Source organism: Lynx canadensis, chromosome B2, assembly GCF_007474595.2.
Source record: "Lynx canadensis isolate LIC74 chromosome B2, mLynCan4.pri.v2, whole genome shotgun sequence".
Taxonomy (NCBI): Eukaryota; Metazoa; Chordata; class Mammalia; order Carnivora; family Felidae; genus Lynx; species Lynx canadensis.
In genome coordinates this window covers 32,065,416-32,207,600 of record NC_044307.1, presented here as the reverse complement: position 1 = coordinate 32,207,600, position 142,185 = coordinate 32,065,416, and the positions used below count along the sequence as shown (strand labels likewise).

General features: G+C 41.7%; 6 protein-coding genes across 15 annotated transcripts; 4 read left to right on the top strand and 2 right to left on the bottom strand.

Moving 5' to 3' along the window:
* Window positions 1-31,166: 31,166 nt before the first annotated feature.
* Window positions 31,167-36,619, bottom strand: PSMB9 (proteasome 20S subunit beta 9). 4 transcript variants are annotated; one of them, XM_030315203.1, is made up of 7 exons: window positions 36,615-36,619; window positions 36,259-36,316; window positions 34,359-34,426; window positions 33,215-33,349; window positions 32,425-32,554; window positions 32,040-32,181; window positions 31,167-31,484 (listed from the first exon to the last, which is right to left on the bottom strand). In XM_030315203.1, the coding sequence occupies exons 2-7, from the start codon at window positions 36,286-36,288 to the stop codon at window positions 31,357-31,359; spliced, it is 633 nt and encodes a 210-aa protein (XP_030171063.1). In that variant the 5' UTR covers window positions 36,289-36,316; window positions 36,615-36,619; the 3' UTR covers window positions 31,167-31,356. The 4 variants fall into 4 exon arrangements, with proteins under 4 accessions (XP_030171063.1, XP_030171065.1, XP_030171067.1 ...); XM_030315205.1 differs by lacking the exon at window positions 36,615-36,619 and having other exon boundaries at window positions 34,359-34,611; window positions 36,259-36,590; XM_030315207.1 differs by lacking the exon at window positions 36,615-36,619 and having other exon boundaries at window positions 33,215-33,346; window positions 34,359-34,611; window positions 36,259-36,589.
* Window positions 36,620-36,644: 25 nt separating this feature from the next.
* TAP1 (transporter 1, ATP binding cassette subfamily B member) lies at window positions 36,645-44,521 on the top strand. Its single transcript, XM_030315192.1, has 11 exons — window positions 36,645-37,530; window positions 38,012-38,126; window positions 38,291-38,421; window positions 39,457-39,662; window positions 40,100-40,297; window positions 41,071-41,199; window positions 41,356-41,544; window positions 42,132-42,305; window positions 42,561-42,723; window positions 43,010-43,146; window positions 43,917-44,521. Exons 1-11 carry the CDS (start codon window positions 36,933-36,935, stop codon window positions 44,127-44,129), a joined length of 2,253 nt encoding a protein of 750 aa, XP_030171052.1. The 5' UTR covers window positions 36,645-36,932; the 3' UTR covers window positions 44,130-44,521.
* A 1,107-nt stretch (window positions 44,522-45,628) lies between these two features.
* On the top strand, window positions 45,629-48,702 carry PSMB8 (proteasome 20S subunit beta 8). The gene is made up of 6 exons (XM_030315202.1): window positions 45,629-45,830; window positions 46,601-46,748; window positions 46,908-47,019; window positions 47,443-47,572; window positions 47,930-48,134; window positions 48,382-48,702. Exons 1-6 carry the CDS (start codon window positions 45,684-45,686, stop codon window positions 48,468-48,470), a joined length of 831 nt encoding a protein of 276 aa, XP_030171062.1. The 5' UTR covers window positions 45,629-45,683; the 3' UTR covers window positions 48,471-48,702.
* A 1,561-nt stretch (window positions 48,703-50,263) lies between these two features.
* TAP2 (transporter 2, ATP binding cassette subfamily B member) lies at window positions 50,264-61,657 on the top strand. Of its 3 annotated transcripts, none has more exons than XM_030315193.1 (12): window positions 50,264-50,430; window positions 51,075-51,572; window positions 51,662-51,776; window positions 53,550-53,680; window positions 53,973-54,178; window positions 56,941-57,174; window positions 57,619-57,747; window positions 59,115-59,303; window positions 59,454-59,627; window positions 60,046-60,205; window positions 60,566-60,702; window positions 61,049-61,657. In XM_030315193.1, the coding sequence occupies exons 2-12, from the start codon at window positions 51,083-51,085 to the stop codon at window positions 61,226-61,228; spliced, it is 2,145 nt and encodes a 714-aa protein (XP_030171053.1). In that variant the 5' UTR covers window positions 50,264-50,430; window positions 51,075-51,082; the 3' UTR covers window positions 61,229-61,657. The 3 variants fall into 3 exon arrangements, with proteins under 3 accessions (XP_030171053.1, XP_030171055.1, XP_030171054.1); XM_030315195.2 differs by having other exon boundaries at window positions 50,266-50,430; window positions 56,941-57,138; XM_030315194.2 differs by having other exon boundaries at window positions 50,292-50,344.
* A 13,384-nt stretch (window positions 61,658-75,041) lies between these two features.
* Window positions 75,042-82,756, top strand: LOC115513791 (HLA class II histocompatibility antigen, DO beta chain-like). 5 transcript variants are annotated; one of them, XM_030315201.2, is made up of 6 exons: window positions 75,042-75,224; window positions 78,445-78,714; window positions 79,173-79,454; window positions 79,928-80,038; window positions 80,292-80,323; window positions 80,498-82,756. In XM_030315201.2, exons 1-6 carry the CDS (start codon window positions 75,098-75,100, stop codon window positions 80,522-80,524), a joined length of 849 nt encoding a protein of 282 aa, XP_030171061.1. In that variant the 5' UTR covers window positions 75,042-75,097; the 3' UTR covers window positions 80,525-82,756. The 5 variants fall into 5 exon arrangements, with proteins under 5 accessions (XP_030171061.1, XP_030171059.1, XP_030171060.1 ...); XM_030315199.1 differs by having other exon boundaries at window positions 75,066-75,224; window positions 79,173-79,493; window positions 80,498-80,763; XM_030315200.1 differs by having other exon boundaries at window positions 75,066-75,224; window positions 79,251-79,493; window positions 80,292-80,763.
* A 39,562-nt stretch (window positions 82,757-122,318) lies between these two features.
* On the bottom strand, window positions 122,319-135,228 carry LOC115513788 (DLA class II histocompatibility antigen, DR-1 beta chain). Its single transcript, XM_030315191.2, has 6 exons — window positions 135,048-135,228; window positions 128,554-128,823; window positions 124,356-124,637; window positions 123,547-123,657; window positions 123,116-123,139; window positions 122,319-122,822 (listed from the first exon to the last, which is right to left on the bottom strand). The coding sequence occupies exons 1-6, from the start codon at window positions 135,127-135,129 to the stop codon at window positions 122,809-122,811; spliced, it is 783 nt and encodes a 260-aa protein (XP_030171051.1). The 5' UTR covers window positions 135,130-135,228; the 3' UTR covers window positions 122,319-122,808.
* Between the last annotated feature and the right edge of the window lie 6,957 nt (window positions 135,229-142,185).

Sequence of the window (142,185 nt, the reverse complement as noted above, 5' to 3'; positions counted from 1 at the left end):
TTCAATACTTGCAAATCAATCAATGTGATATATCAGCAAGAAAAAGGATAAAAACCACATGATCATTTCAATAGATGCAGAAAAAGCATTTGACAAATCCGTTCATGATAAAAACCCTCAACAAAGTTGGGATAGAGGGAATGTATCTCTACATAATAAAAGCCATATATGAAAAACCCACAGCAAACATCATACTCAATAGTGAAACACAGAGAGCTTTCCTCCTAAGATCAGGAACAAGGGTGCCCACTCTCACCACTGTTATTCAACATAGTACTGGAAGTTCTAGCCACAGCAATCAGACAAAATAAAGAAATAAAAGGCATCCACATTGGTAAGGAAGAAGTAAAACGGTCACTATTTGAAGATGACATGATACTATACATAGAAAACCCTAAAGACTCCACCAAAAAACTGCTAGAACTAATAAATAAATTTAGTAAGGTCACAGGATACAAAACCAATTCACAGAAATCTATTGCATTTCTATACACCAATAATGAAGTAGGAGAGAGAGAATAAGAAAAAATAATAAAATACTTAAGAATAAATTTATATATTTATTTATTTTTTATTAAAAATTTTTAATGTCTATTTTTGAGACAGAGAGAGAGAGAGAGAGAGAGAGACAGAGAAGGCACAAGCAGGGGAGGAGCAGAGACACAGGGAGACAGAATTTGAAGCAGGCTTCAGACTCTGAACTGTCAGCACAGAGCCCGACATGGCTTGAACCTACAAACTGTGAGATCATGACCTGAGCTGAAGTCAGATGCCTAATTGGCTGAGCCACCCAGGTGCCCCACATAGAAATAAATTTAAACAAAGAGGTGAAAGGCTTGTATTCTGAAAACTATAAAACAGTGATTAAAAAAGTTGAAGATGACACAAACAAATGGAAAGATATTCCATGCTCATAGTTTGGAAGAACAGATATTGTTAAAATGTCCATACTGCTCAAAAACAAGGTCATCTACAGATTTAATGCAATCCCTATCAATATGCCAATAGCATTTTTCACAGAACTAGAACCAACAATTCTAAAATTTGTATGGAACCATACAAGACCCTGAATAGTCAAAGCAATCTTGAAAAAGAAGAGCAAAATTGGATCTATCACAATCCCAGATATCCAGACATACTACAAAACTGTACTAATCCAAATAGTATGGTACATAGACATAGAGGCCAGTGGAACAGAACAGAAAGCTCAGAAATAAACCCACAATTATGATCAGTTAATCTTCGACAAAGGAAGATAGAAAATGCAATGGGAAAAAGATGGTCTCTTCAACAAGTGGTGTTAGGAAAACTGGACAGTTGCATGCAAAAGAATGAAACTGGACCACTGTCTTACATCATACCTAAAAATAAACTTGAAATGGATTAAAGACCTAAATATGAGAACTGAAACCATAAAAATCCTAGAAGAGACCCCAGACAGTAATTTCTCTGACATTGGCCGTAGGAACATTTTCTAGATATGTCTCCTGAGGCAAGTGAAACAAAAGCAAAAAAAAAAAAAATTATTGGGACTACACTGAAATAAAAGGTTTTTGCACAGCAAAGGAAACAATCAAGAAAACTAAAAGGAAGCCTATGGAATGGGTAAAGGTATTTGCAAATGACATATCCAATAAAGGATTAGTATCCAAAATATATAAAGAACTTATATATTCTCAACACCAATAAACCAAATAATCCAATTTAAAAATGGGCAGAAGACCTGAACAAACATTGCTCCAAAAAAGACATCCAGATGGCCAATAGACACATGGAAAGATGCTCAACATCACTCATCATCAGGGAAATGCACATCAAAACCATAATGAGGTATCACCTCACAATGTTCAGAATGGCTAAAATAGAAAATACAGAAAACAACAAATTGTTGGTTAGGATGTGGAGAAAGGGGAACCCTCTTACACCGTTGGTAGGAATTCAAACTGGTGCAGCCACTGTGGAAAACAGTACAGATGTTCCTCAAAAAATTAAAAGTAGAATTACCATATGATCCATTTGGGTATTTATCCAAAGAAAATGAAAACACTATTTCAAAAAGATATACGCACCTCTGTGTTTATCGCAGCGTTTTTTTTTACAACAGCCAAATTATGGAATCAACCCATGTATCCATCAATAGATGAATGTATGAAGAAGATATGGTGTATATATACAATGGAAATATTCCTCAGCCATAAAAAATGATGAAATCTTGTCTTATGCAACAATATTCATGGATCTAGATGGTATAATGCTAAGTGAAGTCAGTCTAAGAAGCACAAATACCATATGATTTCATTCCTATATAGAAATTAAGAGGAAAAAAACCCAAAATGAACAAAGGAAAAAAGAGAGAGAGACAAACCAAGAAACAGGTTCTTAACTATAGAGAAGAAACTGATGGTTACCAGAGGGGAAGATGGTCAGGGGATGGGTGAAATAGGTGAAAGGGATGGAAAGCACACCTATCATGTGAACACTGAATAAAGTATAGAAGTGTTGAATCACTATATTGTACAGCTAAAACTAATATAACACTGTATGTTAACTATATAGAATTTAAAAAGAAATACAAAAATAAAAGAAAAGATTAATAAATCTGGCCACATTAAAATTAGGAACTTTTTTCAGAGTACACTCTAAGAAAGAAAACCCAAAAGCCACAAACTAGGTTTATTTGCATCACACATAATTTACATAGCATTATATTCAGAGCATTTAACAATAATCTAAGAGAAAAATAGTCAAAGACATGAATATGGATTATAGAAAAGGAAAGACAAATGAACAATAAATACATTTAAAAGTATGTCCATCATGATTATCAAAGAATGGTGAATTAAAACTGCCCTTGAAATCACATTTAAAAATCACTAGATAGACAAAAATCAAAATACCTAACATTATCAAGTTTACTTGCCAGGGACTCAGGGTGCCAAAGTGAGAGAAATTTACTTTGACTTTCTGCCAAAGCAGAAAGAAGGTGCCATGTCCAAGGATTTAAAAAAAGAGCACAAGAACAAGCAGGGAACCAAATGTGAAAGTAAACAGTAAGAAAAATGCTTTGGGCATTGAAGTGAAATAACTAAACACTTAAGATTAAGTGACCCAGAGGCAGAGACTTTTGAACTCAGAAATGGGCCTGGTTTGCCTATTAGTCATGGGTGAGCAGTGATTCCATTGTTAAAATGCCAAGGATTTCTAGCACAATTTGCTGGGAACTCTGACCAATGATGAAGAAGACTATGTCTCTCCTGGAATTGGCATGAGTGAGAATCAAAGAAAATTAAATAAGGCACAGCTGGGGAGGGAGCAACGGAAGATGAGAAGCAAGGGTCATGAACCAGGGTCTAATAGGACACATTCGAGGATTAAACTGCTGTTCAGTCTGGGCAGATTTTAGATCCCAAGGGAAATAAATTTGTGGGGTCATGGTGGTACCCAGTCATAATGAGGTGAATCTGGCCACCTATTTCAAAGGATCCCTGTAAAACTGGATCGGTGGCTGTTAGAACCCAAATCTAGCCACCTCTAGGGAAAAGAAACAGCGTTATCACAGGTGAGAATATCCAGATCTTACACGTATGGCCCGATTGGAGCTAGGGATAGGCTAGAATTAAAAAAAAAAATGGGCAAAAAAAAAAAAAAAAAAAAAAAAAAGGGCAGAGACCCAAGAGTCAAAGATGCAGCCTGGTCAAACATGTTGGACATTAGGTAAGGATGCTGTATCCCACTTGTGGTTACTCCTTCAGAATGCCCTTGCCTCATTTTACCCAGGGAGACTTAAAGAGAGGAATGTGTGCAGATCCAAGGTATATTACTATAATTTTATTTCACATAAGGAAAAAGTATGTATTTTTATTGTCGGTGTGTGTATCTCCTCTCCAAATTCTATCATTCCAACCGTAATGGACTCCAATTATTCAATTTCAATAGTCCTATATAAATGGATACAGGCCGGTTTATAGAAAAACAGGTTATAGGAGAATGTAAGTAGAAAAACATCACTCTAAAGAGCATGATATGTATCATGTGCTATTTAGTGAAGAAATCAAACCTTAGTCTGAACTAGTAAATAAATATTTGTTGGGCTACAACATTTGATTCTCAGCTTCAGGACCATTTCCTTTTGCCCTTCAGTGTCAGACTGATAATGATTGTGATTCTCTACTACCACCTAGTGGAAATTCCTTCATTAAAAAAAAAAAAAAGTCCTATTTCTTACGATTTAAAAAATTCCACAGCAAACACCTGAACTCGTTCTTTTATTTTTTAATTTTTTAAAAGTTTATTTATTTATTTTGAGAGAGAGGGAGAGAGCGAGCACAAGCTGGGGTGGGGCAGAGAGAAGGACAGACAGAATCCCAAGCAGGCTCTGCACCGTCAGCACAGAGCCCAATGCGGGGCTCAAACCCACAAACCCGTGAGATCATGACCTGAGCCAAGATCAAGAGTCAGTTGCTCAACTGACTGCACCACCCAGGCACCCCTGAACTTGTTCTTGTTATAGAAGGTTCAAACCATAGAGAAGAGTGTGGGGTAAAAGTCCCATTTTGTCACACTCCCTTGCCATTTCACTGCTTCCCAAGGGTAACTGCAATGTTAGGGATCTGCTAGGACACTTCCTGTGCTTCCACATATTCAGGCGTATGGCAGGAAAAATTCTGAGCTGTCAACTGGGGATTGTTTTGTCTTTCTAATTCTGAGGCAGATAAGGCATTTCCCTTTCATGCCTTGGGTGACCACAGCAGACGAATGATGATCAAAAGATTAAGCTCTTGAATTTAAAATTTAGTTTTGAAAACCATGGTAGAGGCAAGATGTAAGAAAGGCCTAGATTAGTAAATGTCTGAAGTCAGTGTTTATGCTATAAATAATAGATTTATGAAGGACTCTTAATGAAGTCAGAGCCAGTTTTCTTGCCTTGGAACTGATACAGAATCCCTGGGCTGAGGAGATGGTACCAGTCTAGGGGCCTTGTGCCCTATAATCCCTTAAAACTGTGTCACAGATGATCAGTGCTCCCCCACACTTAGATACTTTGGGCATATAAGGACAGGACCAGAGGGGGGGCATATTGTCTCTCATTACAAATTTGAACAAAATAAAAATGTTCCCTTTTAGTTTATTTATTTTTTTTAAGAGGGAGAGAGAGAGAAAGAGATGGACAGGCAGACAGACAGCTGGGGAGGGGCAGAAAGAGAGAGAGAGAGAGAGAGAGAGAGAGAGAGAGAGAGAGAAATATCCCAAGCAGGCTTCATGCTATCAGCTTGAAGCCAGTCTCAGGGCTTGAACCCATGAACTGTGAGATCATGATCTGAGCCCAAACCAACAGTCCCATGCCTAACTGACTAAGCCACCCAGGCATTCCTATTTCTAACAGTTTCTAAACTGCCTTTGCTTAATATTCAATAGAATGGGCTGTCATGCATTCTGGAGAAGGAAAAATCCTGGTGAGAGGAAAGACAGGAATAAGAAGTTTTTGAGAAACAGGGTGCTAGAGACCCAGGCACTATGACCAAGAGTCACGGTTAATTACTCTTGAACAATGGATGGAGAGAAGTTGACTTGTACTGCTGTGAAGCCAGTTAAGAAAAACAGGTGCCTTACTTTGGTCATTGGTTGAAAACTGCTTCCTGACAAAAACAGACACGTAGGCCAATGGAATAGAATAGAGAACCCAGAATTGGACCCACAAATGTATGGCCAACTAATCTTTGACAAAGCAGGAAAGAGTATCCAATGTAAAAAAGACAGTCTCTTTAGCAAATGGTGCTGGGAGAACTGGACAGACACATGCCGAAGAATGAAACTAGACTACTTTCTTACGCCATACACAAAAATAAGTTCAAAATGGATGCAAGACTTGGAAACCATCAAAACCTTAGAGAAGAAAGCAGGAAAAAACCTCTCTGACCTCAGCCGCTGCAATTTCTTACTCAACACATCTCCAATGGCAAGGGAATTAAAAGCAAAAGTGAACTATTGGGACCTCATGAAGATAAAAAGCTTCTGCACTGCAAAGGAAACAATCAACAAAACTAAAAGGCAACTGACAGAATGGGAAAAGATATTTGCAAATGACATATCAGATAAAGGGCTAGTATCCAAAATCTATAAAGAGCTCACCAAACTCCATGCCTGAAAAACAAATAATCCAGTGAAGAAATGGGCAGAAAACATGAATAGACACTTCTCTAAAGAAGACATCCAGATGGCCAACAGGCACATGAAAAGATGCTCAACGTCACTCCTCATCAGGGAAATACAAATCAAAACCACAAGGAGATACCACCTCACACTGGTCAGAGTGGCTAAAATGAACAAATCTATATTTGTGGCTAAAATGAACAAATCTATAGATGCTGGCGATAGATGCTGGCGAGGATGTGGAGAAATGGGAACACTCTTGCACTGTTGGTGGGAATGCAAACTGGTGCAGTGGAGGTTCCTCAAAAAATTAAAAATAGAACTAGCCTATGACCCAGCAATAGCACTACTAGGAATTTACCCAAGGGATATATATAGGAGTGCTGATGCATAGGGGCACGTGTACCCCAATGTTTATAGCAGTGCTTTTAACAATAGCCAAATTATGGAAAGAGGCTAAATGTCCATCAACTGATGAATGGATAAAGAAGAAGTGGTTTATGTACACAAGGGAATACTACTTGGTAATGAGAAAGAATGAAATCATGCCATTTGCAGCAATGTGGATGGAACTGGAAGGTATTATGCTGAGTGAAATAAGTCAGTCAGAGAAAGACAGATATCATATGTTTTCACTCATCTGTGGATCTTGAGAAACTTAACAGAAGTCCATGGGAGAAGAGAAGGGGAAAAAATAGTTACAAACAGAGAGGAAGGGAGGCAAACCACAAAAGACTCTTAAACATAGGGAACAAACTGAGAGTGGATGGGGGGTAGGGGAGGGGGAAAACAGGTGATGGGCATTGAGGAGGGCACTTGTTGGGATGAGAACTGGGTGTTGTATGTAAGCCAATTTGACAATAAATTATATTACAAAAAAAAGAAAACAGCTTTCTGGCATATGAATTCCTTGTCCCTTCTAGTTCACTGTGAGTAGGTCAGTGGCTTCCACAGCTTTGGAGAAAGCCTTCAGGAAAGAGATGCAAATGTTAGGAGTAGGAGCCCAGCCAGTGAGCACTGCAGGGTGATGGCTTAAAAAATATGGGCAGGCATTGGTAGCATCTGCAACCTCTGTTCTGTTTCTAGTTGGAAAACTCTAAGAAGGGCCTGTGGTCTCTACAATTGGTATCCTCTTCCATCAGAATTGAAGAGTTTCCTATTTTAATTTTCTTGCATTGTGCCCAAGCCTTCAGTACAATCATATTAAATGTTACCGTCTCACATTAGAAGTTCCTTCCTTAATAAGGACAATGCCTGGGGCCAAATATAGGACCTAATTTGCTTGGGCTGCCACAACAAAGTACCACAGACTGGGAAGCTTAAACCACAGAAAATTATTTTCTTACAGTTCTGAAAGCTGGAAGTCCAATATCAAAATATCAGTGGGGTTGCTTTCTTCTGAGGTATCTCTCCTTGGCTTGGAAATGGCCATCTTCTCTCTGTGTCTTCACATGGCCTTCCCTCTGGTGTATGCCTGTGTCCTAATGTCTTTTCTTTATAATAGGGTATCAGTCATATGAGATTAGGTCCTACCCTCTTGACCTCATTTTAACTTAATTATCTCTTTACAGACACTACCTCCAAATACAGTCACTTTCTGAGCTATTAGGAGTTAGGACTTTAACATGGGAATTTTGGGAGGATTGGGGGTGGGGGTGCAGGGAGCAGGGATACAATTCATCCCCAAACAAAGGACAATAGGCCAAAGGGAGAATCATCCTCTCCATCTCCATTCCTTTTCTCTCCCAAAGGCCAAGGAGAGGAAATAAATTGGATCATGGGATTTTGGTGGTCCTGCAACTCAAGACATATCTGGCTTCACCATGAACAGTGAGCAATAGCAGAACTGAGAACAATGGTCTAGAACTGGACCACACTGGACCACAAATTGGGCTAAATTTTCCAGGCTTATTTGCATCCAGAATTCCAGGTATAATTTTGGTTCACTCAAACTTTCTGTTGGTGCACTTCCTAAAAATATTTTGAAAAATTAAAAATATTTTTAAAAACTATATACATCTTCATACTTATTTTTAAAATTAAAACTTTTATTTTGAGATAGTAAGTTCATATGCAGTTGTAAGAAATACTAATAGAACGCTTTCTCCCCCTTCTCCTTCTCGTTTTCCTTTTTGACAAGAGAGAAAGAGAGAGAAAGAGAGAGAGAGAGAGAAAGAGAGAGGTCGGGGAGGGGCAGAAAGAGAAGGAGAGAGAGAATCCCAAGCAGGCTCCACGTTCAGTGCAGAGTTTGATGTGGGGCTTGATCCCATGACCCCAAGATCATGAACTGAGCCCAAATCAAGAGTCTGATGCTTAACTGACTGAGCTACCCAGGTGCCCCGAAAACTCTATTCTTTACTCAGTTTTCTCCAATGGTAACCATCTTGTAAAACTGTAGGCATTATTACAACCAGGATATTGACATTGATACAGTCCAGATACAGAATATTTTCTTCACTCCAAGTGTCCCTCATCTTGACCTTTTATGGTTCATCCCACCTTCCTCCCACATCCATCACCCCTGTAACCACAGACAACCACTAATCTTTTTTTTTCACTTCTATACTTTTGTCATTTCATGTTTGTTACACAAATGGAATCATACAGTATGTATGGCTTCTTCTGACACCACTCCAACAAGGGTAGGCGAGTGACCTTCCTTACTGCCAGGTAAGGGTAGAAGTGCAGGCTCCCCATTCATCCTCTATTGACACCCCAGTGGGGACCTCATTACTGGAATGGGAATTCTGATTCCCCATTCAATGTTCACTGATACCTTCTTGGCTGGTTGGGGTAGGAGTGCATCTTACTACTTCCCACCTGGGTATTATTGACACCAAGATAGGGGTGGCGGTGGTTGCCTTGTTAGCTCTGGGTGGTGATAGAAATCCTGACTCTGCACTAGGCATTGTGTGATACCACCCCAGAGGGGCCTGGAAGAGGCGATTCATTATTGATGGGGGATAGAAGTCTAGGTCTCCAATTGCACCGTGAGGGTTGGGGGCTGGGCCCATTTCCACCAGAAAGGGATGAACATTCCGGTTCCCTACTCACGTTCACTGATGCCACCCTGATGTGTGTGTGTTATGTGGGAGGATTGGAAGTCTAAGCTCAATTGGACTTTGCTGGTGGGGGTGGAGTCAGATTTTCTGTGGGGTTTGGCTGGAGTAGAGCAGTTGTCTAAAGTTTTCTGCCTTGCTAGGCTGCCCCCACCTCCTTTTTTCCCCTTGACTTTTGGTGTTTCTCGGTTGCTGACTTTTAGCTCTAAGTCTGAGATACATAAGGCAAAGGGGAATCTCAGGGAACTCACCATTGCGTGATTCCTTGGGTCCTGAAGTAGCTAGCCAGCCTACTTTCTCTTCACCTTTCAGAGTCTTCTTATATTTGTTTTATGATAATGTCCATGGTCTTTAGTTATTTCTTTAGCAGGAGGAACAGGAAAAAGTACATCTACTCTCTATCTTGGAAGCAGAATTCTTCTCCCCATACATTTTGAAGTTGACAAGGAAATTCTCAGTTTTAAGTTTAAGTATATGTAAATTTATGGTCAATATTGGCATTTGAAAAAGAAAACTGTTAAGTCATTTAAAAAATGTATCCAAGAGTTTATACCTGGCATCTGTTTCATAAATATAAACATTCAGATTTTTTTTATTAACTTGTTTTGTTTTTTATTTTTTAAAATGTACATCCAAATTAGCATATAGTGCAAGAATGATTTCAGGAGTAGATTCCTTTGTTTTGCATTGTTTTTCTTTCCTCCAGTTTCATTCTCAACTTGCCTAAATTTTATCCTAAATCTAAACATGCAAAATATTTTGGTTGATCACCATATTTACTTCTCTGCAAAAGCAAAATCTATAGGGATGCCTGGCTAGCTCAGTCAGTAGAGTACACGACTTTGATCTCTGGGTTGTAAGTTCTAGCCTCACATTAGGTGTAGAGATTACTTAAAAATAAAATCTTTAAAAAAAAGTCAAGAAAATCTATCATATAACGTTTCTGTTGCCATAAATTTCTAAGAGTTAAAATGTTTCTTTTGTTTGACTTATTGCAATTGGGTATGCACACAACAGATCAAAACAGTATAAATCTATTACACATTTTTATAAGTACTTATCACCCATAAAAAAGTAAAATTATCTTGGCAATGAATCTCTTAATGGGGTAGATGGAGCTTTTTCCAATTAAAACTTAACAGTTTTTTTTTTCTCTATTAATTTTTTTTTTATATATATGAAATTTATTGACAAATTGGTTTCCATACAACACCCAGTGCTCATCCCAAAAGGTGCCCTCCTCAATACCCATCACCCACCCTCCCCTCCCTCCCACCCCCCATCAACCCTCAGTTTGTTCTCAGTTTTTAAGAGTCTCTTATGCTTTGGCTCTCTCCCACTCTAACCTCTTTTTTTTTTTTTTTCCCTTCCCCTCCCCCATGGGTTCCTGTTTAGTTTCTCAGGATCCACATAAGAGTGAAACTTAACAGTTTTAACTGTGGATAAATAATACCTTTTTCTAAAACGAGACAAAATGTAGCATCAGTTTTATTTTGAATTTTCCTTTTATATACATAAGCACTTGGAAACTTTGTGCACATAGGTAAGTAGGTGGTAATGGATGGAATTTTGCTGTAGCAATTTTGCTTAACTGTGTAAATTTTTGCATACTTTTATTTTTTATTTTTTTATTTTTTTTAAATTTTTTTTCAACGTTTTTATTTATTTTTGGGACAGAGAAAGACAGAGCATGAACGGGGGAGGGGCAGAGAGAGAGAGGGAGACACAGAATCGGAAACAGGCTCCAGGCTCTGAGCCATCAGCCCAGAGCCTGATGCGGGGCTCGAACTCATGGACCGCGAGATCGAGACCTGGCTGAAGTCGGACGCTTAACCGACTGCGCCACCCAGGCGCCCCCATACTTTTATTTTTTAAATCACATAATGAAGCATCCTCAAAAATTATTTTAAATAATGTAACAGCTAACAACTTGGTTAAATCCTCTTTCTATTTTATTGGAAGCAAATTATAAACCACCTGACTTACAAAAAGAATTTATGGCGGTGGGGGCTGGGAGAAATGGGTGAACTGGTTTTGTTTTGGTTTGTTTTGTTAGTTTAAATAAACTGAATTTTAAGAATTTAAAAGGTAAAAGTATGTTTGTGCTGTCCTTGACATAATGACCTCTTTGGTCCCTGTTGTTGAAGCCCACAAACTTCACAACTGAAACTTTTGATCTCATTTTATGGTTTTGAATCAACTTTATTGAGGTATACTTTACATAAAACAAATGGAAACATTTGAAGTATCCCGTTTCATGAGTTTGGGAAAATGTATATACCATATAACCACTATCCCAACCAATATATAGAATATTTTTGTTGTTCCCAAAAGTTCCCTCTTGCCCTTTTTAAGTCAGTTCTCCTATCTCTTCGCGCTCCCTACTGTAGGCAGCTATTAATTTGATATTTATTTATTTTTATTTTACTTATTTTTAATTTGATTTTTATCACTGTAAATTGGTTTTGGAGAAAAGAAAGGGATTTGTTCCTTGTTCTTTAACTCATTTGTTGTCTCAAGTTTTTGGGAAGCAAACCTAAATATAAACATATGCAGCTAATCTAATTATCACAAGACATGCTTCTATTTTTCTTTTTTAAATGATGGGTTCTTGTGAACTTTAGACAATGCTGCAGATCATTTGACTTAGTTCCTCCACTTACTTTCTTTGTAAAATTTAAAAGTTTTGCCTCTTGGAAAAATTTGTAAAATCAATAGTGATTATGTCTCAGCTTAAATGATTTTGTGACTTTGGATTAAGTTGAGTTAATCAATAAGTGACTTTTGATTACCTACAAAATTCTGAAAAGAAATAATTCATAGAGACAGAGAGAAAGAGTACTGGGTCATCAAGCAACTTTATGTATACACTCTTATCTGTATCTACTTTTGCACAACTCAAATTAAGGTGGTAAATTCAATGGGGGCACACACATTGGTGTATTGTATTAGAGAAGTTAGTTACATCTTAAAGCTGAAGTTAATTAATATTGTCATATAACTACATACATATTTCTGTATGTTTAAAACACATACATAATGATGAATTAAAATTAACAAGCAAAAAAGGAGAGAGCTTGTCGTTCAAAACTGGTCTTGGAATATTCATTATACTTTTTTTTTTAACGTTTACTCATTTTTGAGACAGAGAGAGACAGAGCATGAATGGGGGAAGGTCAGAGAGAGAGGGAGACACAGAATATGAAACAGGCTCCAGGCTCTGAGCTGTCAGCACAGAGCCCGACGTGGGGCTCGAACTCACAGACTGCGAGATCATGACCTGAGCTGAAGTCAGACACCCAACCGACTGAGCCACCCAGGTGCCCCGGAATATTCATTATACTCTTAAAGAGGGGTAGAAAAATTTCTTTTTTCTTTTAGTGTAATCTTCCCAGCTAGCAGAAATTTATCTTAGAATACTTTCACTCAGAATCCTGATAACTTTGAGTGCTTTGTGCTGATAGTGTCATTTTCTTAAATTATTTTTAAAACAAATAAAATTCCTTTGTTTCTGAGAGACCTAAAACTTATAATTATATTTAGTTTTAAATATTTTATTCTCATTCTGGTTATTGGGGTAGCAAAAGCTAAAACAATTGCTCACTCTCAGGTATCTGTGCACTTAAATAAGTAATCAGTTTCTGCCTAAAATTCTTTTTTGTTGTTGCCTTCCCGAAACCCAAATCCTGGATTTAGAATATTAAAACTGTCAATATTTTTTTACTCTTAAAAACAACAACAACAACAAAACAGCAACAACGACAAAAAACTTTGGTTTTTCCCGTTAGGTAGTCATTACCCACTTGACCACTAGGTAGCACAATGGCTTAATCTTTTACCTTATAAAATGCAGGAGGATAGAAGTAATTAAGTGCATTTGGCATGCTCTATATACTTTAAATTAATTCTAAACTATCAAAAGAGCTACCCTAACAAACCCTTGATGTGGGAAAAGCTAACAAATAAAGAACAGTTCAACCTTCCTTCATCAATTCTGCTCAGGTAGAAAACAATTAAGAAATGTTTTAGAACTGTGTATGTTTCAGAAAGGGTAAACGCATATATATTCTTGTTCAGATTCCAAGTTAGGCATGGTGACTTTAATATATTTGTCTTTAAGAAGATTTTGTTTCTGGGTTTAAGATACTCAGGTTAGGGGTGCCTGAGTGGCTCAGTTGGTTAAAAGTCTGACTTCAGCTCAGGTCATGATCCCATGGTTTGTGGGTTTGAGCCCCACGTCAGGCTCTGTGCTGACAGCTCAGAGCCTGGAGCCTGCTTCGGATTCTGTGTTTCCCTCTCTCTCTGCCCTTCTCTCTCTCTCTCTCTCTCTCTCTCTCTCTCTCTCTCTCAAAAATAAATAAACATTAAAAAAATTTAAAATACTCAGGTTAATTGGTAGGAGTCCTAGTATGCACTTTACAGGATGGATTAGAAGACTGTGGAAAGTTGTTAATACCCTCACTATCTAGAACATGCTCTTACCTTCTGAATAATGACTTATAAGTCTTTGTGAAATTGTGATATATAGAAGATTCTACCACTTTATTCAGATATTGTTGGTTACTGTAATTGATTCAACAGAACGATCTCATTTCGTTACAAACAGATATTTTCTACTTTTTTCTCATGCTTGCCTGAAGGACTCTGCCATAAACTACCATTAAAAATTTGATCTTCTGAGCTTTATTACAAAGCTGTAATCATCAAGACAGCATGATACTGGCACAAAAACGGACACTCAGATCTATGGAACAGAATAGAGAACCCAGAAATGGACCCACTAATCCTTGACAAAGCAGGAAAGAATATCCAATGGAATAAAGACACTCTCTTCAGCAAGTGGTGCTGGGAAAAATGGACAGAGACATGCAGAAAAACGAACCTGGACCACTTTCTCACAACATACACAAAAATAAACTCAAAAATGGATGAAAGACTTAAACATAAGACAGGAAGCCATCAAAATCCTCGAGGAGAAAGCAAGCAAAAACCTCTTTGACTTTGGCCACAGAAACTTCTTACTCAACACATGTCCAGAGGCAAGGGAAACAAAAGCAAAAATTAACTATTGGGACCTCATCAAAATAAAAATCTTCTGCACAGCGAAGGAAACAATCGATAAAACTAAAAGGCAACCAATGGAATGGGAGAAGATATTTGCAAATGACATAGCAGATAAAAGATTAGTATACAAAATCTATAAAGCACTTATCAAACTCAACACCCAAAAAACAAATAATCCAGTGAAGAAATGAGCAAAAGACCTAAATAAACACTTCTCCACTTCTCCAATAATAAACGCCATCCTCCAGATGGCCAACCGACACATGAAAAAAATGCTCAACATCACTCATCATCAGAGAAATGCAAATCAAAACCACAATGAGATATCATCTCACACCTGTCAGAATGGCTAACATTAACAACTCAGCTAACAACAGATGTTGGTGAAGATGTGGAGAAATAGGATCTCTTTCGCACTGCTGGTGGGAATGCAAACTGGTGCAGCCACTCTGGAAAACAGTATGAAAGTTACTCAAAAAATTAAAAATAGAACCACCCTATGACCCACCAATTGCACTACTAGGTATTTATCCAAGGGATACAGGTATGCTGTTTCGAAGGAGCACATGCACCCCAAACTTTACAGCAGCACTATCAACAATAGCCAAAGTATGGAAAGAGCCCAAATGTCCATCAATGGATAAATGGATAAAGAAGATGTGAGATACACACACACACACACACACACACACACACACATACACACACACAATGGAATATTACTCAGCAATAAAAAAAATGAAATCTTGCCATTTGCAACTATGTGGATGGAACTAGAGGGTATTATGCTAAGCAAAATTAGTCAGAGAAAGACAAATATCATGTGACTTCACTCATATGAGGACTTTAAGAGACAAAACAGATGAACATAAGGGAAGGGAAGCAAAAATAATATAAAAACAGGGAGGGGGACAAAACATAAGAGACTCTTAAATTTGGAGAACAAACAGAGGGTTACTGGAGGGGTTGTGGGAAGGGGGATGGGATAAATGGGTAAGGTGCATTAAGGAATCTACTCCTGAAATCATTGTTGCACTATATGTTAACTAATTTGGATGTAAATTTAAAAACAAACAAACACATAGACCAATGGATTAGAACAGAGACTACAGAATTAGAACCACAAATGTATGGCCAACTAATCTTTGACAAAGCAGGAAAGAGTATCCAATGTAAAAAAGACAGTCTCTTTAACAAATGGTGCTGGGAGAACTGGACAGCAACATGCAGAAGAATGAAACTAGACCACTTTCTTACACCACTCACAAAAATAAACTCAAAATGGATGAAGGACCTGAATGTGAGACAGAAAACCATCAAAACTCTAGAGGAGAAATCAGGAAAAAACCTCTCAGACCTCAGCCGCTGCAATTTCTTACTTGACATATCTCCAAAGGCAAGGGAATTAAAAGCAAAAATGAGCTATTGGGACCTCATGAAGATAAAAAGCTTCTGCACTGCAAAGGAAACAATCAACAAAACTAAAAGGCAACCAACAGAATGGGAAAAGATATTTGCAAATGACATATCAGACAAAGGGCTAGTATCCAAAATCTATAAAGAACTCATCAAACTCCACACCCGAAAAACAAGTAATTCAGTGGAGAAATGGGAAGAAGACATGAATAGACACTTTTCTAAAGAAGACATCCAGATGGTCAACAGACACATGAAAAGATGCTCAACGTCACTCCTTATCAAGGAAATACAATTCAAAACCACACTGAGATACCACCTCACACTGGTCTGAGTGGCTAAAATGAAAAAATCAGGAGACTATAGATGCTGGCAAGTATGTGGAGAAATGGGAACCCTTTTGCACTGTTGGTGGGAATGCAAACTGGTGCACCCACTCTGGAAAACAATGTGGAGGTTCCTCAAAAAATTAAAAATAGATCTACCTAGGAATAGCACTGCTAGGAATTTACCCAAGGGATACAGGAGTGCTGATGCATAGGGGCACTTGTACCCCAATGTTTATAAACACTTTTAACAATAGCCAAATTATGGAAAGAGCCTAAATGTCCATCAACTGATGAATGGATAAAGAAATTGTGGTTTATATATACAATGGAATACTACTTGCAATGAGAAAGAATGAAATATGGCCCTTTGTAGCAACTTGGATGGAACTGGAGAGTGTTATGCTAAGTGAAATAAGTCAGGCAGAGAAAGATACCATATGTTTTCACTCATATGTGGATCCTGAGAAACTCTACAGAAGACCAGGGGGGGAGGAAAAGGGGGGAAAAAGTTACAGAGAGGGAACAAGGTAAGCCATAAGAGACTCTTAAATACTGAGAATAAACTGACGGTTGATAGGGAGTGGGGGTGAGGGGAAAGTGGGTGATGGGCATTGAAGAGGGCACCTGTTGGGATGAGCACTGGGCGTTGTATGGAAACCAATTTGACAATAAATTTCATTAAAAAAAAGAGTCTGACTCTTGATTTTGGCTCAGGTTATGATCTCATGGTTTGTGAGTTCAGTGCACAGCCTGCTTGGGTTTCTCTCTCTCTGTCTCTGGCCCTCTCCTGGTCACATGTGTGCTTTCTCTTTCTCTCAAAACAAATAAATAAAGTTAGAAAAAAAAAGAGTCAGATGCTCAATCCACTGAGCCACCCAGGTGCCCCAGGACTAACTAGATTTTAAAACAAAGATGGTAACAGGAGATAAAGAAGGGCACTATATCATAATAAAAGGGACAATCTAACAAGAAAACCTAACAATTGTAAATATTTATATACCCAACATTGAAATATCCAAATATATAAGATAATTACAAACATAAGGGAACTAATTGATAATAATACAATAATAGTAGGGGGAGACTTTAATACCCCACTTACATCAATGGAGAGATCACCTAAGCAGAAAACCAACAAGGAAGCAATAGCTTTGAATGACATACTGGACAAAATGGACTTATATACTCAGAACATTTCATCCTAAAACAGCAGAATACAAATTCTTTTCAAGTGCACATGGGACATTCTCCAGAATAGATTACATACCAGGTCACAAATCAGGCCTCAAAAAGTACAAAAAGATTGAGATCATACCATGAATATTTTCTCACCATAATGCTATGTAACTGGAAGTCGACCATAAGAAAAAATTTGGAAAGACCACAAATACATAGAGGTCAAACAACATGATACTAAACAATGAATGGGTCAGCCAGAAAATCAAAGAAGAAAAAAAAATATGGAAACAAATGAAAATGAAAACCAAATGGCCCAAACCTTTGCAATGAGCAAAAGCGATCCTAAGAGGGAACTACATAGCAATACAGGCCTACCTCAAGAAGCAAGAAAAGTCTCAAGTAAACAACCCAACCTTACACTTAAAGAAGCTAGAAAAGAACAACACACTAAGTCTAAAGCCGGTGGAAGGAAGGGCATAATAAAGATTAGAGCATAAATAAATGATATAGAAACTAACAAAAAATAGAACAGATCAATGAAACCAGGTGCTGGTTCTTTGAAAGAACTAATAAAATTAATAACCCTCTAGCCAGACTTCTCAAAGGGAAAAGATAAATGACCCAAATAAATAAAATCACAAGTAAGAGAGGATAAATAACAACCAACACCACAGAAATACAAACAAGTATAAAAGAATATTATGAAACACTGTATGCCAACAAATTGGACAACCTGGAAGAAATGGATAAATTCCTAGAAACATATAAACTACCAAAAGTGAAACAGGAAGAAATAGAACACTTGAAAAGACTGATAAGCAAGAAAGAAATTGAATCAGTAGTAAAAAATTTCCCAACAAACTAAAGTCGAGGGCCAGATGGCTTCACAGAATTCTACCAAACCTTTAAAGAAGAGCTAATGCCTATTCATCTCAAACTATTCCAAAAAACAGAAAAGGAAGGAAAATTTCCAAGTTCATTTTATGAGGCCAGCATTATCCTGATACCAAAACCAGATAAAGACTCCACTGAAAAAGAGAATTATAGGCTGATATTCCTGATGAACTGGATGCAAAACTTCTCAGTAACATACTAGCAAACTGAATCCAACAGTACGTTAAAATAATCATTTACCACAATCAGGTGGGAGTAATTCCTGGGCTGCAAAGGTGGTTCAATATTGGCAGATCAATCAATGTGATACACCACATTAATAAAAGAAAGGGTAAGAAGAACCATATGATTCTTGAAATAGATGCAGAAAAAGTATTTGACAAAATAAAACATCCATTCATGATAAAAAAAAAAGTCCTCAACAAAGCAGAGTTAGAGGGAACATACCTCAACATAACAAAGAACATATATGGAAAACCCACAGCAAATATCATCCTTGATGGGGAACTGAGAATTTTTCCTTTAGAGTCAGTAACAACACATGGATATCCACTATCATCACTGTTATTTAATATAGTATTGGAAATCCTAACCACAGCAATCAGACAACAAAAAGAAATAAAGGCATTCAAATTGGCAAGGAAGAAATAAAATTTTCACTATGTGTAGATGACATGATACTCTATATAGAAAACCCAAAGACTCCACTAAAAAACTGCTAGAACTAAGAAAAAAAATTCAGTAAAGTTGCAGGATACAAAATTAATGTACAGAAATCTGTTGCATTTCTATTCACCAATAATGAAACAGCAGAAAGAGAAATTAAGAAAACAATCCTATTTACAGCTGCACCAAAAATAATAAGATATCTAGGAATAAACCTATCCACAAAGGTGAAATACCTATATTCTCAAAACTATAAAACACTGATGAAAGAAACTGAAGATGGCACAAAAAAATGGCTAGACATTCCATGCTCATGGATTGGGAGAACAAATATTGTTAAAATGTCTACATTCCCCACATTTAATGCAATCCCTATCAAAATACCAACAGCATTTTTCACAAAGCTAGAACAAAAGATGCTGAATAGCCAAAGTAACCTTGAAACAGGAAAGCAAAGCTAAAGTCACAATTCTGGACTTCCAAGTTATATTACAAAGCTATAGTGATCAAGACAGTATGGTACTGGCACAAAAATTAACACATAAATGAATGGAGCAGAATAGAAAACCCAGAAATGAACCCACCACTATGTGGTCAATTAATCTTTGACAAAGCAGGAAAGAATATCCAATGGAAAAAAACAGTCTCTTCAACAAATTGTGTTGGGAAAACTGGACAGCAACATGCAAAAGAATGAAACTGGACTACTTTTCTTATACCACACACAAAAATAAATTCAAAATGGATTAAAAACCTAAAAGTGAGAAAGGAAACCATTAAAATAATAGAGGAGAACACAGAGGAGAACCTCTTTGACATTGGCTATAGTAACCTTTATTTGATATATCTCCTGAGGCAAAGGAAACAAAAGAAAAACTATTGGGACTACGTCAAAATAAAAAGCTTTTGCACAGCAAAAGAAGCAATCAACAAAACAAAAAGGCAGTTTATGGAATGGAAGAAGATATTTGCAAATGACATATTTAATAAAAGGTGAGTGTCCAAAATCTATAAAGAGCATATCAAACTTAACACCCTCAAAACAAATAATCCAACTAAAAAAAGGGCAGAAGATAAGAATAGATATTTTTCCAAAGAAGACCAACAGATGACCAAAAGATGCATGAAAAGATGTTTGACATCACTAATCATCAGGGACATGCAAATCAAAACTACAATGAGATATCACTTCACACTGGTCAGAATGGCTAAAATTAACAACATAAGAAACAACAGGTATTGACAAAGATGCAGAGAAAGGGAAACACTCTTGCACTTTTGGTGGGAATGCAAACTGGTGCAGCCACTCTGGAAAACAGTATGGAGTTTCCTCAAAAAGTTAAAGATGGGGCACCCGGGTGGCTCAGTCGGTTGAGCCTCTGACTGCAGCCCAGGTCATGATCTCACAGTTTGTGAGTTCGAGCCCCGTGTCGGGCTCTGTGCTGACAGCTCAGAGCTTGGAGCCGGTTTCAGATTCTGTGTCTCCCTCTCTCTCTGCCCCATTCCCCACTCATGCTCTGTCTCTCTCTGTCTTAAAAATAAATAAAACATTAAAAAAAAAAAAGTTAAAGACAGAACTACCCTGGGATCCAGCAATTGTACTACTAGGTATTTATCCAAAGGTTACAAGAATGCTGACTCAAAGGTCCACATGCACCCCAATGTTTATAGCAGTGTTATCAACAATAGCCAAATTATGTAAAGAGCCCAAACATCTATCAATCGATGAGTGGATAAGAAAGACGTGGTAAACACACACACACACACACACACACACACACACACACACACACCCCGGAATATTACTCAGCGAACACAAAGAATAAAATCTCGCCATTTGCAACAATGTGGATGGAACTAGAGGGTATTATACTAAGTAAATAAATCTGTCAGAGAAAGACAAATATCATGTGATTTCATTCATATGTGGGATTTAAGAAACATAACAGATGAACACAGAGAAAAGTAAGGAAAAATAAAATAAGATAAAAACAGAGAGGGAGGCAAACCATGTGAGACTCTTAAGTATAGAGAACAAACTGTGTTGCTGGAGGGGAAATGGATGGAGAATTGGCTAAATGGGTGATGGGCATTAAAGAAGGCACTTGTTGGGATGAACATTGGGTGTAATATGTGAGTGATGAATCACTAAATTCTACTCCTGAAACCAGTGCTACACTGTATGTTAACTAACTTGAATTTAAGTAAAAAAAAAAAAAAAAGAATAATAAAAACAAAAACCAAACCAAACAAAAAACCAAAACCAAACAAACAAAACAAACCAGGCCCTACAATCCAGCAATTGCACTACTAGGTATTTAACAAAGAATACAAAAATACTGATTCAATGGGATACATGCACCCTGATGTTTATAGCAGCATTATCTAAAATAGCCAAATTATGGAAACAGCCCAAATGTGCATAGACTGATGAATGGATAAAGAAGATGTACTATATATATATACATATATATACATATATATGTATGTATGTATGTATATATATAAATATATATATATAATGGAATATTATTATTATATATACAAATGGAAATCTTGCCATTTGCAATGGTGTGGATGGAGCTACAAAGTATTAGGCTAAGTGAAATAAGTCAGTTAGAGAAAGACAAATACCATATGATTTCACTCACGTGTGGAATTTAAGAAACAAAACAAATGATCATGGGGGAAAAAAAAAGAGAGAGGCAAACCAAGAAGCAGACTCTTAACTATAGAGAACAAACTGATGATGGTTACCAGAGGGGAAGTGAGTGGGGGAAATGGGTGAAATAGGTGATGAGGATTAAGGAGTGCACTTGTGATGAGCACTGGGTGTTGTATGGAAGTATGGAATCACTGAACCGTACACCTGACTAATATTACGCTGTGTATTAACAAACTGGAATTTAAATAAAAACTTAAAATTTTTGGTCTTGGGCACCTGAGTGGCTCAGTCAGTTAAGCATCTGACTTTGGTTCAGGTCATGATCTCGTGGCTCATGAGTTCAAGCCCCATGTCGGGTCCTGTGCTGACAACTCAGAGCCAGGAGCCTGCTTTGGATTCTGTGTCTCCCTCTCTCTGTCCTTTCCTCATCGCACTCTGTCTCTCTCTCTCTCAAAAATAAGCATTAAAAAGATTTTTTTTTGTCTTCTGGCAGAAATAATAGAAAACAACAATCTCAGAAGCTCATTGGAAATGACTCTACTAAGTATTGTTGATTCTTGATATTGCAGATATTAGAATGAGAGAACAAACTTATGGGTTTAAGCACTGGAATTATAGGACTGCTTTAGTACACAGAAAAACCTTGAAAAAGCACAAACACATGGAGGCTAAACAGAAATGCTACTAATCAACCAATGGGTCATTCTAAAAAAATCAAAGAGTAAATAAAAAATAAATGGAGACAAATAAAAATGAAAACACAATAGTCCAAAATCTTCAGGACATAGCACAGGCAGTTTCTAAGGGGAAAGTTTATAGCAACACAGGCCTCCCTCAATAAACAAGACAAATCTCAAATGAACAACCTAATCTTACAACTAAAGGAGCTAGAAAAAGAACAAACAAATCTTAAAGCCAGTAGAAGGAAGGCAATAATAAAGATTATAATGAACTTAATAAATGTAAAAGAGACCAAAAACTCAATAGAAAAGGTCAATGAAACCAAGATCTGGTTTTTGAAAAGATAAACAAAATTCATAAACTTTTAGCCAGATTCATTAAAAAAAAGAGAGAGAGAAAGATGTGGGGTGGAAAATAAATGAAATCAGAAATGAAAGGGGAGAAGACTCCACCAGAAAATTTTAGAAGAACAAATGAATTCAGTAAAGTTGTAGGATATAAAATTAATATGCAGAAATTGGTTATATTTTTATATCATAATAACAAACTATCAGAAAGAAATTAAGAAAACAATTCCTTTTGCAATTGTATCAAAAAGAATAAAATACATAAGAATAAACTGAACGAAAAAGGTGAAAGACTTGTACTCTGAAAATTATAAAACATTGATGAAAGAAATTGAAAATGATAGATATAAATGGAAAGATATGCTGTGCTCATGGATTGGAAGAATTAATATTGTTGAAATGTCTGTACTACCCAAAGCAATATAGAGATTCAGTGTAATCTCTACCAAAACACCAATGGCATTTTTCACAGAACAAGAACAAATAATCCTATAATTTGAAGTTCCTCAAAACATTAAAAATAGAAGTACCATACACGCAATTCCACTTCTGGGTACTCACCTAAAGAAAACAAAAACATTAATTTGAAAAAAAATGCACCCTATAGTTATTGCCACATTATTTATGATAGCCAAAATATAACATGAAAGCAACCTAAGTGTCTATCAATAGATGAATGGATCAAGAAGACATGGTCTACACACACACACACACACACACACACACACACACACACACAGAGGAATAATAGTCAATCATAAAAAGAAAGAAATCTTGCCATTTGAGACAACATGGATAAACCTAGAGGGTAAAATAAGTGAAATAAATCAGAAAGACAAATACTGTATGATCTCACTTATATGTAGAATCTAAAAAACAAAACAAAATGAACAAACAAAACAAATAAAACAAAACAAAACAGAAATAGATTTATAAACACAGAGAACAAACTGGTGGTTGCCAGAGAGGAGGAGAGTGGGAGGATGAGTTAAATGGGTGAAGGAGATTAAACAGTACGAATTCCAGTTATAATAAATCACAGGGAAGTAAAGTACAACATAGGGAATATAGTCAATAGTATTGTAATAACTACACATGGTGACATATGATAATAGGACTTATTGTGGTAGCCATTTTTTAATGTATATAAATGTCAAATTACTATGTTGTACATCTGAAACTAATATAATATTGTGTGTCAACTATACTTCAGTAAAAATAAATAATAAGACCTTGCCTTTGTCAAACACGCAACGAGGAAGTCTTTATGTCTGAAATCTAAACTGGCTAAATAAAAGAGACTATCCATCTAATGATACTGAATTAGAACATTACTGAAAATGTTCTGAAAAATCTTATTTATACAGGAAAAACTGCTCTAAAAATTAGAAATAAGGCAAAAATTTTGCTTGCTTGATTATTCACTCTCATACTTGAATACTTTCTCATAATTCTGCCTGATCACAATTTGGGTGTGTTAGGGATTGTAACTTGACTAAAAAGAACCCAGCCAGCCTTGTACTATTAGAGATTAATCTGTAGAAAGCTGATAAAGTATGATGGCTTTGCTTTTTCTCTGGTAAAGAAGATATGTCAAGGTTGTGATTTTATTGCTCTGTTGTACATTAACCATTTTGAATCTCTAACAGCAATTTTTCCTGACTACATTCATCTTGGTTTTGCAAATCTCTCTCTCACCCCCAACCCCCTTTTTTTGTCTTTGAATCAAGTCTCTTTTATTCTTCCTGGGTCCTTCATTAATGAGTTTGATAAGACTTCAAAAAGTCCAAAAAATACATTTCTCTCAGACTTAGGGTTTTAGAGTAGAAATGTGGAGACAATAGATGGAAGGCTCATTATAAACAGGACAAGACACACCCCCACACCCCTTCCCCCACCCAGACACAGAATATGTCTGATAAACCGCATCACTGCTGCTGTCCCACTTCTTCTAAAGCTTGCTTTTTCCTCTGTTGTTAGGAACGGGACTTTACCACAATTGGTATTGAAGACACCTCCTCAACCACTTCTGTTCCAGGAACTTCTTTTTTTTAACCACTGCTTCCCCAAAAGCCAATTACTTCTTCTGTCACCTTTGTTAGTGAAATCAGTGCAGAGTGGACCTCCATTTCCTTCTGTTGCTCAGTGTTGAACTGAAGTCACAGGTGGATGAATTTGATTGGTGCCCTAGCTTTAAAGATGGCCTAGGGAATTGAGTTTTCTGATTTCTACTCTGGGGAGGCAGGACTCATAATTCAGGGCAAGTTTCAGAGTATTCTAAGGATTGTGGAATCCCATAGTCAGCCAGAAAACATAACTGTTGTCCATATATGGAATGTGAGATGCTGTGTGGAGGATCTGCCATGAATAAATGCTTTGGTTCATGGGCTACATCAGTACCTCTTAAAGCCCAGTTAACCTACAGACTCTCAGGAGATAATAAAATGATTGGTTTTGTTTTAAGTCATGAAATTTAGGGGTGGTTTGCTACACAGCAATATATAACTGAAAGATACTTGTATGTATTTTTTGTGTGTCTGCCTTCTTCACTCAATATTGTTTCTATCAGATTTATCCATGCTATTGAATTATTAGTTTATTCATATGGATTTCTTATATAGGATTCCATTGTGTGAATACAGTACATTTTATTTATCTATTTACCATTGAGGAACTATTTTGTTAAACCATTTGAGAATAATCTGTGGACGTTATGACAATGCATCCATCAATAGTTTGGCATGTGTGTTTCAAGAACAAGGATATTTCTCCTACATAACCACAATACCACCAGCATCACCCCCAAGACACTTAAAATTGATACAATATTATCAAATACACAGTCCATATTCAAATGTCTCCTATTGTCCCAATAATGCCCCAAAGTAAATGTTTATTATTTTAAGCTGCTAAATTTTGGTGCCATTTGTTACACAACAATAGAGAACCAACAGAGTGGGTATGGCAGGGTGATAAATAACTAATGCAATGGGTCTGCTTCTTCCAGCAAAGATGCTTGGGAGAGTGAGGATTCACAGCTGTCTGACTTCCCTGTATCTGTTCATATATCACCATGTCATATCTCAGGGCCCGAATCTTCCCAACTAGTGGCCTTACCTTAGCATAAGAGACACTATGGGGTTATACAATTAATAGCTTTATGACCCTCATCTACATCTGTGCTAGGGTACAGAAGAAAAGGTATCCTTTAAAACTGCTACAGTGGTTTTTTAGAATTTCTCATTCATGTCTTGAGTTTGGATGAAAAGCTATTAATTTGTTCTTTTTTCTATGTATGCTCTCTAAGGCAGTCTAAGGCAGCTAGCCCATAAAGGTAGGGACAAAAAATCCTCAATGAAATCACTCAGTATTTGTTTGGTACCTAACTTAATCTAAAACCTGTTTGCATGTTACCTGGGATGTGAGGTCAGTCTGACACTTCAGCGATCTTTCATCTGTCCTAATGGGTTAGCACCTAGTCCATTTCCTTCCTCAACATTCCCACCACATTTATCTCAAAGTTGCACCTTGAGCCATGTGATGGCTGATTTTGTGTCAATTGCGTTAGGCTATGGTACCCAGATATGGTACCCAGGTACCCAGAGGACTCTATTACATTTCCTAGAGAAAGCACTTCCCAGAGAAATCCACTCTCTTCCCTGCCAACACAGTTTAGATAAACATTGAATATCTGTACTTCATCTCTGAGTTTTTGAGAGCATATAGTCTGTATTACACATACCTATACTCCACATACAACTCTGTCATAAACATTGTTGGGTAAAGTTGAATATTGTTGCACCAATTTCCAATGCTTCTGAATAAGGTCAATGGAATTAACCATTCTTACAATGTATGCCCATAACCAGCAGAGTTAAGAATTTGGTAAAGAGGACCAAAGATAATCCATATATTCTGGCTCATTATATAAAAAAGAGGATGTTTATTAGATTCTAAAAGACTTAGAATAAAAAATACATATTACTGGAGATAATTAATTGGAAAGAGATGCTGTAAATGTAGGGAGGAATCTAAGCTTTTTAAATTTCTATCTCCCCTGTCTAAATCCTGATCTTCAACTGAACACTTTAACTATATTCCCTTTATTTAGTTAGATGGAAAAAATAGGGAATTATCGAATATTTGTCATGGAAATATAGAATAAATTGCTCTCAGAGCTACGATTTTCTTTGAGTCATTAATTTAAAAAAAATCTTACACACAAATAGTAGAATTATATTCCTCAGTTCATGGCACATGGTCATCACTGGTCCATACAAAATCTTCTCTATGTTTGTTACTATTTATTTCTTTTGATGCATGTTTCCCAAATTCCAGTTTCTTTCCCTTCACCAAAGGCAACCCTTCTCCTGTGTTTTGTATATATCTTTTGGTTATATGTATTCTTGAAAAATGTGTATTGTTTTGTGTGTATATATTCTTTATTCAAAGTGAGTTGCTTTGTGCTTAACAGTTCATTCTATTACCTTTTTTGTTCCTCCGCCTCTTTTAAAAATGTTTATTTATTTATTTTGAGAGAGAGAGAGGCAGAGAGAGAGAGGGAGAGAGAATCCCAAGCAGGCTCTGTGCTGTCAGTGCAGAACCTGACGCGGGGCTCAAACCCACTAACCATGAGATTATGACCTGAGCCGAAATCAAGTGAGATCATGACCCGAGCAGAAATCAAGAGTAGGACACTTAACCAACTCAGCCACCCAGGCGCCCTCCCCATACCTCATTTTGAAATCAAGATTATGCTGGCCTAATAAAATTAGCTGAACAGCTTTAATCTTTTTTCTATTTTCCGGAAAAAAGCACGTATGATAGGAGTTGTATACTCTTTGAATGTTTGATGGAACTCACCTGTGAAACCATGTGGGCATTTAAAAAAATTACTTTTATCAGATGCTATTAGCAACTTTTTTCATTTCTTCAATATTTATTGGTATTCTCAAATTTTTATTTCTTGTACAAATTGCATTAGTTTAAATTTTTCTAGGAGCTATCTGTCTCATCGAAATTTTTCAATTTTCGATTTGATAATTATACCCTTTATTACGTTTCATATCTGTAATATTTGTAGGCTATTCTCCCCTTTTCATTCCGTATGTTGTTTCTTCATTTTCTCTCCCCTTTATTATCATTAGTCTTGTTCTAAATTTGAGTATCTTACAAATGTTTTTTTGAGAAGGAGCTTTCGGTTTTGTGAATTTTTACTACATAGTTTTTGTTCTCTATTAAATTGCTTTCTATTCTTATCTTTATAATTTCCTTCCTTCTTATTGCTTTAAGTTTATTCAATCACTCTTTTTCAAAATTTTGGAGAAATTTTAGGCCATTTATATTTAACTTTTCTTGTTGTAATAAATGTATTTGAAGCTGTAAAATTCTGAGTACTGCTTTAACTGCATCTCATAAAATTTGATATGCAACATTTTTACCACCTAGTTCTAAACGTGTTATTTTCTCTCATGACTGCCTTTTATTTTTTAAAATGTCGCTGCCATTTATCATTTACTATTATTGTTATTTTTTAACACTTATTTATTTTTGAGAGACAGAGTGTGAGTGGAGGATGGGCAGACACAGAATGTGAAGCAGGCTCTAGGCTCTGAATGGTCAGCACAGAGCCCGATGTGGGGCTTGAACTCATGGGCTGTGAGATCATGACCCGAGCCAAAGTCAGACACTTAACTGGCTGAGCCACCCAGGCACCCCATGACTGCCTTTTAAATCCACGTTATTCATTAATACTTTCTTAGTTTGCAAACTGTGAGAATTTTAGGTATCCTTTTGTTATCAAGTTCTACTTTTAGTATAATATGGCTATAAAATGTAGCTTTTTTCAAAGATACTGATACTTTGGAATCTACTGTAGTTTCCTTTAGGGTATCATGCATATCCTGTTTTTGCAAATCCTCTATGTGACTTGAAAATTTATTCATGTATATAGAGTTGTTTTTGTTGGATGGTTTCTTTTTAGTTAATTTTTAAAAATTGAAGTATGGTTGACACATAATGTTATATTAGTTTCAGGTGTACAACATAGTGATCCCACAAGTTTATGTTATGCTATGTCCAACACAAGTTGTAGCTGCCATCTGTCACCACACAACACTATTACAATATCATTAACTATATTCCCTGTGTTGTACCTTTTATTTATTATTTTTTTACATTAAAGAAAGGTTTATTTATTTTTGACGAGAGAGAGAGAGAGAGAGAGAGAGAGCGAGCATGAGCAGGGAGGGGCAGAGATAGAGGGAGACACAGAATCAGAAACAGGCTCCAGGCTGTCAGCACAGAGCCCGATGCGGGGCTCAAACTCACAGACTGCGAGATCATGACCTGAGCCGAAGTTGGACACTCAACCGACTGAGCCACCCAGGTGCCCCAAGTGCTGTACCTTTTATATGAATCTTTTGAACCTCATACCTGATTTCCTTTCCTTCTTTGTTTTCACCACCTTGTAGCTCAGAGCCAATTGTTTTTTACCCATCTGTAGCTGGTTGATAAATATATGCCCTGTTAAACTGGCTCTCTGGGGAAAAAAATTCTGACGTGTAACATTCCTGGTTTCTGTAGAATAAATACTTCCAATCATGGCCAATGTTAAGATACCCATGGTTAACAATTGTCTTTCACAATTTCGGAATATTTTACAATTTGCTCTTGTTTGCCAGTATAAGACAAATCCAGTACTCCATTTCTTTTCTTTTCTTTTTTTTTTTTTTGATGTTCATTTTTTTAATATGAAATTTATTGTCAAATTGGTTTCCATACAACACCCAGTGCTCATCCCAAAAGGTGCCCTCCTCACTACCCATCACCCACTCTCCCCTCCCTCCCACCCCCCATCAACCCTCAGTTTGTTCTCAGTTTTTAAGAGTCTCTTATGCTTTGGCTCTCTCCCTCAGAGTCTAACCTCTTTTTTTTTTCTTCCCCTCCCCCACGGAACTGGAGAGTGTTATGCTAAGTGAAATAAGTCATACAGAGAAAGAAAATACCATATGTTTTTACTGTTATGTGGATCCTGAGAATCTTAACAGAAGATGTTCATTTTGTATTTTAGTTTGATCCCCTGGCTTTACTTATTTCCTAGCTTTATTTTCTCTCTGCCCCAGTTTCTTCTCTTCCTTCCCCTTTTTCAGTTGTGTCTGTCTCTGTGAACTGCTACAAGTCCTTTTTGGAATGAGGGACACAAGACACAATTCATTGGCCAATAAAGAAAAAGACAGCTTTCTAATTTTAAAAGGCTTAAATCTTAGTTCAGCCCTCAAAAAGTCCGTGCTGTGCCTCACGTTTGTGTATCTCAGGGTCACTCGGTACTCGTGAGAGTTCCAACCTAGACTCAAGGAATCCCCTTCTCCAGCCAGCTCCCTCATGTGGGAACCCCCCTGCACTCTTCCCCTACACAGGGTTCCTTTTTTCCGGTTCCTCCATTCCTCCAGCCAGAACAATGATGTTTCTCTAGGCAATTTAGGGCACTGCGGCTTTGCACCTGAGGCCTGACTTCAGGACAAAGCTGGGAGATGAAAGAGGGAGACAAATCCAAAACTACCCATGGGGATCGTTCCCTCTCCAAGTTTTGGCTCTCCTCATAGCCCACCTGTTTTTGTCTACTGTTCAGAGTCCTTCCGCATTTGCTTTTTGTCTGCTTTCCAGAGTTTCTAGTTGTGATCAGTGGGAGAGACAGGTTCTTAAGCTATTACTTTAAACTTCAGAATAAATTAAATACCATGGCTAGAAAGAACTCAAGTCTCTACAATTTTATTTTTTTTTTAATTTTTTTTTTCAACGTTTATTTATTTTTTTTGGGACAGAGAGAGACAGAGCATGAACGGGGGAGGGGCAGAGAGAGAGGGAGACACAGAATCGGAAACAGGCTCCAGGCTCTGAGCCATCAGCCCAGAGCCCGACGCGGGGCTCGAACTCACGGACCGCGAGATCGTGACCTGGCTGAAGTCGGACGCTTAACCGACTGCGCCACCCAGGCGCCCCTCTACAATTTTAGATTTTTTTCTTCTCCTCCAAATGAAACACATACTCCTGAGGGCATAGGCTTGTTTTAGGGTACTTTGAATTTATATGTTAAGCCCGAGATCCAGAAAGAAAAGCAGACAGCAGCTTCCTGGGTAGCCTACTATGATTTCTGTTAAATATATGTCTTAACTGCTCACTTATTAGCAAGATGACATTGGATATCCAAGCCATATCCCACCTTAGAAGTAGCTCAACATCTTTACCTGACAGAAGAGGAAGTGAGGGCTCACAGAAGGGGGATAATTTGTCCTGTCACTTGGGAAGTGCATGGCAAAGATTGGGTTGTAAGTCGGCCTGTTTAACAACAGTTACTCAGGCATCTGGTAATAACTTCTTGAGTGTCAACCACTGTGCTGGCTAACTATTGCAGATTTCAAGGAAGACATGATATACGATGCTTGAGGGAATGGAAAGTTTCATATAGTGGGAGAGGAAGGGCATACGGTAAAAAAAAGAACTAAATTCCAGATTTCTGCTTTTGAATTTGCTTTGACTTGGGTCAAGGGACTAACCTTTTTTTAGCCTTCATCTGTCTGTAAATGGAAGTAGTAGTCTAATCCATGTAAGTTCTTTTGTTTGGGTTATAAGAGATAAAGTTTATAAGCATTTAGCGAATACCTTGCTCAGTGTTTTGATGGTTGTTATTGTTCTTTGAGACTCACAAATCATTCAATTTTAGGCAATTGTCATGTATTGATCTTTAATGTGAATGAACACATTAAGAAAGGGTATCTAACTTCTGGGAGGGAAGAAGCCCCCTCCCCTAACCTTCATCTCCTTGAGCACCCATTTTCCATTGACCATACCAGGTTCTGGTCCCAGACAGTTTATTACAAAATAAGGAAAGGAGGTCTGAGGAAGATTCACTTGTCATAGAATTTCGGCAGCTCATTACCCAAAATTACTTGATGGTCCACACCAGCAGCTGTAATAGTGGCCAGGTAGATGACACCCCCACTAGAGCCATCCCGGTTCATGGCCAGAGTGATAGCTGCAGAGGGTTTCAGGTTGGAGAGAGGGAAAGAGAATGACTTAGCCTCAGAAATCTTTTCCTTCCCGTCCTGTCTATAAGCTTACTACCACTTTCAGACCTGAAAACCCATCTCCTAGGGACACATATCAAGTGGTGTGCTGGTAAACCAACTTAAAAAAATAAAGTCTTTATTGTAACATATCCTGGTGTTGGTGGTCTCAAAACTCTCACCACAATGGATTTCAAGTTATGAATAGCTAAATAAGCGGCTTATGAATCCTTGAATATTTAACAATTGACTCTCATGAGCTAGCCCAAGCCCACTCTAGCACACCAGTGATTCTTAGAGTAACTGTATATTTTAATATGGGGTACTCAAAAAAATAGTCAGATCTTTGCCTTTGTTCTGAGGTCCCATCTAGTGTAGCATTGTCCTGCATTCTTTCACTCTCAAAAGTGTTCCAGTTTGGACATTAAATGGTCACTCATGTATTCCTCATTGTGTTCCTTACTCTCAACTTCCTTCCTGTGTTTGGAAACCCTCCCCAGGCACCCTTCCACTTGGTTAATTACCTTTGGTGGTGAAACACCTGCACTCCTCAGGGGACATGCCTGGTTTATATGCCGCATCCACATAACCGTAGATATAGGTGCTGCCAGAGCCACCGATGGCAAAGGGCTGCCGAGTCAGCATTCCTCCCAGGGTTCCGTACACCTAGGGGAGGTGTCCTCAGGTCAGACTATGGAAGCATCAATCCTCTCCTTGCCACTGAGACAGTCAGGGTGTCTCTATTCTGCAACGAAGCCCCACTATCTCTTTTTCCCGTCCGTTGAGATTATACTATGCTTTTAAAGGCAGTGTCCTTGGAACTCATTGCTAGAATGACATATGACCTCTATCTCCCTCTCTAGGGTAGTGGGGAACACCAAGAGAGGGAGTACATTGGGAAAGACTCACCTGGCCCCCGTCACGTTGGTCCCAGCCAGCTACTATGAGATGTGCAGACAGGTCCTCCCGATATTTATAAGAGATATTCCTTACCACATTGGCAGCAGCTAGAACAAGCGGACATTCTTCCAGTTCCAACCTAAACGAAGTGTTAGTAATAGGGCTCAATATAATTTCCAGACGTTCCACCCTCCTGTGCTGTTACCATGATCCCTGCCAAGGGACACCTGAAATCTGAAACCCATACTTGTAATAGTTCAAACTCCAGCTTCTCTCCCACATGTACAGGGAGACCAATCTCACACCACCAACTGTTAAGAAGATTTCAATGTTCCCCTCCTTTACTCTTTGTCCTACCCACCCATCCCCCAATTGTATAACTCTTGGCTGAAACGGCCCTGCCTCTATGGATAAAAGCAGATAAGCTTTACTTCTGCACCAGTGATCTTGGCTGCTCACAGGGTAACTGCCTGATAGTATGGTAGGCCACATCATCATCTTCTTTCTCGTTATTTATATTAGGATAGTGATTTACAATTTTCAAGTCATTTTCGCATGGATCATTTGATTCTCAAAATAACCATTGGGTGAGATAGGGGAGGTATTGTTAATTATCTCCACTTTACAGATGCAGAAACCAGGTTTGGGATTCAAGTGCCATTTCAAAGATAATAAAAACAGGAGTCCAAACAAGAATTTTTCACTTTTCATTGCAGTGCTCCTGGAATAGGACACTATAGCGGTTTTCTGGTTGGGAGAACTCTAGTGATTGTGGACTGAGAACCCCAAAGCTTCATACCCATGGAGCTCCAGTTGGTAGGCGGCCATGTCAACCATGGCTTGGGCATCAGCAGCCGAACCAGAGAGAGCACAATAGATGTGTTGGTGTAGTGGAGACAGCTTGTTAAACACTCGGTTTACCACTGCCTTTCTGCTGGGAAGGAGTCAACAGTCATCAGCGTTAGTGTTGCCACAATTTTTGAGGTTAATCATCCAGTGTTTGTCAAATTTATTTGACAAGAGAACAGCCACCACAGAGTACATGAAATTTCATACTTGGATTGGAGCAGGAAAAAAAATCATCTCAAATTAAACAAAATATTGCAAGTAATGATCAAAATTAGACTTATTTTTCAGGCTTAGAGTTTATAATAAAACAAAAAATAGTACCTTAAGAATAATGTGCTTAAGCAATTTTTCTTTACTATACCCATCTAGAGGAAGTTGTGTGTTCTTTGGAACATAAAGTAAGCAATATTGACCTAATCCCATATACCCATTTCGCATATGAGGAAACTGGTCAGGATGGAGGAGACAAAATTAGTTCAACATGTACTGGATGAGAAGCTAGGATATCTGCTTGGCAGAACCATCTTTTCTTTCCTTTCTACTTTATTTTATTTTATTTTACTCTATTTTATTCATCTCATTTCATTTCATTTTAGAGAGAGAGCATGAGTGGGGGAGAGCACGAGTGGGAGAGAGAAACAGAGAGAGGGAGAGAAAGAATCTTAAGCAGGCTTCACACTCAGTGAGGACTTGGGGCTCGATCCCACGACCCTGGGATCATGACCTGAGCTGAAATCAAGTCAGATGCTCAGCTGACTGAATCACCCAGGTGCCCAGAACCATCTTTTCTATTTCTAAACATAGATGGAAGGAGGGACCCTGAAATCTTTGTATCCTACCTCCTTCTCATACCTTACTCTTATATACCCACTCCTGTAGGGACAGGCCACATAAGCATTCAGGCTCCTGATTCTCCTCCATGAATTCAGGGACCCATACACTTGCCATATATCTCATTATAGGGGCCTTTCTGAAAGGTTAACTCAATTTCTTCAAAGTTCTACTTTACCAGTCTCTTCATGAATGGGTAAGAAAAATCTGTTTTGGGAGCCATTGACATCCTTCCAGAAGCATTCACCTTGACGGGTACTTACCCTACAGACACCCGGGAGTCAGAACCCACCACAACACCTCCGTCGAACTCCACTGCCATGATAGTCGTCTGCGGAGATGTGGAGGATGGGATGTCAGAGCAGGAAGAGTCTTGATTCCCTCATGTTACAGATGAGGAAACATTCCCAGAGAGGGGAGGTGACCGGCTCAAGGTCATACAGTAATTTAGGCCAAGATGACTCCCAATACGGGATTTCCCTTCCATCTTCCCATTTTCTCTATCTCCTCTCCTAGCTGCAAGAGAAGGTCATAGCCTGGTCGAAAGAATCACATCCATAGGTCCCAACCTTCCTAAGTAGAATCCTTCCCAGCTATAAAGAAAGAGGTGGGATGAGGTTTTCAGAGGTAGACATTTGGCTCAGGGGGGCACTTTCAAGCACTGGCGCCCCAGTACTTGTGGTGCAAGGCAGCCCCACAGGTGAATTACTTCCACCACGTGTGCTTGGTGTGTGTGTGTGCAGATATGGTACGGACCCAACACAGAGCAAGTGACTGTGACCTTGGGAAACAGGGTCATGTCTTCTTTTGGCCCACAATTCTCTACCCCACATCCCCCTTAACTAGCTTATTAAACAGCAGAAAACATCAAGGGCCGCAGTGGTTAGCAGGGTCATGCATTAGTAAGGAGGGAAGCAGCCAGGAACATGAGATGATTTAACATGAAGCTTTCATTTCAGGATTTCTGATCAAGAGGTCAACAGTAGCTAGGGGAAGAGATCTGTACCGTTGAGGCGGCTTGTTGGGGGAGTTTTTCAGGTCAAGAAAAGCTGACTTTTTCAGGTCAAGAAAAGAAATTAAGGAAAAGAATTCAGGAAGGTGAAAGGAATAAAGCTATACGGTTTCTACTCCTGTTGAGTTGGAAAGAGCCTTAAAGATTCTTGGTTCGAATGAGGAGACTGAATCATAGAGGAGGCAACTGACTTATCAAGGTCACCCAGAGTTAATAGCAGACTGGGACTAAAACCCAGGTCTAACTCCCACCTCTTGTTTTGACTTTTGTTTCCTACTTCCCACTGCTCATCAGGCAGGGAGGGGAGATTTTCTACCTTATAAATGGTTTTAGTGCATTCTCATCACCCCATAAGTTACTCTGGACCCCAGGGCTATAGCCCTGAGTGTGCTTTCAGACATATTGACTTCCCATGAAGAGAAGGCCATTGAATAAGGGCAGCCCTATTCTAGAGGTTATTTCTCTAAGACAAAGCTGCCCTCAAGCCAAGGGTGGTGGCAGTAGTTTGGGAGCAGAAGCCAGCCAGCCTTGAGCCTGGGCGGGCGGATGGGAGTGGGCAGGGACGACCCAGGGAAGGGAGCACAGCAGCACCTGGGCCAAGCAGGAGCCTTCGTGGATCACGCTGGTGAAGGGCACCACCAGCTCACAAGGAACCCCCATTATCAGGGCTGGGGGTATGAGTTACGCAAGGGCCAGTTTATCAAAGATCTGTGTGATAGCTGTCCCTTCTCAATCAGTGCCCATATTCTCCTCTCCCAAGCGCGCTCCTACTTCACCCAGGGCACCATTTCTTCATCCATCTGCACCTTCTCCGACCCCTTTCCTTGATTTAACCAGCCCCTCTCTCTAGTCCAGAGTTGAAAGCGAAAGCGCTTCAGAGAAGCTTCCCCTCGACACTTCCAGCTAAGAGCCAAAACACCTCCTTCTCCACCAGCGTCGCGCGCCTAGTCCTTCGCGGACCCCTTCAAGACCCCCTTCAGAATAGACATGCCCTGTATTCATCGCAGGGCATCTCTACAGGCACTGACTGGCTGCCACAAACTACCTTCTCACTCTGTTAGTCACCATATTCACACCTCAGAGCTTTCGGGGTCCCCCTGTCTTGCCACCTTCTCCACCCCTCTGCTAAACCTCTAGCACAGACTACTTACCCCAGTGTGGACCTCGCCAGACCGCAGCATCTCCACGAGGCGCCGCGCTCCTTGCCGCCTGGGGCACTGGTTTTCTTCCTGGGACCGAGGGCAGCACTCAGCCTATATAGCCCCGCGCCCTCACCAAGACCGCTAGGGGGCGCCGGGGTCCTTTCGGTGCGGCTTCGCACCATGCGCTAACCTACTTAGGACAGAACTGCCCAGAGACAAGTGACGAAAAGGCCTGGGGTTAACAAAGTCCCAAGGCTGGGGTAAAGAAAGTCCCGACAAGTGGGATCCGCAAGAGGTAGCAATGAAAGGAAGGATGAGTGTGCTTGATGGAGAAGGCGGAGCCTCAAGACTTCTCTCTCCAGAACCTCAGATCGGATTCCCACGCCTTCTCCCAAAATAGTCTGGGCGGGCCACATTCTGAAGGGGGGCGGATCTACAGAGCGGCCTGCCGCTTTCGTTTTCCCTTTCCGCGAAACGGCTGGCTTCTAGCTAGCGCGGCCTGAACCTTGCGTTCCCGGGACTTTCCGAAAGCCCTGCCTCCGCCCGCCCTTCCCTCTTCTCCCGGCCGCCGGTCCCTGCGCCCTCACCGGCACAGACTCGATCGGCACCCAGAGCCTCCGGCACGGCGGGGACAGCGGAGAGTCCCAGGCGGGGGCGCGACCCCCGGCAGCGCTCGCGCGCCCATGGCCAGCTCTGGGCCCCCCAGGCCTTGCGGGTGCCTCTGCCCTTCCCGAACTTCCCTCGCGTGGCTGGGGATAGCGCTGCTGGTTCTCGTCGACTGGGTGCTGCTCCGGGGCGCGCTCCCCAGAATATGCTCCGTGCTGGTGCCCACCGCGCTGCCGCTGCTCCGGGTCTGGGTGGTGGGCCTGAGCCGCTGGGCTGTGCTGTGGCTGGGGGCCCGTGGGGTTCTCAGGGCAACGGTCGGCTCCGGGAGCGAAAGCGCAGGAGTCCGGGGCTGGCTGGCTGCTTTGCAGTCGTTGGCGGCGGCGCTGAGCTTGGCCCTGCCGGGACTTGCCTTGTTCCGAGAGCTGAGCTCATGGAGAGTTCCCAGGGATTCTCACAGCTCCAGGATCCTGCACTGGGGAAGTCGCCTGGATGCCTTCGCCCTCAGTTATGTAGCAGCATTGCCTGCCGCTGCCATTTGGCATAAGCTCAGGGAACTTTGTGTGCCGGAAAGTCACGGAGGTTCAGGAGGTGCGGTGCGCCGGCTTGTAGGCTGCCTGGGTTCCGAGAGACGACGCGTCCCGCTCCTGTTGGTCCTGTGTGTCCTCTCTTGTCTTGGTAAGAGGGATGCGGATAAGAGGGACGGACAGTAGGGGACTGGGCGGGCATCAAAAGTAATGGGCAGTGAGATCGGTTAATGTGGGTTCTGGGAAATGTGGATGGGGGAAGGCGACCCAGCTCTGGTCGTGAGAAGACCACCAGGAAAGGGCTCTGGACTGGGTCGGAGTCAGGAGTCGTGGACTCCAATGCTACCTCAGACGTTGCTTCACCAGCCACCTTGGGCCAGTCCTTTCTTCTGGTCAGCACACCCTATGACCTCTGGCCTTCCTAAGCAAACGCACAAAAGTCTGGTGGGGCTCAAGGTTGTGAGTTCCTAGGTGACCTGTTCAGGCGCAGGGTTGTGTTCTCAGTGTCCTCTTTCTGCTGGTGCCCTCAGGATACTGGTGACAGTGAAACAGTGGGATGGGCTGGAGGGGGGGCGGGCAGTCTGGTTGGAGCTTATCTGCTTGGCTGACCGGTCCCTTCTTTCTCTCTCCAGGGGAGATGGCCATGCCGTTCTTCACCGGCCGCCTCGTTGACTTCATTCTACAAGATGGGACAGCTTCTGGTTTCATGAGATACATAATGCTCATGTCCATTCTCACCACAGCCAGGTCTGGGGGCTGAATGAAGGCGGAAGGTTGAGAATGGGGGGCCCAGAAAAAGGGGGAGATAGAAGTTGGGGCAGCTGTCCCCAACTTCTTTGGTGCACTTCTTTGGGACCTTCTCTCTGTCCTCTGAACACACCCCGATCCTTTTTCTCTCCATCTCTCTCTAGCGCAGTGCTGGAGTTCGTGGGTGATGGGATCTATAACAGCACCATGGGTCGTGTGCACAGCCAGTTGCAGGGAGAAGTATTTCAGGCTGTTCTGCGCCAGGAAACAGAGTTTTTCCAAAAGAACCAAACAGGTGTGTCCTGAAACTCTTTCGTTCTATATCTACATTCTCCCTATATGCGCCATATGTCCTCTTTTACTTATAACTTTGGTCTCTCTCACACATAGACATTGTCATTTCTTATTCTCGATATACCTCAGGAGCAAAAATATTATGTTATGTTATAATATTCTGAATTTTTTCCATCTAAGATTTTTCCATGATTTATCCCTATGTGTCTATTTAGATAGAAGCTACAGAATTTCAAACCTGGAAATTTGGAGGTCAGAGTCCAGCTGCCTATTTTACAGAGAAAGAAACTGACACCTGGACCCTAAATGCTGAAACTGGCATCACCTATGGATAGAGAGGAGCTTGGGGATAGAGCCCGTCTCTTGATTCCCAGCCCAGTGCTCAGTATAGTTTTCTGGACTGCTTTCTAGCAGCACCCTCTGTTTTTCTCCAGCTCTGTTGTGTGACCAGCTTAAGCTCTTCTTGCCCTTGTATGCAGCATGGGGTATTCGTGTTCTTTAAGGAACAAAAATCTGTCAGAGAAATGGAAATTCACATGGGCAGCCTGCCTTCCTTCCTTCCTTCCTTCCTTCCTTCCTTCCTTCCTTCCTTCTGCCAGGCTTTCTCCTTTCTCTCCCTCCCTCCCTCCCTCCCTGCCTTCCTTCTTAAATGTTTATTTTTGAGATAGAGAGACAGAGCACCAGCAGGGGAGGGGCAGAGAGAGGGGGAGACACAGAATCCAAAGCAGGTGCCAGGCTCTGAGCTGTCAGCACAGAGCCCGACATGGGGGCTCGAACTCACAAACTGTGAGATCATGACCTGAGCTGAAGTCTGATGCTTAACCAACTGAGCCACCCAGGCGCCCCTAGGCTTTTTCTTTCTAATACTCATTCTCCCTACACTGAGATCCCTAAACTGCCCTCTCCCCCTTACCTTGTTTTCCTCAGCCTCCTCAGAACATCGTGTTGTCCCCCCTTCCCCTCCCCCTGGCTCATTGCTAGTCCCACCTACCAGAGCCTCTCATTCATCCACTGTCTTCTTCCCAATCCCTGGCAGGAGCCATCACTTCTCGGGTGACAGAGGACACATCTACCCTGAGTGAGTCTCTGAGTGAGGAGCTGAGCCTGGTTTTGTGGTACCTGGTGCGGGGGCTGTGTCTCTTGGGGCTCATGCTCTGGGGGTCACTGTCCCTCACCATGGTCACCCTGGTCGTCCTGCCTCTGCTTTTTCTTATGCCTAAGACGCTGGGGAAATGGTACCAGGTATGTCCAGGGAGATGCCTCACCCTACACAGACCTTCGTTTCCCAGACTAGGCAGAATTCATTCCTCTCAGGGTTCTTTCCTGGCTCCCTCACTTGATTCCCCATCTTCACGGGACTCCCTGGCCCTACAAGCCATGTTCCTGGATTGCTCAGTGTTGAGCTCCATGTTCTGTGTGTACTCTCTTCTAACTTCTGCCCACAATCTTCCTTTACAAACATGATCACTGGTCTCAAGATTATGATTCTCTACGACCCTTCTCAGTGATTTCCTCTCCTGTGTGCCTCTTTAGTATCCAGGGAGTATAACGGTGCCCCTTTCTCTTTTCTTCATTCAGCTGCCTCTTCTCACCTTTAATCTCCAACTAGGTAACTCAGGTATTAGTGTCCCTTACGGTCTGCCAACCCTGTGTGACATCTCTTGTCCATGTCTCCACAGGCACTGGCAGCACAGGTCCAGGAATCTCTGGCAGAATCCAGCCAGGTGGCCATTGAGGTTCTGTCAGCTATGCCCACAGTCCGGAGCTTTGCCAATGAGGAGGGTGAGGCCCAGAAGTTTAGGCAAAAGCTGCAGAATATGAAGACACTCCATCAGAAGGAGGCTCTGGCCTATGCAGTCGACCTCTGGACTATCAGTGTGAGCACCTGAAGATAAATGCCTGTTCCCTTGCCCCTGAGATGCCTTGACTATTCCCTTTTCCATGACTCTGTTCCACATTCCTCCTCCACTGGGCAATGGTTGGTTCGGTGTTATCATCCTACTCAGCGTTCCTAACTGCCTCCCTCTTTTTAGGCCCTCTGGATGGCTTCCTTTCACCAAGGTATGCAGAGTCCATCCAGCCCCCTTTTTAGGGAGAGGCCACGTTTTCCAGTCCCAGGGCCTTCCTTTGCATCTCAGGCAGCACTCAGGGAGCCATAAATTCCTGCACCTGGTCCTGCATCATGCTGGGACTCTGTGGCTGTGCTAGTGAGAGCCATTATATAATGGAAAGAGAACCAGAGCCATATTTGGGAATTCCTGGCTTGGTGGCTGCCATTTACTAGCTCTATGACCATGGGCTAGTAACTTATTTTCTCTTGAGACCGTTTCCTCATTTTAAAAAGTGGGATTGGTATGACCTTGTCTACAGCGTTGTTGATATGAATATTAGATGGCACTACATTCACGAAAGCCTTTTGTGAAGAGCAAAATGCTCAAAAGCGATAATGATGGTGATGGCTTCTGTGGTGTAACCGAGCAAGACCCCATGGAGCCCCCACGCGGCGTTCTTCCTTTCCCCCTGGGGAGCCTCCGGCTCATACCTGGGGGAAAGGGACTTTACATCTTCATAATGACTAATGAGTCTAGCTCTTTGCACCTCCCTCGAGATTTTTCAACCACAATCCCTTTTCTCTGTGGCTTTCCTACAGCTCTCAGAGATGCTGCTGAAGGTGGGAATCCTATACATCGGTGGGCGGCTGGTGACAAGTGGGGCTATAAGCAGTGGGGACCTTGTCACATTTATTCTCTACCAGATCCAGTTCACCACGGTAGTTCAGGTGAGACCCCTCCATTTTCATTCTCCCGTGCTTTTCTGTCCCACGTTCTGTCATCACCTGTGTCACCTTCCTTCTGTTCTTTACCCTTCTCGTATCACATAACCTTGGCAAGCAGATTCGTTCTCTCCCTTCTCAATACTCATAACTCGCCTCCAGGTACTGCTCTCCACCTACCCCAAGGTACAGAAGGCTGTGGGCTCTTCAGAGAAAATATTTGAATACCTGGACCGGATTCCTCGCTGTCCTGCCAGTGGTGTATTGACTTCTGTAAACCTGAAGGGCCTTGTCCAGTTTCAAGATGTCTCCTTTGCCTACCCAAACCGTCCAGATGTCCCAGTGCTGCAGGTACAACCTACCCATCCTTGGTGTTCACCGGCCGCACTCTCGACTCTACCATCCTAAACTTCCTTCCTGCCTTCAGCTTGCTTAACACAAGGTTCAGATAGATCCTTCCTAATCTTTCGAAGGCAAAGATGAGCACCTTCTACTCCGTACAACTGCCCCACACTCAAGAACGGGTTTGGATTTCTAAAGAGGATGGGAGAAGAGGCTCTCAGGGGGAAGGGTCTCACATCCTAAGGAATTGCTGAAGCAAAATCTGTCTCTAGTCTTCTGTCTTTTCTCTTTGTTTCCAGTTGTGATTTAGAATGTGATTTCTTTTTCTGCTTTCTCATGATATGTAATACCAAATGTGTGGCATAGCAGTCCTTGGTCTTTGCTCTGGTTTTTGCCTCACCTTCCATCTCTACTCCTTGGGGAGCTGTCATCCCTGAGGAACAGAGGTCTATGCCTATGGGAGGGTAGGAGTGGCTGTATTTCCCAATTTTTTCTCCCTTTCTTCTCTGGGGTAAGACATCATGCTATGTAACAAGACAATGACAGACTCAAGGCCTTAGTCTGCCTCTTTTCTTTTTTGATTCTCTGGCGTCCAGGGGCTGACATTCACCCTGCATCCTGGTCAGGTGATGGCTCTGGTGGGGCCCAATGGGTCTGGGAAGAGCACAGTGGCTGCCCTGCTCCAGAATCTCTACCAGCCCACAACGGGGCAGCTGCTGCTGGATGGGAAGCCCCTTCCCCAATATGAGCATCGCTACCTGCACACACGGGTGAGCAAGAAGATGGCATGGGGGAGGGCAGGGGGCATAGAGTAAGAAGAACTCTCAACGAACACTGTCACCAAGCACTCTGAAAGGAGGGCTAAGGAGTGATGGACCTTGAGTGGAGATGGCGTGTAGTCAGGAGAGAGGCTGTGGTGTGGAATTTTGTGATATGCTTTCAGTAAAGATTTTGAGTCATCAGTCTCTGGATAACCATACTCCTCTGTTCCTTGTTCTATGCCTCTTCATCATATTTTGTCCCAGGTGGCTGCAGTGGGACAAGAGCCACAGCTATTTGGAAGGAGTTTTCGAGAAAATATTGCCTATGGCCTGGTCCAGAAGCCAACTATGGCGGAAGTCATAGCTGCTGCAATGGAGTCTGGAGCCCATAGCTTCATCTCTGAACTCCCTCAGGGCTATAACACAGGTGCTCTCTTAGCTCGTGTCATTACCCAGACATCTTTACTGAAACCTTTATTCAGCATTCTTCCCAACCCACTGAGATCAGTTTGAAGTTGTAGGATCTTGTTCCTATGGCTTCTTCATCCTCACATCTTCCGAACTTCTTCACCTTCCCAGAAGGAAAGTGAATGCATCCAGTCCTTGGGGTGTGTGTGTGTGTGTGTGTGTGTGCATGCGTGTGTGCACCCGCAGGCAAGCACGTGGACGCACATGTGGTTGTCCAGGCCTCACCTGGGCTCTTATCTCTGCAGAGGTAGGCGAGGCTGGGAGCCAGCTATCAGGGGGTCAGCGACAGGCAGTGGCCTTGGCTCGAGCACTGATCCGGAAACCACGTGTACTCATCTTGGATGATGCTACCAGTGCCCTTGATGCAAATAGCCAGTTACGGGTGAGAGAGACATTTTGTTAGTGACTATATCCCACCCAGTCTTCCCTCCTTCATTCATCCTGTGTGAGGTGTACTAACATAATTATCCAAACCAATCCTTGGAATTCTCAGTTCCCAACAGCTGCTCCCCAAGATGCTTAGAACCAATTCAAAGAGACTGTCTACAGACTCTGAATCTCTGAAGCCAAACATAAGAAGACCATCCTAACAATATTAATATCAATTGAGCTTTTACTCTTTTACTATGTGCCAGACATGCTACTAGGCTCTCTCCATGTACTGTCTCACTCATTTACTAATCATAAATGCCTGTGAGCTGGGTGTTGTTATCCTCGTTCTACAGACGATAAAATGGAGGCTAAGAGAGGTTGAGTAGCCTGCTCACTGTCTTAGAGCTGTTGAATAGCGGAGCGTAGACCCAAAGGCAAGCCTGCCTGATCTGAATGCTCATGCTCTTTACCACTAAGTTATATTTCTTTAAAATAGAATAGAAAATCCTCAGTTTATAGGTAGAGAGGAGAGACTATTTGATACCCTTTACTCTTCCCTTATGGGTTTCACCACAGGACTCTGACTTTTATTCTGCTGTCGCCACCTCATGTAAACAGTCCTTAACAAATCAAAGGCTGGACAGAGGAGCACTCAGAACAAGAATCTTCAGCTCCTTGGGGTTGTTGGCAGAGGTGGCAGTGATCCTGGTGAGATCTGCCCCTGCTCTGGAAACACAGGTGTCTCCCTGGGTTCTTGACAGAGTCTGTGTCTTTTCTCAGGTGGAGCAGCTCCTGTACAAAAGCCCTGAGCGGGGCTCTAGGTCTGTGCTTCTCATCACCCAGTGTCTCAGCTTGGTGGAGCAGGCTGACCAAATCCTTTTTCTGGAAGGAGGCACCATCTGTGAAGCAGGAACCCACCAGCAGCTCATGGAGAGGAACGGACGCTACTGGGACATGATGCAGGCTGCTGACGGGTCAGGTGCTCCAGAATGAAAGCCTTCTCAGACCTGCACATGCCACCTCCCTCCCTTGTTTTTCTGCCCTCTGTAGTGGAGAATTTGGGAACAAAGGTGTTACCAGAGCTGCACAATAGACAGCTGCTTCTAGGAGGAGTGACATCCTAGAAGGATGCCTGAAATTCTGCCACGAGTGTTACCCCGTCTCCAAGCTCCTCTTGATAATGCAGATTTCTTGGAAGAAAACAGAGTTCATAACCCCTTAGTGTAACTGGGTTTAGAGCCAGGTTTGTTGTGGATAGAACCCTGAAAATGAGAAGAACTTTAGAACATACAGAAAGAATACTTTCCAATAGGACTAAAGGCATATGCTGGCCCATAAACACACTCTGGATTCTTGGTATTTATAATAAAGGTGGTGTTTTATAACTGTGGTCTCTCCTGTTTTCAGTGCACCAAATGGCTCACCAGCATTTGCACACTTTACAGTCCTAAATATGCCATATCCTCCCTTAAGTTTTCTGTTTCCTATGGTTGCCCCGCCACTTCCCCATGCTCCCACGTCCGCCCCCAAGGATGAGTCAGAGTGGAATACAGCGCCCTCCAAGCACTAGCAGTTGCAGCTCGGAGCGGTGGCCTTTCTGAGGTGGAAGATGGAGGGCGAGCGCAACTAGAGGAAGTGCAAGCGCGCCAGGCGCTGAGCTCAGTTTACCACCTGCCCCGCCCCGCCTGGGTCCTTTCCCCCAGAGCTCACCGGGCTCAGAAGTGGCACCTGCCGAGGGTAATTTCAGCCTAGTGGGCGGGGTTGTCTAGTAAATCTCGTCCATTCTGGGAGGGCCATGGTCGTGTGACGTAAACAGTTGCCGGGCAGTTTAGGCCAACACAGGTTGCAAGGAGAGGCGGGGCTTAGAGAAGTTCCCTCACCGTGCTCGGTCGAGCGGGAGTCGTGCGAAGAGGTGCGAGCAGAAAGGGCGGTTCTTGCGGGTGGCTGTAGGTTAGAGGGATCGTTGAACCGGGAGAGGCCCTGAGGGACCAAGTCGAAAGGTTCAGACACTGAGCCTTCTCCTTCCCCCAGACGCTGCGGGTATATTCCTTTGCCGGTTGTCCCAGAACCTGTCCTCAAGACTCACTGCCCCCACGTCCTCCTCTTTCTCCTACTTTTATAAAATGATGCTTCAATGAACACCGCAGCTCCCGGAGGTGAAACTGCTCCCTGCTTCTCGCTGACTTGTAGCTTTCTGGTTGAGGCTAAGCCTTTAAGACCATACAATCCCATACCCACTTCCTAAGTGTCCAGAAGATGCCCGGCGGCGTGTTGGTGTCTACTGAAATCTCAGCGCCAAGAGGGCTTTCGAAGTCGCCCCCTCTCTTTCTCCTTTTCTTCTGACAGTCTATCACCCATGGTTTCCTCAACCCGTATAAGGGCGGCGCAGAGAAACCTGTTCCTAATATTCCTGGTCTCCAGCCGCCCACTGGCCTCTTCTTGGAAAGGGCAGGGGGATGCGGAAAAAATTCTGCTTCCCTCCCCTTAAGGCTGCGGGCTTTCGCTTTCGCTTCCCCTTTCCGACACATCTCCGGGTCCTAGGCGATCATGGCGCTCCTGGAGGTGTGCGGAGCCCCCCGAGGGCAGAGGAAGGATTGCGCTTTCTCCACCCTAGGCAGTCAGCTTCGCTCGGACCCTGGACACTACAGTTTCTCTCTGCGATCTCCGGAGTTCGCCCTCCCCCGAGGAATGCAGGTCAGGGCTGTAAGACACCCCGAGGGAAGGCGGGGAGGAGGGTGCAGGGGGATGGGAGGGTCTCCCTTGAGACCACCCAGAGGCCAGGAAACCCAGAGGGGGCCATCCTTCCGTCAAGGAGAGCCGCGTCCAGCGCGCGGTGCCAGGGCGGGGGCCACGTGGGAATCAGGGGCCGACCGCCTGAGGGTTAGAAAGTACAGATTAGGGCAAAGAGTTAGAGGTGTGGTGGAGGAAGACCAGAGAGCTTTCCTGCCAGTTCTCCATCACACGCAAATCACGGAGCCTTTGGCATGGGGCTATTGTATGCTATAGGGGCCGTGGAGTGCCTTGGAAAACCGGCGAACTTTGGCTGTTAGCCTCCTCTCAGACACTCAACTGTTGTGTCTTGGCTCAATCACTTAGTCAAGCAAGGTCTGGGGCATCGCTTCTGTAAAATGGGGATATTATTAACAACACCCATTGTGGGGGTTAAAGGACTTATGAATGGAAGAAAAAAACCCATTAAAGCCACCCTTACAATGTTTAGTTACGGCTAACATTTATTTCCTTTCATATCTATTGTGCTGGAGAATGGAAAAGGTTGGTGTCACGTGCTTCTTCTTTTCCCAGGTCATTTCCTTGTAGAGATTGGTTATTAACCGTTCCAGTTATTGGTGGCTGGAGAATCTCTGCCTATCTCTTCGTTCTCAAAACTCTCCTAAGCCCTTTCCTGGAGCCCCGTGATTCAGAAGTTTTCAGTGCCCCTTTCTCTGCCTTTTCTCTCTCATTAGCCCACTGAATTCTTCCAGTCCCATGGTGGGAATGGAGAAAGGAATGTTCAGATCGAGATGGCCCATGGCACCACCACGCTGGCTTTCAAGTTCCAGCATGGAGTGGTTGTGGCGGTGGATTCTCGTGCTTCTGCTGGGACTTACATCGGTGAGTGTGTGTGTTCCAGCAGGCAGAACCTGGGGAGCTGGGCCCCCCTCTCAGCAGGAGCCCAACATCTGCACCAAGGCAGAAGCAGATACTGATTTTGGACACACAGGGAGAATTGCAGGGTCATTCCTCCTCTCTCAAAACTCCATCTTCTTCCAGCCACCTTAAGGTGTAATAAGGTGATTGAGATTAACCCTTACCTGCTTGGCACCATGTCTGGCTCTGCTGCGGACTGTCAGTACTGGGAGCGTCTGCTGGCCAAGGAGTGCAGGTAGGCGAGGCCTCTCATCTCCCTCCTAAGCCTTTTGGTCAGTTCTGAATCTTGGAACCTCCAGATCACTGCTCCTCATCCTTTCCCCCTGTGCTAATGTAGTACTTCACAAAACAGCCTTTTGGTGATAAAGGCCTTCTCCCAAATCTCAGCCTGTGCTCCAGCTAGTAAGCCAGATAATTTGTCAGTCATTTAGCCCTGGCATCATCAATCCTGGTGGGACGGTATCATTTACTAGGATTTCTTCACGTGGTTTAGATACTTTAAATCCCAAATCTCTCCCTGATCCTTAGATCCTACAAAACCATTCCTCCCAAATGCTTATCTCTTTAATCACTTCCTGTGTACCAAGTGGGTTGCTCAGAGATCCAGCCTTCTGCCACCTCTGAGTGTTCTGCCCCCCTCCCACCCTGTTGTACCCAGGCTGTACTATCTGCGGAACGGGGAGCGTATCTCAGTGTCGGCAGCCTCCAAACTGCTCTCCAACATGGTGTTCCAGTACCGGGGCATGGGTCTGTCCATGGGCAGTATGATCTGTGGCTGGGATAAGAAGGTGAGTGCTTTCCATTCTCCATATTGCCTTCGAACAGATGAGAGGCCAGGTTCCCCATCATACATTCCCACTCCCTGCCCTACAAGATGCGCGGCGCAGAGAACACTGGGTTATAGAACTGTTCCAGCATATCCATGGGCTGTTTCTGGGTCCAGATGTGGACTACTGTTTCATAAGCTTGTCCCTTTCGATAAAGTAGCTGATTCCAACTTTTTTTCCTCCTGAAGTTCTGTGATTGTTACTAAGATGCGGTCCTGCAGTAACTCTTTTATCCACTTTTTTGGCTCATACTTGAACCCATATGTTACTAAAAACTCCCTCCCCAATACCAACCTGGAAACTTCTTGCTTCCTATAGGGTCCTGGACTCTACTATGTGAATTCAGATGGGACTCGGCTCTCAGGAAATATGTTCTCCACTGGCAGTGGGAACACCTATGCCTATGGGGTCATGGATAGTGGCTACCGGCCCGATCTGAGCCCTGAAGAGGCCTATGAGCTGGGCCGCAGGGCTATCGTTTACGCCACCCACCGAGACAGCTTTTCTGGAGGTGTTGTCAATAGTAAGAGACCAATGCTACCACTACCACACTCCCGGGTGGGGAGGGGGGATTTGAGATTGGGAGTGTCAGGGGAGGCACAGTAAGGAGGAGGTTTTCAGCATCAGAAGAGGGGCAATGACGTTCTAGTAATAAGGTATGTTTGCAGCCTATGTTTCAGCGTCTGTTATTGTCACCTTCCACATAACACCATTGACAGAAACTTGGTGAAGTGAAAGGTGACTCCATGTTCATTCTCATTTGCCCACAGTGTACCACATGAAGGAAGACGGTTGGGTGAAATTGGAAAGTACAGACGTCAGTGACCTGCTGCACCGGTACGGGGAGGCTAGTCAGTAATGGCGGCGGCCAGACACGCCTTCTCTGGCAAAACGTGGCCGACTCAGGGACCAGGCCAGCTTACACCCCACAGGAAAGAGGGGCCTGACCTGAGCTCTGTGGAAGCGAACCAGCGGCCAGTGGGGGGCAGGGTGGATTTTACCCTATTGGGTGTTCTCCGTTTCAAGGATCATTCCCCCTCCCCCAGCCTCTGGTTGCCCCACTAAACACAATAAAGGAAAATGGTTATAAGCGCCTCTGTGTCGTGGCCGAGTGGGCTTGAGGCTGGGGTTGTTGGGTGGAGGGGCAGGAAATAGAGAAGTTTTCCCTGAGAAGAGACCCAAACCCCTACCTAAGAAATGGGGCTTCACCAAACATTTCTCTTGGGCTTTCCTTCCACACTCCTCTCTCCATGCCCCCGGGAAGGCCGATCATTGTCTGTGGACACCTATTTGCCATTTAGTTTAGGTTAGGATCCTTTTTTATAGGGACGCGACCTGAAGACTCCTGTGTGGTCCATTGTTAATGGTCTGGGCGTCTGGGAGTAGGGTACTAGAGCAACTGTTTTTGACTTTGTGAAGTCAGATGAAAAAGCTTCCACCTCACATGTATATGGTGATTGTAAACATGGTACCATTTACCTCAAATAACACTTTGGAGATACTGGATATTGAATGCAAAGATGGACACTAGGGGTTCCATTTCATAATGGGTCATGCTCAGGTGGAAGATGACAGGACCATGACTGAAGAGGAAAAGGACTCCCTGAAGAGGAGAATATGAAGAAAAAGTAAGCAGGTTAGAAATATGAAACAGACATGAGGAGATTTTTTGAGTCACGCTGGAGGTGCGTGTCATGGGGTATGTCACCTCTTAAGGAGTTAGTCAAAAGACAAACCTGAAAGTAGGAAGTAGCTGAACAGGGAGCTTTTGCTCAACAGGGAGAGAGCCTTCAAATCCCAGAATGGCAAGGTTGGAGTGATTTCAGTAACCCCCTACTTCAAATCCCCCACCCCTCTTTAAACCAGAAGTGCTTCATTGGTAAACACCCCAGTAACAAAGGGGTAGTTTGGAATGCAAGTGATCCTTACTTTGGGGATATTTTGAGTTTGGCAGGTTGTTTCAATCTGAAGAGTTATTTCTGGAATAAACAAACCTGCACGTTCCATAGATGGGCCCTGGGTCAGGTGGGATTTAGAATACTGTTTACGGCTTAATCACTGTTAAAATACGCCAGGAAAAAAGTCCATTTTCCTCATATGCCAAAGGTGCTCCCAACGTAATTTGAAACGCAAATGTAGAGGCATCTGAACAAGTGCTCTGCTCAAGGTACTATGTTGAGGGGGCAGATGAAAATGAAGAATCAGGGCCTTTTGGCTCAAAATCTGGTTAAGTGGAAACCCACGTAGGCCCTGGTGAAAGTGTCTGGAACCTTCTATCTAGGAGCGGTCCTGAGCGTTTTCCGCTCAAGATCTGGCCCTGTTTTGATCCCAGACCCTAAAACTGGGGCTTGGTTGGAGGAAGAGGCAGATCTCAAAATAGGACCAGAGCTTCAGGTAGTAAGAGCTTGAGGCGAGAAAATCTAGTGGTTCTCCAATGACAAAACATCTCAGCTCTTGAAATAGCTTTATTTTACTTAATGACAATTTAAAACACTTGCAACAGTGTTCTGTTCCAGAGTAACTGTTGCTAAGGGCAGGAAGCTCACTGCCAGGCTTGGCGAATGCTCGCCCGGCTCCACACTGGGGCTCCGCGGTCGGCAGGTGTCGCGCGTCCCCTGCTGGCGGCCCTTCCCTGAACCGGGGCTGGGTCTGGGGAAGAGAAAGCGAAAGCGGCGGGCGCCGGGACTCCCCAGCTCGAGGAGCGTCGCGGGCAGACAGAAGGGGGAAACGAAGGTGAGCCTGGGCGAGCGAATTTCAGAGCTCGGGGCTCAGCACGTAGCAGAAAGCCCTCCGGAACTGCAGTCCCGAAGCCGCCGCTGGTGAGTTCGTGCGGCCGGAACCCTGGAGCGCTAACGGACGCATCCCGACCCGCCACCCACTCCGCGCCCCCTGCTGCCCGTCCCCCTGGACCCTGGGGAGTGCGAGGGAGCCGGGCGGGGACCGCAGGGCGGCTCTTCGGAACTCGGCTGCGGCGGACGGGTGTGGGGGGGGGAGGGGTCGGGGTCGGGGGTCACGGGAATTTTTTTTAAAGGATGAGGCTCCTGGGGCGCCTGGGTGGCTCATTTAAGCGACCGATTTAGGCTCAGGTCATGATCTTGCGGTCTGGGGGCTCAAGACCCGCATCAGGCTCTGTATTGGCAGCTCAGAGCCTGGAGCCTGCTTCATATTCTGTCTGTCTCTCTCTCTGCCCCTCTCCCGCTCATGCTCTGTCTCTCTCAAAAATAAACAAACATTAAAAAAAAATTAAAAAAAAAAAAAAAAAGGATGAGGCTCCCTCTGCTCGGCAGAATGCCTTGTATGGTAGGAGGGACGTACTTACGGGCACCGGGGACCCAGGGGATCTTTCAGGGTAGGGGTGGGTAAAATGAGAAGCCGATGGGCGGGGTTGGGCAGAGTCGGGATGGTGAGGCTAAGCGCGAGGATCGGGACCCCACTTCTGTAATTCCTCATCTTCCACCCGTAGATAACACCATGCGCTTCTGTGGCCTGAGACCCTGGGCCTTCCTGCTGCTGGCCGACTTGGCTCTACTCTGGCTGCTTCAGGGGACTCTAGGGGCTTTGTTTCCCCGAGGGCTTCCAGGCCTGTGGCTGGAGGGGACGCTGCGACTCGGAGGGCTCTGGTGGCTGCTACAGGTGGGAGGACTGCTAGGATTGGTGAGAACACTGCTGCCCCCTCTCTGCCTGGTGATCCCGCTGTTTCTCTCCCTGAGGGCTCTGGTCCCTGGAGCCTTGAGTGCTCCCCCAGTCAGAGTGGCTTCGGCCCCTTGGAGCTGGCTGCTGTTGGAGTACGGGGCTGCAGGGCTAAGCTGGGCAATGTGGGCCCTGCTGAGCTCTCCAGGAGCCCAGGAGAAGCAGGGCCAGGAGAACAACACAGACTTGATGTGGAAGCTGCTGAAGCTCTCCAGGCCAGACCTGCCTTTCCTCCTTTTGGCCTTCATCTTCCTTGGTGGTGCCGTATGGGGTGAGTCAGGAGAGGGCATCGTGAATTGGGGGTTGGCAAAGGTCCTTGGTGCCGGCACCTTCATCTGTTCTCCTTCATACCTATTTCAGGGGAGACATGGATCCCTTACTATACTGGTCGTGTCATTGACATCCTTGGAGGGGATTTCAAGCCTGATGCCTTTGCCAGCGCCATCTTTTCCATGTGCGTCATATCCGTTGTGAGGTAGGTGATGTTTGGGTCCATTTGGTAGTCCCACATCTTTACAGGTACCCTCCATTTCCTAACTTTGTTTTCATATCCTTTTGTTCGCAAAGCATAAAATAGTTAAACTAAAATATGCCTGCGTTTATTTATTCACCATTCTATTTTACACACCCATTCACTCATTCTTTCATTCACCGTATTTACCCAACATTATACTTCCATTCCATCCTTGCTACCCTTTGCTGAAACCAGTTACTCAAAAGTACTTATTGGTCAAGCCACTGCTTTTTTTTTTTTTTTAATCAGTTCTCTATTCTCTTTGCTTCTTTGTAGCATTTGGCATTTGAATAATCTCTTATTATTGATCTCTTTCTTCAGTTAGCTTTTATAGACTCCCTTTATACTTCCCAATCCACTCTATATCCTCTGGAGAATTTTTCTCCTTCTCTGGACCCTCAAATATAGTCTTTCCTCATGACCCAGTTCTTTGATTCTAAGAAAGCGTTTTCCTCTTGGGCGAGCTCAGCTCATCTGTGCAGGTGACTCCGGGATCCATATTTCTTTTTTTTTTTTTTAATTTTTTTTCAACGTTTATTTATTTTTGGGACAGAGAGAGACAGAGCATGAACGGGGGAGGGGCAGAGAGAGAGGGAGACACAGAATCGGAAACAGGCTCCAGGCTCTGAGCCATCAGCCCAGAGCCTGACGTGGGGCTCGAACCCACGGACCGCGAGATCGTGACCTGGCTGAAGTCGGACGCTTAACCGACTGCGCCACCCAGGCGCCCCTGGGATCCATATTTCTACACCCAGCCCCAATCTTATAATCCGGTTGCCTCCTTGTCATTCCCATTGGATAACCCACTCTCATCTCACACTCCACATACCCAGAGCTCCAAATGTATCATACTCCCTCCTGGTCTTCTTGAAAGTGGCTTCCTCTTCTTATTCCCATTTATGAAATGATCAGTTTCCTAGGCTCCAAGCAGCAGTATCATTGATGCCTTTTTGATGTTCAGACACTAGCCCCATCACTCTCTGCTTTCAAGGTGTTTTTCCTGTGGCTCTTTTCTGTCCATTCTCACTGTGATCTCCAGAGTTCAAACCCTCCTCATTTTACATCTGACGACCCCAGCAGCCTTCTAAACAGAGTAACTAGGTTTGTGTTAGAAGCCATATTTTGTGAAGTACTTGCTTCTGTGCTTTCACATTTTTCCTTTAAGTTTTGTTGGAAAAGTGGCTGGTCTAAGAGGAATTCTCAACCACAGGGACAGCAGAGATGAGGGAACAGCATGACTCTGGGGCTCCAGAGAATGGGAGGGCAAGGGGATTCATTGCTGTGGTTCCCACAATAAAGTATGTGGGACGAGGAAGAAAGACTTCAGAGTGGGGAGGAAAGAGACCAAGACAGAGGGGAAGGCTGGAGGGACAGCACCGAAGGAGGCCAGGTCAGAAGCAAGTCATAGGCTATTTCTCTTGACGACATCTCTTCATTGCTGTTACAGTTTTCCCTTGTGCCTTGCATGGAGTGAACCCCAGAAATGCTCACGGATTTGTATGTGTTATGATTTTGTTCCCATATCTAGCTCACCATGACCTGTTTTTTCTTTCTCTGTTTATTCCTGCCCCTCCCCTTGTCTCCCTCTCTGTTTCTCTTCTGCCTCTTGTGGTACACTTTCTCCAACCTTGCATTTCTTTTCATTCCGTGATTTCTCCTCTGCTTCCCTCACTCATTTCCTCCTTCCCTGCATGTGTTTTCCTGTTCATCCCCTTTCTCCTCCCTACCCCACAGCTCCCTGTGCGCAGGCTCCCGAGGAGGCATCTTCACCTTCACCGCGTCCAGTATCAACGTGCGGGTCAGGGAGCAGCTTTTCTCCTCCCTTCTGCGCCAGGACCTCAGTTTCTTCCAGGAGACTAAGACAGGTGGGGCCTGGAGTCCAGGTGTGGGATTCCCCTGGACATTTCTTGCCCCTCAGTGACCACTACCCCTCCCTGCCCCCAAACAGTTTCTCTTCCCGCCTCCACCTGCCGTGCCGCACAAGGAGCTGCTGTGCTCTCTTTGGGACAGGGTAGTGGGGTGGCTTCCACCCATCTCTCTGCAACTGAGGGGGGTGTTTGGATGAGGGGGCTGTGTCAATGGGGAGGGTCGGGGCGGGGGGTGTCTCTGGGGCTCTTCCATTACACACCATTTCCTCACCTGCTCTGTCCTCCCCAGGGGAACTGAATTCAAGGTTGAGCTCGGATACCAAAATGTTGAGCCAGTGGCTTGCTTTTAATGCCAATGTGCTCTTGCGAAGCCTGGTCAAAACGGTGGGGCTGTATTGCTTCATGATCAGCCTGTCCCCTCGACTCACCCTCCTCTCTTTGCTCGAGATGCCTCTGGTAATAGCTGGTGAAAAGATGTACAATGTCCGCCATCAGGTATGTGTGGCTGTTGGGGAATCCCCAGGGGAGAAGAAAGCTCTCCCAAAGGTCTTCTCTTCTCAGCCCCAAAAGCAGCAATTCTGACAGGCTTCAGAAGGGCCCTGACCCCTGGGACTTTATATAAATGTGTGTGTGCATATGTGTGTGCGCACGTGTGTGTGTGTGTGTGTATGTATGTGTGTGTTTGAGAGAGAGAGAGAGAAGGAGACAGGAAGGAGAGGGAGCATTTTTCTGGGGAGAGGATAAACTTTTTTTTTTAATTTTTAAAAAATATTTTACTTATTTTTAAATAGCATACAGAGAGCAGACAGAGGGGGACAGAGGATCAGAAGTAGGCTCCATGCTGACAGCAGAGAGCCCAACATGGGGCTCAATCTCATGAACCCTTGAGATCATGACCTGAGCCGAAGTCATACACTCAACCGACTGAGCCACCGAGGCGCCCCGGGAGAGGATAACTTCTTATCAGATTCTCAAAGGAGTCTGTACATACCTTCCCCACAAAAGATTAAAGTGCTGTCTTAGAGGGTTTTAGATAGAATTTTCCCCTTTATAATTCGGGGAGGGAATTTGGATGGAGTGTAGAGAAAAGTAGAAACATGGAGTCAGGAAGTCCTGAGTCTGAATATCAGCTCCACTTTCTCTCTTTTTAGAAAAATTGTGGTAAAGTATATATAATGTAAAAATTACCATTTTTACTGTTTTTAATTATGCCATTTCAGTGGCATTAAGTGCATTCCACATTGCTGTGCAACCATCACCACCCTCCATCTCCAGAACTTTCTTCATCTTCCCGAGCTGAAACTCGGTACCTAAGTAGATGATAACTCCCCATTTCCCCTCCTCCCAGCGCCTGGCAATGACCATTCTACTTTCTGTCTCTATGAATTTGATTACTCTAGGTATCTCATACAGGAGGGATCATACAGTAGTTGTCTTTTTGTGATGGCTTATTTCATTTACTGTAATGTCCTCCAGGTTCATTCATGTGGTAGAACGTGTCAGAATTTTCTTCCGCTTCAAGGCTAATCATCCATTGATGCATAGACCACAGTTTGTTTATCTGTTGCTGGACACTTGGGTAGCTTCCCCCTTTTGGCTATAGTGAATAATACTGCTGTGAACATGGGTGTGCAGATATCTGTTGGAGTCTCTGCATTCGGTTCTTTTGGGCATATATCCAGCAGTAGAATCACTGGATCATATGGTGCCTCTGTATTTAATATTTTGAAGAGCCGCCATACTGGTTTCCACAGTGCCTGCACCATTTTACGTTCCCACTGGCAATACCCAAAGATTTCTGTTTCTCCACATCCCGCTCCGGCGCTTGTTATCTTCTGTTTGTTTCTTCTTTATTACATTCCCCAGTACTTAGCATAGAACTGGAAGTTTGTACCTTTTGACCACCTTCCTCTAATCAATCCCTTATTGAACCTACAAACCGCAAGATCACGACCTGAGCCACCCCTGCCTCCGGTCTCTGGTAACTGCAGATCTGATGATCTCTTTTTCTGTGAAATTTTTTTTTCTTTAGATTCCACATATAAATGACATCATAGAGTATTTGTCTTACTCTGTCTAGCTCATTTCACTTAGTGTAGTGCCCTCAAGTTCCATCCGTGTTGTCACAAATCGTGGGATTTTCTTCTTTTTTATGGCTGAATAAAATTCTGTTGTATACATATATGTACCACTTTTTAAAAAATAAGGACTGGGGTGCCTGGTTGGCTCAGTACTTCGGCTCAAGTCATGATCTCATGGTTCGTGAGTTCGAGCCCCATGTCGGGCTCTGGCTCTGTGCTCACAGCTCAGAGTCTGGAGCCTACTTCGGATCCTATGTCCTCCTCTCTCTCTGCCCCTCCCCCACTCATGCTTTGTCTGTCTCTATCTCTGTCTCAAAAATAAAATAAAAAGCATTAAAAATAAAAAAAAGAATAAAAAATAAGGGCCACCCTAATGGTTATGAAGTGATATCTCACCATGGTTTTGATTTGCATTTCCTTAATGATTAGTGGTGTTGAGCATCTTTTCATGTGCTTATTGGCTATTTTTATATATTTTGTGGAGAAATGTCTATTTAAGTCCTTTGCTCATGTTAAAAATTGGGTTGTGTTTTACTTGTTGAGTCGTAGGAGTTCTTTCAATATTCTGGAGATTAGCCCCTTATCAGATACATAATTTGGAAATGTTTTGTCCCATTCTGTGGGTTTCCTTTTCTCTCTGTTGGTGGAGTCCTCTGATACATGAAAGTTTTTAATTTTGATGAAGACCAACTTATCTGTTTTTTCTTTTGTTGCTTGTGCTTTAAGTGTCATATCCAAGCAATCATCACCAAATCTAGTGTCCTGAAGATTTTCCCCTATGTTTTCTTCTAAGAGTTTTATGGTTTTAGCTGTGGTTTAGGTTTTTGATCCATTTTGAGTTACATCCCCACCTTTTGTTAACTAGCTGTGGCCCTTTAGGAAAACTACCCCTTCTTTCTTCATTCAGACACTGAAACTGGTGTGAATTACCTTAAATGAAGGAACACAAATAGCGTGTATCTCCCACACTATCTAGCACTGAGAGCTTGGTAATATTTTGTTCCCTCCCTCTCTACTGTCATGAGTCCTTCTGGAAAGAAATGGAAGAAGAGTGAAAGAGGACAGTTTGATATTTTTAGGTAGATCAGCAGAGCATCCCAAGGGCAGGAATGAGACCTGGGGGTGTCCTATCTTCTCCCAAGTCAGCCCCTCATATCCCCTGCCCTACTTTTCCAGGCAGTGCTCCAGGAGATCCAGAATGCAGTGGCAAAAGCAGGGCAGGTGGTGCGAGAGGCAGTTGGAGGGCTGCAGACTGTGCGCAGTTTTGGGGCCGAGGAGCTGGAGATCTGTCTCTATAAGGAGGCCCTGGAGCGATGCCGGCAGCTGTGGTGGCAACGAGACCTGGAACATACTCTCTATGGGCTCTTTCGGAGGGTGAGAAGGCTGCATGGCAGGGGATGGAGGGGAGAGGTGAGGGGGGGTGGGGGTTAAGGGGGCTGGGGGTGTGGGGGAGTGAGGAGAGGTGGGGGGGTGGGAGGTAGGACCTAGGTAGGGGCAAGGAAAGCAATGGGAAACTTCCAGCTCATCCTGGGGTCTCTGCTGTTCAATGTGGTAGGAGTGGGGAGGGCAAAGAATGTGGACTCTTTCTGAGTGCCTTTTTCTTTTTTTAAGTTTATTTGTTTTGAGAGAGAGAGAGAGAGAGAGAGAGAGAGAGAGAGAGCGCATGATCAGGGAGCAGGGGAAGGGCAGAGAGAGAACATCCCAAGCAGGCTCTGCACTGTCAGCATGGAGCCCAATGCGAGGCTCGAACTTACAAACTGGGAGATCATGACCTGAGCCAAAATCAAGAATCTGACACTTAACGGACTGAGCCACTGAGGTGCCCCTCTCAGTGCCTTTCTTTTCACCTTCCAGATGCTGCGTTTGGGAATGCAGGCACTGATGCTGTACCGTGGACTGCAGCAGATTCTGGCTGGGGACCTCACCCAGGGTGCACTGCTCTCCTTTCTGCTCTACCAGGAGGTGGTGGCCACGCATGTGCATGTGAGTCAGGAACCTGTGCATACTGTTTGTCCCCCTGTTTTCTTTTCTCTCTGGCCTCTGGGCCTTTGGCTTTATCTGCTGCCCTTAAAAATACAAAACAAAACAAAACAACTCCCAACTCATTGTGTTATGGAGAATTTCAAACGTATGCAAAAAAAAAAAAAAAAAAGATAAACTGTAATGAATCTGCATGTACCCATCACCTACTTTAAAATTCTCAACTCATGGCCAGTCTGTCTCCTCTGTACCCCCACCCATATTATTTTGAGGCAAATTGAAGATATAGTTTTATCTGTAAATGCTTTAGTACGTATCTCTAAATATCTCTATATTTACAAAATCTGGCCACAAAGCCCTCATCACACCAAAAAAAAAAAAAAAAAGTCAAGTAATTCTTCAAATTCATGCACTACAGTGGTTTCATACAGGTAACATATGTGTATGTACTCCATTTATCTCTCTCTTGTGTATATGTGTGGGGGCGTCAGCCATGAATGCTCAGTGCCTAGACCCCTTGAATTATTAGGATTTGCAAAACAGAGACACATTCCCCTTCCTCCATTTACTAGCCTATGCAGGGAGACTTCCCCTCATCTGCTCTTTGGTTACCCAGTGGTACAGGTTGAGTAGGAAAGGCAAAATAGCATTTAGTTCTTCCCCAATATTTACTGGTTTTCAAAAAATAATTAGTTACTTGGTCTTGATCTTTATTGTATAATTTTCCTAGATGTTTGTGAAACATCTTACATGTATGGAGAATTGGGCTAGGTACCCTGGTGGCTGTAAAGATGAGGTGGGCACCGTGCCTGCTTTTAAGGAGCTCCCTATCTATCTAGTTAGACAAGACGGAGTGTGCCCAAATGATACGGAACAGTGATAGGAAGGATCTGGGGATAGAAATAGTGCCATATGGGAGGGGTGTGGACCTCTCCATCCTTTACGTTGTGAATTGGCAGAAGTGGGGTTTTGGGTTGCCTTTAAATTCCATCTAAATTATACATTTGAAGGTAGGGAATCCTTTTTTTTAAAAAATTTTTTTAAGTTTATTCATTTTTGAGAGAGAGAGAGACAGAATGTGAACAGGGGAGGGGCAGAGAGAGGGAGACACGGAGTCTGAAGCAGGCTCCAGGCTCTGAGCCGTCAGCACAGAGCCTGACGCCAGGCTCGAATTCATGAATCGTGAGATCATGACTTGAGCTGAAGATGCTTAACACACTGAGCCACCCAGGTGCCCCTAGGGGATCCTTTATGGATGAGGGGAGGAGAGACTTGGCCAGGGTGTCGCAGGGGAGTGTGTGAGGAGCTGGGGAGTTGGCATCTGGGGAAGCTACGTTTGATTAGCTGACCCCTCCCTTTCTGTTTTCCAGGCCCTGGTATACATGTGTGGAGATATGCTCTGCAACATAGGGGCTGCCGAGAAAGTTTTCCAATACCTGGACCGAGAGCCAAATATGCCTCCTTTGGGGACGCTGGCGCCTTCCACTCTGCAGGGGCTTGTGGAATTCCAAGATGTCTCTTTTGCATATCCCAATTGCCCTGACCAGCCTGTGCTCAAGGTGTCTGAAAGGGGGAGGGAACCTGGACCCCTCGCTCCCAGGGGGCGAGGCCTGTAGACCATTTGCCTCTGAGAAGTTGATCTTACCTCTGATAGAAAGAGAAGGGGAGGGTCCAGAGGCAAGCCTCTAACTGTTTCCTGACTTTTCTAGGGGCTGACGTTCACCCTACGTCCTGGTCAGATGACTGCACTGGTGGGACCCAATGGGTCTGGGAAGAGCACCGTGGCTGCCCTGCTGCAGAATCTGTATCAGCCCACTAAAGGGCAGGTGCTGCTGGACGGGAGGCCCGTCTCCCAGTATGAACACTGCTACCTGCACCGGCAGGTGGGTGGGGAGGAAGAAGAGGGTTAGGAGGAGATAGGAGGGAAGAAACATGTGCAGACAGCATGGGAGATCCGTGGAAGAAACACAAGGAGCCCGTTCTTTTTTTTTTCTTTTTTAAGTTCATTTATTTGGAGAGCGAGCGAGTGTGTGTGTGTGAATGGGGGCAGGGCAGAGAGAGAAGGAGAGAGAGAGAATTCCAAGCAGGCTCCATGTTGTCACGTGGAGCCCAACTCGGGCCTCGATCTTATGAACTGTGAGATCGTGATCTGAGCCGAAATCAAGAGTCAGATGCTTAACCGACTGAGCCACCCAGGCGCCCCATGAAGAGTCCATTCTGAGGGAGGCAGATGAGGAGGTAAGGAGGATCCCTGCCATGGGGGTTTACGCACAGCCCTCTGCGCCCATCGCCTCTGCACAGGTGGCTTCGGTTGGGCAGGAGCCTGTGCTGTTCTCGGGTTCTGTGAGGGACAACGTTGCTTATGGGCTGAAGAGCTGCGGTGATGAGAAGGTGATGGCTGCTGCCCGTGGTGCCAGTGCAGACAGGTTCATACAGGAGATGGAGCATGGACTGGATTCAGGTACCTTCGGTCAGAAGAGAAACTGGAGATTCTTGGGGGTGTGGGTTGTGTCCCCGCAAGTCCATGTCTGGTGTTTCCTTGCCCTTTGCTTTGGCTCCGACTTCTCCTTCCCCAACACCAGGAGTTCTTTAGTTGCCCGTCCTGTCCGGGAATCTTTGTTCCCAACAGCCGGTGGGAATAGTGCTCCCTCAATGAAGCGTGCTCCCTCTATGAGGGCAGCCCCCACAGGTCCTCACACCGGCTCTCATACCCCCTGATGCGTGTGAGGGGAAATACCAGTTGTACACTTGCCCCTGCTCCTGAGGAGGATGCTGTTGTGGCCACTGGTGTCTGAAGAAGGGTATTTCTCCATTTCTTCAGATGTAGGGGAGAAAGGGAATCAGTTGGCTGTGGGACAGAAACAATGTCTGGCCATTGCCCGGGCCCTTGTGCGGGACCCACAAGTCCTCATCCTGGATGAAGCCACCAGTGCCCTGGACGTCCAGTGTGAGCAGTCTGTAAGTACTGGTGTGGGAGGGCAGGACAGTGGGACCTGAGAAGGCACGTTTGAAGGACCAGTCTATGCAGAATTGGGCGGATGAGTCTCTGTGCCTTTTCAGGGGGTGGGGAATGGAATGGAGAATACCGGGTGTGGGAACACCCCCTCTTTCTCCACAGCTCCCTTTCGTATCCGCCTCCTGCAGTGGGACAGCTGAGAGGGAAGGGCAGTTTATCTTGCACTCATTCCAGCTTTCTGGTCTTTCTTGCTTTCTTCACCCTGTGCCACAAGAGATGGTGCCCACTGGGGACGTGGTGCCCACCCCGTTCTTACCTTTCTGAGGTGTTGTGACCCTCCCCCTTCAGCTGCAGGACTGGCGATTCCGCGGGGACCGAACGGTGCTGGTGATCGCGCACAGGCTGCAGACCGTGCAGAGTGCGGACCAGATCCTGGTGCTCAGGCAGGGAGAGCTGCTGGAGCACACTCAGCTTGCCGAGGGGCAGGACCTCTATTCCCGTCTGCTGCAGACACAGCTGGAGGACTGAGGCCCCAGGACACCAAGCCCTCTCATGGCCACCTCCGTGACCCAGAGCAGCTCGTGCTTTCAGTTTCCCTGGGCTCGTGTCTCTGGGTAGTCATTCCTGGAGTCTGGGAGCATGCTGGAAGTCTGGACCACGTGTGCTCTTATTGCGGCTGGCAGTGGGGGGGGTGGGTGTTATCTGTGACCATTTCCCTGGTGCTGAGTAGTGTATTGTGATATAATACATCTATTTAAAAATTGTTTTCTTATTAAAAGAGACTCATAAATATGGAGAACAAACTGAGGGTTGCTGGAGGGGTTGCGGGAGGGGGGATGGGCTAAATGGGTGAAGGGGCATTAAGGAATCTGCTCCTGAAATAATTGCTTCACCATATACTAACTAATTCGGATGTAAATTTTAAAAAATAAAAAATAAAGTCATATTACAAAAAAATTGTTTTCTTATTACGTAAATGGCACATATTCGTAAAACTAACCCTTGTTTCACTTTCCAGAGGTAACCGTAGCTACTACTTTGCCAGCTATCCTATCAGTGTCTTATCCGTTCTTTCAGATAAATATTAGCCAATATGACATAAATATTCACCAGGTTGCCTCTCTGTATCTTTCCCCATTCTCACTGATGTCTGTAGAGTATGGGGTGGGAGTAGAGCACAGTTCCCTAATTAACAGTGTTAATAAGACATTTGATAATATCTACCATTTATTAGAGTTTTAATATGAATAAGAACTATGCTAAATGTTTTTCAGGTATTATCATATTTAGTCCTTTTCCTCTCAACTCTATGAGATTGGTTGTTATTATCCCCATCTTACAGATGAGGAAACAGTCTCAAAGAGATTAAATAACTTCCAAGGTTATACAGTGGTGGAGTTGGAGTTGAATCCAGGCCTGACCTCTGAGTCCACAATCTCAACCAACAAATTATATTATATCTTGTGTTCATAATCTTGAATTCATAATCAGATCAGGTAAATGGCTCTGAATCCACTCTCTGTCTCTAGTCCCGTTGTTATTATAACTTGTCTTTAGTCTTAGGGGCATCTGGATGGCTCAGTCAGCTGAGCATCCGACTCTTAATTTCAGCTCAGGTCATGATCTCATGGTTTCGTGGGTTCGAGCCCAGCATCAGGCTCTGTGCTGACAGTGTGGAGCCTGCTTGGAATTCTTCCTTTCTGTCCCTTTCCGGTTTAAGCTCTCTCTGTCCTCTCTCAAAATAAATAAATAAAAACTAAAACAAACAACTTTCATTTAGTCTTATATGATCTCATCTCCAAAGAAGTTTCCACACCATTGGTTCATCTCCTCCAGCCATTATTCACGAAGTCATTGTTTTCCTAGCAGACGCATAGGGTGATGTCACTTCTGTGAAGTCCTTCAAGTGATCTTCATTCTTTTCTGCTCAGATCTTCCTCAGAGTATGCAAGGTGGTCCAGCCCATTTGTAGCCCCCTTTCCTGTTGTGTTAAGCTTCAGCCACAGCTAACTTCCTGCCCTCCTAAGTTCTTTGTGCCTTTGCATATGGTGTGTTCTTCCCATTCCCTGAACCACCCTCCCAATTTATCCCAAGTTCTTCAAGATTTAACTCAGTGGTCGGGTCTAGGAAGACTTTCCTTATCTCCTTAGTCTGGAGAAAGTACTTTTGTTGCTCCAGGGCTTGCCTTTTTCACAGCTTTTATTAAACTATCCTCCCACACCTTTGTTCTTCCACTAGACCATGAACTCCTGGATGGAAGGCTGTTTTTCTTATTAAGCTTCCTATTGACTACCTGGCACAGGGCTCCATTCATAGTAGACAATGAACAAATGTCTGTTGCACAAATGAATAAATCTCAGTTCTCCCTACACACGCCAAGCACTGAAGATTCAAAGCCATGTACATTACTGCCTTTTGGGAAGGCCTTACCTTTGAAGGTTCCTATTCTAGGAAAGAGAAACTTTCACATTTCCAGAAACAGCAGGTACTTTCCAGTTCAAGCAATGAACTAGCCAGCATGTCTGCTGTTCTGGATTTTTTTTTTTTTTTTTTTGCCTGGCAACTGTTGGGAACAGGGTGGGGTGAAAGTAGGTAGCTTCTTATGCAGATAAGCCTTTGCTTCATTCTGCTGTTTATGTCTTGACTATCACTGAGCATGAAATACCTGTTTGGAGGGAGAGAAATCTGGCCTGATTCCTTCCTTCCTCTATACAATAGGAATAATAATTCCTGTATCTCTCAACCTTATGGAAACTGTAGCCCTCTGGAAGAAGATAATTTGTTAAAATTCTTTGATATCTTCACTATAATGACACCCATAGATTCCTAATACTTTAAGCCTGGAAGTCATCTTAAAAATAACTAGCAGTCAAATCTTATTTTAAAGAAAGGGAAACCAGCCTGAAATCACACGGCTAGTCAGTGATTGAGCTGGGAAGAAAACTCAGGCATCCAGATGGGCAGGTCAGAAAGTTGTAGCAGACCTTAGGATCTTAGGATATCTTGAAAGATGGCTATCTCAAGGAAACTCCCAGGTAGACCTGATGTCAGGGACACGTTCTGAAAATGTTCCCTGGTGGTGAAAGTGTGGACCTTAGGCAAATGCCTACAAGTGTGGTCTGTTTGGTAACCACAGATATTAATTCTGGTTTGTTCCGCAGTCCTAATTCTTTTTTAAAATTAATTAATTAATTACTTTTTAATTTATATGCAAATTAGCATATAGTGCAACAATGATTTCAGAAGCAGATTCCTTAATGCCCCTTACCCATTTAGCCCATCTCCCCTCCCACAATCCCTCCAGCAACCCTCTGTTTGTTCTCTATACTTAAGAGTCTCTTATGTTTTGTCCCCCTCCCTGTTTTTCTATTATTTTTTGCTTCTCTTCCCTTATGTTCATCAGTTTTGTATTTTAAATTCCTCATATGAGTGAAGTCATATGATATTTGTCTTTCTCTGACTAGCTAATTTCTCTTAGCATAATACCCTCCAGATCCATCCATGTAGTTGCAAATGGCAAGATTTCATTCTTTTTGATTGCCGAGTAATACTCCATTGTATATATATACCACATGAATGAATATATCCATTCATCCGTTGATGGACATTTGGACTCTTTCCATACTTTGGCTATTGTTGATAGCACTGCTATAAACATTGGGGTGCATGTGCCCCTTTGAAACAGCACACCTGTATCCCTTGAATAAATACCTAGTAGTGCAATTGCTGGGTAGTTCTATTGTAAATTTTTTGAGGAACCTCCATACTGTTTTGCAGAGTGGCTGCACCAGTTGTCATTCCCACCAGCAGTGCCAAAGAGATCCTCTTTCTCCACATCTGCTGTTGCCTGAGTTAATTTTAACCATTCTGACTGGTGTGAAGTGGTATCTCATTGTGGTTTTGATTTGTATTTTCCTGATGATGAGTGATGTTGAGCATTTTTTCATGTGTCGGTTGGCCATCTCTCTGGATGTCTTCTTTGGAGAAGTGTCTATTCATGTCTTTTGTCCATTTCTTCACTGGATTATATGTTTTTTGGGTGTTGAGTCTGATAAGTTCTTTATAGATTTTGGATACTAACTCTTTATCCAATATGTCATTTGCAATTATCCTTTCCCATTCTGTGGGTTGCCTTTTAGTTTTGCTGATTGTTTCCTTTGCTGTGCAGCAGCTGAGGTCAAAGAGGTTTTTGCCTGTTTTCTCCTCTAGGATTTTGATGGCTTTCTGTCTTATGTTTAGGTCTTTCATCCATTTTGAGTTTATTGTTGTGTTTGGTGTAAGAAAGTGGTCCAGGTTCATTTTTCTGCATGTCGCTGTCCAGTTTTCCCAGCACCATTTGCTGAAGAGACTGTCTTTTTTTCCATTGGATATTCTTTCCTGCTTTGTCAAAGATTAGTTGGCCATGCATTTGTGGGTTCATTTCTGGGTTCTTTATTCTGTTCCATTGGTTTGAGGGTGTGTTTTTGTGCCAGTACCATACTGTCTTGATGATTACAGCTTTGTAATACATCTTGAAGCCCAGGATTGTGATGCCTCCAGCTTCGGTTTTCTTTTTCTTTATTTTTGAGAGAGGAGAGAGAGAGAGAGAGAGAGAGAGATCACCAATGGGGAAGGGGCAGAGAGAGAGGGAGACACAGAATCTGAAGCAGGCTCCAGGCTCCGAGCTGTCAGCACAGAGCCTGATGCGGGGCTCGACCCCACGACCTGTGAGATCATGACCTGAGCTGAAGCCAGAACTGACTTAACTGACTGAGCCACCCAGGCACCGCTTGGTTTTCTTTTTCAAGATTGTTTTGGCTATTCGGGGTCTTTTCTGGTTCCATACAAATTGTAGGATTGTTCTAGCTCTGTGAAGAATGCTGGTGTTATTTTGATAGGGATTGCCCAAGTTCTAATTCTTTTCATTCACCCCACCTACCCTCCAATGCCATTTGATCTTCTGGCCCCTCAACTTCCCCATCTTGTCACTTACCTTCAGCATCTTTTCTATTCAGTCATATTTTAATCTTTCCAAAGGAAGAAGGGAGACCTTAGGAATCTCTCATAGATTTTTTTTTGGAGCCCCCAGAAAACCTCCCATTCCATCTGCTTTGCCCTGTGTGGAAATGGAGTTGAATTTCAAGTCCTTTATGCCCCAGCCCAATAGGGTAGCCAACTTACAGTCCACAGTGCAGTTGTGATTCAAGAGGAGGAAGAGTGGAGTTGTCAGAATTTTGGGGAAAAGACTAGGGTGTAGGGAAAACAAAGATCTTCCCAGTTTTTGGTGCTGAGTAAAAAAGCACCCATCTTATTGAGTCTGATGCCCATCTGGTGGTCCTAGGAAATACTGGGTTTTGAAACTAGAGTTTTATGGACTTAAAAGTTGTAATAATTTAAATTTATTTTATTTTACATTTCTTTATTTTTTGAGAGACATAGAGAGAGCACAAGTTGGGGAGGAGCAGAGAGAGAAGGAGACACAGAATTCGAAGCAGGCTCCAGGCTCCGAGCTGTTGGCACAGAGCCCAACACGGGGCTCGAACTCACAAACCATGAGATCATGACCAGAGCCAAAGTCAGACACTTAACTGACTGAGCCACCCAGGTGCCCCAACAAGTTGTAAGAATTTTAATGCCAATAATCATTCTAGTGCTATACTATGTGCCTGACATGTATCTTCTTACTTTATCTTCAGGATAATCCTATGTGACAGATATTACTATATCAATTCTAAGAATGAGAAAATGGAGGTTCAGACACATTTACTAACTTGCCTGCATCACAAAGCTTTGGAAAAGATGGACTCTGCCCAGCTTTACTACAAAACTCTTTGAAAGAGTTGCCTATACTCCCTCTATCTGCTTACCTTCTTACTATTTCCTTTTTTAAAGATACAATTTATTTGAATAGGCCTTTATATTAATGTGATTTAAAATTCAAAAGCCACAAAAAGGTATACAAAGGCAACTCTCACTCCCATCCTTCTCATGGTTCACCAAGACCCCTTGCATGCACAATCCATGTTCCAAGCTTTATGATTGTCCTTCCAGGGAAATTTTATGAAAATTTAAGCAAATATGTGTATATGTTCTTGTTCCCTATTTTTTACAAAGAGCAGGTCCTTAGACCCACTGTTGTGAACATTATTTTTTTACTCTTAGAAACATATATCTATATAGTATTCTGTTTTATGGAAGTACCATATTTCATTTAGCCCGTCTTCTCCTATAGGTTATTGGAAGTCTTTGGTTTTATAAACAATGCCTTACATAAACATATTAATACACATGTGCAAGAATATCAGTAGGATAAAATTCCAAAGAGGGAGTTGCTGAGTTCAAGTGTATATATATCACTAATATTGATACTTGTTGCAAAATTGCCTTCATATAGTTTATATTCATGCACAGTTCCATCAGCAATATACGAATTCATCTGTTTCCTCACCAACACAAAGTGTTAATTAAAAAAATTTTTTTTAAGTTTATTTATTTATTTTGAGAGAGACAGAGACAGCATGAGTCAGGGGTGGGGGGCAGAGAGAATCCCAAGCAGGCTCCACACCATCAGTGTAGAGCCTGATGTGGGGCTTGAACTCATGAAATTGTGAGGTCATGACTTGAGCTGAAACCAAGAGTCTGGTGCTTTACCAACTGAGCCACCCAGGTATCCCAAGTGTTGTTAATTTTTTAGATTTCATCAATCTTATGGATAAAAAATGATATCATATGGTATTGTCATTTGTTTTTATTACCACTTACATAAGAAGGATTCTAAATTCAGCAAGAAGAACTGGGACACAAAGATGAGAAACACACACACACACACACACACACAACACAACAGCAGCAAAACATCTGTGTAAAATATTGGTAAATTAGGGGTGCCTGGGTGCTCAGTTGGTTAAGCGTCTGACTCTTGATCTTGGCTCAGATCATGATCTCATGATTCATGAGTTTGAGCCCCATGTTGGGCTCTGTGCTGACAGTGTGGAGTCTGCTTGGGATTCTCTCTCACCCTCTCTCTCTGCCCCTCACCCACTCATGGTTACTCTCTCTCAAAATAAATAAATTTAAAAAAATATTGGTAAATCAGAATAAGGAAAGAAAAATGACTATAACTATAAAAATCACTAACAGATATGACTATTAAATGTAAGAAAATGATGGAACAATCACAACATGAGAATGAGGCAGATAAAGTAAAACACTGTAAAGCCTTTGTCTTATTTGGAAGGAGGGTAGAGATTAACTTTGGATATTGCCAATTTAGGTAGCCATGTTAAAAATGTAGGAGTAACTCTTAACTAATACAATTAGAATTTAAAATTCTTCTTTATTTATTTTTATTTAAAAACGTTTTATTTATTTTTTGGGAGAGATGATGTGAGCAGGGGAGGGGCAGAGAGAGAGGGGAAAAGAGGATCTGAAGCTGGCTCTGTGCTGACAGGGTGACCACAGCGAGCCCAATGTGGGGGTCAAACTCAAGAACCACAAGATCATGACCCAAGCCAAAGTGGGATGCTTATCCAATGGAGCCAGTAGGAGGAAGTTAAAATTAGATTAAAATTAATTAAAATTAAAATTAGATTAAAAATCTTATGCCAGTAGGAGGAAATTAGAGAATACTTTAAAATGTAATCAATTTAATATGAATGATGAAAGGAGGAAAAAAAAGGAAGCAAAGAAAGAACATAACAAAATAGAAAACACAATAATAGTAGAAACAAATTCAGATAATTTAATAATACCAGTAAATGTAAACAGTTTGAATATGGAGTTAAAAGAAAAAGGTTTTCAGATTGGGTAAATAATACAGTTGTCCTTATCTAAGGGGGATACATTCTAAGACCCCCCCAGTGGATGCCTGAAACCACAGATAGCAACTGAACTCTATGTATAGTTTGTTTTTCCTATACATGCATACCTTGGTAAAGTTTAATTTATAAATTAAGCATAGTAAGAGATTAACAACAAAAATTAACAATAAAATAGAACAAATGTAACAATATGCTGTAATAAAAGTTTTGTATTGTCTGCTTCAAAATATTGTATTGTACTCACCCTTCTTCACCTTGTGATGATGTGAAATGATAAAAGGACTATGTGATGAGATGAAGTGAGGCAAGTGATGTAGGCATTGTGACCTAGCATTAGGCTGACCTTCTGACCTGATGTCAGAGGGAGGATCATTGACTTATGGGCAGTCACTGAAACTGCAAAAAGTGAAACTGTGGGAAAGGGGATCACAAAATCCAGTTATATGCTCTTCTCATTAATCACAAAGGAAACCTAAAGACATGAAAGGGTTAAAATCAAGACATGCAATAAGATACACAAAACTAACACTAACAGAAGACAATGTGGTCACTTTGATATCTAAAAATATAGTCTAAGACCAAAGGCATTAGTAGAGACAAAGACGATCACTGCATAATGCTAGCAAGAAGTCACTAGAACATTACACTAAAACAGGGTCAATGTACACCTAGCAAAAATGCCACAAAATGTGTCGGAAAATATAGACACAATTATAAGAATAAACTGACAAATAGAAACATATTTCTCAATAATTATAGATTAAATGGAAAAATGAGTAAAGATATAGAACAAGCTTACTGATGGCCTTGTCTGTAGTATTTGAAAAGCTGCAGTTTAGGAAACATGAGACACAATGAGGAGCACAATGGCTCAGTCAGTTAGGTGTCTGACTCTTGATATCGGCTCAAGTTGTGATCTCAGGTCAGTCATGAGATAGAGTCCTGCATCGGGCTCTGTGCTGACAGTGTGGAGCCTGCTTGGGATTCTCTCTATCTCTCTCTCTCTTTGTCCCTCATCTGCTCATGCTCTTTCTCTCCAAATAGATAAATAAACTAAAACAAAACAAAACAAAACAAAACAAAACAAAACACATGAGACATAATGAAAGACTTTCTAAAAGAAATACTCATATAAACGGCATATTTAACAGAAAATAGTGTTACTTACAGGTCACAAATTACACTGAATCTATTTGCTATATTAATTGTAAATGAGCCTACTGATACATAAAATAAAAATAGTTTTGGATTAGATTGAGAGAAAAACTTTGCTGTTTGCAATATACAAAAACAACAAACAAACAAACAAAAAACCCAAAACACCTAAAATAGAGTGACTCAGAAGGTCCACTCATTTATTCAAAAAATAAAATTATGAGAAGGCATAGCAAGAGAATGTAAACAAAAAGGAAGCAGAGCAAAAGTCGTGATACCATTATTAAACAGATGACATTCAAACAGAAAAAAACTGAGACAAGAAGGCACTTTATAATGTAAAGTATAAAATTCATAATGCATATATAAGGGATACATTCAAGTTCCAAATAGCACATCAGCAACTCTAATAAGATTGAAATTAAGGGAGATACAAGGAAAATATTCAGAAGTGTTCTAGTGTTAGGTGACTTTAATTTACTTTTCTCAGTGGACAAAAATAAGGATGATCACAGAAGATACTCCAACAGTATAAAATTAGATCTGATGGGTATACATTAAACTTTATTGATAAGAAATAGAGAACACATCTTTTCAAGTTCCAGCAGAACATAAATGAAAATGGACTACATATTACAGCACAAAAAGCCTCTATAAATTCCTAAAAGTAGAAATGCTATAGACACTATCTTCTAACCTTAATGGAACAAGCTGGATAATTATAAAAAAAAAATCAGAAAAGATAAATACTTCTCCACATAGAAAGTTAAACTGTCTTTTTCTTGATCAGAGAGAAAAAACCAAAAATTTCTAGAAAAATTATAATTCAAAATCAGATTTCAAAGTTCTGAGATATAGCTAAGGCAGTGCTCAGTGGAGAATTTATGGCCTTAATCAATTAAAGGAAAGAATGAAACCACATGGCTTAGTGAAAAGAACAACACAATCAGTCACATGAAAGCAGGGGCAGATAATAAACATAAAAGCAGAAATGAAGAGTTAGAAAATGGGAAAACAGAATAAATTCAAAAGCTTAAAATTTTTCAATAAAATAAACCACTGACAAACCTAATCAAGAAAAAAGTAGAGAAAATAAGAAATGACAAGGAAAAAATTAATACATGGACAGGAGAAAAATCATAAGAAATTATTTTGTTCAATTTTATAAAAATAAACTTGAAAACTTAGATTAAATGAATAATTAGTTTGAAAAATATACCCAGACCAATCTCTTTAGAGGTAGAATGCACATATAGAGTAATTTCCAATGAAGAAACAGAAAAAAACTTGTCAAAGAGCTACCCCAAGAAATGCACGAGTTCCAGATATATATAGGTCAATGTAATAATATCTTTAAAGAAAAAGAAAAAAAAAGAGAATTCTAATCCTAATTAAATGCTTCAACTGCAGCAAATGTATTCATTTAGTGAAGTATAGTATCAGCATTAAACTATGACAATGCACCAAAATAAAAACTATAGATGAATTTACTTATTGATGCAAAAATCCTTAGAAATATTTACAATATTCTGTTTACAATAGAATCTAGTGCAAATTGAAAACAAAAACAAAAACACATCAAGATAGGAAGCCCAGCCACATTATTGCCTGCAGAGGAGGGGTAAACAGGCTTGGATTTAAGCCTCTTCCACCCTCTCATGCTTTTGCTGCTTGGGATAATCTCCATGTCAGGTTCTCATTCACTTAGCTTCAAGTTAAAATGTTTTTCTTTACTTCCATATGAGATAAAATACATGGGAAAGATTAAGGTAAGTGTAGGTAGGAAGAAGGGAAGAAGTTAAAACTCAGTGGCTTGAGCTCTTTCTGATTGCCACTTTTTCACTCAGCTCCACACTTGCCCCCCAGGTGGGAGCATTGCAACCATTCGCCTCTAGAAGAAGTACCCAATGTCATGGGTCATATGCTCTGTGTATGGAGTCTACCAGTTTTGGGCTGGGCTCAGATTTCCAATTCATGAATATTCGAATCTACCTGAGAGATATGGAGGAGGCAGGTAAACATTCTTGTTCTTGTCCTATATTAGGTTAAGCTAGGCTAGGCTGTGATAACAACCTTCAGAGCCTTAATCAAGCAAAAGTTATCTCTTATTCATGTAGCATCTGTTGTGGTTTTGGGTGATTCTCTAAGGGCTTCTGCTCTTCATGATGACTCAGCTAATTAGACTGCTTTTATATTCTGATTCGAGATTCCACCATTTCAGCACAATGTTGTCCTAGTTGACTTGGTGAGGGAAGAAGAGTCATAAAATGGTAGTTAAATTCTTTGACCAAGAACCTTTTGTTCACTGGCCATTGGTTAGAACTGGTCACATAGTCCTGGGAAATCAGGAAGTATAGTTTTCCATGTGCCCAGGAAGTAGAGGATGTCGGTGAACACTAGTGATGTCTTCCACATCTCCCCATCTGTTTATCTGTCATGATCTCCCAGGAGAAGGAATTATTATTTTGATTGGTCAGATTCCAGGGCAGGGCATGTTTACTAAGAGTTCCAGAGCCACAGTATTTAAAGTTTACAAAGTTGCATTTCACCTCTTTTCTGAATGCTATTTCTGCCTTCGGTGAACAGAGTCCCTTTGGGACCCACACTATTACTCATATGCTTGGGAGTTCTTAATCCTTCAGGGTTTACAGCTCGATAGTGGTACAAGTGGTGTATAAGAGGGAACATTAGACCTTGCTTGGGTCTCATGCTTCAGAGACGCTTACCATAAAATCTTCTATTGGGGTATATGAGAAATTTGACCAGCTAATAATAGAGTCAGTCTTTGATTTACAATTTGCTATTACTACTTATGGGTAGAGATTTCCTGAGGGCCTCCCAGCGTACTTGGCAAGGCATAACTCAAGTATTCCTTGGTGTCCTGGTTAACGACCATCATAATCCTACTTTACACACCCATCAGAACATGTGCATTCTCTTAGGGAAGCGAAGAATAAAAAAAAAATTGTATTGTATCTCTTCCCATTTAATGAAGTAGTATGCATGTATTTATTTATTGCAGATAATCAGAAATTTTCAATGAATTCCAGAAAAACTTTTTGTTTCACTGTTTGTCTCCATTCTGTTGTCCATTAGTACTGGGTATTTCAAATTCAAAAAAAATCTCTGCTCGGTAGGTCTGTTGTATCAAATATTAACTTTATCATGAACTCTTTCTAGATTAAGTTAAAATCTACTCTTTTGCGTACCCAAACATTACCAAATTAATCTCATTCTTCCTGACATTACAGTGGACTGTTTCCTTGTCACTCTGCTTAGGTTATGTATTTCTTGAGAATAAGGAACATGGCTGTGTCATTGCTGTGTGGCCCGTAGTATCAGACATGGATGGCTCTGTGCTAAATAAATTATAATGTACTTACAGACTATTTTGGTTAAAAAGCAGCCTTCTCTCCTTAGCTGTCAAATTGATTTTCTTCCAACTCCTTTTTAGCAGAAGATTTTGCCTTGTCCTAAGCTGAGTCCATTGAAGCCATACAACTGGAACTTCCTCGTTCCCCTCTTTCTCACTTCTAATCTCCCTGTCTTCATTCCAGTCTCTGAACAAGTATTCCTTTTTATTACCAAGTCTGACAATCTCTTTCTTTGGATTCCATTAAGAATTTGGGGGGTAATTTCTCTTTTCTTCTCTCTCATATACAGATAACTTCCACTTAACTTAGAAACTTGTTAAGGTCTTTTTTTTTCCTGTTTCAAGTTAAAAAAATCTTTTAATGTTTATGTTTTTGAGAGAGAGACAGAGAGAGAGAGAGAGAGAGAGAGAGAGAGAGAGAGGTAGAGAACAAGCAGGGAAGGGGCAGAGAGAGAGGGAGACACAGAATTGGAAGCAGGCTCCCAGCTCTGAGCTCTCAGCACAGAGCCTGACATGGGGCTCGAACTCGCAGACTGCGAGATCATTACCTGAGCTGCAGTCAGCAGCCCAACCGACTGAGCCATCCAGGTGTCCCAGTTTCAAGTTTTTATTTAAATTCTAGTTAGTTATTATACAGGGTAATATTAGTTTCAGGAGTAGAATTCAGTGAGTCATTACTTACATAGAACACCCAGTGCTTATCACAACAAGTGCCTTCCTTTTTTAAAAAAAAATTTTAATGCTTATTTATTTTGGAGAGAGAGAGACAGACAGAGCATGAGCAGAAGAGGGGCAGAGAGAGAGGGAGACACAGAATCCGAAGCAGGCTCCAGGCTCTGAACTGTCAGCAGAGAGCCTGATGTGGGGATTGAACTCATGAACTGTGAGGTCATGACCTGAGCTGAAGTCAGATGCTTAACTGACTGAGCCACCCAGACACGCCAATAAGTGCCCTCCTTAACACCCATCACCCATTTAGCTGTTAAGGTCTTTCTTATACATAACTTTCCTGTAGTGTGGCTTTTTGCTCAAGTTTGAGTCCCATCCTTTCCCTTGTTTTCATTTCCAACACTTTTTTTTTTAAGTTTATTTATTTATCTTGAGAGAGAGAGAGAGAGAGCTGGGGAGGGGAAGAGAGAGTGAGAAGGAGAGAGAGAGAGAGAGAAAGAAAGAAAGAATCCCTACTTGGGATTCTCCCAAGGGGCTGGGATTCTCCTCAGCACCCTCCGTGCTGAGGGTGCGGGACTCGAGCTCACAGTGAGATCATGACCTGAGCCAAAACCAAGTGTCAGACAACCGACTGAGCCGTCCAGGTGTCGCTCACTTCCAACACTCTTGAAGGACTGTTTATATCTGCTGCCTTCATTTCCAGTTTGCTCTTTACTCTTTTGAAATATAGCTTCTACCTTTAACACTCTATGTCCCAATGGAGGTTATTGGTGCTCCACTAATTATATAACACAATAATGTTTCTTATATTTTATCTTCTGGAACATTTTTTGCACCTTTTTATTCTTTTAAGAATCCTCTCTTCATTTTACTTTTTGTGGCCCTCTCTTGGTTTATGAGAAATCATACTCTCCAGGTGATTCTCAATCTCTTCTGTTTCTTCTCTGATAATCACTTCATTAACTCCTCTTAGGGCAAATGCTTCAGAATGCTGTCTACTTTCTGCTTTATTTGCACACTCCATTGACAACGTCAACCACACCACAGGAGGAAGAGACTCATTGGTTAGAAGATAGCAAAATGCATAATAAACAATCCGTGTAGTTCTTCTAGGATCACATATTATATACACTATTTAAAAAAGTTTTTTTTTCCACAGCCCATTTTCCACATAGCTTAAACTACTGTCAATGATTAAGCAGGTAACCGATTCTTGAGTGGTATAACACAACTTTATGGAAGTAGTCTACCTAGCATCTGATGATGCAAAACTCTTCTATCGTAATTGGTTATCAGTGTGAAGAGTTTCCAATCCTGAGGTAGGCAGGAAAGTATTCATACTCTTAATAAATATTTTTTGACTGAGTTTTGCGGGGGGTATGCCCCATTCTGAAGAAGTTGATGATTTTACTGTCTCACTTATTTTTTCCTTCCAGAATGCGTTCTGGGTGGGTTTCCTGGATGGTGGTTCTGCAAGTGAGTGTAATCAGGCTGGATTCCTCCATGACTCAAGGCAGAGACTCTCCAGGTAAGAACAGAGCAATTTTTTTTTTCCAGGTGTGCATGCAAGAATTGGCATGGGGGAGGAATGCCTTTCCCTGTGGGTCCAGGCTGCAGACCAGACTAGAATTGGCTTCTGGCTTCAAAGTGTTCTTTCCTTTGGAAGAAAAATAAGGCTCTCTCTTTACCACACACAATGTGGGAAAAGGGACTTCCTGTACCAGAGCCGCAGATTCAAGGAGTAGGGTAACAGGAAGAAGGGAAACATTTTGTCTTGCTTAGGGCCCTTATTGTGTCAATGTCTGTCTCAAGAACTGTATAAACTGGAGGCAGTCTGAAAATAGTTGCCAGTTGTTTAGACCGGAGTTTGCTCTGATGATTGTGACTGTTTTTATATTTATCCAATCGAGATACACGTGGACAAAAGAAATTGGAAACAAAGTTTCTTCTTTTGGCATTTATTAACCCCAGTTTTGAGAAATAAGAGAAGTTGAATGCATTATCCTCAGACTGTCCCCAGGCTACTAAGTACATGTATTTATTGCTGTTATTTTTCTAGCTGAGGAGATAGGCTATACAAACATGAGGCAATATTGCACCCTGAAGACATATTTATCAGCAGAAAACGGGATGTGATGTGCTAAAAACAGAACCTGTTTGAATGTCAGTTTCATTAACTACAAAAGAGGAACCAACCTGGGAGGGTGCGGTGGGTGGAAGATCTTTGTTCTTCAAGAATAGAAACCTCTCTGAGCTCATAATGTCCATTAAACAACACAGATGAAGAAAAAGTCAGTGCAGATCTTAAATCTGACACAAATCTGACTAAAAAAATATTTTCTTTTTCCGATTTAAACTGTAAGAAGGAAGAGCATTGGAGGTTGGAGCTGACCTTAGCTATTAAGAGATGAGTATGGCTGGCCCAGGAAGGATTCTGCCGTCCTTACGCTCCACTCAGTAGCTTGCAGAGGAAGAGCTGAGAAATGAGAGCAAATTTACAACTGGAGATCAGTAACTACTATCCTTCAAGCCTTAACTCATGCTGTTTCTTCAGGGAGGTCTTTTCTGGCCAACCTATATTATTAACCCATTTGAATTTCCTTTTTTTTTTATTGTTGTTCTCAAGTGCACAGAATTGCATTAATCTTACCCAAAGAGTTCACAGCACTTTGTTATCATTTGTCTGTGCAAGGACTCTCTCCTCTTCCCTTGTCTCCATTTTCACACCCTCCTTTCCTTAGAGAGCCATTCTAACGTGTCTTTAACTATGGGGTGGCCTTTAAGAATATTTAGCATTGTTTTTCACATGTATTTAAAGATCTTAATAAATGTCATTGTGCATTAAATCACATTCTGTTTCTTTTCTGTCTTAACACTATGCTTTTGAGCTCTCCTTCAGTGTCGTTATCAAAGGAAAGCAGGTTAGGGAGGGTAAGTGGTTCTATGTAAAACTATCGGATATAGAACTAGAACTCAAGTCAACTGAAACATAACCCAGGGCCATTTACCAATTTGTTGTTTAAAAATTTTCAAATCTTCAAATCTACGAAGTGTCTTAATCCATTCTGGTGACTGCAACAAAATACCACAGCCTGGGTGACTTATAAACAACAGAAATTTATTTCTCAGAGTTCTGGAGTCTGGGGAGTCTAAGATCAGGTGTCAGTATGGCTGTGTACTTATTTATTTGTTTATTTATTTATCTATTATTTATTTTTAATTTTTTGCTTACTTATTTTGAGAGAGAGAGAGAGAGAGAGAGAGAGAGAGAGAGAGAGAGAGAGATGACCAGGAGAGGGGCAGAGTGAGAGGGAGACAGAATCCGAAACAGGCTCCAGGCTCTGAGCTGCCAGCACAGAGCCTGATGAGGGACTCGAACTCACAAACCATGAGATCATGACCTGAGCTGAAGTCAGACACTTCTCGACTGAGCCACCCAGATGTCCCAGTATGGCTGTGTTCTGATGAAGACTCTCTTCCTGGTTCATAGCTGGCACCTTATCCCTGTGTTCTCACGTGGTAGAAGGGGCTTGAGATCTCTCTGGAGCCTCCATTATAAGGGCTGATCCTATTCATGAGAGAGGGCTCCACCCTTATGACCCAAACACCTCCCAAAGGCACCTCCTACTGATAATACCATCTTTGGGGGTCAGGATATCAACATAAGAATTTGGGGGCAGGGGCACAAACACTCAGACCATAGCACACTGTGTGTTCAACAAATAAGAATGATCCTTTTTCTTACCTGTGAGGACAGATTACATAATTTTTGAATGTGAAATTACATTGCAGAATAGCAGAGTAGACAGTGTATGAAACAATACGTAGCTCAAGCTAATCACTATCGATATCAGTAAGGTGCTCTGAAAGTAGAAAATTGTAACGGACCATGGAATTAGATTTTTTGTTCCACCTTTAATGGCAGTATTTCATGTAAAAATCCCCAAAGACGCTTAACCTAATTGTATATTTTCTATCACCATGTTGTTGTAGCTACTGGTATGGTAGGTATAGTGCCAACGATACTGATAGCAATATTAATCTTCGAGCCATGGATTAGTGTTATTTTACTTAACACCAACAAAGGTAATTAAATCATTACCTTATTAGAGCCAACAGAGGGGTGAAGTCTAAGTAAAAGTGCAAGGGGAAAGGTCCAAAAGGAAATTCTTGGAGAAAACCCATAGTGAGTGAAAAGTGGAAGGGGTTAATTTCACATCAAACGTGTACCGAGTCTGAATTTCTTTGCCCACCTCCATCACTCCTTCACTCTGCTCCAGAGGGAATGTATTGAATGAACCTGCCATGGGCAAGAGTGCTGTTGAATTACTCCACATGGGGATGGATCTTTTTGACTTGATAACAAAGGGAGTTAAAGTCTTGGGCTTCTGAAAGCCTGGCTTGGAGAAACCAAGCACAGTGTCAGCAAAACACAAATGGTCAATAAATGTTTGTGGAATGAATGTTTATGTCTCTTGGGACTCTCTTTTCGGCTTGCCTTTTTGGGATTTCACATCTTCCGTTTGGCTGGCCCTGTAGGATGGGTCTCAGACTGCTTTCCACGATGGATGTCTCTTTGCTAAAAGGAACCAGATGTGGCCCAGGGGTGAAGAGGCCACTTTGACCTATTTACTGAGGTCAAAAGCCTCTTCTCAAATCCGTGTGTTCTGGCATAATTTACCACGTATGGGTTCCTAAAAGTGAGGGTTGGTTTGTTGTCTATTTTTTTTTTTTTTTTTGATTTCCAGAAGATTTTGTGATTCAGGCAAAGGCTGACTGTTACTTCACCAATGGGACAGAGAAGGTGCAGTTTGTGGTGAGATTCATTTTTAACTTGGAAGAGTATGCACGTTTCGACAGCGATGTGGGAATGTTTGTGGCATTGACAGAGCTGGGGAAGCCTGATGCTGAGCTGTGGAACAATCGGCCGGATATATTGGAGAGGAGTAAAGCTTCTGTGGATGCACTCTGCAGACATAACTACAAGCTGGGTGCACCCTTCACCGTGGGGAGAAAAGGTGAGGTGGAAGGTGAGGTCTTGTGAGGTTCAGGAATCTCCTACATGTGAACGTGACCATGGGCTTTACTTCCTCATGATGGGCAATTTCTTGCTTCAGGATAAATGGCTTGTAAGCAGGGGAGTCTGTATATGTTCTGTCCCTAGTTGTGATTAATTATCCTCACAGGTCAGGTCACTGTGGTCTTGGTCCCAGACCCCCCAAATTCTCAAAGACTTTAAGGACTAGTGGGCTCTCAAATAAAGGGGGTAATTGTGGGAGTATCTGATAAGGCCTAACTCATCCTTGGGGCATTGACATACCCAGTTTCTGAATCTTGGGGGCAGAGATTTCCCCACATTTCCAGTTTCCACCTGGGTGATGTGAGAAGATTAGGGGAAGAGATTGTCTTTCAAGGAACCCTTGTCCTGGCTTAGTGGTTTTCCTTCACAATGTCTCATGTTTTTCTCTCTTCCCAGTGCAACCAGAGGTGGCGGTGTATCCAGAGAGGACCCCATCCCTGCAACACCACAATCTGCTGCTTTGCTCTGTGACAGGTTTCTATCCAGGGGACATCAAGATCACGTGGTTCCGGAATGGGCAGCAGGAGAGAGTAGGGGTCATGTCCACTGGCCTTATCAGGAATGGAGACTGGACCTTTCAGACAATGGTGATGCTGGAAATGACTCCTGTACCTGGAGATGTCTACACCTGCCTTGTTAATCATCCCAGCCTGCTGAGCCCTATTTCTGTGGAGTGGAGTGAGAATCAGCTTCTTGTACTCTCTGGGCCTGACTCAGGTTGATGCTGACTCAGCACACGGCCTGCGTTATCTCTGCATTCATCTTGGTCCCGATAGTCATTCTTCTTTCCCCTGATCTGAGGGGTCATGGAATTCGGGTCCTTGGGTTAGGGTGGGAGAAGACACGACAGATATCTATCCTTGTATCTGCCAAGAAATAAGGAGGTCTAATCACCTCATCACTTATTTCCAACTTTGGGAATGAGTATACTCTGATAATTTGTCTTAGTATTTTAGGGGGCATTCTTACGGGCTGCAAGATTCAGTAACAGAAACTCCATGGGTGCAAACCTTGGCTTCAAAGAACCATATCTAAATGTATTTCTTCTCTAGATAGCATTTGATCTGGTGTCCAGAATGGACTCTGAGATTTCAGGAAGGCATGCCAAACATTGGGAGCTTTTTACTAATTTTCAGACCTGTTTCCCATAGGAGCTCAGTCTGCATATTCTTGGAGAAAGATGCTAAGTGGAATTGCAGCCTTCCTGCTTGGGCTGATCTTCCTTCTGGTGGGGACTGTCATCTGCCTCAGGGCTCAGAAAGGTAATGAGCCTCTCAGGATTCCCCTGTCACCTGCCCCGTGGCTTCTCCCACTTCCCCTAACTTCAAAGATGTGAGGCAGGGAAAGCTGATTGTACTTCTCAGAGGTCACCATGATAGTCTTTTCTGAATCCAGAAACATTTCAGGGGGTCATCAGAGCTGGAGTATTGATATTTCAGTTCGTCCCTATCTGTCAGGATAATCACAACATTTGGTCCTGACTAGAGGCATTCTATTTCTTTCCTCTCATTCCAGGGTATGTGGAGACGCAGTTGTCTGGTGATGAGGTAATGTCTTCTTCCTTGTCTTTGGGTGGCCAATTGTTGTCCCTGTGCTTTGGCCAGAGGGAGAGGTCTTGGGGATAGGGTGTGAGGGTGGCTTTGGCTGGGTGGCGCTGGGTGCTGAGTCTCTGGAATGGGAGGGTGGAGTCCCTCCTGAGACTTTGATCACTATTCCTGCAGGTCTCAAGAGCAGTTCCCTCACCATAGCCACACTAAGGTCCCAATCAGAGCTTCTTGCCCTGGAGGCTGAAATAGTACCGAATGACTTGAGTTCAAATGACTAAGTAAAGGACTCTCATGAGGTCCATGTTCTGGAGCTACTTCCATGAGTCCTTGGAGGAGTCCTGACTTGATTCTAGAGTTCTGTTTTCTGAGATCATCTCTCACTCGTCTGCCCTTCTTCCTCCTCCTTGCCTGTGCCATTAGTCCCCATTTCCAAGGATAGTGTGCAGAAATTCCCACCAAAGCTGACTCCCACCAGCCCCAACCTGCATACCTCCTATGGTCCAGGCCTAACCTTGTGAGTTATCCTCATGTCTTCCTGTTTCCAACTGCACTCTCCACTGTCTCCAGAAGACAAATGCTCAGAGGCACTGTTTCCTTTTCACCGTTTTTTATGACCTTTTTTATTGTAAAATAAAACTGAGGAACAGATAACCATACAAAATGTAGAATTTAATGAATTATTTAAGGTCAAGAAATAGAACTTTACCAGTCAGGGCAGGAGTCTCCCTGTGCCATAGGCCAATCAATCCCCTCTCCCTCCTCTCAAAAGTAATTATATTCTGGGAGGCCTGGGTGGCTCAGTCAGTTAAGTGTCAGGCTCTTGATTTCGGCTTGGGTCATGATCTCATGGTTCATGAGATTGAGCCCTGCATTGGGCTCTGTGCTGACAGTGCAGAGCTTGCTTGGGATTCTCTCTCCCTCTCTGTGTTCTTCCCCTGCTTGTGCTCTCTCTCTTTCTCTCTCAAAATAAATAAACTTTAGAAAAAAGTAATTACATTCTGTTAATCACTTTTTAAATTTTTTTTAATGTTTATTTATTTTTGAGAGAGAGGGAGAAACAGAGTGTAAGCAGGGAAAGGGCAGAGAGGGAGGGAGACACAGAATCTGAAGCAGGCTTCAGGCTCTATGCTGTCAGCACAGAGCCTGATGCAGGGCTCAAACCCAGGAATCAGGAACCATGAGATCATGACCTGAGCTGAAGTCAGACACTTAACCGACTGAGCCACCTAGGTGCTCCTTAAATATTTTTAAAAAATGTTTATTTTTGAGAGAGAGAGCACAAGCAAGGGAGGGGCAGAGAGAGAGAGAGAGTGAGAGAGCGAGATTGAGAGGTAGACACAGAATCTGAAGCAGGCTCCAGGCTCTGAGCTGTCAGTTCAGAGTCTGATACGGGGTTCGAACCCATGAACTGGGAGATCATGACCTGAGATGAAGTCAGACACTTAACCGACTGAGCCACCCAGGTGCCCCAGCTTAGTTGTCTTTTATGTCTCATACTTTACTATTTCTCCTCCATCCCCTTTGCCCCCCTTATGACTAATACGTTGAAAAGCCTGAGACATTTAACCTACAGAGTTTTCCATAGTTTGGATTTTACCAATTGCATGCATCTGGTGCAGTTTAGCATGTCCTTCTGTCCTCTGCATTTCTTGCAAGTTGGCAAATGGATGCAGAGGTTGGTTGGATAGACAGGTTTAATTTCTTTGATGAGTCTGTAGGTGGAGGTGTGTTTTTTACCATGAGGCCCAAACTGTCCAATTGTGTCTCTTTTTACGGTGCATTCACCTTTGGTGTTCATTGCCTACGCCCTTGAATTCACTTGAATTCTACCAGTCCTTCTTTGTTTATATGCTTTATTGCTTCTGTAAAGAGACATTTCTCTTCATTTACTGGTGGGTTGCCCAGTGACACAGTGGAAAGAAAGGATCGGTGTTTTAGTTCTTTTACTTTTTTAATTTTCAAGTTACTGAATTTGTTTCCTACTATTACCCAAAGGTGGGCAATTAGGATCTACTTTTTATTTTATTTCTTGTATCATTATAAACTCAAGGATTTAAATGTATTTGGTGGATTTTAACTCCTGGTGGTTTTTAGCCACGAGTTCGATCATATCATCCTAGGTGCATGGAAACTTCTTCAAGTGGCTCCTGAGTCCTTTTGACACAAGTCTTTTGATCATTTCTTTGTTATCTGCATGCCAAAATGTTCCAGGTTTATTCTGTATGTTTCCCGCTCAGACCTGAAATCAGCCATTGTTTTAGAAAGCCCTGGATTATTTTAGTGGGAAATGTCACTAAGACCGTAAGCGGGAGTTAGGAGTTCATCACTATATCAGGTCTTTTTGGTGGAAGTACAAATGTTTATATGTAACGTTCATATTTATAGAAGCACAAAGTTTATGTATATACAAATAAAAAATTAATCTCTTCTATATTACAGTTGTGTTTCCTTTCTTCCACATCAAGAGTTCTGGTTTTCAAACACACAGGGAGACCTACAATTAGAATATCCACTTTTACTCATTTGCTTTTCCTGAATGAACACACACAGCAGTCTGAGGATGATGATACTTGTGCTACGACCACCAAAATGATTACTGAAAACAGTTAATATTCCTTTTGCCTCTGTTCTCCTCTTTCCTTTTTATAGTTGTCCTATATCTATGTTATGGATCATATACCATTTCAGAAGATACTTGCTCCCTTTTTAGTCTTAGTGCTGTGAGTAATAACATGTTTAATGATGACTACTATTCCTTATGTCAGTGTCCTTTAAGTGCAGTGGTGCTCCAGTTGTGGTCTATGGACTCCTGGAGGTCCCTGAGACCCTTTTGGGAAGTCCGAAAGATCAAAACTATTTTTATAATAATAAGATCTTATTTACCAATTTCACTGTATTTGTACTGATAATGCAAAGTTTACAGTGGGTAACACGTTTGGTGCTTTAGTACAAATCAGGGCAGTGACACCAAATTCTATAAGCAGTCATTGCATTCTTGACTGCCATGCACTTGCAGTGAAAAACCCTCAAAAGTGCCAGTTTCACTTAAAGATAGCCTTGATGAAACAATAATAATCATTAGTTTTTACTAACTCTTGAATCTCAAGTAGGCATCTTTTTAATATATAGTGTGACAAACTAGCATTTCTGCTGCAAAGTGATGGAAAGGCATTTATTTTGTGGAAAAGCACTGTGTAATTGCTTGAGTTGTGGGTGAAACGAGCCACCTCTTCTTTTTCTAATGGACTGTCATTTTTCTTGAAAGAATGACTGACAGACGCAGTATGGTTATTTGGCCCTGGATATTTGGTAGGCATTTTCTCAAAAATAAACAAAAGAAGAATGCCACTTCAAAGAAAATGATATTGACAATGAAAATTAGATTTTCCAGAGAAAATCAAAATTTTGGAAAACTTGTGTTTGCCACAGGTTCCCCATAACAAAGGTTTTTGGATGAGATTGATGGTGATATTACCAAATACGATTTTTTCATATTGTTTAGTGACCCGTGTCAACATTTTGGAGATCCGTATAATCCTGTGGACCCCCTTCCAAATGATCAATACATGATACTGCAAAATTATCACGGATAGAAGGCCCACTCAAAGCACAAGGTAGACCAATGAATTTTAACATAGCATAACATGAAAAGACCACTGATAAGATTTCAGATTCCACATTGTAACTAATTTGTAAAGATTTATCATTTGTTGATTGTAGTATCTTATCAAAGAAGAATATACACAATAGCTGAAAGGCTATTAAAATTCTTCCCTTCTTTCCTATTACATATCTGAGTGCAACCACATTTTCTTTATGCATTTTAACTAAAACAACATATTACAGGCTAAATGTAGAAGAATACACGACCAAGTGAATCACTACTAAGTGAGATATTAAAAAGATTCTTTTAATGTAAAATAATTCATTTTCTCTCACCATATTTTTGTGCTAGAAGATATGGCTACTTTTCATAAATATGTTATTTATATTAATATATAATGGGTTTATCACTGTTCTTTATACAAATATTAAAAGTTTTTCAGTTTTAATTTCTAATGTGATGAATATTACTTCACATAACCCATATAAACTAAAGCTCTTTGGAGTTCTTAATAATTCTTAAGAATGTAAAGGGATCATGATACCAAAAGTTGTGAACTACTGATGTAATCATTGTGGTTGTTTGAAGCTCTTTCTTTAGTTACTTGCTATGAAGAGCTCAAGGAAGTCCTTATATTTAACAGACTTCCAGTCAGTTTTGCTGGATATAAAAAACCTTCGTTCCTATTTTCTGCTCTTGAATACCTTAATAATGCTACTGCATTTTCACGTAACATTGCTATCAAAAAGTCTGATAATAACCTAATTATCAAGTCAGTTATTGTTTTTGCTGAGATGCCTAAGTAGCATTTTCTTTTTCTTTAATGTCCAGCAATGTTATTAGAATATATCTTGGTTTTGGTCATCTTGGTGAGTTTCTCAAATAAGCCATATAGTCTTTCAATATATGGCTCAATCTTTTTTTTTTTTAATTTTAGGAATGTTTTATTGAGTTATATTTTTTAGTATTTTCTTTTGTTTCCTTTTTAAGGAACTCCTACCATTTATATAATAGATTTTTTTTGGTGTATCTTCAATATTTGTAATTTTCTTTTGAATTCTTTCTCATTCCTTTAAAAAATGTTCCTTTTTATCTTCTTTCTTTCTCTTGAGGCTTTCATCATTGTGTCTATTTTGTTCTTTTGTTCTTTCTAGTTTAGCCTTCATTTCTGAAGTGGATTTTAATTTCATATTATCTCCTGAGTACTGTAACCATATTTCTAAAATTTTAAAAAATTATTTTATTTGATAAATTTGACATTATATTTTGAAAATTTAAGGTATACAGTATGTTATTTTGATACACTTATATGATACACTTATGATTGCCATTGAAGGAATATTTAGCACATCTTATAATAGTTCTATATTGAGATTTTCTAAGTCTGATTTATGTTGTTGTTTCATATTTTTTTAACACTTTCTTAATGACATTTAGCTTGTTTTGAAATAGAGTACAGCTTAGAATTTTTGGTAGCATGACTTTTCTGGTGTGTTTTTACTGTCTGTAAGGATTTTATTCTCTTCATATTTATACTAACTTTGTAGAAGACACACCTTCTGTCCTCTTCTGTGGCTCTTTTTATATGGAATTAATCTCCTTGAGTTTTATTTTTATTTAGTTATTTATTTTTAATTTTTTTTAACATTTATTTATTTTTGAGAGAGAGACAGAGTGTGAGCTGGGGAGGGGCAGAGAGAGAGAGAGAATCTGAAGCAAGCTCCAGGTTCTGAGCTGTCAGCACAGAGCCTGACGTGGAGCTCGAACCCACAAATTGCGAGATCATGACCTGAGCCAAAGTCGGACGCTTAACCAACTGACCACCCAGGTGCCCCATCTCCTTGCGTTTTAGAAGGAGGCATACTTCAGAATGTTTATCCACTCCCCAGAGCTCTCTCTTCTGTTGTTTTTGCATAATGCTAAAAAATATGGCAGCTTGCTTGGCAGAGTTCCAGACTCTGTTTTCGTCCCTCACTTTGAGCTTCTTTTTCTTCATTTCCTTATTTCTGTCTGGCTCAATTTTGATTCCACCACTCGCAGTGTTTTCCTCAGTGTAAGGCTCTGCCTTGGAAAAGTTCCTGGATGGTCAGTTTAGATAATTCTTAGGGGTGAGACTGCTCCACCCCTTTCTAACCTTACTTTGTGTTCAACTGCTGCTGTGGGATTGGGAAAGTCCTGCCTAGTTTCATCTGCTGCTCTTGTACTGGTCTGCTGTGTTTTTCAATGAGTATCTGTCGACTGTTTGGGATTTATCATATTCTCAGACATGTCAAGTGCCTGGGTGCTTCTCCCAATATTCTCTACCACAGACACTTATTCCAGGGATATCTCGTGACTATTAGTGGATTGTCACCCACCAACTTGTATTTTGAGGTACATGGATGAACCTTATCACCTAGTTTTGTTGAAAATGTTAATGCGTTCTTTAAAATTAAACTCCATTTTGTTATAATTGTATAAGATGTACTTACAAGAAATAAGAGATCTCATGTATCCTTTATCCAATTTCCCCTAAAGGTAACTTCTTGTAAATTATAGTAAATTGTCACAGTCTGAGTAGTGACATTGATTAATGCAGATACAGTCTATTTCCATCATCACACTGTCCCTCATCTTGCCTTTTAACAGCCACACCTGCTTCCCCTTCCACTCCTGGACCCGTCAATCCATTTTTATTTCTATAATTTTGTCATTCCAAAAATGTTATATAAATAGAATCATATCCTATATAACCTTTTGGGATTGAATTTTTTTTCCCTCAGCATAATTCCCCATAGATTCATCCAGGTTGTTGTGTGTATCTTTAGTTCGTTTGTTTTTATTGCTGGGTAGTATTGCTTGCTATGCATGTACCACAGTTTGTTTCCAGTTTTTGACTATTGTGAATAAAGCTGCTATAAACATTCACGTACAGGTTTTTGTGTGAACACAGATCTTTACTTCTCTGGGATACATGCTCAGGAGTGTAACTGCTGGGTTGCACAGTTTTAAACTAACTGTCAAACTGTCCTCCAAAGTGGATTTCCCACATTAGTTTCACCAGCAATGGATGAATGACCCCATTTTTATGCAACCTTGTTTTCGGTATTGATATTATCCCTATTTTTTATTTTTATTTATTAAAATTTTTTAAATGTTTATTTTTGAGAAAGAGAGAGAGAGACAGAGGTGAGTGGGAGAGGGGCAGAGAGAGAGGGACACACAGAATCTGAAACAGACTCTAGGCTCTGAGCTGTCAGCACAGAGCCCAATGTGGGGCTCAAACTCAGGAACCATGAGAGTCTTGTATATTTCATCCTCTTGTACATTTCACCTTATTTGACTTTGTGCAGAAAGGGAGAAGGCAGGTTCTATTTCCCTTGGGGAGACTCTCTGAACCCTTCTGAAGTTACACAATTGCAATGATTAGCAGAAAATGTTAACATTTTAACCTAATATAGTTAGTTAAATTTGTGGTGAACAAATTCCCATATAGGATATATATTCTGGTATATTTAAATATTAACTGCATACAACACTATTAATCTTACAGTATGGTATTTATTTATTTTTTGAAGAGGATTAAAAATGAAAAGTAATAGAGTTTTCACATTGTAAAGTAGAAATGAATTTTTCCCTTCTTTTCATTTCCTTCAGTATTTTAGTATTTTAGACTCATTTAACCTTTTTAAAGCCTTAAACATTTTTTTAATGTTTATTTATTTATTATTTTGAGAGATAGAGAGAGAGAGAGAGAGACAGACAGACAGACAGAGTGTGAGGCAGGGTGGGGCAGAGAAAGAGAGAGAGGGAGACACAGAATCTGAAGCAGGCTCCAGGCTCTGAGCTGTCAGCATAGAGCCTGATGCAGGGCTAGAACCCATGGACCACAAGATCATGACCTGAGCCGAGTGGGCCACTTAGGTGCCCACCCAGGTGCCTGTAGACTCATTTAACCTTTTAAAGAAAGTTATAAATAGACATGGTTTAAAATGTCATGTATTTGTATAAGGCTTGTAATGAACAACAGCAGACCTCACTGCCTCCCCATTTTCCCTTTCCAGACACAGACTTTGTTAGGTAGTACCATTTTACAAGTGAGAAAATAGAGGCTTAAAGAGGTTCATGAACACCCAAGTTCATATGGGTCGGAAGTGATGTAGCTATGGTAACTCAAATCTGTTTGACCCCAGAACTTGATATCTGAGCTATATTGCTTCTCAATTACAAGATCACTTTCCTGATGGGGGAGCATAAGGCAAGCTGAGTGCAAAGTATGGGCTAACAGCACCCCCTCCCTCCAGGTGGGATATGTGTGATATTCCTAGGACACTCCTGGATGCCCAAGAACAAAGGCAAATGAAAAATTAAATTCCCTTACTGCCTACAGCCCATTGACAAGTCCTTGAAACAGGCAGAGTGACCTTTCTCTAGGAGCACAGCTGCCTTGATGATGGCATTTCAATAGGGGCAAAAGGGAATCTTGGCTTAACATTATCCTGACCGCCCCCCCCCACCCCCCACCAGGATCCTGTGTCTCCTTAAACACATAAAAATTCCTTTGCAAACCTCCTTTATCTTTAACCCCCAAGTATATGTTGGCAATTATACTCCAAGCATATGGCCCCTGATATACATCTGAAGGGGCTGATGACTGAGGTTTTACTAAACAGTAATAAATGATGTTTTTCTAATAACAGCCCCTTAAGGTTCTGGAAAGCTTGTTTCCAAAATTCCTTAGAGACTTATGCTGTCCCTAACCCCCTCCCAACTTGAAAGTATATAATTAGTCACTCTTCACAACCCCAGTGCAGCTCTTTCTGCCCACATGTCCTATCCCCATGCTTTAATAAAGTCACCTTTTTGTAGCAAAGACATCTTCAAGAATTCTTTCTTGGCCGTTGGCTCTGAACCCTATCATTACCCCAATCCCCATCATTCTTATTTCTGCTGTAACAATCACAAATTTAGTGACTTAAAACAACACAAATTGATTATCTGGCAGTCCTGGAGGATATAAGCATGAAATAGGTCATATGGGAATAATCAAGGCGTCAACAGGTCTGTGTTCCTTTTGGAGGCTCTAGAGAAGAATCTTTCTTGCCTTTTCCAGCATCTAGAGGCCACTTTGATTTCTTCCCTAGGTGCCCCCTGCAGCAACACTTCACTCAGACTTCTGGTCTGTCCTCACATCTCCTTTGACTTGACCCACCTCCCTCCTCTGACAGGTACCTCTGCTTCATTATAGTGCAAAGTCTCCTCTGAGGGAGGAACACAAGCTTCATTAACATAACACAGGATGCCTGTATGGACACATTTTCTAAGTCTGCCTGCCTGTGCAATTTTCTGCCTTCTTTTACATTGACGGAAAGCTCCTTTTTCTGAATATTTCATCCTAAACCCTAGTTAAAAAGAACCTGCTCACCCTTGCTGGCAAAGTCCTAGCTTTGGAAATTACTCCCCATGACCTCCTGGTTTGCTGCAAATAAAGCTTCCTTTGCGTGAGAGCTTCACCTGGTGTAGTCTGTACCTGTAACTCACAAGGGAGCAAAGTCATGTTAGTGGAAGAGGACTTCAACCACCTCCATTTTGACCTCAAACTTTCTGATTAAGTTCTTTCCAGCGTATCTCTTAATTCAGGCAAAAGACCCTGAGGACAAAGCATTCTGTGATGGGAACCAGAACTACCCCCCCACCACAATATGGGCTGCCCTGAGCCAGCAAGGCCCCACGCGACTGCCCCCAAGACCATGATCCACCTGACCTTCACTGCCCACCTGCACATACCCACCCACCTTTTCCTCATACAAATTTGGGTGTATTTTCTCCACTCTGGAGGCCGTCTTTGAGATGCTAGCCCGCTGTCTTCCTGTGTTGGCCTCACCGAAATAAATTCCTTTCTTGTTTCACCACCACTCCTCTCTCTGCCTTTGGATTTTGTCAGCAGCCCTGTTTGGGACCCCTGGAGCCAGGCGCTCTTGCACCCCTGGGTCCCAGTTACATCGGTTTGGTTACAGAAGTCTTCAGTGTCCTTAATGTTCTGATTTGGGTGGTAAGCAGCAGCATGGAAATCTCGGTGGTGTCTAAACGGGGTGGCTCTCCATTGGAGAGGGCCCCCCCCCCAATGTGGGGCAATGATTGGGTGGAAGCCAGTGGCCTGGTAGGTGAAATAATTCACCTGAGGTAGAACAAAGGAGATGGTAGTTTATTGACTACATCACCAGGGAGCAATGGGCAGGACACAGAGGAGAGGTCTTCTGCCAAGAGGCTGTGGGTGTGGAATACACTGCAGGGGAGCAGTGGACAGGACAGTAGGAGAGGCAGTCTGCCTAGAGGAAGTGGGTGTGGACTATACCACAGGGGAGCGGTTGGTGGGACCTCAGAGGAAAGCTGTCCTCAGTAAGGCAGTGGGTAGGGGTCTTTTTAAAGGGGAAGATGAAGAGGTATGGCGATATGGAATTCTCCCTGTTTTGGTTACTGTGCCTAGTTGTAAGTAGCCCATTGGTCATTTAGGGCCTATGGATATTTAGAGGTGGGTCGCCTGATTGGCCTGTTTGTATTCTCCCAGGTGGTCGCTGTAGGCCCTTTCTGCATTCCATCGCTCTAGCCTGTTGGCCTAAAAGCAGCCTCTATGGCTGTTTGCCCTTAATTTGGAGGCATGACTTTTGACATGTAGTCAGTGAGAGAGTTTCGTGGTCTCCCTCTGGTGTCCATAGAAAACCACATTTTCTGCTATTCATTATTGATGGATTGTGCATATGTGATTTCTAAGAGAGTAAGTTTCTACAGTCTGTTCCTGGCAGACTTTCGCCTGAAACTGCACTTTTGCCACCTTGTTCCCTCAGGAAGACTTCTTCATTTTCATCAGCTTCCAGTGAGTTGTGGTGACCTCATAGGGTTGGGTTGCGGAGTGTGCTGTGGGACGGGGAAGATAAGGTGGGAGAGGTAGTCACAGGCCTTCTGTGGGTGGACTTTGGGGGCAGAAAGATCTCCTTGTCTATAGCATTCTCAGTAAGTGAGGGATGAGGTGAAAGGTTGGGTTTTTATGTCAAAATGAGGGACACTGTCACGTCAGGAGTCTAGATTAACCATCAAAATTCTAGTTGGAAAGAGTTAAGAAATTTAACAATTTTTTTTCTTTTCTTTATTTATTTTGTTTACTATCATTGTATTTTATTAAAAATTTTTAAATGTTTATTTGTTTTTGAGAGAGAGAGAGAGCACGAGTGGGGGAGGAGCAGAGAGAAGGAGACACAGAATCTGAAGCAGGCTCCAGGCTCTGAGCTGTCAGCACAGAGCCCGACATGGGGCTAGAACTCACAGACCTCGAAATCATGACCTGAGCTGAAGTTGGATGCTCAACCGACTGAGCCACCCAGGTGCCCCTTTTGTATTTTATTTTTAAATTTTAACTCCAGCATAGTTAACATTCAGTATTATGTTAGTTTAAAGTGTATAATATAGTGATTCAACAATTCTATACATTACTCCATGCTCATCACAGTAAAGTGTGCTCTTAATCCCCTTCACCATTTTCCCCCATGCCCTCCTCCTCCCCAAACACCAGTTCGTTCTCTATAGTTATGATTCTCTTTCTTGGTTCCTCTCTCTCTCTCTCTCTCTCTCTCTCCCTCCCCCCTCCTAGGCTCCTTTGTTTTGTTTCTTAAAAGAAACTTACAATCTTAAACTTGAATCCGGCTTTGTTTTGCAACAATAGGAGTTGGTGCCCTGGAGGTTGTGATGTGGCCATTTGACCACCAGATGGCCATAGAGATCAAAGTTTAAGTTGATTTTTTGCACTTCCTGTGTGGAGGGAATCCCCCGGAAATCTGGCATTTTCTAATGGGCTTTCCCTGTGTAGCCTTTGTGTCTCCTTTCTCACATTATGTCATCTGCAAGGCTCTGAACGGAGTGATGGGGGACATGGAAATCCAGGGCAGGGAGAAGAGAGGCTCGAGACTTCCAGCCCAGCCACAGAAGCTCTCTTGCTTGTCCCCTCACTGCTTGTCTTCTTTCCCCCAAGTCTCCCTTCTTGGGCAGTCACCTTTATTGCAGAGGTCTGCAGCTGTAGCAAGGGAGCTGGGTCACAAACAAATTGAATGTGATATACTGTAAAATGGCCTTATGGATATGAAACAAGATCTGGCTAACTAAAACTTAGGAGTTAATGAGAAGCAAGGCCATTTGGCAAGTTGGCTATTCAGTGACTTTAGGGCCCAGACCAGTCTCCCAGTCACCATGAGTTGTCCCCAGGCCTAGTGTTACAGCAAATACTCTGAGGCCAGGAAGAGACCAGTGACACGCACTCAGGGAATCAGAAAAGACTGTTTATTCTGCACCAGTGCCGGCCCAGCAGAGTCATCTCCAAAGGCTGAGCCTGGGCAGTAGCCTATTTTTATGCCTGGTCAGCTTCCGGGTGCTTGGAAACTTTCTATGGGCTGCACAGGTGGGCAGGATTGCAGGGGCTCAAGGGAAAAAGTGGGGGGTACTTATCAGTTGTGCTACACAGACAGTTGGCTGATCAAGAGGCAAGCAAGATTATAGAAGCTAAAAGTATGCAAGGGGAGTATCCAGCCTCGGACATCTGGCTGGCTCTTTTTTTTTTTTAATCTGCTTTTGTCAGCTTTCCTTCTCATTCCCCCCTCTTGATTCTCAAGCTCCTGTAGCAGCCTTAGGGAAAATCAGTTTGTGGGGGCCAAGGAACCCTTTGCTGCTATGGGAGGAGGGGCAGAGACCATTCTGTTTTTTTCCTGCTGGACAGGGACATCGAAAGGAGGAATGTGACAGCTAGGGTTCTTAGCCATCCAAAGGAGAGGAGCGACAGCTAGAATGGCCCAACTGGTGCAACATCTGGAGTTTTATAGCTTCTAGGTGAGAGGAAACAAATCTGGTTAGCATATTAAGAATACAAGGACCAAACAGGGGGGCTATGAAAAACATTAGGAGAGGACCAGCTAAAGGGAGGAGCCAGGATGTCCAATTTTATATGTTGTTCCAAGAGTTCCATGAGTCTGTTAATTTTTGCCTCCATTTGTTGATTTGTTCCCTAACCCAGTGGTGTAAAGTGGTTAGGGTAGAGCCAAGGGCTCACATCTGTTGCCTTAGTGTCAGATTGCCTATCTTATTTAGATTCCCGACCCCCCTTTATGCCCTTGAAAATGGGGGGAGGGTACCCGTAAAGGATTTTATAAGGGGAGAACCCCATCTGCTTCTTTACCTTCTCATTTGCAGCTACAGTCTGCCTTCCTGAAGGTTCCTTATCTCTCCCTGCCTAATGTTAACCCTTTCCCTATTCATCTCTCCCCCTGGAAGAGGGCCTGTGACTGCTGTTTAGGGAACAGTGACGATGACCATTCTGGTTTTTTCAAGCTGATAAGGGACAGTGTGGTCTAAGACACTGTGAGAATTATCGGTTATATTGAAACAACATATGTCAGGAAATCTCTAATAACTCAGGTGACAGAGTAGCAGTAAGTAATCAATGGTGGCTCTATCTCCAAGAGTTTTGCCCTAACTTTATTTAATTTTTTTAAAGCATCGAATGCTTGTGAGGTGTTATTTATAGTTTTGCTGAATATAAGCAGACAGTTTGTTTTATTTCAAGGTGCAAAACTTTTCCAAGAGCCAGGAGTCCTACCATAGAAAGAGCCAAGGCAGCTGTTTACCATTATTACTTTGTAAATTTTTAGGTAAGCTGAATCCAAGTATTATTTTGTAAAGCGGAAGTTTTATTACTTCTTGTGCCTTTTCCATTTTGCAGGGGAAGGCCTCTACCCAATTAGTAAAAGTATCAACACATACCAACAGATACTGGAATCCCTTTGACCTTGGCATTTGAGTGAAATTTACTTGTCAGTCTTCCTCTGGATAGCCTTCAGTTTCTTGATTGCCTGGGAGAGTAAGTTTGTGGTTGAGAGGATTGTTTCTAAGACAAACTTCACAGGCTACTACTTGTTGAAATGTCCTTGATGAATTTTTCCCAGTAAACTTCCTTTGGGCCATTGGATAAGTTGCATCCCTCCCTAAATGAAAGGCCTGATGCAGTGCTTTAATGATCTTCTCGCTCTGTGAGCTAGGTAATAGTAATTGCCCCTGCTCTGTTTGTAACCATTTCAAGGGCTGGAGACAGTGTCCATGAGTCAGACCCCAGTTCATTTCCTCAGGAGAGTAGGTGGGATTGAGTCTCCTTTTATAATTGATATAGCAGGTGAACTATTTTCCTGAACCCCGGTATCCACAGTCTACAATATCTAGTAATTTTTAAACACCCATGCAAATGTTGATCTTTCCTGGAGCTAGTAACACTCTAGACTCTAATTCAGTTAAAATGTCCCTTCCTAGCAAGGGATTAAGGCTTTCTGGCATTATCAGGAAAGAATGAGAAAAAGTTCGGTTTCCCCATATACATCCCAGGGGCTGAGAGACAAATTTAGTCATAAGCTTTCTGGGGACACCTCTGATTATTATGCTGGGTTTGGATAGTTGGCCGGGAGTGGAAAGGAGGACAGAAAAGGTGGCTCCAGGATCAAGAAGGAAATCAACTGGTTTTTCTTTTATATCCAGAGTTCCCGAGGCTCTGGGTTTCCAGTAGACAGTTGGTTCCAGGGAGCCACACGAAGAGCCCCAGGCCCCATCGGTCCCTTTCAGGAACACTGGTTATCTGAGCCCTTGCAGATAGAGGTCCCTGGGGGGATTCAGACTTCCAGCGATTGTCTCTACATAAGGGGCATGGCTTATGGGACTTTGACTTCTGTTGTCTCTTCTGAGGGCAGTCTTGTTTCCAGTTCCCTGAATGGCCACATAAGTGGCATTTGGTACCAGGACCTTGGGAAGTCTGGTCTGACGTAGTATGTAAGGCTGCGACTAAGGCCTCAGATTTTTTTTTTAAACTTCCGTTCCTGTTCTTTTCTCTTCATCTCAGTTGTAATATTCCTAATTGGCAGCTTGTAAGAGCTCCTCCAGGGTCCCTTCCGGGCCAACAGCCAATTTTTGCATTTCCTCTGAATATCTAGGTCTGATTGAGTGACAGATTTACCCTTTATTTAAAAAAAAAAAAAATTTTTTTTTTTTTAGCGTTTATTCATTTTAGAGACAGAGAGACAGAGCATGAATGGGGGAAGGTCAGAGAGAGAGGAAGACACAGAATCTGAAACAGGCTCCAGGCTCTGAGCTGTCAGCGTAGAGCCCGACGCGGGGCTCGAACTCACGGACCGCGAGATCATGACCTGAGCCGAAGTTGGTCACCCAACCGACTGAGCCACCCAGGCGCCCCCAAATTTACCCTTTAAAATAGTCTCAGGGCGCCTGGGTGGCTCAGTTGGTTAAGTGTCCAACTTTGACTCAGGTCATGATCTCGCGGTTTGTGAGTTCAAGCCCCGCGTCGGGCTCTGTGCTGACAGCTTGCTCAGAGCCTGGAGCCTGCTTCAGATTCTGTCTCCTTTTCTCTCTGCTGCTGCCCCACTCACACTCTGTCTCTGTCTCTCTCAAAAATAAATAAACATTAAAAAATTTTTTAAAAATAATCTCAGCCTTAGGGGTGTCAGGGGAGATAGCCACATATTTAATGAGAGCCTCCCTCAACTTCTCCAGGAAGGCCATTGGGCTCTCATTCTGTGTTTGTAAAATAGTGGCTAATTTAGTATAATTTAAGGGCTTAATCTTAGATTTCTTTAATTTTTCTAAAATACAAGCTTGGAAGTGGTAGCGATACCATTCCCCAATGCAGTGGACATAGTCCCAGTTGGGATCTTGGGGTGAAACTGCCTGAGCTCCAGTAGGGAGCTGTTAGTGCCCTATAGGACTTCCAGTTCCTTGATAATTAATGAGTTACTCATCCCCATATCTCTTAGCTGCTGCCTGAACCCCATAATTTCTGCCTTATGAAGAGTCTGACTTAACAAAAGCATTATATCTTTCCAGGTCAACTCAAAAACATGCATAATATTCTGAAAAGTCTCTATATACTTATCCGTTCAGAAAATTTACGTAGGTCTCCTTTTATGTGTCTTAAGGCTTGTAATGTAAAAGGTTTCTCCTCCTGGCGTTCTAGCTTCTCATAAGGGAAACATGCCTGTTACATTATGGTGAGGGCCTGGATGAGGTGGGCAGCAGGGAGCAGCATTTCACTTTTTATATAGATTGAGGACTCAAGGAGGAGTTTGAGATGCAAGACTTCCCTTCCTCCTTCTCTAGATCTGCTTTGGATGGGGGTAAGGGGCCCTTAATTGTTTCCTCTCCTGATTGCTGGACTTCAGAAAGAGTTGCCATTAAATCAGGATTCCCCTTACATTGCTCACATATATCTCAATTTTTTTAAGGCCCCAAAACAGTGAACTTAGGGGACTTCTCCCCATTTCCCTTCCCATTTGCAAAACAAGTCCAATTGTAGGATAGTATTGTAATTGATATTTCTCTCTGGCGGCCAGGTTTCTTCCTCCAGTTTGTATTGGGGCAAAGTCTTTGTGTAAAAGAAAATGAGTCATGATGCATTCCAAAGGAATAATGGCCTTAGTTGGGGAATTACTCAACTATAAGAAAAAGGAAGAAAGGCGTCCCTTATCTTAATTTTCTATAGCTGGCCAGAAGAAACCCCATCTCCTCACCTCACATTTTGGCTGTCTATGCTACTGGCAACGAAAAGCGCTTTGACTCTCACGAGGTGCTGGGAGTAGTCACTCTTACTCAGACTTGACCCTACATCTGAGAACTGACCTGGTCTTCCCCGATTTCTACTACCCCTCTGTTTCCCACCTACAAGACCTTGGGGGTATGGGCTATAACCAAACAAGACTTCCCAGGTTGTCATAGGATGCACTAATTTTATTTTGGACCAACAGTAATTTACATATTGATCATCGGCCGTTGCGTGGATGATTAAAGAGCCAAAGTCAAGGTCTATCTATTCCCCTGCCTTTTTCATCAATGTTCACATAAATATATTCCTGCCATGTGGATATTCATTTTCAGCATACAATGGTAAAAAGGATCCCATATATCTTGGTAAAAGCCCTTCATATGGTATCCATCCCTCATATGGCACAGGCATCCATTCCTCTGCTAAATAGGAACAACACAAGTGTGGAGGATTTGGAAGCCAGCACCAAGGTATTGCCATCATTTTTCCAGCCTTTGAATCAAAGGAGGAGGAATTTTAATCTTAAATCAATGTACTTTTAAAATCTATTCATTTTAATCTTAGTCCGTCCTGACTATATATAAAATTTCTTTTTAAAGATTTCCCTTCAGCTTCTACAGCTTTCCTTCACATTTAGAGTCTATCCCAAGTCATTTGTCTCCAAATAACAGTCTCATTTAGGACAAAATTACTTTCTTTTTTTTAAATTTTTTAAATGTTTTATTTTATTTTTGAGAGACACAGAGAGAGAGAGAGAGAGAGAGAGAGAGAGAGAGAGAGAGAGAGCATGAGGGGGGAGGAGCACACACAGAGAGAGAGAGAGAGAGAGAAAGAGAGAGAGAGACACACACAAAACCCAAAGCAGGCTCCAGGCTCTGAGCTGTCAGCACATAGCCCAATGCGGGGCCTGAACTCATGAGCTGTGAGATCATGACCTGAGCCAAAGTCAGATGCTTAACCGATTGAGCCACCCAGGCACCACCAAAATTACTTTCTTTTACCTACAATAAAGATGTATTTCCATTTCTTATATCTTTCTTACATACCTACTTTTTTACATTCAGAGTTGTTTCCTTATTTCCAGCAGTCTTAATTACATTTAGCAGAATTTTAACTCTTAGAAACCTTAGTCTCCAGTGAAAACTAAGTAACTAAGGAACTGATTATGAACTGTCTGTTACATCAGAATTCCTTAAATGGCAAACTGAGAAATCAATTAAGCACAAAGCGCATTTTCCAACAGATCGAAATATCCTTAGTTTCTCTGCACAAGTCAAAAACACAAACTTACATCTAGTAATTAGTGTTTTTGCCTCTTATCTTGTTAGATATCCAATGAATTCAATCCCGATTTATCATGGAAGTAAAACTGTAATGTTTTAGGTTAACAAAGACTTTGAAAGCTATCTTAACAATTACCCATGAAAACTATGAGACAAAATTAACAATTATTTAAGGCATCCTTTTGCTAACAAATTGGAACAGAGATAACATGAGTTTATTTGACCTTCAGCAAATCTAGGTAGAATAAAAGTGTTGTTGTGTTTTGTTTTGTTTTTAACTTACTGTTGATAAACATTGTCTATCTCAAACCAACAAACTTAAATTAGCTTAAACACAGAATACGTTAAAAAAATTTTTTTAATGTTTATTTATTATTGAGAGAGAGAGCAAGGGAGACAGAACATGAACAGGGGAGGGAGAGAGGGAGGGAGAGAGGGAGACACAGGATCTGAAGCAGGCTCCAGGCTCTGAGCTGTCAGCACAGAGCCCGATGTGGGGCTTGAACTCATGAACAGTGAGATCATGACCTGAGCCAAAGTCAGATGCTCAACCGACTGAGCCACCCAGGCACTCCTACATTGAATATGTTTTACTTGGATCCATTTAAGGCATTTTTCCCCATAGTTAATTTTTACCTGGAACACTGGTGGGGAAATCTGAAGTGGGTAGTCTTTGTTCCTTGACATCTATGGTGGGAGGAGGAGCTGATGGTGCCTGAGGCATTGAGGAGCCAGTTATGCAGGGGAGGGAAGGGGAAGGAAAGCAGAAGGGGTGAGGTGCTAGCAGAAGGTAGAGAAAGAGAATTCCCAGTTTTAAATCTTGTCAGCTTGGACAGAGGAGCAGACCCCAGGTTTCTTTCATTTTGTTTTGTTTTCCACTGGTGGAATTAGGCAGTCCATGTCAGTCCAGAGACGACAGGGAATTTCCCTGAAACATAGGGAGTTTTGGCAGCTGCTTAGGAATAGTTTTAAAGTCCCCATTTTGAGGTAGAGTGACCAGAGATAGTTGGCTTTAAGAGTTGGTTTTGAGGAATTCTCCCCCATCCTGGTATTCTAGATGGGTCCCTCCCAATGTATGGTGTCACAGGACAAACGAGAGGGAAGAGAAAGACGGTTTTGTCTCTGGGTGCTCCCCTCACCTGGCTTAGATATCTCTTAGCATTGGAAGGTCAGTATAAACCCCTGACTCAGATCAGGCCTCTGTGGACCTGATTCTGCCTTGAGCTGTATGAGGTCATCATGGAATCACAGAGTAGGACCCATTCAGTCTCTGTAGCTGAAATCATGGAGTATGGGCACTCAATATGCATTTAGACAGATTGCAGACTTCCACACAGGACTTCTCTGTCCTATGTGGCAACTATGTCACTGGGGAGGTAATCAAGCTTCCCTTCCACGTCTAGGGTGGGCCTGAATTTGGTTCTGGGTCCCTGGAGATATTTACCTGATCTGATGTCCTGTCCTGGCAGAATTTTCTGATTCCCACTAAAGTTGGTTTGAGCACAGTGGTGACCAATTATTGCTGGCCTGGCAAGGGTTGGGGTCCAGTGAAATCACTGGCAGTGCGCCTTCCTTTCTGTTGCAGGGCCCCCAACGAGTGGCTTCTCTGCTGGCCTCTGACAACAGTGGTTCAAGGGGCCAGCATGGCTGTCAACCTCTTGGCCAATGCACCAAAAATGTTATAGCAAATATTCGGAGGCCAGGAAGAGACCAGTGACGTGCACTTGGGGAATCAGAAAAGACTGTTTATTCTGCACCAGTGCTTATCTAGGGTCATATGGCCAATTAGTGTAAGGTCAAATTATTTATTTATTTATTTATTTATTTTTATTTATTTATTTATTTATTTATTTTTTTGCTTTCTGTTTGATGCTCCTTTCACAAATTTGTAGAATACCAGGTGCCTGGGTGGCTTAGTTGGTTGGTTGAGCATTTGACTTCAGCTCAGGTCATGATCTCATGGTTTGTGAGTTTGAGCCCTGTGTCAGGCTCTGTGATGACAACTCAGAACCTGGAGCCTGCTTCGGAATCTGTGTCTCCTCCTCTCTCTCTGACTCTCCCCTCCTTGTGCTCTCTCTCTGTCTGTCTAAAACATAAATAAACAAACATTAAAAAATTTGTAAACTATCAACAATATTACTGTTTTGAGTCTTTTAGTTCTAATTATTGTACAAAAGGCTTCATCTCCTCCTTAAAGCAGTTTAGTCACCAGAAGCCTAGAAAGATTTTCTTTTTGTCAGAAATATCTAAATGATATAAATTATTTTTCTGCTAGCTTGACCACATTCATTAGTCTTTTTCCTTTTTTATCTTTCTTCTCAGATAGTTTTGTTAGCATTTAGAGCTTATCTGAATATTAACACATATATGCACATATGTATCTACATATATATGCATATTCATGCACACACATCACTATATGGTGTTTCTTGAGACCTGTTAAAATTGCTGTCTTTATCTACTCTTGCATATGCTGCAAGAATTCATGGGAATTACAACTTGACTGAGAATCAATATCTCCAATTTTGCAATCCAGATCTTGTATTTTTCCTAAATTAGGCATTCATGTTTGAAGCCACCCTTCATTTATTTCCTGACTGTGGTGTTTTGCATGGAGCAGCCATACAGGTCTCCACCCTGGCTCACCACCATGCAGCAAGAAGGCCGCCCATGTGCTCACTTGGTTTGCCTGGACAGGGAGCTAGCTGGCCCAGGGAGCCTCTTGCCAGCCAGTGGGGCTGAACTGAGGCCAATATTTAACTTCCTGTCATATCAGAGGTCTCCCTCTCCCATCCAGAGGAATTAATAACTTCTCATGGGCTGAAACTTCCCCAGATGCTGGCAGCAGATGTTCCCAGACAGATATCTGTGCCCAAATCCTGTCTTCTTGGCACCAATCTGAATATTCTCACTGACAAGGCCACTTTCTTACATGTGCCCTATAAACAAGGGACCAATAAAGAGGTGAGGTCCCAGCCCTGGAATGTAAATGCCTCTGTGGGAGGGAGCAGGGTGGCCTTTCCTAATGTGGTTGATCCTTGGCTTTGAAGGTTTTCCATGTATTTCCAGGTATTCAATGAATCCTTAACTCATGCAGTGAGATGTTTTTTCTAAAATGTGTCCCTGACTTTGTGTATTGCAGCAGTAATCATCACTGCATTCCACACTCACTTTGCCCTCCTCTGTGAGCACTACACCTACACAGGGCCTGCAGAGTGAGTTCTGGCTACTCCTGCAGAGTGAGCTCTGGCTACCGATGCATAGCAAATTTCTAGCACTATTTTTGTGTGGTGTGGTAACAGAGAGGCAGAGAGACCAAAATACATAACCTTTTTTTTTCCTTTCCTTCCCTCTTTCGCTTCTGTATCCTCCCTCCCTCCCTCTGTAAATTTCTCTTTCTCTCTCCATCCATCTATCCAACAGCTTTCAGCTATCTATGTATCACTATGGTTCTATCAAAAGTAGCACACCATAGTAGTTTAGAGCACAGACTCTGAAGCCTTGATGTCTGAGTTTAAATGCCATCGCTGCCATGTAATGATTGTGCGAACATAGACATGCTATCTGGCATCTCTATACCTTGGTCGCTCTATCTCTAAAGTGAGAATGACAATAGTATTTGATCCTGTATGATTTTTATGAAGATTATTATTTCTTAAGTGTATAGAACAATGCCTGGCACTAAGTAATGTTAAATATTTATTAACTAAATTAAAATTTTGTGACACTACAACACATTGTTTAGCATGCTGTAAATGTATTTAGTGTAGATATATCAATGTATATTACATTAATAAGTTAAGTAAGCTTGGGAATATTAGGGAAGAATGATATGAGAACCAAAGCCAAAATGATGTGTGAGCATGTAGTCTGTTCTCAGCATGAGATAGTAAAAAGCTCTCTTCCCTCAGCTCTCAGACACATACTCTTTTTTGGGCCTCTGCTTTTGGGAACTCTCTTCCAAGAATAGGACTGTGTACAAGTTCATGTGGGCTTATTAGGTCAAGACCCCTGTGGGGACACACCTGTGTAGGCAGATGGGGATGACTGGGCAGGATACAGTCATGATCTGATATGGTTAGACGTATCAGGAGCTTAGAGTTCGTTATTAGATAAGCTCTAGATTAGAAAAAAGAAACTCATTTCTGATTTTGATAGACTTATAAAAAATTCAAGGCATGCCCATTCTAATAAAGAGCAACATGGTTGGCTCTCTACTGCAAATCCTATCAATTGCTGTTCATAACAACAGACTCTGGGGTGTTTATAACTTTTACAAATGTGGAAACATGGACCTACTAATGTCGGTTGTTCATTAGTTTCCTCAAAATGAAAAAGAGAATACCCCTTTACTCTCACTTTGTGATTTGAAAGGGAAAATTTGTGACAAAAGGTGTACCCTAAATGGCACATAAGAAATTAATACAACTCGTTGTCCAAGATGGTATAGCTTAAAAATGTATAAGACACAAAAAATTGCAAAGCAATTGAGTGATTAAATTAGTAACTGCTAGTGAAGGAAGAAGTTTGTTGAAGACTTATTGAAAATTACTGAGGTTGGCAAAAATAAAACTACAGAATAATTTCATTATATATTTGTTGATTTCCAAATTAAATACAGAATAAGACCTTGGGTCCTCTGGTAGTAGAGGAAGGTTCTGATGTTGACGTTGAAATCTACTCATAAAGCATAGATTTTGAGAGATGTTGATCAAAGAAGATGGTATCTTTTGGACATTTGTCCCCAGGGATCTTCCAAAACGGAGAGCATCTGGGTTTAGACAGACAGTGTTCACCAGGGAAGTTTCTCTTGACTGTTCCCCACTCCTCCAACTCATATTAACTGCATTTCCTTGTCTGCCTCTTACTTCCATCCCCACATCTGTCTATACTACGCTCATTGCCAAATAGAATAATTAGAAGGACTTTACTCAGGACCAAGATATTTTCCTGGGTCACCATCTTCTCAGGCATTTTTCTTGGCAGTGACTGTCTTCATAACAGAACACAGATCAGGATGATGTCAAGAAGGAATCGAGAGAAAGCTAGAGTTGGGTGTAACCAGCTGGCATTGTCAGATCAGGTTTCAGTTATTCATAAAAGACCTCTGAACTGTAAAGTCTATTGTAACTTGAAGGGTCTGTGTAAAGTCACCTCTGAGATTAGGAAATTCTACAGACTGAAGAACTCCAGGTGACATAAAGTCATAGCAGATTGGAAATTGCTACGGTTACTCAGGGCAGGAAGCATGCCAATGACTCTGACATCTCTGTGGGGTGTGAGATGAGAGGCAGTGGGCATGGGTCGGGGGGGAGGGGGGAGGTCAGGTGAAGGCTTGTGTGATGTACTCCAGGACTCATTGCCAATTTTCCCTCACAGAAAATTCTTTCCTGGAGTACTCTTTCAACACATACACCCTGCTCCAGTCTGAGTCAGGTGTCTCTCCTCTGAGTTTCCAGAGAACACATTTCTTTTTTTTTTTTTTTTTAATATATATGAAATTTATTGACAAATTGGTTTCCATACAACACCCAGTGCTCATCCCAAAAGGTGCCCTCCTCAATAACAATCACCCACCCTCCCCTCCCTCCCACCCCCCATCAACCCTCAGTTTGTTCTCAGTTTTTAACAGTCTCTTATGCTTTGGCTCTCTCCCACTCTAACCTCTTTTTTTTTTTTTTTTTCCTTCCCCTCCCCCATGGGTTCCTGTTAAGTTTCTCAGGATCCACATAAGAGTGAAACCATATGGTATCTGTCTTTCTCTGTATGGCTTATTTCACTTAGCATAACACTCTCCAGTTCCATCCACGTTGCTACAAAAGGCCATATTTCCTTTTTTCTCATTGCCACGTAGTATTCCATTGTGTATATAAACCACAATTTCTTTATCCATTCATCAGTTGATGGACATTTAGGCTCTTTCCATAATTTGGCTATTGTTGAGAGTGCCGCTATGAACATTGGGGTACAAGTGCCCCTATGCATCAGTACTCCTGTATCCCTTGGATAAATTCCTAGCAGTGCTATTGCTGGGTCTCCTATTTGTTTTTAAAGGATAAAAGTATACTTGGTATCAAGCCTACTGTCCGTCATGCTTTACAAATACCTGTTAGTACATTCTGGCTTGTCTTGTTAACTCTTTCAATGATATTTTTTGACAGACAGAAGTTGTTACTTTTAGTGGAGTTGAATTCATCATTCTTTCATCTTTATGGTCAATGCTTTTAATGATTTAAGAAATCCTTTACAACTCCACAGTCACAAATGTGTTCTCTAATTTTTCTTTCCAATGCATTTGTAATATTGCATTTCAGACTTAGCTCTTTAATTCATCTAGGTTCAGTTTATTGTTTTATTATTTTAAATCCAAGTTAGTTAACATATAGTGTAATAATGATTTCAGAATTAGAATTTAGTGATTCCTCACTTACATATAACACCCAGTGCTCATCCCAACAAATGCCTTCCTTAATTCCCATCCCCCGTTTAGCCCATCCCCCACCCTTCAGCAAACCTCAGTTTGTTCCCTGTATTTAAGAGTCTCCTATGGATTGCCTCCCTGTCTGTTTTTATCTTATTTTTCCTTCCCTTCCAATATGTTTATCTGTTGTGTTTCTCAAATTGCACATGTAAGTAAAATCATATGATGTTTTTCTCTGACTGACTTATTTTGCTTACACTCTAGTTCTATCCATGTTGTTGAAGATGGCAAGATTATTTTCTTTTTTTTTTTTCTGAAAAAATTTTTAGTTTACATCCTACTTAGTTAGCATATAGTGCAACAATTGTTTCAGTAGATTCCTTAATGCCCCTTATCCATTTAACCCATCCTCCCTCCCACAAGCACCCCCCGCCCCGCCCCAGTAACCCTCTGTTCTCCATATTTAAGAGTCTCTTATTGTGGGAGATGCAGGAGAGAAGCATCAAAGGAAAAGACTTCAAAAGGGAGAGGCTGGAAAAGGTGCAAGGCCTTAGGACATGCTTACACAGCTGAACAGGGCTGCCATTAACATTGTCCAGGGCCAGATCCTCCTTCACACCTGACCCTTCCTAGTATTATAAAAAACAATTATCCCAGAATTCAACCTTGAAAAGCAAAACCATTAAGTTGATTACTACACTTGCTTAGCTGACTTTATGCACGTAGTCTTTAGCAATTACCCTAATAAAAAGAGGCTTCATTCTGGAGTTGGGGCCTCATTCCGACTTGAGCATGAGGCCCTTCACTTAACTGCATTTTGTTTGTGGACTTATCTTTTGCGACTCTGGCCATACTCTCTGCAACAGCTTATGTTTTGTCCCCCTCCCTGTTTTTATATTATTTTTGCTTCCCTTCCTTTACGTTCATCTATTTTGTATCTTAAAGTCCTCATATGAGTGAAGTCATATGATTTTTGTCTTTCTCTGACTAATTTCGCTTAGCATAATACCCTCTAGTTCCATCCACATAGTTGCAAATGTCAAGATTTCATTCTTTTTGATTGCCAAGTAATACTCCATCGTATATATATATATATATATATATATATATATATATATATAGCACATCTTCTTTATCCATGCATCTATCGATGGACATTTGGGCTCTTTCCATACTATGGCTATTGTTGATAGTGCTGCTATAAACATTGGGGTGCATGTATCCCTTCAAAACAGCACACCTGTATCCCTTGAATAAATACCTAGTAGTGCAATTGCTGGGTCATAGGGTAGCTCTATTTTTAATTTTTTGGGGAAACTCCATACTGTTTTCCAGAGTGGCTGCACCGTTGACATTCCCACCAACAGTGCAAAAGAGATCCTTTTTCTCCATATCCTCACCAGCATCTGCTGTTGCCTGAGTTGTTAATTTTAGCCCTTCTGACAGGTGTGAGGTGGTATCTCATTGTGGTTTTTTTTTCAATATATGAAATTTATTGTCAAATTGGTTTCCATACAACACCCAATGCTCATCCCAAAAGGTGCCCTCCTCAATACCCATTGCCCACCCTACCCTCCCTCCCACCCCTCCATCAGCCCTCAGTTTGTTCTCAGTTTTTAAGAGTCTCTTATGCTTTGACTCTCTCCCACTCTAACCTCTTTTTTTTTCCTTCCCCGCCCCCATGGGTTTCTGTTAAGTTTCTCAGGATCCACATAAGAGTGAAACCATATGGTATCTGTCTTTCTCTGTATGGCTTATTTCACTTAGCATAACACTCTCCAGTTCCATCCATGTTGCTACAAAGGGCCATATTTCATTCTTTTTCTTTGCCACATAGTACTCCATTGTGTATATACACCACAATTTCTTTATCCATTCATCAATTGATGGACATTTAGGCTCTTTCCATAATTTGACTATTGTTGACAGTGCTGCTATAAACATCGGGGTACAAGTGCCCTTATGCATCAGTACTCCTGTATCCCTTGGGTAAATTCCTAGCAGTGCTCTTGCTGGGTCATAGGGTAGGTCTATTTTTAATTTTCTGAGGAACCTCCACACTGTTTTCCAGAGTGGCTGCACCAATTTGCATTCCCACCAACAGTGCAAGAGGGTTCCCGTTTCTCCACATCTTCTCCAGCATCTATAGTCTCCTGATTTGTTCATTTTTGCCACTCTGACTGGTGTGAGGTGATATCTGAGTGTGGTTTTGATTTGTATTTCCCTGATGAGGAGCGACGTTGAGCATCTTTTCATGTGCCTGTTGGCCATCCGGATGTCTTCTTTAGAGAAGTGTCTATTCATGTTTTCTGCCCATTTCTTCACTGGGTTATTTGTTTTTTGGGTGTGGAGTTTGGTGAGCTCTTTATAGATTTTGGATACTAGCCCTTTGTCCGATATGTCATTTGCAAATATCTTTTCCCATTCCGTTGGTTGCCTGTCTTACATTGAGGTCTTTCATCCATTTTGAGTTTATTTTTGTGTATGGTGGAAGAAAGTGGTCCAGGTTCATTCTTCTGCATGGCGCTGTCCAGTTTCCCCAGCACCACTTGCTGAAGAGACTGTCTTTATTCCATTGGATATTCTTTCCTGCTTTGTCAAAGATGAGTTGGCCATACATTTGTGGGTCCATTTCTGGGTTCTCTGTTCTGTTCCATTGATCTGAGTGTCTGTTCTTGTGCCAGTACCATACTGTCTTGATGATTACAGCTTTGTAATAGAGCTTGAAGTCCGGGATTGTGATGCCTCCTGCTTTGGTTTTCTTTTTCAAGTATGCTTTGGCTGTTTGGGGTCTTTTCTGGTTCCATACAAATTTTAGGATTGTTTGTTCTAGCTCTGTGAAGAGTGCTGGTGTTATTTTGACAGGAATTGCATTGAATATGTAGATTTATTTGGGTAGTATTGACACTTTAACAATATTTTTTCTTCCAATCCATGAACATGGAATATTTTTCCAATTTTTTGGTGTCTTTTTCAATAAGCTTTTTATAGTTTTCAGTGTATAGATTTTTCACCTCTTTGGTTAGATTTATTCCTAGGTATTTTATGATTTTTGGTGCAATTGTAAATGGGATGGATTCCTTGATTTCTCTTTCTGTTGCTTCATTGTTGGTGTATAGTAATGCAACCAATTTCTGTGCATTGATTTTATATCCTACAACTTTGCTGAATTCATGGATCAGTTCTAGTAGTTTTTTGGTGGAATCTTTTGGGTTTTCTTTTTTTTTTTTTTTTAATGTTTATTTATTTATTTCTGAGAGACAGAGACCAAGCACAAACAGGGGTGGAGCAGAGAAAGAGGAAGACACAGAATCTGAAACAGGCTCCAGGCTCCAAGCTGTCAGCACAGAGCCCGATGCGGCGCTTGAACTCACAGACTGTGAGATCATGACCTGAGCTGAAGCCAGACGCTCAACTGACTGAGCCACCCAGGCGCCCCTTGGGTTTTCTATATAAACTATCATGTCATCTGTGAAGAGTGAAAGTTTGACCTCTTCCTGGCCAATTTGGATGCCTTTTATTTCTTTGTGTTGTCTGATTGCTGAGGCTAAGACTTCCAATACTATGTTGAAGAAGAGTAGTGAGAGTGGATATCCCTGTCTTGTTCCTGACCTTAGGGAGAAAGCTCTCAGTTTTTCCCCATTGGGGATGATATTAGCTTTGGGTCTTTCATATATAGCTTTTATGATCTCGAGGTATGATTCTTCTATCACTACTTTCTTGAGGGTTTTTATCAAGAAAGGATGCTGTATTTTGTCAAATGCTTTCTCTGCATCTATTGAGAAGATCATGTGGTTCTTGTCCTTTCTTTTATTGATGTGGTGTATCACATTGATTGTTTTGCAGATATTGAACCAGTCCTGCATCCCAGGTGTAAGTCCTGCTTGGTCGTGATGAATAATTTTTTTAATGTATTGTTGGATCCAGTTGGCTAATATTTTGTTGAGGATTTTCTCATCCATGTTCACCAGAGAAATTGGGCTGTAGGTCTCCTTTTTAGTGGGGTCTTTGTCTGGTTTTGGAATCAAGGTAATGCTGGCTTCATATAATGAGTTTGGAAGTTTTCCTTCCATTTCTATTTTTTGGAACAGCTTCAAGAGAATAGGTGTTAACTCTTCCTTAAATGTTTGGTAGAATTCCCCCAGATATCCATCTGCCCTGGACTCTTGTTTTTTGAGATATTTTTGATTACTAATTCAATTTCCTTACAGGTTATGGGTCTGTTCAAAATTTCTATTTCTTCCTGTCTCAGTTTTTGTAGTTTATATGTTTCTAGGAGTTTGTCCATTTATTCTAGATTGCCCATTTTATTGGCATATAATTGTTCATAATATTCTCTTATTATTGTTTTTATTTCTGCTGTGTTGGTTGTGATCTCTCCTCTTTCATTCTTGACTTTATTTATTTGGGTATTTTCCTTTTTCTTTTTGATCAAACTGGCCAGTGGTTTATCAATTTTATTAATTCTTTCAAAGAATCAGCTTCTGGTTTCATTGATCTGTTCTACTGGTTTTTTTTTTTTTTGTTTTTTGTTTTTGTTTTTTGTTTTTGATAGCATTAATTTCTGCTCTAATCTTTATTATTTCCTGTCTTCTGCTGGTTTGGGGTTTTATTTGCTGTTCTTTTTCCAGCTTTTTAAGGTGTAGGGTTAGGTTGTGCATCTGAGACCTTTCTTCCTTCTTTAGGAAGGCCTGGATTGCTATATACTTTCCTCTTATAATTGCCTTTGCTGCGTCCCAGAGGTTTTGGGCTATGGTGTTTTCATTTTCATTGGCTTCCATGTACTTTTTAATTTCCTCTTTAACTTCTTGATTAATCCATTCATCCTTTAGCAGGATGTTCTTTAGTCTCCAAGTATTTGTTCCTTTCCAAATTTTTTCTTGTGGTTGATTTCGAGTTTCATAACGTTTTGGTCTGAAAATATGCACGGTATGATCTCAATCTTTTTATACTTGTTGAGGACTGATTTGTGTCCCAGTATGTGGTTTATTCTGGAGAATGTTCCATGTGCACTGGAGAAGAATGTATATTCTGCTGCTTTAGGATGAAATGTTCTGAATATATCTGTTAAGTCCATTCGGCCCAGTGTGTCATTCAAAGCCATTGTTTCCTTGTTGATTTTCTGTTTAGATGATCTGTCCATTGCTGTAAGTGGGGTGTGGAAGTCCCCTACTATTATGGTGTTATTATCAATGAGCTTCTTTATGTTTATGATTAATTGATGTATATATTTGGGTGCTCTCACGTTTGGAGCACAAATGTTTACAATTGTTAGGTCTTCTTGGTGGATAGACCCCTTAATTATGATATAATGCCCTTCTTCATCTTTTGTTACAGTCTTTATTTTAAAGTCTAGATTGTCTGATATGGCTACTCCAGCTTTCTTTTGTTGGCCATTGGCATGTTAGATGGTTCTCCATCCCTTTACTTTCAATCTCCAGGTGTCTTTATGTCTAAAATGAATTTCTTGTAGGCGGTATATAGATGAGTCTTGTTTTCTTATCCATTCTGATACCCTATGTCTTTTTCTTGGAGCACTTAGTTCAATTACATTTAGAATGATTACTGAAATATATGAATTTAGTGTCATTGTGCTGCTTGTAGTGTCAGTGTTTCTGGTGATGTTCCACGGCCTTTCTTAGTTTTTGTTGCTTTTGGTCTTTTTTGTTATTTCTCTACTCAAAAGTACTCCTTCAAATTTCTTTCAGGGCTGGTTTAGTGGTCATGAACTCATTTAGATTTTGATTGTCTCGGAAACTCTTTATCTCTCCTTCTATGTTGAATGATAGCTTTGCTGCATAAGGAATTCTTGGCTGCATATTTTTCTGATTCAGCATGTTGAATATATCCTTCCACTCCCTTCTGGTTTGCCAAGTTTCTGTGGATAGATCTCCTGACAACTTGATCTATCTTCCCTTGTAATTAAAGGACTTTTTTCCCCTTATTTCTTTCAGGATTCTTGTCTGTGTATTTTGTGAATTCGACTAGGCTATGCCTTGATTATTGTTGGTTTTTGTTGAATGTAATGGGCCTTCTCTGTGCTTCTTGGGTTAAAACATTTCTTTTAGTGTTTATTTTTATTTTTGAGAGAGAGAGAGAAACAGACAGACAGAGACAGAGCATGAGCAGGGGAGGGACACAGAAAGAGGGAGGCACAGAATCTGAAGCAGGCTCCAGGCTCTAATGCAGAGCCTGATGCAAAGCTCAAACTTAGGAACTGCGAGATCATGACGTGAGCTGAAGTTAGATGCTTAGACAACTGAGCCACTCAGGCATCCCTGTGCTTCGTGGATTTTGATGTCTGTGTTCTTCCCCAGATCAGGAAAGTTTTCAGGTATAATTTACTCACATAAACTTTCTGCTCCTCTTTCTCTCTCTTCATCTTCTGTGGCTCTATGATTCGAATGTTATTCCTTTTTAACAAGTCACTGAGTTCTCTCAGTCTTGTATCATGATTTTTTGCTTTGTTTCCCTCTTCTTTTCTGCTTCATTATTTTCCAGAATTCAATCATCACAATCCTGGACTTCAAGCTGTCTTACAAAGGTGTAATCATCAAGACAGTATGGTACTGGCACAAGAACAGACACTCAGATCAATGGAACAGAACAGAGAACCCAGAAATGGACCCACAAATATGTGGCCAACTCATCTTTGACAAAGCAGGAAAGAATATCCAATGGAATAAAGACAGTCTCTTCAGCAAGTGGTGCTGGGGAAACTGGACAGCGCCCTGTGAAGAATGAACCTGGACCACTTTCTTCCACCATACACAAAAATAAACTCAAAATGGATGAAAGACCTCAGTGTAAGACAGGAAGCCATCAAAATCCTAGAGGAGAAAACAGGCAAAAACCTCTGACATTGGCTGCAGCAACTTCCTACTCAACATATCTCCGGAGGCAAGGAAAACAAAAGCAAAAATGAACTACTGGGACCTCATCAAAATAAAAAGCTTCTGCACAGCAAAGTAATCAATCAGCAAAACCAAAAGGCAACTGATGGATTGGGAGAAGATATTTGCAAATGACATATCAGATAAAGGGTTAGTATCCAAAATCTATAAAGAACTTATCAAACTCAACACCTAAAAAACAAATAATCCAGTGAATAAGTGGGCAAAAGACATGAATAGATACTTCTCCAAAGAAGACATCCAGATGGCCAACTGACACATGAAAAAATGCTCATCACTCATCATCAGGGAAACACAAATCAAAACCACAATGAGATACCACCTCACACCTGTCAGAAGGGCTAAAATTAACAACTCAGGCAACAGCAGATGCTGGTGAGGATGTGGAGAAAAAGGATCTCTTTTGCACTGTTGGTGGGAATGTCAACGGTGCAGCCACTCTGGAAAACAGTATGGAGTTTCCCCAAAAAACTAAAAATAGAACTACCCTACGACCCAGCAATTGCACTACTAGGTATTTTTATCCACAGGATACAGGTGTGCTCTTTCGAAGGGACACATGCACCCCCATGTTTATAGCAGCACTATCAATAATAGCCAAAGTATGGAAAGACCCCAAATGTCCATGGATGGATGAATGGATAAAGAAGATGTGGTATATATATATGTGTGTGTGTGTGTGTGTGTGTATATATATATAATGAAGTATTACTCGGCAATCAAAAAGAATGAAATCTTGCCATTTGCAATTATGTGGATGGAACTAGAGTGTATTATGTTAAGCGAAATTAGTCAGTCAGAGAAAGACAAATATATGACTTCAGTCATATGAGGACTTTAAGACACAGAACAGATGAACATAAGGGAAGGGAAGCAAAAATAATATAAAGACAGGGAGGAGGACAAAACATAAGAGACACTTAAATATGGAGAACAAAGAGAAGGTTACTGGAGGAGTTGTGGGAGGGGGGATGGGCTAAAGGGTAAGTGGCATTAAGGAATCTACTCCTGACATCATTGTTGCACTATATGCTAACTAATTTGGATATAAGTTAAAAAAATAAAATTAAACAACAATAACAAAAGAAAAACAAAATATGAAAAAAATGGGAAGAAGACATGAATAGACATTTTTCCAAAGAAGATATCTAGATGGCCAACAGACACATGAAAAGATGCTCAACGTCACTGATCATCAGGGAAATACAAATCAAAACTACAATGAGATATCACCTCACACCTGTCAGAATGGCTAAAATGAACAACACAAGAAAACAACAGATATTGGTGAGGATGTGGAGAAAGAGAAACCCTCTTAACACTGTTGGCAGAAATGTAAACTGGTAGAGCAGCTCTGGAAAACAGTGTGGAGGTTCCTCAAAAAGTTCAAAATTCAACTACCCTAGGATCCAGCAATTGCATTTCTAGATATTTACCCAAAGAATACAAAAATACTATTTCAAAGGGATACATGCACCCAGATGTTTATAGAAGCATTATCTGCCATAGCCAAATTATGGAAACAGCCCAAGTATCCATTGACAGATGAATAAAGACGATGTACTATATATATACAATGGAATATTAGCCATCAAAAAGAATGAAATCTTGCCATTTGCAATGACATTGGTGGAGCTAGAAAGTATTATGCTACATGAAATAAGTCCGTCAGAGAAAGGCAAATAACATATGATTTCACTCATATGTGGAATAAAGAAACAAAACAAATGAGCAAAGGGAAAAAGAGAGGCAAACCAAGAAACAGACTCTTTATTTAAATATTTATTTACTGGGGCGCCTGGGTGGCGCAGTCGGTTAAGCGTCCGACTTCAGCCAGGTCACGATCTCGTGGTCCATGAGTTCGAGCCCCGCGTCGGGCTCTGGGCTGATGGCTCGGAGCCTGGAGCCTGTTTCTGATTCTGTGTCTCCCTCTCTCTCTGCCCCTCCCCCATTCATGCTCTGTCTCTCTCTGTCCCAAAAATAAATAAACGTTGAAAAAAAAGTTTTAATAAAAAAAAAATATTTATTTACTTATTTTTGAGAGGGAGAGAGAGAGATAGAGAGAGAGAGGAGAGGGGGAGGAAGGGAGAGAATCCCAAGCAGGCTCCATGCTGTCAACACGGAACCTGACTCAGGGCTTGATCTCATGAACTGTGAGATCATGATCTGAGCCGAAATCAAGAGTTGGGTGCCTTATCAACTGAGTCACCCAGGTGCCTCATTTTTTTTTTTTTCAGACTCTTAACTACAGACAACAAACTGATGGTATCAGGGGGAGGCAGATGGGGGGATGGGTTAAATAGGTGTTGGGGATTAAGGAGTGCCATCTCATACTTTAGCCCCTTACCTGAATAGCAAGAGACCATTATGTCAGCCTCAATTTAACAATCTGTGGAAATCCCAGCTTGAGTGGCACTCCGATTTTTCAACAAATCACTTTTATCCAGGGAGATGTGGGGCTCTGATTGTCCAGGCCTTGGATTTGGTGTCACTTCTGTGTCATGGATGGAGACATTTTTCTTTCTTTCTCTAAACAAGGATGGAAAAGAGCAAGGTTGGATAGATAACGATAGCAGTGATGATGATGATGATGATGATAATGATGATGGTGATCATAATACTACTATCATAATCCATTATACAAGGCTAATACATTCTGATATGTTCTCTCTCTGCTTTTTTGCTTTCTCTTATTTCTGTTAAAAAAATTCAGAAGATTCTCCCTATAAGTAGAATTTATGTAGTTCATATACAACCAAACTCATTTGTCCAATTTTAAAGAGAGAAAAAAAAATCACTTTGACTCTCAAGTCCAGCATCTCTGGTAATAATGAATTTCTTATTCTGCTGTGGATGTCAAGTGAAATGATAAATCCAACTGTCTTCAATGCAGGAGAAAACAATAGCATAACCACAACAAAACTACTATCAGCAAAGGGGGGAAGGTTTATTTATTTATTTATTTATTTATTTATTATTTATTTATCTATTTATGATTTTTTAATATGAAATTTATTGTCAAATTGGTTTCCATACAACACCCAGTGTTCATCTCAACAGGTGCCCTCCTCAGTGTCCATCACCCACTTTCCCCTCCCTCCCACCCCCCATCAACCTTCAGTTTATTCTCAGTTTTTAAGAGTCTCTTAAGCTTTGCCTCCCTCCCTCTCTTTTTTTCCCTTTCCCCTCAAAGGGGGAAAGGTTTAGAGCATAACTTGCTGAGATGGAAGAGGAGTGAGGTTGGTCTAATAATCTGGCTATACCTTGGCTCTGATTCCAAGAAGGGTTTATGTTGTCTCTCTTCTCACATGGCTCCTCTGTGAGGTAGCACAGGGTAGGTTTTTTCTGTGTGTTGCACTGTTTAGGTGACCTCATCATTCTGGTGTGCTTAATGAAGCATGGGGGTAGTTGTAGACACACTGGATACTAAAGAATATCTTAAGCATTATGTAATCCTAAATTCTTTTTGAAACATTTTTTTCATCCTAGTGGGAAATTTGATTAAAACTAAATTCTTATTGAGTCAAGATGCTTAAATGTATACAGGCTCAATTCTTGTAGCTTTTCTCTCATTACTACAGGTTTAGGTGTTCCAACCATAGTCCCAGGTCTTTAGTTTACTTGTTTTCTTCTTCTCTTATGAATAGGAAGCAAATGGTGACAAAGAGACAGACTTCTCTGACTCATCTTCTGGGTCCCATTCCAGTTAATAGCTTTTTAAATGGAAGATATTTGTAACTTTATCAGGAAGGAATTGTATTACACCTGGAAGGTTTCTAAATGATCATTGTACATGCTCACACAAATGCTTCCCTTACTCTTTCTGGGCAACAATAATTTCTCATTCTGTATGTTCCTTTTTGCTTAACTCTACATCCAGCAAGTCTTTATGGAGCAGATAATTCCAGTTTTACCAGTTCCATATACTATGCAACCACTCATGTCTCAGCTCTCTTGGGTTTTTAGCTATTGGGAGAAAAAGTACCACTTAACAAACGTGGTTAGTATTTATGCTTTTGGGTGAATTGGCTTAAAAAGAAACTTGATTCTTTCTTGTACTATTATATCAATTATACATCAATATTTTTAATGTTAGAACCTTAGTAGGCTCATGATCTGACTACAGGAGATATTTTATTCAACTGGTATGTTCCCACATAGTACCGGTTGGCATTCTTTACATGATGGATGCATTTCCAGCTAAACTCAAATGGTTGTATGTTTTAGCCTATGCCATATGCTCAACCAAATTCCACGTACTTGTTTTAGCTTTAATTGAGATTCTTTCAGTTACAATTGATAGGAAACCAGGTCTAAAAGAATAAGTTAAAAAAGATAGCAAAAATGAGAGACAGAGACAGAGATAGGAAAAGAAAAGGGGGGAGAGAGAGAAAGAGAAAGAGAGACTTCAGGGTCACATTCTTGTTTCTCTGTCCTAGCTCTCTGTCCCTTAAGCTTTGTTTCTCCTGGTATGTTGACCTTATTTTCTCTCACTGCTTGCTCAACATTGTGACAAATATGGCTGTCCTTTCTCACTTCTCAAGTCACATCCTTCCAGTACATTAGCCTTAAGTCAATGGTACTTTAATCATCACTCCTGGTAGAAAATTCCAGGAAGGATAATTATTGGCTACACTGAGCCATATACTTATCCTTCAACCAATATCTCTGTTCATTGTGATGAAGTATTTGATAGCTATATGAAGGTAAGTTGCCCACTGGAGTATTCATGGGGATGCAGTCTTTTATCAGAAGAAAGAGAGAAGTTACTGGGAAACAACAGCACTGGCTACTGGACTTATGGAATAGAGCACTTCTCAAATACACCTCTTTAATATGTATATATTGCTATTGTCTACTTTTGAGAGGTCATCAGAAAAATACAGTTGCCACAGTTCACAGGGATATCATTGTATTGATGGCATTTGAGATTTGTTATGCCCATATGAGTATATTTGGTTATAAACATTTTCTTTTTATTGAGATATCATTAACACATTATATTAGTTTCAGGTGTACAATATAATGTTTTGATATGAAATGATCATCACAGTAAGTTTAGTTAATATCTATCACCACACATAGTTACAAATGTAATTTTCTTGTGATGATAGCTTTTAAAAACTAGTCTTTTAACAAGTTTCAAATATACAGTACAGTATTGTTACTACAGTCACTATGCTGTACATAAATGAATTGAACATATATATATATATATATGGGTTTATTTCTGGGGTGTCTATTCTATTCCATTGATCTATGTGTCTGTTTTATGCCAATACCATACTGTTTTGGTTATGATAGCATTGTAATACAGTTTGAAATCAGAATGTTTTTCTTTCTCAAGTTTTCTTTGGCTTTGTTTTTTTTACAAATTTTAGGATTTTTGGCTCTATTTTTGTGAAAAAGTACCATTGGAATTAGAGAAATTGTTTTTAATTAAAATTTTTTTTTTAAAATTTGAGACAGAGAGAGAGAGAGCAAGGGAGAGGGGCATCAGGAAAGGAGTAGAGAGGGAGAAAGACTCTAAAGCAGGCTCTATGTTGAGCATGGAGGCCCATGCAGGGCTTGATCCCATGACCCTGGGATCATGACCTGAGCTGGAATCTAGATTCAGATCCTCAACCCACTGAACCACCCAAGCACCTGCCATTAGAATTTTGATAGGGATTGTGGTGAATCTTTAGATTGCTTTGGGCAATTATGGGCAATTTAGTAATAATTCTTCCAATCCATGAGCATGGAATATCTTTTCATTTATTTATGTCTTCTTTAATTTCTTTTATTAATTTCTTACAGTTTTTTTGTTTTTAATTTTTTTAATGTTTATTTATTTTTGAGAGAGAGAGAGGCAGAGTGCAAGCAGAGGAGGGGCAGAGAGAGAGGAGACACAGAATCCGAAGCAGGCTCCAGGCTTGAGCTGTCAGCACAAAGCCAAATGTGGGCTTGAACTCACAAACCATGAGATTATGACCTGAGCTGAAGTCAGACACTTAACCGACTGAGCCACCCAGGCACCCCTATTTCTTATAGCTTTAAAATTTTTTTTTCAACGTTTATTTATTTTTGGGACAGAGAGAGACAGAGCATGAACGGGGGAGGGGCAGAGAGAGAGGGAGACAGAATCAGAAACAGGCTCCAGGCTCTGAGCCATCAGCCCAGAGCCTGACGCAGGGCTCGAACTCGCGGAGCGCGAGATCGTGACCTGGCTGAAGTCGGACGCCCAACCGACTGCGCCACCCAGGCGCCCCTCTTATAGCTTTTAATGTGCAGGTCTTTCCACTCCTTGGTTAAATTTATTCATAGGTATTTTATTTTTTTCATGCAATTATAAATGGGATTACTTTCTTACTTTCTCTTTCTGATTCTTCATTATCAGTTTATAGAAATGTAACAGATTTCTATATTGAAACCAACTCTTTCAATATTGTAGAGCCATTTTAAGAACTTTGGAGTAAATGACCCTCATTGATTATTGCTAACATCTATCTTTTGGTCATATGTTCATTCTCTAGGTTACACAAGCAAGTGGGAGAAAAATATGCTACATACATTCCATCTAGAAATGCTAAAGATGATCTGGGTGCAAAAGTTATCCTGTCAGGTCAGAATTTCTATATGTCAGAATTTGGGAACTAATCTTAAAGAAAAAGCTTTCAGAGAAGTTAGTTGTTCAAATAAGAACAAAGGAGCCACAAAAAAAAATTATCTAAACCATGGCTACATTATTAACCAGAGAAAACGTACTTTCTAATAATCAAAGCAGAAAAATAACATAGGGACTATTAGAAATTTTAAGCTTTTCTAGAAGGACTTTATTGCTGATACAAATTCTAAGTGATGAAAAACACAAAAGTACAACAAGAATCAGTCCTACAGACAATTGGTTCTATCATCTAGGCTAAATACATGGTGGTTGGTTTATTTTGCTTCCAGAACAAGAGTTAAACACTAAATTCTTTTGATTGTCAACATTTTTTCCCTCAGTACTATTGTTGATACTAATTGCAATAATGTTAATCTTGATCATGGTCTTTCCAGTTTTCATCCTTAATTGATTTCTAGTTTCATACCATTGTGTTAGGAAAAGAGGCTTGATATGATTTTAATCTTCTTAAGTTTAACAAGACTCATTTTGTGGCCTAACACATGATCTGTCCTGGATAATGTTTCATGTGACCTTGAGAAGAATGTGTATTCTGTTGCCTTTGGATGGAAAGTTTTTTATATATCTGATACATTCTAATGTGTCATTTAAGGCCATAGTTTCTTTATTGATTTTCTTTCGGGATGATCTATACATTGATGAAAGTGGGATATTAAATCCCCTGTTATTGTATTGCTGTCGATTTCTCTCTTAAGATCTGTTAACATTTGCTTTATATATTTAGGTGCTCCTATGTTGGATGTGTATTTACAAATGTTATATTCTTTATCATCATGTAATGCCCTTGTCTCTTGTTATAGTCTTTGTTTTAAAGTCTATTTTGTCAACCTAAATATAGCTACCCCATCTTTCTTTTGATTTACATCTACATGGAATATCTTTTTTCCATCTCTCCATTTGCAGTTTGTGTGTGTGCTTATGTCTGAAGTGAGTCTCTTGTAGGCAGCATATAGATAGGCCTTATATTTTTATCCAGTTAGCCACTACATCTTTTGGAGAATTTAGTCCATTTATATTTGGAGTAATTATTGATAGGTATGTATTTATTGCCAGTTTGTTAATTGTTTCCTGGATGCTTTGTAATTCCTCCATTCCTTTCTCCTTCTCTTGCTCTCTTCCATCGTGGTTTTAGACTTTTTTAATGTTATGCTTAGATCCTTTCTTATTATTTTTATGTATCTATTATAGTTTTTTGCTTGGTGGTTACTACGGAGCTTACATATAACAACTTAGAAGAGTCTATTTTAAGTTTATAACTTGTTTGGACACGCTAAAGTTCTAAATTTTACATTTCCCTCATGTTTTGTGTTTTTGATGTTACATTTTACATCTTTTTATCCTATGCATCCCTTAATTAATTATTGTAGTTACAGGTATTTTTACTACTTTTGTCTTTTAACCTCTATTCCAGCTTCATAAACTGTATATTAATCCACTGCTTTTACTATATATGTACCTTTACCAGTGAGATTTATACTTTCATGTTTTGTTGTTACTAATAGTGTTCCTTTTTTCTTTCAATTCTGAATGATAACTTTGTTAAGTAGAGTATTCTTGGTTGGGAATTTGTTTCTTACAACATCTTCAATACACTCTTTCCTTAAAATTTCTGCTGAGGGTGGCCTGGGTGGCTCAGTCCGTTACGTGTCCAACTCTTGATTTAGGCTCAGGTCATGATCTCACTATCATGAGATTAAGCCCTGCATTGGGCTCTGGACTGGGTATGGAGCCTGCTTAAGATCCTCTGTCTCCTTCTTCCTCTGCCCCTCCCCAATGATGCCTGTGCACTTGTGTGTGATCTTCCCCCCCCCAAAAAAAAAGATTTAAAAAAAGTTTCTGCTGAAAAATCTGCTGAAGTTTTATGAAGGTTTCCTTAATGATAATGAGCTTTTAATTTTTATTTTAAATATTTTAAATACCCTTCTCAAGTTCCCTGTTTTTTGCTGCTGTCACCAGGGAAACACTCCACTTCACCTGGTTCTGGTGGCCAGGTGGCCTGAAGTTTGCAGGTCCCCCACAAAGGTAACCAAAAGAGAAAGAGTTCACTAGTAACTCCCACCCTCAGGGCACAACAAGAAGCAACAGACCCAGAAGCTCGATTGTTCTGCAAAACAGGTTGATTAGCTTATCACCATAGCTGTAGCCTGAGCAGCAGGCTTCTAATTAAACACACATCTAAGGGGCTGGCTGTAAACCTTTCCGGAGACTTCAAAGGGCAGACATTATTCTAGTCTGAAAAGGGTGTATAAGCTCCTTTCTGTAAGGTACTGGTGAGCTATAATAAGGTAAACGGAGAGCACAAAGACTGCATCAACTGGTCTCTGTTCCCTGAGAGCACCTCTGTATATCTTAGAAGTGTGCCAAACCAGAAGCCTGCCCCTCAGGACAAATTTGCAAGCCAAATAGGCCTCTTCCTCAGAAAGACTGGGCGTGTGTTTCAGTCTGCTCCCTGTGCAGTATCCTGGGAGCATTCCTCCACCAAGAATCAGTCCTACAGACAATTGCCAAGAACTGCCTCTCTGATTGTTGTAGTCTTATGTGAACCTGAGACACAAGTCCCAGTGCCCTTGGAGCCAGGCAATTAAGGGACACCTCTTTGGGTGGCAGCTGCAAAAACCAGGTCACCAGGCATAAAATCCAGTGCACCAGACATATGTAGAAGCTCCCCTCTGGGAGATATTAATGCTGTAGAACATGGCAGAGGGATAGCACAAAGATGATGCCCACTGGTGAAAGCAAGGCAGAGGGCATTACAAGGATGGGAACTGCCATGAGAAAAGAAAAGAAATGATAAAAAAAAAAAGAATGATAAGAAAATAAGAAGAAAAGAAAAAAGGCAAATAAATAAAGGAAAAGGTGAATGAAAAAAGATTGCACTTGCTGGCTTTTTAGCAAGGCAGAGGGGGGTGTGGGAAGATGGTATTTACAAGCATCTGTACCCAGAGAGTGTTCCCAGAGGCCCCTGTCCCTAAGACCAATACTTAAAATTAAAAATAAGTCTCTTTCATATAAGTCTGGGCATGTTTCAAAGGGCTGTTTCTCTGCTGGACCCTGGGGCAGGTGAATCTTCATGGGCCCTTTAAGAGCTGTTTCTTCTTGGAGGGGGGCACCTGGGTGGCTCAGTTGGTTAAGTGTCTTTCAGCACAGGTCATGATCTCATGATTCGTGGGTTCTTATGGGTTTTAGCCCTGTGTCGGGCTCTGTGCTGACAGCTCAGAGCCTGGAGCCTGTTCAGATTCCTTGTCTCCCTCTCACTCTGCCCCTTCTCTGCTAGCACTCTGTCTCTCTCTCTCTCCTTCAAAAATAAATAAATATTAAAAAAAAATTTTTTTTAAAGAGCTGTTTCTCCTGTAGTAATGCTGACAATACTGGCCCCTTCTTTGGCCCTCCATCTTGTTCTTACCCATGCAATGACCTCCCTTGGGGATTAATGTTCCAGGACTCTTGGAGGTTAGTGTATGCCATGACTGAAATGCAGGAAGTCTTGTTCTAGCCTTCTCTAAAGTTGTTTAGATACCTAGTAGAGATAACACAGTCACCTCCACCCCTTTCTGCCACACAGGTGCTTCCACAAGGTCTGTTAAGCGTTAAGACACTTTGACCTCACCACAACCCCTTGCTCTATAAAATGCATGGGTTAAGATCCAGACTTTGCAGAGAATAGCTGCACAGCACATGGATCATTGCCTGCCTGATGCCCCGTCAGTAAGTTACCTGAATAAAACTGCACAAACTCGATGGAGTCACCTGCCTCATTTTCCTGGTCTCAAAGTGCCTTCTCAGTTTGGAGGATACTTTACTGTCCCTCTTCTACCTTCAAACACTCAGTTTGCCACAGCCTCCTGCATCTCATGGGCATTAGCCCCATCAGTCATCAAAACCAGATGCTTTGGGGGTTTGTCTCTCAGGTGTTGGTCTTAAAAGTTGGAGTGTCTGATGTGGGGTATGAGCCCTTCAGTCCTCAGGGAGAAACTCTGGGCTTTGAGATCTCTCCTATTATGGCTGCCTGCTGGCCTTGGAGTTTGTGGTGACATTGTATCTTAGCCTCTCCTACTAACTTCCATTTGGCTTCCCTCTCTTTTGCCCTACGTAAAGGGGTTACCCCGCCAGTTTTACTTGTTTTTGTTTTCGTTTTTTTTCTTTTCAGAGGAAAATGTTCCATATGTAGCTACAGATTCAGTGTGTCCATGGGAAGAGGTGTGTTCAGGATCTTCCTCTGTCACCATTTTGAACTGAAACCTGCATTTCTTGTATTTGTTGTCTTCTTTCATATCCCATGGTAAAAAGGGACCCATGTGTGTCTTTTTCTTTGAGAACACAGAGACATAGGACACCAACATGATATGGGTTCATTAAGGGCTTCCTTCTAGCTCAGGTAAACATGCCAAGTCACAGAATGCAGAAGACCCAAGGGAAAAACAGGGAAGGAACCAAGCAAATCTTCAGATTCACATGTAACCAAAATTCAGGAGTAGAAATGAAAACCATGATTGTTATGTGATAGAATCCTCCCTTTATCTCCTTTTTAAATACTTCTTTTCCTTGAAACTATGTGAAAGGGGTGATTTTCACTCCACGTTTATTTGAGAAAAGCTTCTAAAGACATGTGAGCAGAAGGTGAGTTCCAATGCAGGGGAGGCTGTAAGGGCTGCATTCACAGGGGGCTGGGAGAGAATGAAGATAAGGAACTGCAGTCAGTACTGGGGCTTCCAGGTCAAGGACGGGGTGGAGGGAGCCATCAGGAAGCATGGGTTCTGCGGGGTCACTGAAGCCAGGGCAAACCAGATCCTGAGAAAGCACTGTGTTTGTGGAAGAAATATGGGCCCTTTCCTGGTTAAAGAGATGCTTTCTACAGGGCCACTGATTTACAGAGAACTAACTTTTAAAGCAGCAAGATTTCTTCCCCTAGCCAAGCTGGGAACCTTTTCACTCTGCAAAGAAGCTTGAAAAGAAGGTTCTTCCTGGAGTGTCAGCATCTCCACTTCAGCTCAGGAGTCCTGCAGAAGACAGAGCAGAGTGTTGTTCCCAGACCCACCTCCACAAGCAGCTTCCTCTCCCCTCTCCCAGGGCCTCGTGTCAAAGCACCACAGTAAGAAGAACATATTCTTAAGTATCCTTGAACCAAAGCTACTTTCGAGTGCAAACCATTTATTAACAGGTGAAAAGAAGCTTTACTGCAAACTGTCTGATCACATTTCAGTCTTCCTATGATTTCTGTCTCCTGGCTTGTTGTCTCTACATCAGTTCTAAGAGGCCAAGTCTATCTCTACAAGAGGATTAAAGGCATTACCTGTTGGAGGAAGTCCAGAGTGTCCTGCAAGAGAGGGGGAACATATATACTTAAAAGTATGGCGGCAAGTCTGTCCCCAGATACAATGTCCCCAGCCCCAGAGACCACTCCTTAGACTTCTCTAACACCACCACCCACATCACATGATGGCAGGGCTGAGAGGAGAGCAGAAAGTGAGAGGGGTGACCCATGAAATTTCTGTCATACAAATCCACTGTGATTTCATTAGTGGTTCCTTCTGCATTTGCCCCTGGGATTCTACCCAAGATCTCCATGCGCTTCCAGAAAATGTCTGGATTTCCAGGAAATTTCCAGGTTAAAGAGATGTTTTATAAAGAGCCACTGATACACAGAGAAATAACTTTAAAAAAGCCATATTTCTTCCCCTAAAAATTCTACGGGGGGGTCTCAATTACCAAGAGGTGCCTTACCTTTCTGATTCCTGAAGTAGATGAACAGACCCAACGCAAGGAAGAGCAGACCCAGAACAAAGCCCCCGATTCCACTCAGCATCTTGCTCTGTGCAGAGTCAGACTGTACCCCTGAGAGAAGAAGCTAGTTGTAGTGATGTTTATCCCTAGTCCTCTTTCTCCAACTGAGACTCAGATTCAGAGCGTTGAGAATGGGGGAAGAAGTCTGCCTGAAGGTACTAGAATAATTGGACGTTACCATAAAAGAGATTTCAAAATCACACTGAATATATAATAGACTCAGGCAATGAAGTCGTTTTAAATATCACAGCTCTGTTAAATCCACTACTTCAACATTTGATGGAGGAGGAGCGTGGGACTCCATGAGGTTTAAGTAGCTTGTCCAGGGGAACAGAGCTAATAGAAACCTGAGGTGAGATTGGACTCTCCTCATGTCAGGAAGGTCCCTACATTGTAGATGACATACCTCTTTTTAGGTCACAATGGGTAACTCAGAGCAACAGTGCCGAAAGCACAAGTCCAACCCGAGGTGGGGGGCTGGTGCCCAGGGTCAAGGGGGAACCATGAACTGTGATATCCCAGGGAGGCTCAAAACAGGCATGACCTCTTTCTGCCTGCCAGGCATAACTGTCTCCCAAGGAGTAAGGTCTTTGTGGAAACAATCACTCGGCTACCCCCAGGGACCTGTGGTGAGGAGAACATGGAGCAAATGACAGTATGATGTGGGGAGAGGAGAGACCTAACACTCAGGGAAAGCAAAGCCCCCTCCCTGCTGGGCGAGGAACTTATGGGATCAGAAAGCTTCTCACTCCACTCCACGGTGATAGGGCTCGTGCGACTTGGATGCTCCACGTGGCAGGTGTAGACCTCTCCACTCTGAGGAACTGTTTCCAGCATCACCAGGGTCTGGAAGGTCCAGTCTCCATTACAGATCAGGCCTGTGGACACGACCCCAGTCTGCTCCTCCTGGCCGTTCCGGAACCACTTGACCTCAATGTGGCCTGGATAGAAACCATTCACGGAGCAGACCAGGAGGTTGTGGTGCTGCAGGGGCTGCGTCTTCGAGGGGAACACGGTCACTGTCGGCTCAACTAGAAGACAAGTGGTAGCGGGACTAAGTGAGGACGACAGAGTGAGTCTCCCTGGCTGGCTGCCCTCCTGCCTCCGGTCTCTGGTCCCAGGCTGCATCTCGTGCAGGCCTCCCTCAAAGCTGGCCACGTGGCCCAGTACCAGCCAGTCTCATGAGTCTTGAATTCAATCCTGACAGCACAGGCCCATTAGAATCGAGAGGTGTTATGGAAATTTATGTGTTTTTTTTCCCATAGTGTGAAACAGTTATTCATTGTTGAAGTGTTTACAAATCTTTGCCTGACATAAGATATATTAACTGAAGGTATCACATCTGGAGCTAGGCTGCCTGGGCTTAAATCCAAGCTCTGACTCTTATTAGTTGAACCTGGGAGAATTTTTAAATTCTTCTGTGCCTTAGTTGAGTCTCACCTACAAAGGGGAAAATATATTAACTTACCTCTTAGGCTTTTATGAGGATCGATGGATCTAAAATATGTAAAACAGTGGCTGGAACTCAGCTTTCATAATATGCTAGCTATTTATTGTTTTTGTTTACTTTGAGAGAAAATATGATTCAAAGCATTATGAATAAATTGGGGAACAGCAGTTGTCTAGATGGGGATAAAAGGTAGGAAATCCAGGGAATGTTACCTCAGTGCACTCACACCTTAGAAAATGACAGAAATGGTTCCACCCTGGGAGGCAGGAACACACAGAGATGGTTTTATGTATCTATGAGTTGAGTCTCAAGAAAAGCATGATCCTGAAGGAGAGTGAAAGAAGGAAGGAAAGTCATTCATTAAAAAGTTCTTATCTTTACACTCAGGTGATCCATCTCTATCCTTGGCAACAACAACAACAACAACAACAACAAAAAGCCACATTTATTGGAATTGTTATTTTATAATTATCTCTTTTTCTCAACTGATATTTGAAGCCAGGGCAGCCTCTGGGATTCATTAGTTTTGTGTTTACCATTTGAGACCATCTTTGACACTATCAGGCCCTCACTTAATACAATTGTTTTAAAAGAAATGGAAAACTTGGTGGACAACATTTATATAATACCACAAAGTAGTAGATTTCAGATTGGTGGTGAATCATTGGCAACAATTTTACAGTACATTTCAGTAAGTAAAAATGTGTAAATTCTTAACATGGAAAATAAAAAACAGAATGAGATATATACCTGAAAATGGTGAAAATGCTGAATCAAATAGCAGCTAAGTGTCAATCTTACTACATAGGGAACCCATAAAATTACTGAAAAAAACTGGGATCTCAGAGATAATAGGATAATAGAAAATACTTAGGGCAGTAATTATAATTGACATATAAATATGTGAAAAAAATAGAAGCTTAGAAAAAAAAATAGAGAAATTTCCAACTTAGTGTTAATATTGAAAGAACCTAACAAAGGGGATTGTGAAGTAAATTGCTGTAACTATACAAATAGTATTAGCTACTTAAATATGATTGACATTATAAAAAGAGGTACATCAGTATGTTAATGATAAGAATCAAAATTATAATTCGAAAGGTAGTTTTACAATCATTTCAACTATGTGTAAACATATTCTCTAAGAAAAGAAAAAAGTCCCAGGAAATTTACCTAACAGAAGCCTTAGAGAGAGTAGAGGTGCCTCAAAGTTTCCCAGCCCTCAACAATTAGTCTGATATTTTTTTTTTTCTCAGTGAAATGCTTATGTACACAGAGGCACACTTATTTTAGGGTTTTCAGAATTAAAAAAATTTTTTTTAATGTTTATTTATTTTGAGAAAGGAGAGTGACAGAGCATAAGCAGGAGAGGGGCAGACAGAGAGGGAGACAGAATCTAAAGCTGGGTCCAGGCTCTGAGCTGTCAATACAGAGCCTGACTTGGGGCTCAGACTCACTGAGAGATCATGACCTGAACCAAAGTTGGATGCTTAACTGATTGAGCCACCCAGGTGCCCCTATCTCAGAATTTTCAGAATTAAGAAAGGCATGTGCTAAAACAGAAAAATCTTACAAGAGAACAGGCAGTAATTTCTCAGAGACTGGCTATAGTAACATTTTTCTAGATATGGCTCCCAAGGCAAAGGAAACAAAAGGAAAATAAACTATTGGGACTATATCCAAATAACCTTTTGTACAATGAAGGAAATCATCAACAAGACAAAAAGGCAACCTACTGAATGAAAGAAGATATTTGAAAATTATATATACTCCAAGGGGTTAATATCCAGAATATATAAAGAACTTATAAACTCAATACACACACACACACACACACACACACACACACACACACACACACACATCTGATTGAATGCCTGGCTGGCTCAGCAGGTAGGGCATGCAACTCTTGATCTTGGGATTGTGAGTTTGAGCCTCATGATGGATATAGAGATTACTCAAGAATAAACAATCTTAAAAAAAATTAAAATCTTAAAAAAATCTGATTAAAAAATGGGCAGACATTTCCCAAGGAACACATACAGATGGCTAACAGACACATGAAAAGATGCTCAACATCACCAATCATCAAGGAAATGCAAATCAAAACCACAATGAAATATTACATTATACCATTCAGAATGGCTAAAATACAAAAGATCAGAAGTTACAAGTGTGGTCAAGGATTTGGAGAAAAAGGAACCCCCTATACACTGTTTATGGGAATGCAAATTGGTGCAGCCACTGTAGAACAGAGTATGGAGCATCCTCAAAAAAAAAAATTAGAAATACCATATGATCTAATAATTTCACTCCTAGGTATCTATCTGATGAAAATAAAAACACTAATTCAAAAAGATATATACACTCCTATGTTTATTGCAACATTACAATAGCCAAGATATGGAAACAACCTAAGTGTCCATCAATAGAAGAATGGATAAGGAGGATGTGGTACATATATACAATGGAGTATTACACAACCATAAAAAATGGATTCTTGCCATTTGGATAACATGGGTGGACCTAGAGGGTATTACACTAAGTGAACTAAGTCAGACTCATAAAGACAAATACCGTATGATTTCACTCATGAGGAATCTAAAAAAACCACGTGAATAAACAAACAGAAAGCAGAATCACACCTAGAAATAGAGAGAAGAAACTGATGGTTGCAAAGGGAAAGGAGGTGGGCAATGGACAAAATGTGTGAAGGGGAGTGGGAGATTCAGGCTTCCAGTTATGAGATGAGTAAACCATGGGAATAGGAGGCACGACACAAAGACTATAGTCAATGACACTGTAATAGTCACGTATGGTGACAGATGGTACATTTGTGGTGGGCACTGATTAGTGTATAACTTGTCAAAGGTGTTATGTTGTACACCTGAAACTAATGAAACATTGTATGTCAACAACACTGAATGAAAAAAAATTAAGAAAAAAAGAAAGAAGGGCACACACATGTCAGAAACAGAGTGTGACTGGCCTCCTCACATCCGTCCCACTCTTTTCTATCCTCATCTGCCTTCTGGTAAACGTTCGCCCCCAACTGGAGACACTGTCCTCTGCCTTCTCCATGTCTCCAATGACCTGCCCCAGTCAGTCCACCACCTCCAGCCCCTGTACTGTCTAACCTCTGCCTCAGAGGCCACCAAGGATGCCTGACACCCCCCTCTGCTCCCTCTCCCCCACACACCCTCCCTCCCTGTCCCCTTATCCAGGCCCATAGCCCCCTTCACATCACAGGGCACCCCTCCCACACTGTCTCACAGTCACACAGGGACACGATCACACACTCCCCACAGCCACACAAGGACACACCACACTGGTCCCCACCCCACAGACACAGCACACCCTCCCTGACGTCGCACTCTCGCAGGGATCCCCGTGACGTGCTCTTGCTCAACACCCTGTAGGCTCACTGGGACCCAGTCTCTGTCTCACAGTCGCACACGCGCAGCCCCGGCCGCCCCCAGCCCCCCTGCCCCGCTCACCTCGCCGCTGCACCGTGAAGCTGTCAAAAACACCGTAGTTGTGTCTGCAGTACCAGTCCACCGCTGTCCGCGTCTGCTCCATGAAGTCCTTCTGCCCATTCCAGTGCTTGGCGTCAGGCCGCCCCAGCTCCGTCACCGCCCGGAACTCCCCCACTTCGCTGTCGAAGCGAGCTAACTCCTCCCGGTTATAGAAATATCTGGCCAGGAATCGCACACGCTCCGTCCCGTTGGTGAAATGGCACTCGGCCTTCCCCATGACTAAGAAATGTGCTGTGGGGACAGGGCGACGCGGTCACACACGGGCTCCTGGAAGACACTGACGCCGCCACCCCTCGGGGCTCCACCCACACCCCCAAACCACCAGCACCCAAGGCTCTTCTCTCCTCTAGCGGCGGGGGTTGGGGGGGGGTGGGAGGCGGGGGAGGTGACCCCTCTCCTGGGAGCCTCTCAGGGTCACTGGTTTCCCGTTCAGAGGCGGACCTCCCAGCCTGAGGATTTGCCCCTCACCGCCTCCTCCTGGAAGCCTCCTCTGGACAGACACCGACCTCCCTCCTCGCCTCCCACAGCCCTTTCCTGGCCTCACACAGGTCCCACCTGCGTCCCCCTCCCCCACCCCCACCCAACACTTGGTCTGGGCTGAGTGACTCAGGCGCCTGTCACCCCTGCGAACCCAGAGAAGGGAAACACCCGCACATCCCCTCCACTCTCGGGTTAAAATTTATGGAAAGTAATGGACAAAACCCAGCGAGGCAGGACTTTATTTATCTGGGGGGAGAAATGTCACAAGACAAGCCTGCAGTTCTACAGCAGAGGATAACTGGATGATCTTTGTTTCCTTAGGGCGCCAGACAGGTGGTCTCAAGGGGGATGTTTAGGATGTGACAGGAAAGAGTAACTAGATGTGAACTAGAGGGCGTGTGTGTGTGTGTGTGTGTGTGTGTGTGTGTGTTTGGGAGAAAGGAAGACACATTTCAGGTAAGGGTAATACAATGTGCAAAAGCCTGAAAGAGCTGATGGTGAATTTGCTTGGGAAACCAGAAGAAAAGAGTTCACTGAAGCACAGACAGTAAGAGGAGGAAAGGGAAACGATTAGGAAAGGAGAGTAGGAAAGGAGAAATCACACGGGGCTGGGCACTTAAAGCCTGAGGGTGATATTAGGATTTTGACTTTATATTACATATAATGGGAGACTATGAAGAGTTTTAAGGAGAGTAAAACTGTGATCCTAATACAGGGTCACAATCCCACTTCCGAATTTCTAAATCCAGGAACCTCAGAAAATCAAGTGTTTTTTTTTTTTTTTGGTGCCAAAATTCATACGGCAAATATGATCTGATGAATTAAGGAGTCAAATGTGTCTCAGAGCTCTTACTTGTGATTCTGTAGCTTTAATATGTGTAAGCATAGATATATATGATATAAATGTATATAGATTTGGTGTTTTTGTCTGTATGTCATTTAACTGTGAAAATAAAGTTAATTTCTTTATCAGGACCCGTAAAATGGAGGCCACCCCAGCATCTCACTCACATCCCAAATCTAAACTTAAGTCATCCTGCACTTACAGGAAACACCTGTCAAGCAATCTTAACAGATACCAATCACAATTCTCCAACTCAGGTTTAGCTAGCTTACCTGACTTTGGAAAGTCACACCTGCTCACCTTACAAGGAAATCCCTAACCTTCTAGCCAATCATGCACTGTCTCCATGTTCCCTCTTCTAATGCTCTATGAATGTTCAAATCCCTTGGGGAAAGTGGTCCACAGTTTGTGAGTCATTTTACTCCCCCATCCATGGATTATTTTGCCTTGAATAAAGGATATCACATAGTTTACTAAATTGATTTAGTTTTGTCATTTGACAATGCCAAAAGAGTTAAAGAATAACCCTGTGGTTAAAAGTGAGTGATAGGGGGGTCTGGGTGGCTCAGTCGGTTGTGCCTGACTTCAGCTCAGGTCATGATCTCATTGTTTGTGGGTTTGAGTCCCATATTGGGCTCTGTGCTTACAGCTCAGAGCCGGGAGCCTGTTTCAGGTTCTGTCTCTGTCTCCCCTGCTTGTGCTCTCTCTCTCTCAAGAATAAAATAAACATTAAAAAAAAGTAATATGGATAAATGGAAGCTTCTGATATCATCAATGGTCTAGACAATAGAATTACTGCAGAAATGTGAGGCATTGTACTGGAAAATATTTGTGTCAGTCACCACTATTTAAAACTTAAAAACGCAAGTTGTTGAAAGTCGATAAAGATGTAATGAGCAAAAGCTCATGAAATATTGAAAAACTTGGCTTAAAGCAAAAAATAAAAATGAAGAGTTGCACTTGCTTTGAATGAATGGATTCAACACAAAAGGCGGTGAATTTGTGCAACTGTCTAGTAATGAAACAAGCTAAAATTAACCATGGAATACTAAATTGGAGGATGGTGTGTATATAAAGTGTGAGTGTAGAAATGTTAGAAGTAGTACAGTATAAAGCAGTTTTCAGCCTCAGCACTATATAGACATTTTGGGCCACATCATTTTTGTAATTGTGGATTGGGGAGGCCTGTTCTGGACATAGTAGGCTGTTTACCAGCCTCCCTGGCCTCTACCCACTCGTTGTCAGAGGAAACCCCTAGTGTGAGAACCATAATTGGCTCCAGATATTGTCGAATAATCATGGGGTGAAGAAACAGGGAGGAGGGGTGGTGAGCTATCTCTGCATGACAACCACTAGTGAAAACCATCTGGAAAAAACTGGTGAAAAAGTCACTGTTAATCATGAAGAAGCTGAAAATTACATGGAAAAAAGTTCCAGTATCATACCTCTTTAAAATCTTGGTCCTACATGAAACTTAAATTTTCAAAAAATCTAGTTCTAATGGAGAGCTGTTTTTCCAGCAAAATAAATTTGTTCAGGACCAAAGTTTACTGGTTTCTTTGTCTTGGCAATCAGTTGCTGTTGTATTATGATTTATAATAAGAAATATATACTTGGTCTTAGTCTGAGTTTCTGGCACAGAACTCCTGAGACTCTAGAAATGTCCTAAGTGATAAGAGCAATAAAGGTGTCTTTTGTTATGTTGATGAGGTGACTTTTGGATACCCCTTTGGGATTGGGGCTTGTTGTCAGGAGAATCAACCAAGTGGGTTGAAACTTTTAGTCCCATCCCCCTGACCTCCAGGGAGGGCGGAAATGCTGAAGCTGGAGTTCGGTCATCATGGTCAAGGATTTAATCAATGATGCTTATGTGATGAGGCCTCCATAAAAGTCCAAAAGTCATGGTTCAGGGAGCTTTTGGGTTAGTGAACAGGTGGAGATTCTGGGAGACTGGCATGCTTGGCGAGGGCCAAAAAGTTCTGTGCCCTTTCCTCACACCTGCCCTGTGCTCTTTTATTCTTATATTTTAGGTCCAGCTGCTTCCCGATCCCAGAGCACAGTCTTTCCCTGAGATCAACTACTCAAGAGTTATCTCTAATCCATCCTCCATTTCTTTAGCTCCCATTCTCTTTTCAAATGCTCCAGTCCAGTTTCTATTTTGGATATTCGACTGAATCTGCAAACATCATATCCACCAAACCCAGTTCACTTTGCTGTCACGTTCTCAATTCACCCACCTCTTGGTGGTACTTACCACAACCGGCCATTCCCTCCTCAGTGAAGAAAACTACTTTCCTTGACTTCCATGTGTTGGGTACCTTTCTCAGTCACCTTGGCTAACTCATTGGTTTTTGCCCTCTTCTGTCCCTATGTGACCTCCTCTACTTTCCTAGAATTTAACACAGCACATGTGTCGATGACACCAACATACATACCTCCAGACCTGGCCTCCTCTTGAACTCTCTCTCTGACCAATGAGAGTTCCACATATATATCAAAAATCATTTCAAACTTGGGGCGCCTGGGTGTCTCAGTCAGTTAAGCGTCCGACTTCAGCTCCGGTCATGATCCCACCATTCGTGGGTTTGAGCCCCACGTCAGACTCTGTGCTGACAACTCAGAGCCCGGAGCCTGCTTTGGATTCTGTGTCTCCCTCTCTCTGCCCCTCCCCTGCTCATGCTTTGTCTCTCTCTCTCTCTCACTCTCTCTCAAAAATAAACATTAAAAAATTTTAAAGAAGAAGTTAAAAACAGTCATTTCAAGTCTTTATTTCTAACCACCACTTCAAATAATTTCCTCTCTCAGTTTTCCCTATCTCAGTAAACAGCATCAGCATCCACCTACTCAATATTGAAGACAAAATCCTCAGGGATAAGCTTGATTTTCTACCTACCCACCCCACCCGTTTAATTCATTAACATGTCCTACAAATATCTGTCCCATATCTGTTCACTTTGCCTTCACTACTGTCTTTGTCACCCACTACCACACTAAATGAAGCCACAAGTATGTCTTCCCTGGAGAATTATATCATGCTCCCAGATGGTCTCCCTGACTCCATTTGTGGCCTTCTACTTTCCAATCTCCACATGGTGGCTAGAATTATTTTTTAAAATATAAATGGACTCACCTTTATCGCTTATGTAGCCCCACATATCTCTCTAAATAAAAATCAAATTTCTTACCATTGCCATCAGGATCTAAGATGATTTGGCTCCTTTCGTCCTCTCCAACCTTATCTTATGTCACTCTCCAACTTCCTTGCTATGCTTCAGCCACTCTTGCCTTCTTTCTGTCTTCTAAACTCAGCAAACATTTTCCCACACATTGACCTTTCCCCTGTTCCCTCTCCCTGGAACACTTGTCCCTTAGATCCTTCATATGACTGGCTTGTTCTCATCACTCATGTGTCAACTAGTGTCACTTTTCAGGGAGAACTACCTACCCACTGTGCTGAAGTCAGTGAAACCAGTTCTCTCCATTTCACAGTCCTGATATATTTTTTAAAGAGCATTTATAGCTCTCTCTGGAATTTTTTTCTTTTTTGTTAAATATTTATCCTATTATTGTCGTTAGGTAAGTTCCATGACAGTAGGGCCTTTCTTTCTTATCCAAATAGAATTCTCTGATCCTAGAACAGAACCCAGTACATAACAGTTGCTTAAGAATATCTGTGGCCCAAATGAAGAAACCCAGTGTTCTGGGACCTGATCATTACGAGTATTCTGGAAGTATGAAGGGGCTCAAGCTCCAACATTCTTTTATTCTGATAATACATTAGATCCCATCTGCTTCCTGTGAAAAATTCAGACAAACTTCCTCTTTCTATTCCTACTAGTCAGAAGACACATTCCCAGGTAAGGAAAAGTGGTTTTAAGAAGGAGAACACTTCATTATAATTCATTTCATCCAATGGATCTGTGATAGTGCTGAGGGTCTGGGCAAACAGTGGGGATTTTCAGTAATGGTGATGACATTGCTGAAGAAAGAATAGGGAGGAACTGGAAGTAGAGGGAAAAAACATGGCTAATTAAGGAGAGGGCATGATGAATGACCCTACAAAGCCTTCAGGGCTAAGACTCCAGGCTAAGACTAAGACTCCAGGGACTAAGACTCCAGGAGGGGCCAGAGAGTTCCCTTGACTTTCAGCCCCAGGAATATAAACAACCTTCACACCAGTGGTACCCTGCTCAGGGTGTCCAGTTTGAACCATATGAAATTGCTGATACTTGACTATTTTTGACATATGCAAATAGAATTTCATATATTTTTTTCTGTATTAGTTGAATACCTTCTTGTGGGCTCAGGCCAGAGAAAGGAGATGTAGGAGAAGCTGATAGTATAGAAAGGCCAAAATAGATTCATAATGAACACTAACCTATGGCAAGGTTTTAGAAGATATTTTAAGTTCTTTAAGGCATCAAAGAACACCCAGGGATGCTCCTTACCTATAGGGTCATTTCAAGTACCAAGGTTCTCTGCTTCAGTTCTAGGCTACTCTCCACAGAAGAAATAGAGGGAAAACAAATCCCAGCATCTGTCAGAGAATCTATAGCACAGGGATACAGGTCTTACAAACCTTAGCATTTGGGGGTAAAGGATAGGAGATAATGCGGGAGACCCTTTGATATATCTTCACATATTAGGGAGAGGCACCATCATCAGAGATCCTGCTGAGGCCATAACATAAAGTCTTCTAAAAGAGATCTTTCTAATTTCTTTGGACTCCCCATAAAATTTTCAGACAAACTTACCCTTTTTCTGGCATAACTCAACATAAAAAAGGGAACAACTGGATGGGAAACCGTTTGGACACCATTATTTCTAAATCTTCTGAAGAACCTGAAGAAAGGGATGGAAGGCTGGAGAGGTTTTATTAGAAGAGAAGTAAGAAGAAATGGCCTATATATATGGAGGCCCCTTCTGAAGCTCTTGTAGAAAGGGCAAGTGTGCAGGCTCTTTTTTTTTTTTTTTTTTTGTGGAAAGAATGGAGGATCCATATAAAAAAGATGGGTGGTCACTGAAGAAAATGTCAGAATTTTCTAAGGGACCTGGCCTGGATGTGGTGACAAAGCTAACTCCCTTTCTACCTCTACCCCACAATAGCTTATACACCAAGGTGTGTACTTACGTGTGGTATCCCTGGCCCAAGCCAGGGGAGGGCTCAGCACCATCAGCATTACCAAACCTCTAGGGAGCCACAGACATGCCATGTTGGAGAACAGAGAGGACAGGGTCTGGGGAGCAGGCGAATTTCAGTGAGGACTAGGACCATCCTTCACCCACATCCAAAGTAATACCAACGAAGGAATTCATTTTTGTTTCTGGATTGGGTAATCTCTGTGTTGAAAACCAATCAATCTCAGAGATGAAAAGCATCATCTGTTGCTGGTCAGAGATTCATTATTAAGATCCAATTTTGAAACTTAGAATTTCCTGAGTTAGAAAGATTGGTTTAATTTAGTACTCTTAAGGGTTGATCTAGTTATATGTGAAACATTTTGGACCTCTATGGTGAGCCAATTTTGTGCTTCACACGTTTGAAACTCTAGGAGCATTTATTTCTCTCACTGGAAGACAGAGTTGTTTCAACAAATGTACGTGTGAGTGTATTTAGGAGCTGAAGGGGTGGTGGGAAGAGAATTGTAAGTCAGAAAGACCTTTAATCTTGTCTTTTTTGCACCATAACATAGTGTTGTAGGTTTGGGGAAATTACTTAACCTCTCAAATTACTTAACCTTGAAATGAAGGCCCTGACGGCATTTTATTTATATAAATCCAGGTGGCTGCTGTGTTGTAATTCTAGTTCCTTGAAAAGATTCCCTCATTAGTGTCACTCACTGCTGGACATAACATTTGCATTTACCTTATGTAATGACACCCACAGCTCACGTCAAGTGTCCCTCCTAGTAAAGGTAACAGTGGTCCCCAAATTCCTAAATCCAATTTATTGTTTTCAATCATTACTCCAGGGTTCTCAGCATAATACTGTGCAAGTTTCAGAACAGAAATAGTATCTCACTTACTTTGGAAAAATATATTTCTATTGAGTTTAACATTTTGTGGAGAGGTTGGGTAGAAGTTATTATTGTCCCTGGATTTGAGAAGAAGCCATGTTCCTGGACCCCACTGATAATTCAGTACTATTGGAAATCATGTGATCATGACCAGGAGAATGTCACACTTAATTTGACAAACTATAATCCTAATTTACTCAGAAGCTAATTGTGATGTGATAATCTAGCAAAGCTAAGCTAAGGTTCACCTTAGATTATAGAATAAAAGGAATGGCAAAGAAAGGTAATTCTATATCAGAAACACTGAAACATAAAAAGAACACTATCAAAATTTGTTCATATAAATTTGAATATAATTTATGTGTATATATTTGATAAAATTGAATATAATTTTTGAAAAAATGGATCAATGAGTATGATTTAACTATGTTATGAGTAATAAAACTATGTTCTTTAATTATTATATATTTCACACCCTTCTTCAATATTAATTCAATGTAAAAACAGTGTAGGTAACACAATGGAGCAACTGTCACCCAACCATCACTTGTACAGGTGATCTTGAGGCTGAACTTCACTGAAAGCAAGAGGAGAAGCAATTTTGCTCCACTTCTGCTGTGTATAAGAAATGCCAAATAAGGGCTCATATCCTCAGTAAAGATAGTTAAATTGGTTCCTGGAAGAAAGTGGTGCTCAGTACAGAAGTCCTACAGTTCTCAGAAAGCTACTAGCACTAATATGGAACTTAAAGTGAGAAGCAGGTCAGTGGTCCCTAACCTAATGAAAAATAACAATAACAAGAAATGGATAAACAGGGCCAATTTCTTCTTACTGTGGAACACATACTTTGTCAACAGAAGATTGAGTCATTTAAAGGCTGGATTAGCACTTATCAGAGTTGAACAGGACCCTTCCCAGTGAGATCTCAGTGACGTTCTCTCTTAGGAACTTTGGATGGATCCAATCTTGACACTATGGTGTTATCTCAGTTAGTGGACAGGGTTTCAACTTCTGAATGTCATTCTTAAGTTCAATTTATCTGTATTTTACAGTGCCTTGACAACTTAATATATCTATATCTATATATTTAAAAAAATTTTTTTAACATTTATTTTTGAGACAGAGAGAGACAGAGCATGAACGGAGGAGGGGCAGAGAGAGAGGGAGACACAGAATCGGAAGCAGGCTCCAGGCTCTGAGCCATCAGCCCAGAGCCCGACGCAGGGCTCGAACTTACGGACCATGAGATCGTGACCTGAGATGAAGTCGGACGCTTAACTGACTGAGCCACCCAGGCGCCCCTCTATATCTATATATTTAGGACCAGCATGTTTCCCATTAAATAGTCACAGAGAAAACAACTGGAGAGAACCATGTCTCATAGGCCTGTCCGAGAACATTGTATGTAGGAAGATGTTTGGTTTTCTTTCCATTTGATCTAGACCTTGTGTTATTGTGTTATGGCACCTTTTTACTCAGTGTAAATATTGGCCAGATTGTTTTTCAAACTCCACTTCGGTTTTTCACTAGCAACTGCCTAGTGATTCCAGGCTTGTGTCTGGAATGTTGTTTGTTTTATTGAAAATAAATAAAATCTTTTAGCAGTTATTTTTCTTATAGTCCATCCTTATAGATAACCACATTTCTTTTTTTTTTTTCAAGTTTTTAACTTGAGAGAGGGAGAGCGAGAATGGGAGTGAGTGGGGGAGAGGCAGAGAGACAGGGAGAGAGAGAGAATTCCAATGCAGGGCTCAAACTCAGGAGCTGAAAGATCATGACCCAAGCTGAAATCAAGGGTCAGATGCTTAACCGACTCAGCCACCCAGGTGCCCCTAGAGAAACAAGTTTCTACTCTGAAAAAGTAAACTTACTAGTAATTATTCTTTCCAAGGGGGAGAATGAGCTACTTCCTTTGTCTCAATATCTCTTCTAGTGGGGTGTACCTGTCAAACAAACCAACTATTTCAATATTGTTGAGCAATTTTGAGAACACTGGAGCATACAGCCCTACTAATTGTTGCTAGCATCTTTATTTTAGTCATGCGTTCATTCCACAGGCTACATAAGCAAGATAAAGGAGCAAAACAAGAGACTATTACACATCCATTCAGAAAACTAAATATGACCTCAGTGCAAAAGATACCCTGTCAGTCTTTATAGTTCTAAATTTGGGACCTGATCTAAAGAGAAAAGCTTTCAGAGAAGTCAGTTGCTAGAATAAGAACAACGTGGACAAAAAAATAAAAAATTCTCTAAACCATGACTACACATGGTTTTGTATGTACTATAGGTTTTTGCTTTGTGGTCACCATGATGCTTATGTACTACAACTTATATTTATAACAAGCTATTTTAAGTGGATGACAACTTAAGTTTGAATGCATTCTAAAACTATATTTTTACTTCTTCCCCACATTTTGTGTTTTGATGTCATATTTTACATCTTTTTATTTTGTGTATCCCTTATTAATTATTGTAGTTATAGTTACTTTTACTATTTTTACTTTTTAAGCTTCCCAGTAGCTTTATAAGTGATTAATCCTTTACATTAGATTATTCCAAATTTTATTGTATATTTACCTTTACCAGTGAGATTTATATTTTTTATGTTGTTCTGTTAGTAAAAAGTAACCTTTCTTTTCAGCCTGAAGAAGTCCCTTTAACATTTCTTGTAAGGCTGAGTTAGTGTTGATGAACCCGTTTAGCTTTTGCTTGTCTGGAAAATGTTTTATTTCTCCTTCAATTGTGAATGACAATATTTCAGGGTAGAATATTCTTGGTTGATGGTTTTTCTCTTTCACCACTTTGAATATATTGTGCCACTCTCTTCTGGGGACTGAAAACTTTCTCCTGAAAAATCTGCTGAGAGTCTTACAGAGTTTCCCTTGTATGTAATACATTGTTTCTCTCTTAATGCTCTAAGATTCTCTCCCTGTCTCTAACCTTTGACATTTTAATTATAATATGTCTTATTGTGGGTCTCTTTGGGTTCATCTTGTTTAGAAGTCATTGTAGCACCTGGACCTGGATAAATGTTTCCTTCAGGGAAATTTTCAGCTATTATTTCTTGAAATAAGTTCTCTGCTGTTTTTTTTTTTCTCTCTTCTTCTGAGACCCCTATTATGTGACTGTTGGTCTGCTTCATGTTGTCCCATAAATCCCTTAAGTGAGCTTTACTTTTTTTCATCTTTTTTGTTTTTGGTGCTCTGATTGAGTGAATTGCAATGCCTAGTCTTCCAGGTCATTGATTCTTTCTTCTGCTTAATCTAATCTGCTTTTGAACATCTCTGGTTTATTTTTTAGTTTAGCTATTGTATTCTTTAGCTCAGTGACTTTTATTTGGTGCTTTTTATGTTGTCACTCCCTGTTGAAGTTCTTACTATGTTCATCCATTCTCCTCCCAAGTTCAGTGAGCATCTTTATGACCATTATTTTGAACTCTTTATCAGGTAAATGACTTATCATTGTTTCTTTATTATTTTTATTTCTGAGGTTTTAAATTATTCTTTTATTTGGAACATATTCCTATTTCTTAAGTTCCCCTGATTCTCTGTATTGGCATTTATGCATAAGATAGAAAAGCTACCTCTCCTAGTCTTGAAGGTGTGGCCTCATGTAGGAGATGAAACTTATCATTCAAAACTGCTGTAGTTCTTGGTTATCTCTCAAATCTTTGTGCTTGTCTAAGCAGGCTCTTTTATTTTTAGTACTCCAGGTAGTTGAGAGTGTGCCAAGGCCTATCAGTGTCCCAAAGGGGATGATCTCAGACAGCATCTAGATTCAGCCTGATTGGAAGCCAGACTTTCAGAGCAGCTTTTAAAGTATGCAAATATATACAGATCTTTGGGAGCACAAGTGCAAGGCTCACTAGGCACCAGAGCTCCATAATCTAGAGGTGTCCCCTGGGTGGCAGTCACAAAAATGGGGGTGCTGGATGAATGAAAAAGCTCCTTTCTGGAAAACATCAATGACTTGAAGTGGGGCATAGGGAGAGTGCAAAGATGGCATCTACTAGCCTCTGTCTCTTGAGTGTATCTCAGTAGGTCCTTACAGGTGGGCCAAGCCAGCTTCAATCTTCAGCTCCAGGATGAGAAAATAGGGCCCTTTCATAGAAATACTGGAGTGTATTTCAGTCTGATGCCTGTGTGGTGCCCTGGTGGATGGTAACTGGCCCAAACCATATCTCTGTTTGTTATTGTCCCATGGGACCCAGGAAAGTAAGCTGCTCTGGCCACCAGATCTAGGCAAACCAGGCAACAGCCACAAAAACTGGGGCACCAGAGGTAAAACCCAGGGCACCAGATATGTGAACAAGCGCTTCTGCAGTAAATACTGGTGCTCTGGGTCAAGGCAGAGGGAGAACACAAAGTTGGCTTCATCTCCCAAGGTCTCTGGAGAGGATTGCAGTGGGCCTTTACATGTATGTTTAATTAGAAGCCTACCCCTCAGGCTGCAGTTATAAAGGTTTGCTAATTGGCCTCCTTCACACAAAGTCTGGGTGCCTCTCAATTGACTGCCTCTGTGCTGTGACCCAGGGTGCATATGTGCTAGTGGTTGAACAATCTAAGAGCCATTTCTCAGTTTACTATAGACTTGTGGATCTCATGGACACAAGCCAGCTGGTTTCCAAAACTACAGGTCTTAGGGGCTCATCTCCTAGGTGAAGGTATTAAAAGTTAGGGGCCTAATGTGAAGTTCAAATTCTTCACTCTTTTTGGAGAAGCTCTGGGTTTTGAGTTCCCTTCTGAATGTAGATCAATGTGCTTAAGGTTAAGTTTATGGTGAAATTGTGTCTCAGCCTCTCCAGCCTGTTTTGAGGTATGGTATTTTGTTGTTGTTTGCCTTATCTTAGCAGTTGTTCAGCTAGTTTTTTTTTCTTTTTTTTTTAAGAAGGCATTGTTTTTTATGTAGCTGTAAATTGGTGTCCATGGGAAGAGGTGAATTCAGGATCTTCCCATGTCACCATCCTGAACTGGGCTTCTATAATTTTAATAATTTTGAATTTGTTGAGACAAAATTTATGCTCCAGCATGTTGTTTATCTTGATGAATGTTACATGTACACTTGAAAGACATTTTTAGTTTTCCATCATGTAGTGTAATGTTTTAAAAATATCAATTAGGTTAATTTGATAATTAGTGCTGTTCAATTATTCGGTATACTTACTGATTTTTTAAATTTGTTTTACAATCATAAAGAAAAACATTTAAAAATCTCTATGGAAGAGGGATCCCTGGGTGACCCAATCAGTTAAGGGTCCAACTTTGTCTCAGGTCATGATCTCACAGTTTGTGAGTTCAAGTCCCATGTCAAGCTCTGGGCTGACAGCTCAGGGCCTGGATTCTGCTTCAGATCCTGTGTCTCTCTCTCTCTCTCTGCCCCTCCCTCGCTCATGCTCTGTCTCTCTCTCAAAAATAAATACACATTAAAAAATTAAAAACAAAGTCTCTATGGAAGAGAGGGGAAGATGGTGGTGAAGTAGGAGGACCCTAGGGTTGCCTTGTCCCACAAATACAACTAGATAACTATCAAATCATCCTATACCCCAGAAATCAACCCAAAGACTGGGAGAACAAGCACCACAACTGAAGGTAGAGAAGAGGCCACATTGAAAAAGGTAGGAAATACAAAGATACAGTGTGAGACAGAAACAGATTGTGGCTGCCACCAAAGGAAGGGAGCCATAGTCATGCAGAGGGATGGGAGACAGACTAACACATAGTAGGTCACATGGGAAAACGAATTTTCATAGCAATTAGCTTGGAAACATAGGGGGAGCCAAGTGGCATGGAGTCTTGCAACGAGAGGGACTTAAAGCCTGGTTTTAAAGGTCAGTGAACTTGACTTGGGTAGAGCCCAGAAAGAATTGGAGCTGCTTTTAGAGAGAGGACAGGGTAAATAGCCCATGGACACACAGCGTGGAAACAGTGATCTGAAGAGCACCTGTGGCACACTGTGGGGAGTTTATTTGTTCATCTTGGAGCCTGTCCCAGAGAGGCAGCATTAACAGGAAGATGACTCTGGGAACAAAGGAAATGGCACCTGCCACCCCGGCCCCTCAGCATAAACAGGGCCACCTGTGGGAAATAGCACAGCACTGACACTTGCTACTTAACTTACATCCAGCTCTGCCACCTCATGCTTTTATGGAACTGCTCTTCACAGCCATACTTGCCTCAGTCCCAGTGGAATGGATCCCCTCATTTAGAAGACAGACCTAAACCTATACTCACATCACGTCTTTTGACTGGA

What these genes read in the sequence shown, in the direction of transcription:
- PSMB9 (XM_030315203.1), bottom strand. Translation starts at nt 36,288, where the DNA reads ATGCTGCGGTCTGGCGAGGTCCACACTGGG. An exon ending in ACCAACGTGACGGGGGCCAG is followed by an intron (nt 32,182 to 32,424) that starts GTGAGTCTTTCC and finishes CACCTCCCCTAG; the next exon opens with GTGTACGGAACCCTGGGAGG. An exon ending in CAGGTGTTTCACCACCAAAG is followed by an intron (nt 31,485 to 32,039) that starts GTAATTAACCAA and finishes AACCCTCTGCAG; the next exon opens with CTATCACTCTGGCCATGAAC.
- TAP1 (XM_030315192.1), top strand. Translation starts at nt 36,933, where the DNA reads ATGGCCAGCTCTGGGCCCCCCAGGCCTTGCGGGTGCCTCTGCCCTTCC. An exon ending in TCGACCTCTGGACTATCAGT is followed by an intron (nt 40,298 to 41,070) that starts GTGAGCACCTGA and finishes GCTTTCCTACAG; the next exon opens with CTCTCAGAGATGCTGCTGAA. An exon ending in AGTTCACCACGGTAGTTCAG is followed by an intron (nt 41,200 to 41,355) that starts GTGAGACCCCTC and finishes ACTCGCCTCCAG; the next exon opens with GTACTGCTCTCCACCTACCC.
- PSMB8 (XM_030315202.1), top strand. Translation starts at nt 45,684, where the DNA reads ATGGCGCTCCTGGAGGTGTGCGGAGCCCCCCGAGGGCAGAGGAAGGAT. An exon ending in TTCTGCTGGGACTTACATCG is followed by an intron (nt 46,749 to 46,907) that starts GTGAGTGTGTGT and finishes ATCTTCTTCCAG; the next exon opens with CCACCTTAAGGTGTAATAAG. An exon ending in CTGCTGGCCAAGGAGTGCAG is followed by an intron (nt 47,020 to 47,442) that starts GTAGGCGAGGCC and finishes TGTTGTACCCAG; the next exon opens with GCTGTACTATCTGCGGAACG.
- TAP2 (XM_030315193.1), top strand. Translation starts at nt 51,083, where the DNA reads ATGCGCTTCTGTGGCCTGAGACCCTGGGCCTTCCTGCTGCTGGCCGAC. An exon ending in TGCGTCATATCCGTTGTGAG is followed by an intron (nt 51,777 to 53,549) that starts GTAGGTGATGTT and finishes CCTACCCCACAG; the next exon opens with CTCCCTGTGCGCAGGCTCCC. An exon ending in ACTGCTACCTGCACCGGCAG is followed by an intron (nt 59,628 to 60,045) that starts GTGGGTGGGGAG and finishes GCCTCTGCACAG; the next exon opens with GTGGCTTCGGTTGGGCAGGA.
- LOC115513791 (XM_030315197.1), top strand. Translation starts at nt 75,098, where the DNA reads ATGATTTTACTGTCTCACTTATTTTTTCCTTCCAGAATGCGTTCTGGG. An exon ending in TCAAGGCAGAGACTCTCCAG is followed by an intron (nt 75,225 to 78,444) that starts GTAAGAACAGAG and finishes TTTGATTTCCAG; the next exon opens with AAGATTTTGTGATTCAGGCA. An exon ending in CTGCCTCAGGGCTCAGAAAG is followed by an intron (nt 80,039 to 80,291) that starts GTAATGAGCCTC and finishes CTCTCATTCCAG; the next exon opens with GGTATGTGGAGACGCAGTTG.
- LOC115513788 (XM_030315191.2), bottom strand. Translation starts at nt 135,129, where the DNA reads ATGGCATGTCTGTGGCTCCCTAGAGGTTTGGTAATGCTGATGGTGCTG. An exon ending in CTTCACGGTGCAGCGGCGAG is followed by an intron (nt 124,638 to 128,553) that starts GTGAGCGGGGCA and finishes CTTGTCTTCTAG; the next exon opens with TTGAGCCGACAGTGACCGTG. An exon ending in CCCTATCACCGTGGAGTGGA is followed by an intron (nt 123,658 to 124,355) that starts GTGAGAAGCTTT and finishes TTCTTCTCTCAG; the next exon opens with GGGTACAGTCTGACTCTGCA.